Source organism: Vidua macroura, chromosome Z (assembly GCF_024509145.1).
Source record: "Vidua macroura isolate BioBank_ID:100142 chromosome Z, ASM2450914v1, whole genome shotgun sequence".
NCBI lineage: Eukaryota > Metazoa > Chordata > Aves > Passeriformes > Viduidae > Vidua > Vidua macroura.
The window spans coordinates 38,055,810-38,199,988 of NC_071611.1; the positions used below are offsets into that span (position 1 = coordinate 38,055,810).

Genomic DNA, 144,179 nt, shown 5'->3' on the forward strand with positions numbered 1-144,179 from the left:
TTTTTAGTAATCAGACTTGTGTGCATTTGCTCACTGTACTTGTTCCATGCTATGTTGCAAAGCACAAGAATTCAAGGAAGTGTTGATCATGAGGTCACCAAATCCAAGCATATCAGGAAATGTGTGTAGCTGAATCAGATTTATTAAAGTACATCCTTCATCTACATACAATATTAATTTGCCAGTTGTAGTAAGTATCAAGAAAATTTTTGAAGGGGTTAAATCACAAGTGTGTAAGTGACTCTGAGCTGTTTCCTTCTCCTGCACAGCACAATAACCTAGAAGTTCAAAAATTCTCTTTTGGCCAGTAGCGTCCCTTAACCTTCACCCCTTTGCTTTGTTCTTTGTTCAGATGATTAGGTGTTTTCCATCTGCACCTCTATGGCAGGAGAATCTGTGCTTGTTAGTTTGAGCTGACTTCCTAAGGAAGCTGGGCTTATCTGATAAAGTGTTGTCTGTCCCCTTACCCTTGCAGTAACCTTTGAACACACTGCTCAGGTTCACTTCAATCAGGATGAGGAGGTGAGATCACAGCATACTGTGTCCTTAAAACTTGGTGAAACTCAGCATCTGGATGGAGAAACCCTGCTGAGGAAATTGCTGCAGAGTGAAGTCAACTATTACTGTACTGCAGTCCAGACCTTTCTAGCATGCCTCTTCTGATGTCTAATAAGGCCTAGGGGTAATCTATAATAATATTGTCCTAATATGTAACAACAATAAATCATGAACAGGCTTGCAAATATCTCAAAACATATTTAGTCTAATTTTTGTAGTATTAAGGTTCACTCTGTTTCTCAGAAGAGTTTGTTTTTTGTTGTTACCATCTGGAGAGCAGTGCTGTGCTCCTAGTAGTCATTGATGTGCTTGTATTTAAACATGTACTTGATGACTAATTGATATGGCAAGGACTTCCAAAATCAGGACACCCAATTTTCCTTTGAAAGTATCTTCATTCTTCTGGAAAATCTCATGCTAGGAACACTGAACAATGCATGAAAAAATAGTAGGACTAAGAGTTTTTAAGTTAGCATACAGTTTAATTGAAAACAGGCATAAATAAATGAGAGCAAAAGGCAAAGTGTCCAATATGCACATTTTGCTTGAAAAACAAGAAAAGCTGCCTAATAAGTTACCTTTTGATTGTGGTAGCAAAATATCATCAGTTCCTACAGTGTTTCTTTGCTTTTTATTGCTCTTTCAGTCCACTGCTCTGTCTGACTATTCCACCTCTTCAGTATCACTGCGCTTTTTTCTCTCCAGCTCATCGGTCCCAGCAGGGGTATTCTTCCCAGTGATCTGTCTTGTTCTTGTTTGGTGGGGTTTTTTTGGTTTACATGAGTCTTCCATTGATTACACGAAGGAATCTTCCATTGTAATTTCCAAATCCATCTCAAAATTGTATACATGGTATAAATACAAAGTATTTGATATCTACTTCTGCTACATATTTTCCTTTCTTTCAAAAGGCAAGTCCTGAGGGTCTCAGTTTCCGTGTGTGTGTTGTGCTCTCCAACAGGTACTAAAGGCTTTCATAAAATCATCCTTGAGTTGTGATGCTTGTTCATGAATTTGTCATCTCATGTCCTTGCCAGGGAAAGGTGTTTCTCATGCAAATGGCCACCTTGAAGTACCCTGCAGCTTTCCCAGTCTGCAGCTTGCTTATTTATATTTCCAGAGTGTCTAACAGTCCTGGAATAAGGAAAAACTGAAAATACTGGAATGCAGGTGCAGTTGCAAGTTGGCCTTAGAAGCTGATACAGGTGATATACTTACTCCATCTGGGGTGCACTTTTACCCTTGTTGGTAAAATTTCTTGCTAAAATGCTTGCGTCTGTAGGTGGTACTTGAGACCAGGAGCTTTGAAAATGAAACACTGAAGTATTGATCCTTGCACTGAGCTGGTCTCCGGAATTCTCACTTCTCCTTGCATAGGCGGGCTGGGGTGCCTATAAGATTAACTGCAATATCTCAGAGGTGATGCTGCTGTTTGGCAGCTAGAGGAAGCAGTGAGGAGGGAATTTTTCTTCTTATGCTTGAAAGGAAAAAGAGCCCAACAAAACAAATGTCTCATAGGACTGTAAGTTTGGCCTTGTGTATTCCTGCACATTCACTGAATGATATATTAACACCCTGTATTTGTTTTCTTTTCTTCCGCTGCAGATTAGAAGATATTTAGTGTAGATAGGAAACTTGAATCATTTTATCAGCTTTCAGAAAAAGAAATACCAGATTTTTAAATTAATTCCTCAGAACTGGGGAAAGCCAGATTCCCAAATGGGACTCAGTCTCCGTTTATAAACAAGTTTTGGTGATTCATGTCCTGTAAATCTTTTATAAAGTGGAATAGTGCCATGTTATAAAACAGAGAAGGAAAGCCTGCATCTAGATTACCAGAGATTTTTTTCTCAACTTTGGAAATTTTTTCGAGGAGGTGGAAGAATGTACTCTATTGAAAAACAGCCAAGCTCTCTCCCTCAAATAAATCTTATTAATTCTTTTTTTTTTTTATTACTCGGCTAGCTTTAAAGTCAAAGACTGAAGCCTGTGGGATCAGCTTTGCTAAAGGAAGGCAGTTCATCTTCTGTTTCTGTGTTCATTGCCTTTACTGTCAGCTGTATTGGCCATTTGCATGGTTTCCCAGAAATGTGTACTTCTGGCATAGTTTTTCAGATAGGGGAATTTTTTTGGACACTTTCAGTTGGCAACATAACTTGATATATGCATTTTTACCTGGATGTGAGTGTGTTTTCTTTCGCTTTGAAGGTTGAATTAGTATCCTTCAGCAGAGACAAGTAAAATGATTTTTCTCCACCTGCTGAGCAGAGTAATTTTTCTTCTTTGATCTAGGCACATACTTAGCACCTGCATTTCTGCCTGATAGTATTTGGGATGATGGCTGTCTACTATTGCCAGAAATGCAGCCTCTTATCATTCTGTACAATATTATATGTACTATTATTATGTAATATTATTACATAGCATACAAATATGCTATGTAATAATTTTCCTTAAGAGCTTTTAATATCCCATTTGGTGGTAAATTATTATGATACCTTTAGCTGTGGAGGCAAAATAAAAATTTTAACTTGAGAAAATTTATTGACAAAGACACTTCTTCATTTGCATTTACTACATATATTTTTACTTATTTCATGGTTTCATCTAGACCTCTCCACTTAGTTTCCTAAACCTTTTGTATAAGCTGACTTTTTAACCGTTTCTTTTCAGATATCTGCTTCTGGAGCAGAAGTATATTTATAAAAACTCTGGCAACTAATCCTCAATTCATAGACATTTTTTAAAAACTTATCTGGAGGTTTATGACTGTCAGATCAGTCTGCAGGCAGAAAGTGAGCTGGAAATATTATTGATTTTTTTTTCTTTAGCTGTTTTGTTTGTTTTCAAAGTGATTTCCAAGCACCTGACAATGAAATACATTCAGAGACCAGAAAACTCAAAAGTACAACAAAGCTTTGCAGAACGTTTGTGCTTAGAGAACTGATCTGTTACAACTGACTGAGAGAACACTTTTTTTTTTTTTTTGAGAATTGAGCATTTGGTCAGTTGTGATTAAAAAAAAAATAAGATACACAGAGCCAGTTAAGCCAAGAAATAAGTAATAACAGAGTCAGAAAAAGACATACCAGTTATTTTCTGCTTTCCCCTTTAAGAGGTTAAGTCTAAAGAGGCTGGTAATATCTTAGCTGCCCTCATTTTCTCTGTCACAAAACCTTTAACCTTTACATTGACAAGGTTTTGAAGCAAAACCTTCATAATTTCCCATTATTGTCTTGGAGTAATTTTCCCTTTCTGATCTATCTGATCATCATTAGATGCACTGACTGAATCAAAACATCTTTAAAAGTAGTTTAAAAGTCCATGATGACTATTGAGCTCTTTTAAATATTGGCCACCAACTGCTGGCTTCAGTGGTTAAGAATCTGAATCTAACTGTTCTTTTGCTACCTTGTCTGTGTAAAAAGAAATTCTGAATTTCTTTTTTCTGACCACAGGCACAAGTGTAGCATGACATAAAGCCCTGGGTGGAAGTCGGCATTCCCATGTGCTGTACCTTCCAACACTTACGCAATCCTGCTTGTAGTAGCTGCTCTTAAAGAAGGGCAATTTACACTGAAGCCTGTCATTCAAGCCTGCTGTTGTTATGGCATGAATTTGCATGTGAATGCTTTCTGTATGCACCCACAATTTTTTTAGTTAGCATAGATTTACTGGAGGCTCTTTCCGTAGTTTAAAATTTCAAAAGTCAAAGACCTTTTAGGCAAAGATTTTAAGGTGAATTTGCTGTGCAAACACATTCACAGTCAGGAGGTTTGCAGTCCGTTTGAGGATGAGATTGGGGTCTGAAGTACTAAATAAACAGCTACGTGGCAGCTTTGTAAGTATCTGAGGCTGGATCACACATTGATACTGAGTCAACAAGGTCTGAATGTAGGAGAAAGCAAATATGGCATGGGCTGTGTAAATACATAGGTTTGCCTTAGGAAAGTTCCTTCATTGTTCTTGATAATGCTCAGGCCTCAGGGCAGAGATATTTCAAAACTGTGGATACAGCAGCTTTGGTTCATAGAGAAATGTTTATTCCAGAAATGATCAGAAATCTAAAAACTGAGACTGGAAAATGGTGAAAAAAATTGGAGTTTTTAAGGGAGGTGCTATTAGAGATGTGATATCAGTCATCTTCTATGTAAGAGGTTGCTGCAAGGCAGAGGATAAACTGTTCTCTGTCTGCTGGAGATAGGACAAAGTAATGTGCTTAAAATGGAGCAAGAGATAGTTGTGGAGCACATTTGGAATGCTGATGATAGTGCCAGTTAAGTGACATGAATATATTGCCCAAGGAAATGTGATGGTTATGGGATATGCTATTTTTTAAGATGGACAACTGTTAAAAGTGGTTTAATTCCAGGGGCTTTTTCAGGTGGAGACAATGGACGCAACATCCTTCATACTGTTCAAAACAAAGACCTGTAGAATAAAGACATTTATATTTAGTAACAACTGCTCTGGTTGCACTCCAGGCAACCACGGTCAAGGTTTTACCTTCTTCTGACAATGTCGAGCTCTCTTGTCCTAAATAAATATCCCTGCTCCTAAGAGTACCTCTGTCTAGAGGATGATATGCTTTTCATATCTTTCAGGATGAGGAAAAACATCCATGCCTTGCTGAGTTAGTCTTGAACTGGTGGAGGGCAGCTTTCATCCGAAGAAAGTAAACTTCCTATTTTTAAAGTACTTCAATTATTTTGTAACTTTTTAATTAAAACAAGCCTATAAATGGGAATCTTGTCTCCTGACTAATGGCATTTAATTATGTGACATGAGGCTTCTAATTGCCAACTTTTCAGCAAGTTATAAAATGTGAATAAGAACTAGGGAGTCTATTCTTGTTACAAAAGATTGTGGTTTACAGGACTCATCTTACTCTGCATGAGACTACATAGGTTCACTTCTGTGCCTGACTCTGAAACTGAAATTAAAACTGTGCTTGAGTTAGGAGAGCTTGGTATGACTCAGATTTCTTGTAATGCACTGGTATGATGTTACTCTTAAAACTTCTGTAGGAGGACAACTTAGTGACCTACGTGTTGAAAGAGGTGCAGAAAAGAGGTCCAGATTTTCTTAAAATACACACACACACGTGTAGTTGCTGAATCTACCTCATAAATCTGGCGTGACCAAGCAGGTTTTGCACATATCTACACAGGTAATGTGTTTAGAGACTTGAGATTAATATGAGAGGCTTGGGATTTAATTAACACCACAGCTCAGTTCTGTCTTCTTCAAGTGGCATCAGTGCCTTTTAATCTTTCCTTGACTTTGCCAGCTGATAGAGGACTGTCAATTGATTGTGTTATAGAGTTTGAAATTTTGGGTTTGGACTTTTCTGCAAACCAGAAATAGCCTTTGAAGAAGTCCTCAGAAACAGATAAACTTTACATATATTTCATAGACTGAAATAGAAATCAGTCATTTTATTAATGTAACTCCCAGACTTGTCTGAGTGGTCTTCACGCTGTTTATGAAGTTAGAGGTTTGTGAGCAAAGTTTAAACCTGGAGATAGCATCCAATATTTTCATTAATAACATGGAGAAATACGAGTACCCTGAGATACACCAGAATGCAAAGGCGGAATTTGGCGCAGAGATTATATATTTTATGTACTGGTTGGTTCTTGATTCATCTTTACCTGGATTTGTCAACCTCTGCACCTGATTTGGCTTTTAACAAGTTGCACAGCATGGATATTACAAATTAGGAATATATGAAAAATACTCTCTGGGGGCAGTGTAGCTTAAATTAGTATGTGTTTTGTGAGGTTTTCAAGTGATTTGAGAACACACTGAAATTAAAATAATTGCTAAATTTTATGGGTGCCCTTTGATATGTAACAGTGGTCTTGACCATAGTATTTCTCTCATCTCTTATGCTGCCTGGACCTTTCCTTCGACCTGGTTATTGCAGACCAAGAGAAAGAAGAGAAATGGCTTCTTGTGAGGAGCTCTGGATTATTTGGCATAGTGCTGTTGTGTTTCTTCTCACACAGTGCAGATTGATAATGGACAGAAGAGCATTTCATGCATTTCCAGCTGTCCCCTAAGGGAAGGTTCCTTAAAAAAAAATACAAACAAAAAACAAAGCTAATAAAAACACATGGGATGAGGAAGCACAGACCTGGTGGTACAGGGAACTTCAGAGTAAAGGGGTTTCTTTAAATATTACAGAGACTTCTAGGCAAAGTTTATTATTTTTGATTTATTAAAGAAATATGGATATTGATCTAATACCGATATCCAACTGTGATGGACAAAAACTCTCTAACAGTTTAAAGTTAGAAAGTGTATGTTTATTGTTTATTGTAACCAAATGATTACAGAGTCCTTTTATCCACACAAGAATTGAATAACCAAAATACAAATACATATTCATCATTTTGGTACATCCCATTCCTTGCTTCGTATGCTAATAATTTCAAAAGCTATTAAGCATGCGTAGTTTGTTCCTTGAAATGGGTAGGTGGTCCCTTTCATGGGGAGGGGTCCCAAAATGAGGAAGTAAATGAAGTCTTCCTCATTCTGACTTTTCTACCTTTTCAATGCAAATATGACAAATGAACCTTGGTAGAACTCCCATTCCTTGTCTTCAATTGGTTTCAGAACAGAGGAGGCCCACAATTGTCTTATGTTCCTAAAAGTTATTTGTCAGTTTCTGTATTCTTCATTATAAACCCAGCTAACTAAACATTGTCTTGACAAGCAATCAATTATTAGTTACTGCTAACTCTTAACTTCATCAAGGCCTACTCATTTATTTTAATTAACTCTAATAAGGCTTATCTCTAACTAAAATCTTAGCTCCTCTAAAATCTCTAAATCCCTTAAAGTTTGTGTTTCATTTTGATGATACAAAATAGAATCCTGGACAAAATGGGAACAAAGCTGCTCTGTAGGACAGGTAGACTTGGTCATATTCTAACATGAAAATGATCCAGCTCCTGCTGTTGGTTGCTGAAAAGACCTCTGGCTACATGAAAGCTATGGATTCTGTAAGGGTGCTTATGTCTTCACAGATTTCAGGTAGCAGGGAAACCATGCACCAGGAATGAGCTTTTCAATAGGTTTTCCTGCAGTTTTTCCCTTTTGAGAACAAAATCTGATAGTGTTTGATGTGTGGATGGAACTAAGTGTGTTCCCAGGGTCCTGCTGAACAGCTGACCATCTCTTTTTAAAACAAGAAACTTGTTAAATCTTCAATGAACACACTAAACATAATATTCCAGAGAAGTTTTTACTCTTAACGTCAGTAGTTGCAGCAAGAAGTATTTTTTTTATAAAGAAATGGCTCACTTTTTTTTTCTCCATTGTTTTTCCTCCAGGGGTTATTAGTTAACACTGGATTGAACCAGTGATCTTGGGTGATCAGATCTGGTTCTGCAATGTCTTGGGCATCCCATAGCTTTGAATCATAGCTTTTTGAGAATTGAGCAGAGGAAAGAAGAAAACAGATGGTGTGTTGGTCTTAAGTGCATAAATTAAATCAGAGGACATTTCCATTCATGGTATACAATATCCTTTGTAGAGATGGAATTTCATCTAAGATGAAGTGACTTATCATAGGAGAATACTCTGGCCATGTCTGTTCTGTTCTGATATTAGATAGTCCTGAAGAGTACCTATGAACTGTAGGGTTTTATATGTCTGTGATTCTTGAGGAAATGTCTTAGAGAAAATGCATGAATCAAGGACTTGTTGTAACAGAGAAGATGTTTGCCAGATGAAGGAAAAGGAGTTGCTATGCCTGGGAACATTACTGAAGAAGAAAAGTATATGGGACAAAAAGTGGCATTTGTGACATACCAGGTCCAGAATTTAAAACTTTGGTCTTTTTTTTTTTTTCCTGTATTTAATTTTAGAACTGACCAGCTTTTTAGAAGATGACGTTTACTCCTGCTTAAAGCTGCTATTCTTAAAACAAATAGTAGAAGAATGTGGAAGAACTCTAGCCTCCGCTGCCTTTTAGCACTAGCTATTTTATGCTTAAGAAGCTTAATGTATAGCCAAGAGATAGGTGAGTTTATTGCAATGTAATTCAGTAACTACTTTTTCTCTGTAGCTTCTGTGCCTTGTAATTACATTTTTTTCCTACTATATGTATGTTCAAAACCCATCACCTCTGTGGCCTTACACCATTCCAGGGATGGAGGCAGTGCCCGGCTTGGTCTCTGCTTTCTGCCAGCACCCAGCAGCATCTTGCAAACCAGTGTAAAACTGGGTGTTAAATTCCCTATAGTACCGCTGATAATCTGCATATGTGTTGGTGTTTTTACACCATAAAAACCTTTTTGCTGTATATGTTGGCTCTCTTCAACCATTTCACACATTAACATTAACTATCCTGTCATTAATTGCCCTCCATATATGACATGGAGGAGAGCAAAAAACTCATGAGGTTAAAATCAAAGCTTATGGTTTTGCCATTGGCCCAAAGCCTGCTTATTAGGCGAGGCAAGGAATGGGTATTGTGGAAAGAGGCAGCTGCCTCTGTTATATGCATGAGTATAAATCCAGATTTCAGGTACCTCTACAAATCTGTGAGTCTGTGGCTGTCTAATCAGGCACACAAATTATTCACCAGTTTTAAAATACGGGCCAGACATGCATGCAATAAAAAATTAAGAAGAATGGCTACAGATGTGGAAAATAGCAGTTGTTTTACAGTTGCTCATTTTTGACCCGCAGTTTTTTACTGTATTTCTTATATGATTTCAGGCTCTCCAGGGGACCCCCAGAATTTGAAATGTGTAACACACAATTTACACAAAATGCTCTGTACTTGGGATGTTTCTTCTAGAAGAAAACATGGACAAACTGACTTTTGCTACACTACCAAGTAAGTCCCTCCACATACCTGGTTAAAAAATACCAAATTGTGATGAAGGTACAGTTTTTCCTAAGACACTGCCCATGGAAATTGTGATGCTGTTGTTTCCCAGCATTTCCGCACCAGTTTTCCTTGGGTGGTGCTTCCCCTAGGCTCTGTTAACTCAGGCAATGGCAGGGTTTCTGGCAAAGCTGTTCCATGCTAATAATTTGCCTGCCAAAATCTGCTTGCTGCTTTCAAAGGACTGAAAGATGCTTTTATTTACTCAGACTTCTCTGTGTGTCTGCCTATCCCTTGCTCAGAGTTTTCATGAGGGATATCTTCAAAACAGGTTCAGTCCAAAAGGAAATGAGAGTTGGAAGCAGTGAATCCTGATGTTGCGGGCCAAAGCAGTAGAATATATGACACAAGTGTTGAGATTCATGTGGATTTTGTGTGGAAAAACATGAACAATCTCTCAGCAACTGCCTTAGAACCTTTATAAATTTTAAGCTGTATTAGAGAAAACATAAAAATTATTTCACAATTGAAACAGCTTTGCTGAAGTGTATGCAAGTTAAGAATTTTGAGAAAAGTTTAAAAAATCTTTAATCTTCTGTGTGTTTTTTCACTAATGAGAACTACATGTTCAATTTCCCATGCTGTGGGTCTGCCAAATACTTATCATGTGCTAGGGATGAGTTCCACTCTGCATCTTGATCCTGCCCCCAGTCCAGATATTTGTACTGTCTTTTTTTTTCCTGTAAATTCTGCAGGCAGCCCAGACTTTTCCTTGGGGTCCCAGGGCTTGGCTGCACTTAGTCCACCTACATGCTTGATTTTCTGTGTCTCATTATTCCTGCTGCATTGCCAGCTATCACTTCAATTTAAAAAACACTATATATATGACTCTGTGGCCAGAGTTCAGAAGTGCAGAGTTCATGAGGTACTCTCTCTGAACAGGAACAATCATGTAGCTGCTGCTGTTTCTCCTTAGCAAAGCAAGACAGGAGTCCTGAAGCAGAAAGTCTGAGATGAGCTTGGTGCAGACATCCCTAGAGGGAGGTTTTGCTTTTCAATTGCCTAAACATCCTCTAATAATATCTCAGTACCAAAAAGGAACAGCCTTTCTGAGCACTCAAGTCTCAGCTGGCCTTTGCTAGCCCAGAGTCTTAATAATCTTAATAGTTCAACCCAAGCTCTTGACTCCAGCTGATGGGAGCCCCAGGGTCCTGTTCCAGTTCATAAGTGAATAACAGTCCCTCAGCAGGAAGTCTGGCATTGTTCTCTCTGCTTTCCTTCCTGCCATCATTCCCTCAAGAGGAAGGTCTGGATTTTTCCAAATTTTCTGCCTTTCTAGTTGCATATCAGTGATAATGAGCAAAGGTACTTGACCCATCCATTATTGTTTTCTGTATATATCTACATCTTCAAGACAAAAGCCAGATCACATTGTGTTGAGCACTGCACAAACATTAAGCAACAGGCTACATTTTCACCTGGGATCTTAGGAATCCTCTGCCTTGCTCTCTGCTCTTTTCCTATGAGCTGAGCAGCAGAAGGGAGCTAAAAGATTTGTTCTAAGATGTGGACACAGGTGATAATCCTCCTCTTTCAACCCATGTGCCCTCATTTTGAAAAGAAATGGTGGGAGAGTGAGTCATGAAACACGATGCTACCAAATGCTACTTGGTTTGGTTTGGGTTTTTTGTTTTTCTTATTTTGAAATGTTGATTCATGGTGACTAGGTTTCAGAAACATGTCTTTTGTTGTTCTCAAGTTTAATTAGATATTAAGAATTATTTTTTTTTTTTCACGAGAAGGGTTGTAAAGGGTTGTCTGCATTGCAACAGAGTGCCCAGGGAAGTGGTGGAGTCAGCATTCCTGCAAGTGTTAAAAACCACATGGATATGGCTCTTAAGATCATGGTTGAATGGTAAACATGGTGCATTTGCTAGGTTAACAGTTGCATTTGATGACCTTAAAGTTTTTTTCCAACCTTAACGATTCTATGATTTTGGTTAAAGAGCAAGGTTTTCACTTTGAAATGTTTTCTTAACAAGTAATTGGTTGCATTATGCAGCAGTGCACAACCAACCACTATGATAAAAGTGACTTGAGAGACGAAGGAATGCCATTAATCTGATATTAACCAAAGCCCAAGCAAGTCTCACTCCTTCAGAAACTTGATATGGAGCTTTCTGTTTATTACAGAGAATTTGTGTTTTATTAGTGTGCAAGAATAGGACTTAACTTGCCTTAGCTTCCTATCAGCTGAAATAACTGCTTAATCCTGTCTGTCTTTTTAGTGACCTTACCCCTCAAGTGTGCTTTAAAACTAAGGAGAGAAGGGTTGAGATTCCAGTCCCAGAGACCTCCATCACAGTGACAATCATAAGCTCTGGAACTGCTTTTCCTACCAAAGAATTTGTAATACACCAGAAAGACATCCGTAAGTATCAGGTTCATATGTGTGTACCTAAGGCCTTTATACTCTCTATACACTTTTCAGATGTGCTTGCAGGTTTCTTTGGCAGCATTCCTGTATATAGAATGTTGATATGCTGACTCCATGAGAAACTTCCATATGTCATAGATCGTTTTCTCTAACCCTTCAAAAGAAAGAGTACTCCTCTTACCCATAGTTCATAGCAGAAAAAATAAAGGGCAGAATGTGAGGAGGAAAACAAAATACAGCAATGATACATCCCTCACTCTTCTCCCTTTTTTAGTCCTAGTTATAAATGAGGAAGCATTTGTAAACAAATTCCTAATCTATGTACATAAGTAAATTAGACTTTTTCCCAATTCCTTCCAGGCAAAGAATGAAAGTTGTAAACAGAAGATAGCAGTGACACAAATCTATCTACCATGCTTGGACTAGTTTTTGCCTTTGGTTTGCCTGCTTACTCCTTCAATGTAGTCAGATTTTCATGTTAGTAGCACTTCTTATCCATGGTTCTGTTTTCAGTCAAGAGCAGCTCAAGAACTTATACAAAATACAACTCAAAAATATTTGGTCAACATAATAAGTCTCTCAGGTTCATCACAGGTTATTGTGAGCAGTGTATTGATTGTGCTGAACACTTTGCAGGCTCTCACATCCTTGGTCAGGACTAAAGTTGGATGTATCACACATATTTTTAAAATGTTTTAGCTTACTCCAGGCCCGATGAACTGCCATAACCCTTGTACTACCAAGGTTCTTCCCTGTTTGTCAACCTCTTGCTTCACCACAACACATTTGTAGAAGAGATGCTTCTGCTTAATCTCCCTGTCTTGTCCCTGTCAGGACCTTGTGCCTTTTATACTTCTTGTAGCTTAAAATCACTTTCCCTGTGATCTTCAGAACCTCATGTGAGCTTCTTCCATCCTGTACTTCTGGTCTCCTTTCTTGCCACTCTCCCTTTTGTTGCCAGTCCCCACTTCCCTACTGGTCTCCAAAACATGCTTCTTTCTTTGGGGATGTTTTTTACGCCATTCTTCCTAGAAGTGTTCTCATGCACACTTCAAAGACTGCCACCATATTTCCTTTATCACTGTGGTATTGAAGCAAGGTTGGGAAAGATGGGATATCTTCCCTGCTATGCATTGTGAAGAGTCATATTCACAGTTACTCGGCCGTCTACATGCTGAGGTATTAAAAGAAAATGCTACCTGATGATTCATCAGCACCTGTGCTTTCCTGAGAACTCTCATGCTCAAGTACACACAGAGCCTTGTTCTAACTACAGAGGTTGAGTTACATGTTTGTATGGTTACTAGCCAGTTCAGAGCGGAGAGATGTGGTTGTTAAACATCTGTAGGGCTGCTGCTGACTAATGACCTGAATATGGCTTTTTTTCCCCCCCCCGCCTCTTTTTCAAGCCTTTGTTCCCGTCACTCCACACATTCTTAGTTTAATGCCTGACTTTCCAACTTCCACATTAAATCTGAAGTGGAGTGATAATGGATCAATCTTCCCATATGGATTGGATGCCCTTTGGGAGATTCAGATACTCCGAAAAGAAGCTATGGAAGTAGTCACACAAGTAAGTCCCTTTCTTCTTTTATGAAAAATATATGTACAGTTTTTGCGTTGGGTAATGTTCTGAGACGTCACCTGAAAAAAACTCGGAATGATGAAGATAGTAGAGCTTTGCAGGACCTGAGTGTAATCATGCTTCTGGCAGGTAACTTCTTGTTAAATTTCACAGTTACAAAAACACTGGCTACTGTACTTAGTCACAGCATTTTTTTTTCTTTTTCTGGTACAAGGTCTTTGGAATTAGAACTTACTTACAAATTTGGCAGATACTTTACACCATTGTCTCTATATCTCCAACAGTGTCTCCACTCTTGGTCATCACTGAATGCTCAGCTTGCTTTTTTCTTTTTTTGTAACCAGAGTTCTTCCAGGCCAGTTTGTAGCTCTGTGCTATAAATTTTACTAATGGAGAAAAGATGAAATGTGCAGCCTGGGATATTAGAAAAGTTTTATTTTTGAGAAGTTGGAACATTTCTCTGCCTATGAGAAGCCCAGGGTGCAGTATACCTCTTTAAATGCTTGGGGATCCTCCAATGTCCCTGCTGTCCCTCAAATGTCTGCCCTCTGGTATTTCTGGCTGACAGTCTACCTAGCTGGTGGGCTGTTTAGACTTTTGTCCAGGTAAATTCATAGCACAACTAAAAGGTAGAACACTCCAATAATCAATGAGGATTTTATGATTTACTTCACCTAATTTGCCATTCTGTTGACCCTTTGGAGATTATATGTCATTACTAACAGGTGTTCATAAGCTCTGTCTTGGTTGATTTCTTGGTACAAAACCTTTGCAGGTTACTTACTACTCAAAACTGACTCATGAAGATATCATTCTTTCTTGGAACTGGACATCAGATATGCCTTTGGAGTGCACATCACATTATGTGAAGATTCGCTGTTACATTAATGCAACACAGTTTGCTGGCCTCAAGGATTGGAGTGACTGGAGTCCAGCAAAAATGATCCCTGGTATGTTTGTTCCCTTGCAACCATATGGACTTTTCTTATAAGAATTAAGCCTAAGTCAGAGGAAGAGCATTAGGCAGTGATGGGCTGCTGTTTTGATTAGAGAAATAACACAATCACTAGTTAATGAAACCTAGCAAATATTTATTTGTATGCATTGTTGTGTTCCTCAGTCACAGTTTAGCTGATCAGCACCGTGTTTATAGCAAATTGTTCATATGAGGTTTTTTGCTTTTTTTTGTTTGTTTCCTTCCTTCTCTGCTAGGAAAAGATACCGAGCCTGGTGGAAGTGGAGTGTTTCCTCTGGACCCTGTGGTGGCAGTAGGTTCAGATTTGACATTTTGTTGCATCCATGAAGAAGATCAGCACATAACAAATATGACTTATGGATCAAAATCCTATACAATGATCCAACTGAGCCGTCGAAGCCATGCCATCAGAGTGCTAAATGCCAGTGTTTCAAATAGCAGCGGAACAAATGTAGTGTGCAGACTCGAAAATGGATTGGAAGGAAGTGTCGTGTTTGTAGGATGTATGTATCATATTTACTAACCTTAGGAAAATCAAAATAGTTTTGAGTCTGCTAGGAAAAAAGTACTATTGTGGTTTTTTTCCCTCCTGGGAAAAAAAGTTTTGAAGTTTGGTTTTGAAGTTGAACTGGGGAGTATGCTTGTTTGATTTTACTGTGGAAAGGCTGGCTCATGGAGGAGACACCAAGTCTGGAAGGATGAGAAAGTACCCATGTAAGCCCTTTCTAGAACCTGCCCCAGTGCTTCTCTCACTGGTCTCTTGTTTTAAGGTACTTTTTCATGATCTGGAATGCCAAGTAGTTTATTGACATATGAGTATTCAACCCCTGTCTCTATCAGTCTCTATCAGTTTATGTTTACATCTGTTCTAGTATAGTCCACGACTAGTTGAGAGTAAGAGCAAGAGCTGTAAGTACAAACATTCATTTACCAATCAGTCAAGTGAAGACAGCAGTTAAACTTGCAGCAACAACAGATGCTCATCCAGGGCAGAAGCTCCTTGGGAGATAATTACAGCAAAGGAAACTAGACAGTAATTCCTCTTTCCTAGGCATTCTTCTAAAACACCTTTTTAGTGTTTTCTTTAAAGATACTGACTCACTGTGTATCTTCTCTGAACCATATAAGGCTCAGACATATGTTCCAGAAACAGATACCTATTAAAACAAATGACTTAATGTACCTCATTCTTCTTCCCCATAATTGGTCACTTTAAAGCTTTTTATGTTTTTTCCTCACAGGAAATTTGAGAGTTGTCATCTTCCAATAGTTGCTCATTAGAATCCCATTCCCCTTTACAAATACCTGCCTTTGAACTTAAGGTCCTTGGGGTTGAGGAAAAGGACAGAAGAAACTGGAATAATTTTGAAAGTGTGTTCTGATCTCCAGCCTGTGCATCCTGTCATTGACTTGGTCTGTTAAGGGTTCACTAGGAAATGCAAAACAGAATTCAGCCTTTTATTACTTCTCAGTGATATATGATTTTAACATTACTTGTGCAGAATTTGCTTTTTGGGAAAATCTTCCAGGTAAATAAGTCAGTCACAGAATGAAATCTGTGACAATCCCATAGGTTTTTCCTTCACGTTTTTTTTTTTTTTTTTTTAACAGATGGGATGCAAAATCTGGTTTTTATCAGTGTTTCTTCTTGTAGTACTTGCTTAGTGGGGAGAGGTCTTGTTATGGTCCTCTTGCTGGTGAGGGGAAGAAAAGGTGGAGGAAGTAAATATGTATACATAACACTTTGGTTAAGTCTAGGTCTAGCAAAACAGGTGTTCTTTTCTGCTCACTGCTCATAATCTGAACTAAGGCTTTCGCTGTTGCCTTGTGTGTTATTTCCCCTTCTCTAGGGCAGAGAGAAGGGGATATATCTCTATGTGGATATTGTTGCTCTACCTTTGGCATACACTTTTCCAGATTCATATACCTCAAGTGTACAAGACCTGAAATAAGTGCTCTGCCTAGTCTCACGTTGGCATGGTTAATCTCTCTGTTGGGAACACTGCCCATCTTTTCCAGCAAGGCACTCAACACTGCTCTTGTATGGACATAAAGAGCGAGACCTAAAAGGAAAAGATGGACACTTGCAAAGCCATGGGAAGAGGATAAGCCATTCAGGGCTTGCTTAAATTTTCAAATTCAATGTGGAATTCATGCTAAAGGGACTATTTTCTTGACACGACTTGTTTGGAGAATTCAAAGCAGTAGTGGGGCTGCCATGTTAGAAAATGTGACGCACAGCTGACAGCATTCCTGCATTGCTCAGCGAATGAACTGATGCTCAGAATTTCAGAAAACTCTTGGCAGAGTTTCAGTGAAACACTTCCAGGTCAGAGCCTGGAGCTTGTGAACATGTTTACATGAGATTTGCCAGATTACCCACCCACTTAGAATTCTAGAGTCAAGTGTTAGTCATATGGGGCTGATAATTATCCATCTATTTTATTGTCATTTTTTTAAAGCATATTACTTCTATGGTTAGGGTGTAGCTATTGCTGTGTATTTTTGAAGCATGCAGTCTAGACCCAGCAAAACAAAAGAGCAATGCTTTCAGGAAGCCAGTAACCCAAATGTCACACTAGGATGGCAAAACCTCAGCTAACTGTTTTGGTTTCCTTTCATGCTACAGATGCTCCTGATAGTCCCCAAAACCTCAGTTGTGAAACACCCAACTTTCTGATAATAAAATGCACCTGGGAACCAGGCAGGCCCAGTGGACTATATGGAGAACGAAGAACAAAGTACAGTTTATTTGAAAGGTAAAATTAATCAGCACTACAAGGAGTAAAAGGATACAACTGGAATACCTCCATTGCTGCCTGGGACTTACTGCATCATACCTATTTAAATGTGATTGCTTCCAAGAGTTTCAGCAAGCTGTACCTAAACTAAATTTGGAAAACCCTGGTCTAGCCATGCAAAATTCCAATGGGAATTAATGATAACTTTCCCTAAAGTTTATACCATTATGAACCTACAATCAGATAAAGGGCTTAGTCTATCAGGCTGCTGCCAACACGTATACAAGGCCACTATGAAAATACAGGGAGATAGTAGGAGTCAATCACTAATTTTTAATTTTTTATATGAAACCTGGGTCAGATAATTTCAGACATTTACTGTGCTTCTGCTAAGCAGGATGACAGAAGTTCACTGAGAAACAATTTTAAGACAGGTCGTAGGGAATTTCCCAAATGCCACTAGGGAAAATAGCAGTTAGCCTCCATCTCTTCTCCTGCTGTTAAGAATTAGAGCAAGCAGAGTAAATGTTACCCATAAAACACTGAAAAGGACAAATAACACTGATTTCATCGAAAGGAAGCAGTTAACTAGTGTCCTACTACATGTCCAGGCCATGTAAAGCATTAAAAAAGAAAAAATATTGGAATAGCACTTGCAAAGTGCAACCACTTCCTTGGTGGTTGTGACTAGAAGTTAGTGAGGAGTTAACAAAATTCCCATGGTGAGAGGAGGCTCTTGTGTCATTCCAAAGGAGCAGTCAGGGAAAGAAGCCAGGAGAGGCCTGAGTCACACAAAATGATGAGAAATGGAGTCTCATGGTGGTTTTAAAGCATGCTGGAGGCAATGAGGTTTGACTTACAGTTACAGATGTCATGTAGAGTGCCAGTGCTAAAAAAGCCACTGGCTAGGGTGCAAAGAGGTGGACAAAATAGAGCAGATATTCACAGGAAAGGCATTTCAATCACTGACTGCCCATACTCATAAGTAAAAACATTGTCCAGTCTTGTTTTGCTCAGCCTAAATCTATGAGATTAATATGATGCATTTCAGGATAAATACTCTCATCCTTATTGTCAGCCCACACTGAACTCAGAGCTCAGCTAGAACACCGTAAAAATGCCTGAAAGAAGAAGAAGTTGGTGAAACTCGTGCTACTGAATGAGAGGCTTACACAGATTGTAATTAAAACAGATATATGTACATACATACAGATACACAACTTAGATTTTATCCCTAAAGATGCACCACTATTCTTGTCTGTTATCAGACTGCCTCTCCTGCTTTTGACCAAAAGACAGCTAGGACTAGTTGATATATTCCATGTAACAAACCTGAGTTCATATTTGACAGGGCTTATAGAAAGACAATGTGTGTAGCATCTCATTAGTTCACAAAGCAATTAAGAAAATTCTTTAAATGCAAATGTATGCTAATCTGAACAAAGATACATTAAATCAGAATCTTAGCTGTGACTTGTAAGGTGGTTTTTCAGGACCTACCTGTTTTCCAGGCTTTTGAGAAGTGAGAGAATGGAAATGTTACACTAGTGGAAGAGGAGAGTTTCATGTGAAAGCAGGGCAAGTCATGACTGATGCCACTTTAACCTGCGTTGTGGTGTTAGATATGCCTCACATACTAATCACATCATTCTGTAAGCCATGTGAGCTGAACCCATTATTCTGTACCATGTTTTCAGTCTAGACTTCTGATTGTTGCTAGGAATGAACTTGTTCAAAAATTAAGCTTTTCCTTCCCCTCTTTACTTTGTAGAACATCTGGTAAAAATGTTTCATGCGAAGACAATGAAGTGAACAGAGATCATGTTTGTGGCTTTCCAGTACTGCCTGATCAAAAAACTTATGATTTCATATTAGGTGTCTCCAATCCTATTGGGCAAGCAGAGTCATCTCTTTTGGTTGATATAACTCAAAGAGGTAAGTCTTACGACTTACAAGTGGAAAAAGATGTTTCCTATATGCTGTTTGTTAGTTTTGGGTTTGAAGAGCTCTGACATAGTATACTTTTCATTATTTACTTTAATTGTCACCAGATTGTTGCCATATTCAATAACTTAAATTGAAAACAACTCAGGGCATGTCTTGAGGCAGTGATGAACTGTACAGGGAGATACCAGTTCTCAACAGCAGTGCTGCTCTGTTGGACAGCCTGCTATGTGATAAATGCTAATATGTGATCTAATAATTAGACAGCTGCTGTTTTTCATGGAATCCCAGAGTGGCTGGGATTGGAAGGGACATTTAGAATCATTTAGTTCCAGCACAGCACACATGTTCCCCATGCCCCACTCCTGCCATGGACAGGGATGCCACACACTGGATCAGGTTGCTCAGGGCCCTATCCAACCTTGCCTTGAGCACTTCCAGGGATTAGGCATCCACAGCTTCTCTGAGCAAGTTTAGGTTTTGCTTCATATTCTATTACACATCAACAATTAAAATTTAGGTGTAACTTTATGAACCTGTATGTAAATGACCCTGTACTTCACTGTCTGTACAATTTTACAGCAGCAGGATTTGAAGCATAAAAAAAAAAACGTGAAAAGACAGAAGGTAATATCAGGACTATTGCATGGTATCGGTAATAGTCATGATCATCTGCTGTCAGGGTTTGGAGAAAGAAGAAACTTCTCTCATTTAGACCTTCAGTTTACAAAACAGAAAGGAAGATGACCACCTCTGTAGCACTGCCTGCACCACCCTTTTCTCCTCCACAGTCATGGCTGAGATTTCAGGGATTCCTACTGGTTACAGTATTCTGCTGTTCTCCAAAAAACTGAACTAAATATGAGGATAGTACATATTTTTTTGTCCAGGCCCCAGTTCAACTAGCCTGAGATTAGAATTGTCAGAGTAAATTGACAGAGTTGAGAAAAGCATAATTTGTTTCTGTTAATTGTTAACTGGACTGTTTCACACCCAGGTGTTATGCTGCTGTTTCCTATTTGTTTCCTTTTCTTTCTTTCCTGCACTGTCCGCTTAATTCCCAAAGCACAGTACAGATTTCCTTAAGGAAATGGACCAAATCCATCAACAGATATTTTTTTCTCTGATAGCTGTGAATGTTAGTGCTGAATATTACTGAAAAATTCTGTGAAGGGAGTTTTGGGGTGGGTCATTTAGGAATCCTCCTTTGTCCCGGTCTGCAGATTTTAAGTCCTAATTTAAAAAGTTCACAGAAGTTGAGTAAAGTTGAGTAAATTTCATCCATCATTTGTGGTCATCTGAAATAGCTGGTGTTTCCCTCTTTTGATAAAATCAGTTAAGAGGAAAACTGTTTTTTCTTTGTCTCAACTCCTAATCATGTGTGCAGTAGATTCAGCCTTAAGTAAATGTGTTTCCATATTTGATAGCTGAGAAGATAGTCAGGAATGAGAGTGCTTGCAGGTGCTTTCCCAGCACCAGTTTTCCAGTTGCTGATTGAAATACTTATCCTTCTGATTCTCTCTGATCTTCTAAAATAAGACTTTTCTGAACTATAGTAAATGGTTTTTTTTCTTATAACTGAAGTTTTTTTTCTTTATTTTTTAAGTTCATCCAAAAACCCCAGAAAAGCTAACTGTTACTGGGAACAACTCTACAAGCATTCAATTGCGTTGGTTTATAAATGGCAGCTTTGCTGAGACCAGGCTTCTGTGTCAAATTGAAATTAGCAGTAGTCACTCTGAGAGAAAACTGGTAAGCATTGCTTTTAAAAGGTATTTTTTTTTAACAAATGCTAAACCTTTTCACTGTACTAATCACATTTCAAATTTATTTTTCACTCAGAGCTTCATTCTGATGGTCTTATTAAATCATTAATGTAGTAATGAGTAGAAGTTCATTTACTAAAGAAAGAAAGAAAAATTCTTGCTCATCTCTGTTATTGCCTGCTTTGATGTTTTTTTGGTTTGTTTGGGTTTTTTTGTTTTCTTTTGTTTTTTTTTTTGTTTTTGTTTTTGTTTTGTTTTGTTTTGTTTTGTTTTTTGTTTTGGGTTGTTTTGGTTTTTTTTTTTTTGTTTTTTTGTTTTTTTTTAACACTAGAGAAAAGCCAAATTATGCACCATGGTTTTTAGGTAACCATGTGCTTTGTCCTTCCTGGTTGCAAGCTGTATTAGCCCACTCTTGCTCCAGGATGCATTGCTGCCCTGCAGACTTCCACTCTGGCTGCTTCAGATCTTGAAGTCTGCAGTTGAATTTCTCCCTTTATTTTTTCCCCTCAGAGAACAGATCAGTTGACATGCACATGGCCATAATAGGCAGCTGATCATAAACCTGCTCATATGTCAGTATGTAGGAGCAGGATAGGGAAAGATTCTCCCATGGGATGTATCAGTAGGTAAACTCCAGTTTACCTGGAGTAACTTCTGCGGCATGAATTTAGCGTGGGGTGACCTGTTTCACTGGGGAAGCCTAATGAGAAGTGCATTTTCAGCTGGTCTGAGATTTACCACCAGTTTCTTTGTGCATACTTATCTCTGACCATTGCAAATAGGCACATAGCGAATTCTCAGGTAGGTCTTAGTGCACAGAGTCTGAATTTTTAATTTGAGCACATTAACCTCAGAGGCTTCTTTTTGCAATGCTTGTTTGATTTTTAGCAGTATTCTGTTACCCTCTGCACTGAGTTGCCAGATGGGCACAGCTGTTGAGCACAGCCTTGAACAATGTAAATGAAGCCACAGAAATGATGCAGCTAAGACTGAAGATAAACATTATGTACATGCCTCCATAATAAGAGGGTGCATGCTCTCTAAGAGTATTTTTAAAATACTTTCAAAGCACTTAAATGACTGCAGAAGCCTTAAGCTTTTATATTTTGTCTGTAATAACATGTGTTAAGTAATACCAGAGATTAGGTACTACAAAAGGAACTCAGATATTTTTGGAATATGCAGCTCAAATCCTGGGGCATGCACTCGTTTGTGAACTCTGCTACTGCATCAATCATCTGGGATAGTGGGAGAGGATCAAGACTTATACTTCCACAGCAGTCTGATTCACTTCACCTGTATCAGAACCCTCACCCACGGATATTTTGTATGCAGCAAACAGCTTGGCAAAAGCTTTTATAGCTTTGTTATATGGTTGCTGGTTGCTTAATAAAAATCTCCAGGAGTTCCCTGTCACAAAAGTAGCGGTGAAATTGCTATGGAGTTTTACATGGCATTTTGAGGATGTTTTCACAAGCTTTTCCATCCGCATGAGAGATTGTTGGCTTTTCTAGTATTTTTCAAGTTGTCATTTGGCTTTAGCAATGCACAATTAGTTGTATCTTAAAGTCACTTGAGTCCAGTTTTTGGCAGCTGTGATGCACATGTATTATAATTAGATTCAGTAAAGAAATATTCCCAGGCTTAGGGTTTCTTTAAGCAATTGTGACATTGAAATGCTCTCTAGACTCACACCACTTGAAGAATAATAGGAGAGACTAGTCCTATCATAAGAGCTGTGAACTGAGATCACCTGGGTAAGATCTGGATACTATCATCTGAAGGAAAAATGAAGGCAGCAGACTGCATGATAAACATCCTGCTCAAAGAGATGTCTTTAGTGAACTCCTGTGCATGTCTCATAGGAAAAAGGGCGGATATGCATGTGCTCAGTGGGAGTGTGGGTTCTGAACACCAGAATCCTGGCCTGCCCCATGTGAGCAGTTTTGCTGCATGTGGGAGACAGGGGGACTGAATGGGATAGATGGGAAACAACTACCTGCTACTGTGTGCAGAGCTCACCCTGTTGAAGAATTATCCATGTTGCTGCTCCTTTTCACATGTTACTGTGTGCTTCAATTTCTGCCTATATATAACTTTATTTTGGTGGATCTCTGAAGTTTTTTTCCTGTTCAGGGTGACTGCATGGGACATTTTTTTCCCACTATTTTCTTCTTAGGGCTTGACTACAGCTTTGACACTGTCAGTGTTTTGGGGAGACAAAAACCCCCACCTTTTTAGGTGTTGACTAGTTGTGCAATCTAGGAGAAAAAAATATATGCATCATGTCAATTTCTGTAAATTTTTAACAGCACAATGTCTCCATTCCTGGGCGGAAATCTTCAACTTACACAGCTCAGCTGAATGCATTGCACCCTGACACCAAATACCAGCTCAGGGTGCGCTGCTCGGCTGCTGACCACTTCTGGAGGTGGAGTGACTGGAGCAGGGGAGTGGAGCAGACAACATCAGAAGCCCGTAAGTTCATCTAACTCTTGATGATAAAATGTTGAACATGTGAAAATACGTATTTTAAAATTAGTCATCTAAAAAAACCTAACTTTTCAGTAGATGATAAATTGTCTATTGTGCTACTGGGGAAAAAAACTACTACTCTTATTTTTTTATTTAGCTCCTGCAAGAGGACCAGATATCTGGAGAGAGAGAAGTCCTTCTGGTGAAAGCCTAATAGTCTTCTGGAAGGTAGATAGAACACGTAAAATATTATGTAATATAACTTTACAAAAAATATATTTACTTACACATTTATAAATTCAGTGAAGTTTATAGTCAATAAACCAGCCTGCTTTGCTTAACTTTTTATAGAACCATCGAGACATATACTTTTCCCCAAATAAGAATGTTATTAAAATTTTATAATTTAAACATTGCTTTGAGAAGCATTTCACATGAAGAATTAAATGTTTTATACATCTCAGTTGAAAATTAAAAACTTAGGAATTTACAAGTTAATTCTCAAAATTATACTTGAGTTACTTTTTTGCTGTATAATCTTACACAGTCATCAAACTAGATCAGGAGCTGATCTATTATCCTCTGTTGTCTTCTGTATGTTGCAAATTGGTTTTAATGCACTCTTTGTCTGTTCGTAGCCCTTATCCCTTTCTGAAACCAATGGAAAAATAGTGTCTCATGAAGTGTCCTGCTACCTGCTAGAGACACTACTGGAGCGTAAAGTAGTCTTTGAACCCTCAAACAGTACTGAGATAAAACTTGGAGAAAGTGATTGTGTAATTAGCGTTGTAGCCAGAAACCATGCCGGTTCATCTCCCCCTTCAAGGATAACAAGCGTGGAACTTCCAAGTGGTGAGTGCTCCCAGCTGAGAGTTAAGCACCTTCAAACTTGGGGAATATCTAGGAGAGTTCGTTTATTGAAAAATAATGGTTTTTTTTGTTTGTGTTTATTTCCCCACACAAATCTGCTGGGCGGGGGGAAAAATGCTGCTTTGCTCTTGGAGTAGTGTCTCACCAATTAATTGTGCTCTTTACATTAATAAAGATGATAATGTGCAGTCTTTACAGCTATTTGTGCTTTTCAAAAGCATTGGTGTGGATCCCTGATATTTAGGGAGCTCAGTGTATTTCTCTGTGTTCTTGTTGAGACACTGCCAAGTGTTACATGCCCAAGAGATTCAGAAGTTTTGGAGGCGTTGTGTGGCTTTTTAAGGCGAGAATTGTCAGTTCAATGCCTGTGAGCTCTGCAGGAGAATATTAATTTGCCTGGTTGGTAAAGTGTTGGCATCCTTGTGCTAGGGAGCCAGTATTTGAAAAGGAGGTAGGGCTTTAGCTTCCCGATTAAAACAGTGCTACTCTTGCTGAGGGCTTTGTAAAGGGAAATAGCTGAGCCAGGTAATGATTTTCTGCTCTTAACACTGAGCTTGGAGAGTAGATAATACTGCAGAGCAGTTATTGAGAGTCCATGCTTCCCTGCACACCAAACAGTGTAATCTCCCAAAGCCCAAACCTTTAGCTCCAGATCTGGCTGATGCTCTGCAGGGACGACAGATTCACACAGCAAGGCCTGTCTCCACTTGTTTGCCAGGAGCATTCATGGGTCTGCTTCTTCTTGCCCACCTGGAGAACAGGTATCACAGTTGGTTGTCTGGCAACTCAGGTTCTGGTAAGACATGGCCATCTCTCATAGGAAAAAATGTGTTCTGGCTGAGATTCACAGTGAGATGAAAAAACAAGTTTATTTTTGTGTGAAGGAAAACCATGTGAAATACAATGTTTCTTGTGCTTCTCCAGAACAAAAAAATCACAGAATAGGTCAGGTTGGAAAGGCCCACAGTACAACCTCCTCACCCAAGCAGTGCCATCCCAGAGCACACAGCACAGGATTGTGTCCAGATGGTGCTTGGGTATCTCGAGTAAGGCAGAGTCCACAACCTCTCTGGAAAATCTGTCCCAGTGCTTGGTCACTGCATTGGAAGGTTCTTCCTCACACTCATATTCCTGTGCATCAGTTTCTGTCCTGTTGCTCAGCATTACCAAGTAGACCCTGGTCTCTGACCCCTCCCTGCAAGCTTTGACAGACACTGATGAGGTCTCCTCTCAGTTATCTCTTCTCAAGGCTGAACAGGCCCAGCTCCCTCAGCCTGTCCTAGTAAGAGAGATGTTCCAGTCCCTTAAGCATTTTTGTTGCCCTCCGCTGGACCCATGCCAGGAACTCCTTGTCCCTGTTGTCCTGAGGAGCCCAGAACTGAGCACAGCACTGATGCTAATACCTGGTAGTATATTCTTAGTCTGCCCATTGGAGGGAAAAGTAACTGTATGGGACAGTTCATTTGAAATGCTTTTATAGCTCTCCTTCAGCAGAGAATAGGGTGAGGCTCTGGGAGTCAGAGGTCTCTGTAACAGGTTTGTGGTGTGGCATAGCTGATGGCAGCTAGAGCTTTGCATTCATTTATAGCTTTCTCTTAGATGTCTGAGGTTCCCTTTGGTGTTACCCAACTTGTACTTATTAAAGATTTGCTCCTGAGTTGGTATAGGAATTGAGTCACTGACTGGAGTCATACAAGATGACTCATTCAAAGAACTGGATGACACTTTTGCCCAGACATCTTTTCTGGCTGCTTCCTGTGTTCAGTCTGTAAGTGATTTTAATGTCAATAAGAGAGCAGAGGGTTTGAAGCTGGAGATCTGCTGAGATTTTATGAAAACTGAAAACACAAACAAAGGATACACTGCCATAATTAGTCACTGTCTCTGAAAAGTGCTCTGTAGAGTGTTGGGGCATGTAATCTGGCTGATCCAGGCCCCCCTACCACAGTAGTGGTCTAGTGCTAGTAGTTATTTGTTCTTCTAGTCTAGGTTGCAGCTATAAATACACCAAAATGAGCAGTACTGCCCATGGTGAATTTCTAGTTATCTAGCTCAGAAAATAAGGTGGAGTGTGATGTATTTAAGTATTTTTTAGACAGTACATGATTACTATCAGTAAAAAACTCTTTTCTGTAACTAGAAAAATTAAAGTCTGCTAATTAGAAATATGTTATTTTCCAGTGTCATAGAAATGTAGTTTCACTGGATGCATAGTAGTTTTTCTGGGGAAAGTATCAAAGCCCTTGTGCAGTTGATTTACTTTTATTATTCATGTATCTTTTTCTTGCCATGAGCAAACTGCAAAACAATTGTACACTTAACTGTATACTAAGATTATTTAGAAATAGATAGTCCTTTGACATTCACAGCACATCTGTGAGAGTAAAGTTTTCATAGCACTAATTCTTAAAAACTGTCCTTGCCCTTCAGCCTTCCATAGTTTATGGCTTTAATAAAATGAAATAATAGACTCAATGGGGAGCATAAATGAGAACACTGAAAAAGGAAAACTGAAATCCTGAGATTGTTTTTGCAGATCTGTCATGGGGCCACCCCTTTTGTGGTGGCCTTTGGAAACCATCCCTTAGCTCTGTGGGGTTCCATGTGATGGACAGCCATGGAGGGCAGCTGCAGGAATCAGAAGCTGTTCCCAGATCTGATCACTTCACAAGGGCAGCTAAACTTTTGATAATCAGAAACAAGAAAAACAGATTAAAGGCAAAGCTTTTTTTTTTTCTTTCTTGTATAATTTACCCTTGGTAGACTGAAGCCTCCGTAAAGTTCACTAGGGACATGATTATTGCTGTTGATTCTTCATGAAAAATGGTTATCTGTGGTTGGGCGAGTGACAGCAAGACACTTTGAAAGAAACACAAAGCAAACCATTTGATGAAATGACAGCAGGAATTTATAGCTGGAGGCTTGTGCCAGATTGGTGTCAATTCATATTTGAACCTGACATCTGCTTTTTCAGCTTGAAAAAGTGCTTTTTAAGCCAGTCCTGAGCTGCTGCATTTCTCATCATCATACTTAAGGCTGGCTGGGGGATTTGCTGCAGGCTATGTCTGATTCTGAGCACTCCAGAAAGCTCAGCTGAGTGCACTGCTTCGAATTCACAGTTCACTCTTGTGCCTCTCATTCCTAGAAATGACTGCCCCTAGAAATGACTGCTGTTTATAAAGCCATTATGCTGTGGCTGGAAGGCTTTATTTCATCTTGGGCTATAGATAAGTGTCTGCTCTTTGATGGATTTTTGTGTCACCTTTGTTGCAGACAATGTCACAACAGATCAGGCCGTGGCAATGGGTAATGGAATTAATATTTCTTGGGATTCTTACCCTAACATGACATGTGGCTACGTAGTAAAATGGTGTCATTCATCTGGGTCTGAACCCTGTAGTGTGGACTGGCAGAAATTTCCTTCAAATACAACAAATACAGTGATAAAATCTGGTAAGTCAGAATACTTTCTTGTGAGTCTTTCTGTTTGAGATCCTGAGCAGCAAGTGGAATGAGAGTAGCATGAAGCCATAGATTGCAGATTGTTTGATTGCTGTGTACTTATATAAATAAATTAATTTCTTCTTGGTACTGTGTTTATTTTAATTTCTTACACAGTCCTGTCAAATCCAAATATAAGTCTTGACTTAACTTTTATCATCCTGTGTTTATTAACTGTTTTGAAATTACCTCTTCTAGCTGTATGCTACAATTTCCTAACTCAGCCTAATGCATAATGGTTAATCTAGAGTTTGGGGTTTTATTTGGATTCTAAGCATAAACAGTGCTGCTCAGGATGGGAGAAGACTAATCCGTTGTTTTTACATGAGGCAGATTTTTTTTAAGTGTGACCTCCATGTGTTGGCTTGCTGTCAACTATTGAAATTTCCTGGAACAGGGCACATTCCAGGTCTCTAGATGCTGGTGGGCAGATCAGGGAAATGAAATTCAGCTGTGGTGGGACTAGTAGCAGCAGAAGAGGAAAGAGAGAAAGCATTAAAGATGTGGGATTTTTTTCTCTGCTGTCTATAAGGGTATATATTTGCCTTTTAGAAGAATTCAATATTAAAGTCTCCGTTCAAGGAAACAGCTTTGAGCTGTGTACATAGGAAAGTTGAGGAGGAGTGAGACCTGGAAGAGTGGGGGAAATACGTTTTTCTGTCTGTAACTACAACACTGTGTCCATGTTGTTTCTGTTTGTACTAGCTAGAGATTTCTTTTTTTTAAGCAGACAATACTATGTCTATCCAATGATGCACTGCTTTACTCCTGAGCTCTTCACTGGGATGGTTCTTGCAGCATGTGACTCTTTTATGAGTTATCCAGCTGCTAGGGCTGGGCTTAAGCTGGCAAATCCACCTCTGTTCCTACTCCTGCTAGGAGAATCTCTCAGGCTGGACCTGAACTCTCGCATAACCCAGTTGACTTCTGTGTAGTTTCACAGTGGTATCTTGTTTAGAAAAAGTCTTGAAAATAGTGTACAGCCCTGATTTGAGAAAATCCCAGAAAGTGGTAAATTATTTACACATTATAGCATCAAATACCTGTACTTTCACCAAAGACACGGGAAGCATAAATTTGATCACTATCTGTGTTTTTTAAAGTCAGTTCAGGACTGAAGTTCATTGCTAAGTTGTTTCACTGTCATTTCTTAGAGTTTTCTGCATATCTTTTGTCCTGTTGCTCCAGTAAGCCTGATTATTTCAAAATGCATTTGTATTTCTGAGGAGGCAGGATCTACACAGCTGCTGTGGGAGGAAAGGAAGGGGATTATTTCTGGTAATTTCAATTTGTGTTTCCCCATTGAAAGGGCAATTTATGCAATTTGAGTAGCTTGTTTTGAATCCTCTTTGTTTAGTACTAAACTTTCTCTGGGAGCTAGATTTGGTTACTTCTAAACCACATCTGATGGCATAGCTTTTGTAGAAATTACAAGTAGGGATGGTATTTATACCATTATACTTTGTAATTTTTAATATGTATTTATATACCTGCATCATGTGAAATCTAAAAGCATCATTCTTCTGAAGTGAAATATTCTTACAGCAATTTTCCCTTGCAGCTCTGTTCAAACCTGGTGTGAGATACAACTTTTCTCTGTATGGCTGCAAATCCACAGGATATCAGTTGTTGAAAAATGTAACTGGATATATGAAAGAGCTGCGTAAGTGCACTTTTATCATTCAGGATCTCTGCAAAGTGAGCTTAGTCTGTGTCTATTTTTTAGCTCAGTGTTGGCAGAAGACAGGGACCAGAATCCCCAGTACTAATGACTTCTGTTTGTTCTCTGTGTATAACTGTAACACATTTCTCCAGCCACTTCCAGTTCCAGGCAATAACCCTCTGTTCCAGGCAATATGCAATAACCCTCTGTTTTCCAGCTTGTGTGGTGGCACAGGAGTGTCACAGCAATTCACAGCCATAATTTGAACCACAAGGCTGTGGTCCCTTCTACACAAGAGGAGGCAACTTTTTTGATTCATCAAGTCCAAGTAAACTTCCAAGCACATTGGTACAGCTCAGCAAATGTAAAAAGTGTCCATAACATTTCTATTTGAAAGCACTTCTTAGATCCAAACTAGATCCTAGAGTACAAACCACTCTGAGAATTGCACTTGTATTCTGTCCCAAACCAGCCCTGTCTGGGTAACTGGGGTTTGACCCAGTGCTGAGCTTTGCTGGCCTGAAGATGCATTAGCATCTGAATGCTTTCTGTTCCCAGGTGTCTGGACATGACTTTACCCTTTAACACCACAGCTGTATTGTATTGTATCCTAACTACAGCACCCATTTCACTTTGAAGTTTAATATGTTTTCTGCTAAAATAGTTTGCCTAGAAAACTGAACTGCTGACATAATCCGAGTCCTTGGAAATGGTGTTGTTTATTTCATTGCAAAAGTTGAAGGTAAGGTTAAGGCAATTTTACCAGAAACTAAATTTTCAGCCATTTGTATTTCTGCAAAAAATTCTGAAAGGTTTCCCAGAAGAGTTTTCCATGTGTATTATGAGCAGATCAGACAGAAGCTTTCCAGATATAATGACTTTGGGGGACTAAAAATGCATTGAACGTGCAGAAGAAACTGACTAGGAACTGAGAAATGCACAAGAGCATAGATTCATTCTAAAACTTCAGATTTGCCTTTGGACAGATAACCATCAAGAGAAAAATGGATGCATTCTTAAACATGAGTTCAGCCGTGCTGGATCAAAGCCAAATGTCAGGTTAAGTCCTGACATTATGCATGGCCATATGCATTATCTGCTGTAACACTTTCAGTAGGCTTCAGGTATTGGAACAAGGACTGCTAAGAGTACAAACTGCTAAGAGTAGTTCTTTTAAGCTGAGATGGTAGAATTATGGAATTTTTTTAGTCTTAAGATGAGCTTTGAAGTCCCACAGTTAAAGCTTGTAAAAGCTAATATGTATCCTCTGAATGTTTATACAATCTTTTGGGGTTTGTTGGAGGAAGAAAGGTATTTAGGGGTATGGGTCTGTAAGAAGGCTGACCAAAGAGAAATTTTTCCTCTAGCACCTCTTAGTAACTAATACTGCAGTAATTATTGAGGATTAGTCCAACATAGCTGTATTTTTGTAGACTCCTGCTAAGTCTTTCACACGTACTTTACTGTGAGGAGTCTTGAGGAAAATGCTGGAAAATGCTAGCTCCAAAATAAAACTGATTAATTACTTACATGGTTTCAGCATTTTATGATAAGGTAATTTACTACTGGTTTCTACCCTCATAATTCTCCCTACAGCTCCAAAAACTGCACCAAATTTTATTGTTGAAGAAACTTCTTCAGATTCTATTTTGGTAAAATGGGAAGACATTCCTATTGAAGAATGCCGAGGATTTCTAAAAGGATATCTTCTTTCCTTTGCAAAAGGTGAAAAAGATGCTTTAAAGCCTAGACTTTCAGAATCAGGTAAGATGATTATGTAGATTGTAACTTCCTTGCTTACATCTTTCCTTTTTATATTTTAATAATTTAATTTCACTTTAATAAAAAAGATGCTTAATAATGATTCAGTTGCATTACTCACTGTTATAATTTGCTCCTGATATGTGACAAAGGCATTGAAAATAATCAGCTCCTTGTGTGATTAGCCCAGTTATTTTTTAATATAAAGCAAAAGTTGGAGAAACCCTGTCTCACTGGGGACATAAAGTAATGCAGTGACTAAGTGGCAAGGTGTCATGCTGTCCTGTGCTCAGGTGCCCTGGGTAGATGAGGTGGGGAGGTTACATGGCTATATTTAATAGGGTATATTCTTCCAGCGCCTGTCCTGTCAGGACTGAAGCCTGGTTCACATTCATAAGAGGACATGCAGGAGGGTAAGGAAATGTAGTCAATCTGCAGCAGCAGCACCACACTCCTGTGATGTTTAGTGCAGTGTAAGCAAGCAGCATTGCTAGGGTTCTTTATTTCAGTTTTTCTTTACATGGACTGTTCTTCTGGTTTCATCTGCTCACTTCAAGACACTTTTGCTAAAGCTGAGGTTGTCTTTTTGAATCCTTTCTTATGAAATTATGCTTTTCTTACTGTTACCAAATAAACAGGGAATCCAGAACTTAAAGTTAACAATATCACTGACTTAACAAAGAAGTCTATGAAAATATTTGATCTTCAAGGCAAAACAAGTTACCAGCTGGAACTACAAGCCTACACTGCTGGTGGGTTGAGCCCTCCAAACAGCCTCTATGTGGTGACAAAAGAGGACTGTAAGTTGATTATCCCTGTTCAGACATATCCTTGTCTTTAGTACAGGGGGTGTATGATGTATATAAAGCTGAGCTTATTTTGTTGGTTTGTGGATTTTTTTCTGGTCCTGTAGGTGGTTTGGGCCTACAGTCTAATTTTTCACTTTATTTAGTTGGTTATTTATAAATACAAAAATACAGTTCAGAGTGAGGGAAAGATCCTTTCCTATTACAGCTACTTTGTAGTTCATGGTAATGTATGCATAAAAAAATAACTTCTAACCTACTACTAAATATAATGGAGTCTGAGCTTAATTTTCTAAAACAGCCAGTTGTTTTTGTCAGGTTTCCCATGATGGATATCTGATAATACATGGTGGGAAGAAAGTCATTGTGGAAATATTTATCAGTTTCAGAGTTGTAAACAGATGCTTGTCTGCTTTGAATTCAGTTTTATTGATCCCTTGACAGAAGTAAACACAGAAAGATAATTACAAAAAAAAAATAGAGATTGACTTTGGAGAATGAGAGAAAAAAAGTGTTTTCCTATGAAGGACTAAACACTGGGGTGCAACTAAAATACATGAAAAATCAAGCTCGAGGCATTTAATATCAATGCAAGAAGGCAATGAAGATCTATTGGAGTTAAAGCCCAGGGATTGGAAGCATTGTAAAACATATAAAAGACAATACTGTTTATGGAATTAGTTGTTGGACTAGAAGAGCCATTACCAAAACTTGGCCAGGTCAGGTAGCATAAAAGTGCAATGCCAGTGCATAGTGAGAACAGAATCACCATAGCAATGAGTCTTATGCAGCACATGAAGCCTTCTGTAATTAAACAATCAGAGAGGAATATCTGCTGATTTCCGTAGTTATCACTGAATCTGTGAATTCCAGCAAAGGGTGATAGTGTAGGTCACTGTTGGCAGACCACTGCACTAGCTGAGTTTAATGGAATGGTCTTTAATTGGGGGGAATATTAGAAAAGGCATAAAATTTACTGGTAACAGTGGATATACTATCATTGGATATTTAATGTCTTCTCTTTTTCTTATTCCCCAGCTGTAGGATTAATCATTGCAATTCTCATCCCCGTCGCAGTGGTGGTGCTGCTGGGAGTGTTGGCCAGCATCTTCTGCTACCGAAAGAGAGAATGGTAAATGCCTGCCTTGGGTTCTCTTCTTTTCCTGGAAGTGTTTGCTTCAGTGCTAGGCTTTTCCATTATTTTAGTTACTCCTTGTTTTCTCTAAATACCCAAAGATGTTAGTGGGCATTGTTTAAAGGTGGGTGGCAAAAATACCATGTGGAAGGTGAGGGAGAAACTGTGTTAGAGAGAGGTCAGAGGGAGGAATGCAAAACGTTTTTGCAGGAGCCTGTCTTCCAGTGAACACCGTTTATAAACAGTTTCCAAATGGAAATACACTGGCGACATACTGTAATTTGTGTGCCCTCTACAAACAAAGATAGACATACCATCTTCAACTTTTAATAAATGTGGGATATTAAATTCCCAACTTAAAAAAAAGGTTGCTGTTTTTTCCATTATACTCAGTGAAAGTTCAACACATTAAATCTTTGCACCAGATGTCTTCAGTATTCTCAGTTAAAGGGGAGTGTCCTGACTCCTTTTGTGTATTCACAATCTGTTTCAGGCTTTGCTATCTTTATAACAGTTTATTCTTTCCTCTTTAAAGGATTAAAGAAACATTCTATCCAGAAATCCCGAATCCTGAGAACAGTAAGGCACTGCAGTTTCAGAGGAACATCTGTGAGGTAACCCTTATTTTAAATCTAGTATTTTAAGCTTCCGAAAGATAAAAACCAGTTAAAGAATTCTTTTGCAAAATGACTTATCTGTTCCAATTGTAGGAAAAAAAAACTCCGTGGAAGGGGGAAACAAGCCAATTTACTGAGTAACTTTTGTCAGGTGCTATCTAGAGCTTTGTTGTTGTTAATGTAGTTACTTGCAATGTTTGAACTAGGAAAGGACTGTTGTATTTCTCTTCTTCCAGCTAATGAGAAGTGTCAGTACCTGATAAGAATACAGGAGTAACACACCCATATTTGTCAAAGTGTTAGAAGAAGCAGAAAGTATGGAGATCTGCCATATCCCATTATCCTGGTAGATACATTAGTTGGAGATGGGCATGATATTTAAACAGCCTTCAGGTATGGCTTATACAAAGACAAGATTTGGGGAGAGTTCTCGAACACTTACTGCAAGATCTCAAGTCTCTTTAATTTGCATAAAATACTTTTTGCCAGAAAATTATAAACACTTTTTTTTTTAATGTATTGTACTAGTGGTCATGGGATAAGTACGATCCACAAGCCACCAAACTGCTGTAATTTCAGCAACTTGTTGCTTTCGGGTTTTCCAGATCTTTTAGCTTAGTGTCTCCCCCTTCTCCTTTTTCTCATTTCAGGGGAATAAGACACTTAAAACACTGGAAATGAACCCGTGCACCCCCAACAGTGTTGAAGTGGTGGAAACACAGTCTGCAGCTCCAAAGATTGAAGACACAGAGATGATGTCCCCAGCAGCAGAGACCACTGTGCCTGAAGATGGTTCTGACTCAGAAATGGAGAACCACGTTGTTGTCTCCTACTGCCCCCCTATCATTGAAGAGGAGATCTCAAATCCCTCTATGGATGAACCTGGGGAGTCATCTCAGGTGGTTTACATTGACATCCAGTCAATGTATCAACCTCAAATTAAACCAGAGGAGGAACCAGAAACAGACTTAGTGACTACAGCGGGCTATAAGCCACAAATGCAGCTGTCTATCAGTGCTCTGAAAATAGAGGGTCATTCACCTGTGGAGGAAGAATTGGATAAAACTGAAGGTTACAGACCTCAAGCAAACACAAACACCTGGAACATGGGCACTCCAGACTCTCCTGGAACAGTTGAAAGCAACAATGAAAATACATCTTTTGGGAGCCCATGTTCAATTAATTCCCGACAGTTTCTGCTTCCCCCAAAAGATGATGAAGACTCTCCTAAACCCATTAACACAGGGTGGTCCTTAACACACTTTTTTCAGAACAAACCAAATGATTAACAGTGAATCCTCATTGCACATGAACCTGCCTTCTGAATAAGCTTTTATTCCTGATATTGTAGAGAAAGGAAGAAGAAAAGTGCAAAAGGCATTAATTATTCTTGGAGACAGTCAGAAGTTCTAGTGAGCTGAATGTTACCATGTGTAAGTTAGTCAAAGGGTTAATATTCCATTGTAATAGAGGCTGAGAGGCCAAAATTATAGCAATTTAGTTATTACTCTAGTAAAATATATTGGATGTAAGGGGTTTTGAATTTACAGCCCCTGATAATTATAGTCAAAGATCTCTGCCTACCTTCACACATTGCTCCAAGATAAACGTGGTCTCATGCAATTTATAACTTGGAAAGATTGCTTTGCTTTGTTGTAGTTGTTATCAACTGTGCAGACTCAAATGATGCAGTGCCAACAGATTTCCTTACTGAAGGTGTAATTTATATAAAATCTCAGCCTTAGACATGGAAACAATGTGGTGGGAAACTGTTGAGATCTTTTACCTAGTTATAAACAAAGAACAAATGAGAGTGCTATTTTTTTTCTTCTCCTGTATGGAAGGTTATTGTCACTGTTTAACACTTACAAAGCAATGGCCATTCAAATCTGTTGCTTTTTAACTAGACACTAATTTCTGTACCTACTGTACAATGTTTATTAAATGTTTGACTCAGGGGTACAAACTTGGGGAAAAGAAGTGTAACACTGATTGAAACCTCAACAAGAGCTGCATAAAGTTTAAAACTTCCTTTAAAAAAAAAAAACTTTGAATGCTCTATATTTTTTCTATCTTTTGGTTAAAGAGTTAATCTTTCCTGATGTATTGCACTAATACATTTTGTATTTCATAGCTTCTGCTCCAGATCTCCTGCTTTGAAGTGGTACAGTAGTCCATTCACCCTCAGTGTTCAGCAGTCTTTGCACTATGCAGTAATGTAAGCCGTGGGGAAATCTCTGTCTACTCACCTTGGTTGCTGACGCAGTTTGGCACATGAAATTAGAGGTAGTAGGACTAGGTCCTTGAGGAGAAATTGCTTTTTGGATGGTCTTTATCGTATTAGCTTTGTATTACCTGCTGCCTGGCTGATCTTTGATTTTAGGCGTCAGTCCAACAGGACCTTCTATACAAATCCTACCTGGGAGTACAAGGTAGGATTTCTCTAGTGGCAGGGAGAAACCCACAGAGGTTTTAGTGCCGCTAATTCTACCTCTCCTTTACCAGATATGTGATGCAAAGGAAGCTTAAATTATGTACATTTGTGTGCTTAAAGGAATGCTTAGTTACAATCGTCTTTTAAAACGCTTGTTTTCCCATGTGCATCTCTAAACAACTGTAACTATAACATTTCACTGTGTAAATTTTAGGCTGTGGCATACATGAATTTCACTAGCTTACAGGAAAAATGTTTGAGAATTTGCCTGTTTCTTGCTGTAAAACAGTGGGGAGGCATCAGATGTTTAAAGAGCTTGATCTAAAAGGGTCTCCATATAGTTCTAACCATTTTTTTTTAAATCTCCATTTCCTTAGCTACTGTGCTTTGTTTGGGGTTTGGATTGTTGTTTGGTTTTGGGTTTTGGGTTTTTTTAATAAATGAGACATGGGAATGGTTTTCGAAACAAAACAGATAGGAGAATTGGCTTGGCTGCTAGTTGTATTGGTTTGAGAGTAGACTAGGAGGATAACTTGAAAGACATTTGGTCTCCAAACCACATGATCTGGCCATCAAAATAAAACCAAGCATAAGGTTAAACATAATCACAGCAATGGGTGGTTCAGTTTCAGAGGCTGACATATCTCTGCCGTCTCCATAGAACGAAAGTGTAGAGGTGTTTCAAAACTGACAAAAAGGCAAAGCTCTAAATAGTTACCATAGTAGGTAACAACTTCCTGTATGTGCCTCCCTGAAGAGTGAACTGTGAAAAAGTGAAGAACAGATTAGTCTGCAGGTCTGGCAGAGTACAAGGTGTCTCTGAAAGAACAGAAAGTGCACATAAGATCCATTTTTTGAGTCTTTGAATTAGCAGGGCTGCACGTGGAAAGAAAGGCAGTGCAAAGAGCTGATGTCCATTTGTAACCAAACATGAGCACAAGAGAAGTGTCATAGCCTATTACTTAGAACATTAAACTAACACATGAAAGGAAGTAGTTAAGCTTCCTTGCGATTGATAGCTGGGAGGAGGCTAAATCCTAATAGTAACAACTGTTTTTTATAATTATTATTTTTTAAGAGTATTTCTTTTCATTAGTGTAGATTTGGCTTAGTGTGTCCATCTCCTAAGAGGAATTTTAGCTTTTGCTGCTATATGCTTTTAATTGAAAGCAGATGATGTCATGGACAGCGTGTATGGATAGTGGTTAGGGTTTTTTTTTTTAAATAGAGCAGTTTCTCAGTGCAGAGGAGCAATCAGTATTGTATGGTAATCCAACTGAAAAAAGAAAACCTCAGAACAGCTGACCATGAAGAATAAGTGGGCTTTTCATATGGCTGTGTATTGCAAGAAACAAAATCAAACTGCAGTTTGAGAGTACTAACAATTTTTAATTTGGAGCCTGGAAATCAGGACAGCTGCAGAGAACACACAGAGTTCTCACAGGAAGTAGTTTAGGACCATTCTCAGTGTTCACATGGTGAACTTACACATAAGCATCACATACTCAGGTTTCCCAGTGTGCTGCTCCTCCTATTCAGTAAAGATGACAACATTTTAAATTGCTTCATTTCTTAGTGATTAGGTAAGGAAAAGCTCCACAAATGCATGTTCTGCCTCAATGTTGATGTTATAAACTCTCTCTGACCTAATTATTCATCCCTCTTTTTTTTCCTTTTTATTTTTAATTCTTGACTATATACCAGGTATTCTGACTTTCAGGATGCAGGTCAGAAAGATCCTTTAACAGCAATTGCTTCAGTAAGAAAAGTGGGGCAAATGTGGGAGAGACACAGGCTTGTGCAGTATCTGTAGCATCATTATTGCTTAAAGCTGAAGAGCTAGTAAGCAGTTGTCATTCCAGCACTTGAAAGCTTAGCTGCTTCACCTTTGTCGTTTCCTTTGAGCCTATTCAGTGCTGCCTTTCAAATGCCTATCTCAGATCTTCAGCAGTGAATTCAGATGCATAGGAAGAGGTGGTGTGCTAATGTTGTGATCAACCACCCCTGGGTATGTGGAGCAGTCGAGATGAATGACAAGGACAGTCGGGGAATAGACTTGCTTTCTGAGCCCAAGTGCCATGTTAAACCAGTGAAGCATCTTTAGGAATGTCTTTGAACCAAATGCTCTTTCAAAGCATGGTGCTCTCTCATGGCCTCTAAATGCTTTGATAACACAGTAAGCTTCAGAGGCGATCAGATTCTTTGTACTAGTGCCTTCTAGCTTCCTGAAGAGCCTCTTTGGACAAGTTTTTTTCTGAAAAATATATTAGGAATCGTAAAGTTTGAAGAGCATTTCCTTACTATCCTTTTGTGGAAAATCTTATCCTTTATTGAACATTTATTTTTAGTTATTTTGGATTTTTTACTTCACTTTTTAGAAGAGTAAAAAATGCAGCATTTAAAAAAAATTATAAAGAACCAAACAAAAAACAAAATCCAACAACTTCCAGAAGGGATATGACCAGAAGGGATTGTGTCATGCCTGACTTCAGTCCTCCAGGATCAGTGTTCGGAGATGTAGGGTATTAATGCCAAGCAGTTGCTTTCTGAAGAAAGTCGTTGGTTCTGCTGCTTTTTATTTTTGAGCCATGCCTGTCATATGTGACAATTTAAGTTTTGCAATGGATTTTTGTACTGTTCACTGTACGTATGGAACATTGGTCACGTTTGATGTATCATTGTGCACTCTCCTATTTGACACATTCATTATTTTTTGTTTTTTGACATGCACAAGATCTGGGATCTCAGGCTTGTGTTACATTTTGGGATGGTAGATCTGCATGTGATATACCTCACAGAACTACTAGTTAATATATCAACAAAATAGTAAGCTAATATTACAGGCAGGCAGTGAATTACCTCCCCTGCTATGCAGTGGCTGTATAGGCAGACCTAGAACCCGATAACTGACATTTGCTGTCTTTATTATCTCTAGTTGCTGCTTTCATGGGTAAACCATTTCTAAAGGGAGCCAGTCGCTGTGTGGTTTGTCATGGCACAATTGGCAGATGCACCGTGTTTCTTCATCTTTGGTTTATGTGGGGGACCAGAATTTTACTTTGTTAGTAACTGGCAGCAGCACACTCCTGCTGACCTCAAGCTTTAGGCTGCTCTGAAGAGGCATTTTCAAGTCACATTTTATGTTGTTGTTGATAGGTTCAGCGAGGTAAAGCTTAATGCTGTGGTATTATTTCCTGTGATCATGTCCTCCAGGACACTCAGTTGAACATGAATAGGAGCAAAAATTAAAGTGATTGGGTGCACTGGAGAGAGAAGGCTAGATAAGGCATCACTCTGAAAAGGCAATGATAAATTGCGTGCTCTGTTTTTAAATGAATACTGCTTTGTAAATAGAATACTTGTATCTCTACAAGTAGATAGAAATATAGTAAAATAATTTGACAGATATTAGAAAAATGTAACATTTAGAGAATGAGATTGCTAGCAAGGCTCTGTGTACCATAAATCTGTGAAGAGCTTCCCATGTAAATAGCATTTTCTGTTCTGCCAGACTTTGATGAAGACTTCAGTGCAAATGACATTTAATATTTATAACACTAAGTCCTAACCCTTTAATGCACACATGTGCTTGCATCATCATGTGCCTAGGTGCATATGGCAGAGGAAGTCAGCTTGCAATTGCCACAGTGATTTTTTTTGGAGTTCTGCACATGAATATATACCTTCTGAGACAGTTTTGTCTAGAGGAAGCACCTGCTGTCTTGTGCTCCTCCCAACACACTTCGCAACCCTTGTGGTGCAGTGCATTAAGTGATGCCCTGTGTGGACCATGCTCAGAGATGCTGTTGGCAGTATTTGTTGGTTTTTTTCCCTTGTCTTTTCCTTAGCCAGCCTGGAAACACAGTCCCAGACCCCAAATGCTAGACAAGGATTCAGAAGTGTTTGAGTGTTTAATTCCCTTATGTTTAAGACTGTCTTAGATATCTCATTAGGAGGTGTAAAATAGTTTATTCCACTACAATTTTCTTTCCCCTCCCCCATTAATACAAGTCTGGATTTTCCCCATTGTTTCTAAGATAGCCAGTGTTTGTTTGCTTTTTGCATGTTGTACAGGCAAACCTCAGATGATACTGGCAGGCTTTCTGTAACTTTATAAGTTGTCCCAGTATTGTGCATGAAAATACTTCTCCCCCACAAAAGGATCTATTAATTCCTTCTGCTTTTACAACTGGAAAAAAAAAACTTCCAGAAGACTTCTGGGTTTTGGAGAGCAGGGGCTTAGCATCCCCATGCAAGTGAGCTGGTCTAATGGCAGGGTATTTCATGAGAGGATGGGGTTAATCCCTCTCCAGTGTCACCCTCCTCTTGTGACAGCACTGTCCAGGTGACTTTGTGGTGCACCAGAGCAGATGAAATCCTTGGTTTTCAATGTGATACCTAACAAAATCTCTAGGACAGTCCCAAATCTGCATTTTGACTGAAAGCAAGCTTCAGTGGAAATTTTTGGACAACTTCCACTAGGAGGCTCAATACCTTTGCAGCTCACTTGGTCTCACGTTGTTCAAAAAGTAGTGAGTAAAACTAACCCAGGAACAAAGCAAAAAGTGAAATTTTCACTTTTACATTATTTGGATTAAGAAAAATTTAAAAATTAATAGCTTGAGCAGGGCAAAGTAAAATAGAAAGGTCACACCCTTTAGTAGTAAAAAAAGAATCCTTCAACATCACTTTGTCAATGTTTTCTAAATGTGGTTCAAGAATGGCTTTGGAAACATTTTACGTTTTGATAGCATGTCAAAAGTTTGTAAAGCTGGGGATAGCAAAAAGAGAAGACAACTGAATCGTATCATATCTGAAATCCTACTTGAAGGTAACAGCAATTTGAACTTTGAGCCTGTTGTGGCACACAAAACATCAGAACTGGTGGAATCATACAGGTCACCTGAAAAAACATACAACATTGTACTATAATGCTGTAACTTTAAACATATACTGTGAATAGGTTCAAATTTTTTTTAGCTCTTTTTATACCATATTTTTTACAGCATAAATAATTTGTTTAGAGATGTTTTTTATGTTCTGTTTTTATGAAGATTTTAATGGACTTTTGTTAAATACTAGTGAAAATATTGTTTGCCAATTCAACATAGTCATCTATAGAAGTTAATTCTGAGAATAAATCAGTAGATTGAGCTGAAAAAATAGTCTTCATAACACACTACAACTAGTAAGTCATTCAGCATATTTTTGTTGCTGAATGATACTGAAATTTTCCAGCTTCCAAATCTGCTATTGAAAAATTACTTCTTTCACGATTTTAGCAAAATCATCACAAGGCACTTTAATAAAGCTGTAGCATGCCAAGTAAAATACTGATTCAACGAAGTGTATCGATATGAAAATTGATCAGCTAAGCAGTTAAACAAATGCATGCTTAAAAAAGGAAGCATGGGATCATGTTGGGGATATAATATTTCAGTGTGGCAGTTGACATGTAAGACTAACCTAACACTAAGATAAAACTTTGCATACATTTTAAACCTAGTTTGCTTGCTTGATGTAACTCCTGTTGTATTGCTTGGGTGTCTAAAAGTAAGCATGTGTTTAACAATTTTGCCATAGTATTGCCATGAAATTTAATAAATATATTTTCTTACACTCTTATTTGTTTTCATATTATTTGCTTTCCCATTTATTTTTTAATTAAGATTTAAGTTCTGCTCATGCCCCAGTACAAACAGAGTTATTTGAATTTTGTGCCAGAGTAAATAACCACAGGATCTAACAAGCACAGCCTTGGCTTCCTGATAGGCAGAGTGGATAGTAACAGATATTCCCTGAGCAGCTTCTCCTCACCACAAGAGACCCTACCATTTCCAAGGCCCACTGAAGCCCTCCTGTTCTTGCCATACAATGCAGTAATAGGAAAAAGTCCAGATCACTTACCCATGTCCTCCTTGGCTTGTAGCTCTAACACAGCTGGGGTTTGATATGTGAGGCCACTGCACACCTGGGCTGAGGATGTGCAGACATCAGCCCCTGCAGACTCTGCATGGGGGACATCCCTGTACTGGGATGAAGTGGCAGGATGAAGGGGCCAAGGCTGTGCACTGTGGGCTTGGTTTGGGTGGCACAGGACACTGTCTTAGCATGTTTTAGTGGAACTGAGATGACTAGCTAATGGTCATGGGCCTTATGCTTGAGGCCATTTATGTTTTATTATTTGGTGTCTTAGAGACAGCCAAAGAATTTTGTGGCTCATCTAACCCACAGCACCTTTACCTGGCAATGATACCTGAACTTAGCAATGTGTGTAATGACAGATGGTACACCACAGCACATCACATGAAACCATCATGGCATGGTGGCATTCTGCTCTCTCTATCTCTTTGGAGGCATCCTTGAAAGTCAAAGTCAATTCCTTGCTTCACAACAGCAGATTGGTGCAGCTTGATGTGACAGCAACTGGGCAGGGTGTGGGAGCTCCTCTAAGCACTGGGGAAATGTGGGATTAAGGACTTTTAGTGGGACTGAAGAGTACTGCTCTGAAAAGACACTTAGAGCTGTGGAAATGAGGAAAAGCTTAATTGTTCCAAAAGTGAAACCCACAGCTGCCCTCTCCAGCCCTGCTACTGTTCTGGTCAGAGCAGGGACACCAGGGAAGAGTTCCAGATAGGTCTCACTCCATCATATGTGTCTCAAGTCTAAAAGAACTAAGAGGATGATGGCTTTGCAATATCTTCTGAAGATACTGCATGTGTTCAGATATAGCTCGTTCAATGTCTAGCAAAACCAGGTTAATCCAGTTGGGCTCCTGGGCAGCTAAAATGACTAGATACAATAATCATGGAGATACACAACAGCAGCAGCAGAGGACCATGAAAGCAGGAGGTTTTTTTGCAGGGACCATGAACTATCCCATACATGACAATCACAATGAGAGTGGACAGAGGGAGTCAGACCATCCATGTTTTCTGGCCATGTTCCAGCACACAACTTTGTCTTCTATTTGAGTCTCCCTGTGCTGCCAGTGCTGGTTGCTCCCAATGTGGCACTGGCTGTAGCATTAAAGTACATGCTCTCCCGCATTTGCAACCACAGACAGTTTCTCTCAACACATAAATAAAGTCCCTCTGTATGAAACATTTGTTACCTATTAAAAGAAATCTGTGTTTTGGTAAGAACAATCAGTTCAAATGAAAGCTGCCTAAACATAATGATAAATGGGTGATTCCATTTTTGAATTCCACTTTTCTGACACCAAAACTAAAAATTTTAGAGAAGAAAAGAAAATGGAAGCAAGTGAAATGGTAAAGAAAATATTAGATATTGCTCCTCCCATGTTTTCAAAAGACAGAAAAATTTAGGAAAAATCAGCCACGGCCACAAAAAGTGATGATGTAGGTTGCTATTTAAGAGTCTGCAAAACAAAAAAATTAGGTTGGAAAGCTGCTGTTTTGTGAGATAGAACATGGGGTGTCCGTGCTCTGCAGCTCCATTTCTTCCACATTTCTCCATACATCTCAGTAACAAAAAGTGCTGGAAAACATGGCCTGTGGGGATGGTGTTGAAAGAACTGGCACAGTTGTTTTCCTAGAAAGAAAGACTGAGGGAAGATTTAAAAAGAAAGAGCAGGGGAAGAGGAACAGTGTCATCTTTGTCTTAGTGCACAATGAACAAAGAAAAATGCTGTGACAGTGAATGGATATTCAAAAGAAATCAGGGCAGTCGGTCACAGCACTGCCAGGCAGTTTCCATCACAAGGGATTTGACAAGAGGGCACTCACAGATGAACGAGTCCTGTCCACAGGGACAAAAAGCCAGGACCTTGCAGAGCTGCAGTGACCACAGGTGCTGGCACCAGGCTGTTATTCATGAGTGAAATGCCTAAGTGCAGAATCAAGGGCACAACGTCACAGTGCCTTGTGGGCCCCACAGTGCCCACAATGACTCAAACCAATGAAAAAATTGAGAGGGAGAGGATTGGGGAAGGGGAACACCCCACCCCCCACCACCCAAGAAATAAAATGGTGATAAAAGATATATCTGTCTGATGGGATGTGGCTGTTGCTCTCCATGAGTAAACCACGACTGTACCCTATCCAGTCCTTTAAAGTGAGGAGATTTGCCCCTCGAGGGGTGATGCTGTTGTGGAGGGAGCTGAACATGCAGAGCTGGAACAGTACATTTTCTACCCAGTTTACTTTGCTGTGCAAACAGAATGAAAATTTTTTCTCAAAAGGAAAGCCTGGCTGAAAAAATAGCAACTTCTACCAGGCAGCTATTGCAGGGTAATTCTCCATCCAGGGAATGGGCAACCTACTAAACCTGGCAGCCCCCTCCTCCTCTTCCTCTTCACTATTTTCCTCCCTGGGGCCAATCTGGGAGGACTGGGATGGAAATGAGCTCCTAGGTGACCCAGGACAAACGACTGGAGCAAGGATTTTCCAACCACAGGGAGCATTGCTAAGTCTCATCTGGCTTCAGAACCCCTTCACTTGCTTTCTTTTTCTTTTTTCCTTATTTTGCTTTAGGATGAAGCAGATTACTCCTAACTTCTGAATCCTAGTAGCTGGTTCCCATGGAGATAGAGTAGTGGAGAGTAGCAAGACATTTTGCCCCGGGCAGAGTGAGGGGCAACCAGGAAGCAGCTCTGGCCAGCAGCCAGCGCTCAGCACAAAGCCTGACTCAGCCCGCCAAAGCTGGCATCAAGGCAGGTCTTTATCCCTACTAAGTCGAATGTTACATGTTTGGGGAATAATGTGGAACACTAGTAAGAAAAATAGGAACTGCAGTTTAAGGAAGGAGATAAAATTGCAAAGAGAGGTACAAGCTCTTGTGGCTGCTGCCTTCTCTGCTGGTTTGCACAGGTAACTGCAGCAAAAGGGACACGGCTCCAACCGGCAGGACCTTACCCTGTTCAGCACTGGGGTCATGCCTTGCATCTGAGTCAGCCCAAGCTATGAGGAATGTGACTAATAAACATTCCTGGAGACAGCGAGCAGCACATGCAGGCCAGTTCCTGGGAAAATAACTAATCACTTTGCCATGCACTGCCCACCTTTCCTTTCTCCTTCCCTGACCCAGCGTCAGTGGGGAGGGTGGCAGAGGGCAGGAGGGGCAGAACCTCCACATGTGGTCAGATGTTCCTGATTTTCTGGTACCTGTCTCCTGCTCAGCCCCTGGAGTGGAAACCACAGAGGAAACCTATCCCCAAGCTTTACCAGGAAGAGTGGAGAGGAGACATAGATGAGGGAAGTTTCTCAGATTGCCTTTAAAAGGATGCAGAAAGGATCCTTTTTTTAACGATTTAAACCACTCAGCATCTTTGCTATTCACGCCTCAACCCCCTGCCCGGCTGGCACCGCACAGCTGTGCTGCCCGTGCTCAGCCTGCACCTCTGCAGGGTGATGTCGCCAGCCCCAAATTCCCGCGTGGTGATAAGCAGAGTTGGAAACAGGCTGCTGGGGAGCTGCCGTTCGCTGCTCTACTTTTTCCACAACAACAACAGAGGTATTTCCTACCCACGCCCCTCCCTCCCCGACATTTCAGAAGAGCTGCTTTTGTTTTGGAGAAGCACCGCCTCGTACCAAAGCGCCCGGTATTCTGCAGTAAATTATCTTAAAATAGAGACCTCTCCCACCAGATGTTTGTCTTGGAACTGGTCTCCAAACCCTGTGACAGAAACGAAAGGATGGGAAAGACGAGACATGTAAGACAGAGCAGAGGATGATGCTGTTTGTGGACCGTGGTAGAGCCCCATGAACACTAGCACAACATGTCCAGAGGATTAGAGCTACAGCCAGTCAAATCCCCCTACTCTGTGCCAGGTCAGGACAGGTCATTAGCATCTGGAAAATCCCTCAAGCTCATAAGATGTGAATTTTCCCTCTCAGGCAGCTCAGACACGACCCAAGGCTGTGTCAGGCCACGCCCACAGGGCTACACTGAGTAGACAGAAACATCTTCAGCCTCCAGAAATTTTAGTTTTCACTCTTTCAAACTCAACACATTTTCATTTTACATTCCAAGGCATCCAATTCCATTTACTTTCGTTTCAAAGGCACATTTGATCTGGTATACTTTGTCCTGCTTTTTCCCAGCCACAGAGGGTTTCTCCTTCCCCATGGGGCTCCAAGCCAAACAAAACTTTGCTTCTCCTGGGAGGAGAACCATGAGTGTCTCCAGTTCCTCTGCAAGCTGCCCGTGTCTTCTACAAACTTTTTTCCTGAAGTATCATTTGAACAGGGGGCAGCGCAAAGGTGCACATCACATGATGGCACCACCACTTTTTTTTTTTTTTTTTACTTTCTGTTTCTAATAAGTGCCTGCATTTGTTTTTTGACCACTGCTACTTCACCTACAAGGAGCACAACATCTTTAGCCTAAGAGATGTGCTAAAGGGTGTCCCTTTAGCATGCAGGACAGGAGCTGAGGTGTCCTTGGCAGGAATTTGCCTGTACTGTTATCTAGATTTGCTATCGGTGGGATGAATCTAGGGAATATGTGTGAGCTCTCAGGGGGGCAGGAGCACTCTGGGCACAGTAAAAATGCAGCAGAAACCACCTCATGTCCATTGCTTTCACCACATCAGGTCCTTTCAGCTCACAGGCATTCAGATGAGCCTGTGCCCCTGAGGAAGTTTGTGGCTCCCCTGCCACAGGCACGTGGCAGGCTGAGGGGTGCCCTGCAGCATGGTTGGTCTCTCTTCCTCCCACCAGCCCCTCCACAGGCTCACTCATCCACTTTGAACAAAGAATTAAGGAAGAAAAATCTCCAAGTTATGAAATTCTGGACCACTCTTTCAGTGTTTCAACAGCACTCTGCCTGCTTAAATTACACTTTGGCAATCAAGGTTGCATAAGTGCTGGGCCAGTGCCTAAAAAACATAACATTTTAAGAGGACTGTGACCTTCCAAAGTCTCTTGCAATACCTGTTCTTATTTTTTTAAAAAAAAATGAAATTTATAATACCACAGTAGCAAGTATTTGCTCTTTTTTTTCCTAATCTTTTAATCTGTTTAAGACAGGAAAGCTTCATAATGTACAATTTTAAACTGTCAAAATTTACAGAACAAAAATAGTCAAATGTAAAACTGGTCATAACTCACAAATATCCCCATTAAAACTGTATAATACAGACATTAAGCCACTGGCCACTTTTCTATTTTTAGGAAAGTGTGCAAAGAGCTAACTGTATAGTACATGTAGATGTTAAAAGTGATGCCATGTAAGCAGGTCTGCTGCTGCTATAAAAAATAGACAAGTATAAAATTACTTCTACAAAATTGGTTCATTTTTTTGTTGCTTGTAATAAAAAAGTAGACTTGTAAGAACCTTCCTCCTCCACAAACAACAATATTTTGAAACCAGTCATTGTAACTGTTATCCTGTTACACAGGATGAAACATAACTTAGCTAAATCAGAGAGTGCTAAGGAGAACTGCTTGTTCCAGGACCTGCATGTGAATGCAGAAATATGCTGCCCGATGGTGTATTTGTTGAACAGCACAGTCACTGTATCACTGCAGGGTAGGATGATTTCAGATGTTTCAAGATTGCTTTCTCTGATACTACAAAAGATAACCTAAGGACCACAAAACACAGTCACTGAGCTATTCATAATATCACACTTTGCCGTTTGCACTGATGCACAACCTTTAGCATTCACTAAACACTTAAGGGGTAGAGGGCACGGTTCATACACAAAATGCTTGATTTTCATTTGGACAGGAAAGGAGAGGGAATGAGAGAGGAAAAATGTTCTTTTGTTTTTCTTGGTTTTGGATTTCCCTTTGGCTTTGTCACCTTCCCAGATGGCAAACATGGTCTGGCTGTAGAGGACTGCATCAGCCAGCTCTCACTCAGCCACACACACAAGCACATGATGGGTCCTCAGCACCGGGATTCCTTTCTTGTCACTTGGTCCCACACGTGTTGATGTTCTTCCCATTGGCAGCATCCTCCACCAGTGAGATGTGGTAGTCAGTTGAGAGCGTGAGGTGGGAGATGCAGCCCACCAGCCCCCGCAGGTACTGCCGGTTCGTGTGCAGGGCAATTTCCTTCATGCCACCTGCGGGAAAGGCAGCTGTCAGTACCAATACGGGCATCTGCTCCTGCTTGGCAGGCTGCACACCCAGCAATGCCTTTCCTAGTGCACCTCAAAAGGGAATTTTAACTTATAGGTTTCTCTGTGTTGTTTTAAGTAACATTTTTAAGCACTTGAAACTACAGAGGGGATAAGCAGGAGGTAATGAATTAGGACACTAATTATTTATTCCAGAAATTGTAGCATCAGTAAGAGCTGAATCAGCTTGTGCCCAGGTGTGGGGTTTCTAGCTGCCTCTTGCTGCTTCTCTATGTACATGCCAGGAGTACCACTGGGTGTCCTATAGTGCTTATCCCTTCTTATACCATTCCCCCATCCCACTCAGAGAGTCCTCCTCACATAAAACAGGCTGTGGCAGACTAGAGGCTGCTGTGTGACACCTCCACTAGGAGCTGGACAGAGCTGGAAAGCCCTGCCTTGCAGCTCACCTTGCATCTGTGTCCTGAATGTGAATAAGTAGCACCCACCTACATAGAGATCTCCATTGATATTTAACTGCCTCATCTTCCCAGGGGATTTACCGGTCCTGGCACCATAATCGTCCACGGTTACTTTGCCAGACTGTCCATCTCTGAAACAAAAAGCAAACCACTCTTGTTCATCCAGCCTACAATCAGATGGGAGGAGGAGCAGTGGCATTTTCCACTCGCCAGGAGACCAGAGCAACTCAGAGCTTAGCTGGAGTCATGGTGAAGGCTTGGAAATGGGAAGCCCCAGAGAGACACAGTGTACTATGGCCATCCAGACTTCCCAGGTTTTAGGATTTTTTTTTACAGATGTCCTGCAAAGTGTCTGCAAAGTGTGCAGGACATATTTGCAGAGCAGAAAGTGCTGGAAAACAATCAAATTGGACAGGTAGGGGACAGAGGGGATGGGCACATTCTGACCTGTTGTTAAAAATCAAATGTAATGTTAAAAGTTAACAGCAGAAGCTTCAACAGCAGGGAAAAAATGAGCAAGCTAAGACTTACTTTTAGGCAGTTTTGTTTCTTACTAGAGCCATTTTACATATGGTCAATGAGAGTATTAACAGAAAAGCTACTTGATGGGTCCTGTTCTCACTGAGTTTGGTAACAAGTTGTGCTAAATGTCTGACTTCCAGGGAATCAACCTCTCATGAAGAGAGAGTATGCTTTCCCTGCTGGACACAGTTGCCTCCCATGAGGTAATGAGTTATAAATATGAGTCATATATACACTGCAAAATGTCTGCACCTCCTCCAAATAGAAAAACTACGTTTACACTGTCTGTGCTCCAATGCTTGTGCCAGCCCACAAAATGCTCACCAGGGAATTTTAAAATGCAGACATTAAAGAAAAAATACTCTTAACCGAAATGGTATATGTTTAGTAGAATGTCTGTCACAGCCCCAGAATAGCCCTGCATGACTTTGGCAGCCTGCCTTGGGCTATGCCGAGTTGGCACTGTCACCTCAAATACAGCAGTCTTTGTGTACATCATCCTGAAACAGCCAAGCTGCTAACAGTTCCACTCCTAAGCGAAGTGTGAGTGTGAAGCTGCAGTCATTCACACCCCACCAGCACCCAGACATGCCAAACAGCATCTTTAATGGCAGGGTGGCTCCCAAGTGCCTCCCAGATGAAGCCTGCCCACTTACCGAACAGCTTTGACTCTGTGCCACCGGCCATCGCTGAAAGAGCCGTTCACCATGATGGAAGCAATACCACTTCCCAGATTGTAGCTACAATTAAAAAAATTGAAATGTTACTGCCTTCCTTGAAAGGACCGTTTGCCTGCCAAGTTGCTCAGGCATCCTTACTCCCTTTTGGCTCAGATTTTGGGGCAATCAGTGGAGTCCTTTGGAGTCCCAGCAGCATTGCTCTTATTTTGTAAAGTCAGTCTCACGGACAAGCAGGTAAAACTCCCTGAGTCAGAGTGGGTACCATCACCACCTTCCCATGGGAGCAAGAAGAGAGCCTCTGCATGGCCATTCTTCCCCAAAGCAAGGAATTATGAAGTCAGTGATCTACAGTTCTTTGGCCTAGTGGGAGACCACAGTGGGGATTTGCAAATATGGTTAATAAATAAATTTTTACAAGAGCAAATAAGCATGCAACCTATAACAGATCTACAAGCCATCTGAAATATAGGGAAGGTTGAGACCTGTGATGTTAGAAAAGGTGAAGTCTAATAAATGCAGCTACTTCAGCTACTACTCTATTTCTTTGTGCTTGCTTCCACTAAAAAAAAAACTCAGCAGATATAATGTCCCCATCATGTTTACACTTCAGGCATCTTAATTTCTTGGTCCCTGAAGCTTGGGCCAACCTTAACAAAAGAGAAGTAGCTGCTACAGCACAGTGAGCTATTGAGTGCTCCGGATGAACTAGCTGCTGCTGGACTTCAGCCTGTACAAAGCAGGAGGGATTAAAGCCAACATTACTATCTCTCCAAAAAGGACTGAACATGGAATGAACTCATGGCCAGGGTGAGGTTCTCAAGAACAGCACATTAAACTGTGAGCTGCCAGAGCAAACTGGTTACCCTAAATTTGTTTCTTCTCCAGGGGTTTAAGTGAGTCTCAGGTAAACATTCCCTTTTACCCAGGATACAGACACAAGCCTAGGTTAAAAACAAGAGGATTTGGGTGTTCAGGATTGCATCAAAATGTTAGACCTTTGATAACAGAAATGAGATACATATCCCTAATGAATCTCCCTACAAAGCTATCTCCCTACAACAGTGAAATAACCTTTGACAGAAGCAGGGAGCAACAGAAAGAATTTATAGCAGCAAGTACACTATACAGGGAATAAAGCCATAGAAAATGGGAAAGTAAAAGTGTGTTTTGGATTTCAAATTGGATCAGAACACAGACATCTAAACGGGCTGCAGGAAAATTCTTCAGACAAAGTCACAGCCCTGATAGTCTCTTGACTTCACCTATCAAAAGGTGAAAATGTAGCATGAGGATCAATCTTTCAGAATGATTTTTTAATGCATTTTTCCTTTCTCCATCTTCTTTGATGCTCCCCTTCAGTAAACAGTTATTGCTTATGTGGGTTTTATTTTGGTAGTTTAATTTTTTACCTTCCTAAATGCATGTGGAAGGTATTTTAGTAAAATTGAGCTGGTTTGGTTTAAAGTCTTTGACTATCATCTTCTCTGGGGAAGAGCAGCAACCTAATAAAAATTGCACTGTGTTTCAGAAACAAAATAGAGTGGCCACTTACTACCATGTGTCTTAGAAAGACAGTCCCTCCCAAAGACATTTAAACAGTGCACCACTTCTGCAGAGTCAGTTCCTTGTTTATAAATCAGTGAGGAAACTAAGAGTTTTTGCCAAGTTAGCCACTGTTAAATCATATTAAAAAAAAAAAAAAAAAAAGCTTAAAATAAATTAATTTAAATAGAAATATGCTACTTATCTCTACATTCATTGTAGCAAAGAACAGCCAGTTAAGTAAAGTAAAAAAAAATATTTTAAATAATAAACTCTCTGCTACATTATTGACAGTGTCTCACAACAATCCATGATAGTGATTGCATCTGTGGTTTGCTGTTTCAGTATTTGCCTTACACAACCTAAAGGAGCACCATGAGGAAACACAAGGCTTTCAAAACACAGGAATCCCATAAAAGCACCAAGCAAAAAGTTGCACAAGGTGTGCCTGAGTGTCTGCAAGGGAGAAAGAGATGCTGGAGCAAAACCCCAGCATTTCCCAATACTTCCCAATTTCACCATTTTGACAGCAGTATTACTGCTTAATTAAGTGATTCTGTAGATGGTGGCAGAAACAAAGTGTGGTGACAGCTGTGTGCGTGTCACAGGGCTGGATATCTGGGGGTTTGAGGTGGTGGAAGCCCTGCTCCTGTGTGCACTGTCTGGCAAAGAGTAAGCCCACAGTGAGCACTGGCACCACCAAAATTTGTCCTCGACCCCTGCCAGCCCCACCCTGCTCTGCCTGAGATAGATTTAACAGGCATGTTTAATAGGCTTACCAAGAGTATTCATCCCCTCATAAGAAATCTTTCAGAAAATCACAATAAAGCCCTGATGTTTGAAAAATTGGGAAAGCATGATACAAATCTTGCAGCACATTACCTCTTCAACTTACATCCTCTCCCAGACAGCAAATGAGACCCATCATTGAACAAAACTTTGAGGATGAGAGTGTCTCACACTGTGCCAAGGGACAAGTGCACTGTATGTGTTGTAGCAACTCCCTTGAACTCTGTGTGTTACACAAACAAGGAAGAGAAAGTTTACCTGAATATTAATGCTCCCTCCTGAAGGCCTAGAGAGATGAAATCACTGTTAGGTCTCATGGGGCTGTTTCCCCTCCACATCAAAAGGCCTTCCTTCATTGTGGTTTTAAACCTCATGAAAACGTTCGTTCTTGTTCCTGATACCCTGTTTAATGCAGAACAAGGAAATAATAGGAAAATACTAAATTGTGCCAGTCTTCTTTCAAAAAAACATAAAAGATGATGCAGTATTTAGTCTCTGCTGGTCTGGTGGGTTACTGTCCTGCAACTCATTTACATGCTGATTTGTGAAGTATTCTGGCTCAAATCCTCATTTCCATCGTTTCAGAGTAGGGGAATTTAACTCCTCTCTCCAGAATCCCAAACACAATAGCTGCCAGGTTATTCCACCCAAATAAGAGAAAATCCTTTTTCTCCTCTAGCCTAATGTAAAATCCAGCCCAAAAAGCAGATTTTGAGAATGCTCAGTAAATGTGATGCCCTCAGAAGCCAGTAGAAGAAGCATAACAAGGGCAAATCAGTAAGTCCCAGTAGGTGAGAGGTACCAAATGGCAGGTGAGGACGCTGGTGAACCCTTCTCTACTCAGTGGCTCAAGTAAAGGTAGATGGAGGAATTTGTTGAAACAAGCCAACATTTGCTGGAATGTGGGGATGTTCTAGGATACAAAGCAGTCAAAAAAGCAGCTTTGAGGATCTAAATGTTAGGCTAAAGCAGGAGTTAAAAAGGAGTTAAGGTCTCTTTTGAGACATAAGCTCTATGTGTCTGTTTGCCCTCAGGGAAAAACCAATCCCTCTCCATGCCAGACACAGGTGTGCTATTTCTTGATAGGCTGCAAGATGCTCAATTATAATAAACTAAGCCACAAGAATATGCACTTAAAATGTACTGTCCCCTGAAATTTAAAAATATGGCAAAAATGCCATATTTAGAATTAGAAATATTATAAATACAGCTTAAAACATGTACATATACTACACTCTCACAGATAAGGCTCCTAACATTATAACATTTAAGAAACAGAATACTTAGGTCCACATTAGGAGAATACTTAGGTCCAAAGGAGATACATTACCTTTTCAGGATATCTGGATTATCATATGTGAGGTAACTGCGACCAATAAATTGTGGGATTTCAATTGCTTCTGTAATGGCTGAGGAGTAAATACAAAAAAAATTGAAGATGAGTGTCAGCTGACTTGGAAATGAAAGGGAAAAAAGCAACAAGACCCTTTTATTGATTTACTCCTGCAGTGGCAGGTACCTACCAGTGGCACAGAACCAAACTGAACCCACACTGCTTTGCAAAAAGGCTCTGCCATATTTACCTAAATGTAAGGGCAGTAGTTAAGGGAGTTTAAATGGCTGACAGTCCCTCTGCTTACAGCCTCCATGTCAGGAGCCTAACATATTGCTACACCATAGATGCTAGTGCAGAAAATTATGAAGCATTGGGAAAACATTGCAAATTTTCTCTTTACCCCCATTTCTACCTTCCTTGGTTCTCTGTGTGGTTCAATGCTCCCTCTTGCCAAAGCTTATGCATTAACCACCTTTGTTTATAGACTAAGAAATTCCTCCCCAGCTGCTAACAGAGCACCATATGCAGAGCACATTAGGGACCTCTCACCCTGCAAAGGGAGGCTGAGAGGCAGCACACACAACCTGTGAGCTCCCTGTTTTCTCTTTCAGTGTCTGTGACTGCACTGAGTGGCTGCTGCCTGCTCAGAGCTCACCCCTGGGGTGCAGTGGGGGTCAGGCTATCTCCAGGGAACAGAGAGTTACGGAGTCCAGAGTCCCAGATCACTTTAGTCTATTGAAAACAACTGGGACTATGCTAAAGGCTGCATGGCAGAGGCTGTGGAGCCCTTTGGTGTATTCAACACTGCAGAGCAGCCTTGGAGGTCATTTTCTGTGTCCCCCATACAGCATTTCTCTAGGGACAGTCCCTATGGTGTATGGCTGGGACAGTGGCAAACATTGCAGCCAGAACTGGAGTTGGTGCACTGCTGCCCACGGAGAAGACTTTGGCAAAATAACTCAGCTGTGTGACATAAACCACAGAACATCCCTGGTACAGAGCCCTTCACCAGGCTATGAGCACTGGCCCAAACAGATTTTTTTGTTGAGTGAACATCCTACAGTTTGTTGCTGATGTCCCATAACTAACTGCTGCATTAATATAAGCCAGTTGTATAAATTACTTAAAATAGATGTCTTCATCCTATTTTCTTACTGAAGAATAATCTCTTCAACCCACAGCTAATCCCATCTATATAAATTTCAAGCTTTCCAGGGCAAGGATGCTTGCTTTCTTTATGCAACACAGGGTCTGGCTGGGCTTTTAGAGCTCACTGTGACACAGATATGCAACAATTGGTGTAGTCTGGCAGTGAGCAACAGCAATATGAAATTTAGCTCTAGGTGCCAAGACTGAGAATTTTAGATTGTGATGAATGACTGTTTTCATCCATAGTGAAATCAGGAAAGCTGCCTAATGTGCCTAAAGAAACCACCACAGGCCATGTCCAGCCTGCAGTCTGCCAATGTCATTGGAAGATTACAAAAGCTGTGTTACACTGGCCAAACATTCCTCAGCAGGTCTGACACTTCCTGCACTGGACAGTCTCTGATGGCAGCAGAACATGAAAGGAGCCCTTGTTCCCCCATCACATCCTTCACTAGAGCCCCACTGCTCTTGCCTTCAGCAGGGGAAGGTGCCCATGTCATGCAGCAACCTTTGCCTGTGCCAGAGTACTCTGATTTCCTCTAGAGAGCTTAGTGGGCATTTACCTCTACTTGCTCTTTAGCAGTACCGTTGATGCAGCCAGGATCTTTGCAGCTGGAAGGGAGCACAGACAGTAAGGAGATCTAGGACTTCACACCTTCATTCTTTGCTCATCACAATTCAGCAAACAAGCACCAAAGCTCTCATACCAAGTAGAAGTGAGCTCTGGGCTGCAAGGCAGCCTGAAGTCACACCATAAAACACTCAGCCAGCTGCCTGGCCCTCTGCTCTGCAAATACTAGAACCAGCTCTACAGCCACTGTTCTGAGCTTGGCAAATGCTTTGGATGCAGTTTGAAATATCAACAGCACAATGTTTAAGGAAGTACTATATAACCTTAGAAAATATTTTGGCTTTATGACAGAAACTTGCCAGGCTTAATGGAAACCCAGCATCCAGACAAACACACAATGACTGAGCAGTTCTCACATAATTTGCAGTACTTACTGTTTAGGCAGTAATTTCCACACTCTGCAGTGAGTCAGCACAAAACAAAACAAAAATATTCTGGGTTTATTATTCTGAAGCATAAAAATCTCCTCTAGTCCAATTTCAGGCCCACTTTTCTGTAAATGTGTAATCTCCCACCTACCATTTGCATAAGTGACTACAATCACCTGTGAAGGCAGTACTATTTTCATTATTGGTTTGCACCAAATATCTGTATTTGTCTGCTCAAAACACACTAAGGAACAGACAGATGGGACCAGCAGCAAATCCTTCTTCTAGTCCTGCTTGTGGTGACTCAGTGACTCACTAGGTTTTACACAGGGATCAGCTCTAGCCAAGGGAAAACAAATGTTTGCTGTTCTATTCCATCTTAAAGTATCAAAATACCTTTAGCACTCCCCAAGCTTGGACAGAAGATATAAAACCTAGCAATGCCAGCAAAAACTCTATTGAATCTTCAGCTAATGATCCATTACAATATGAATCAATATCTCATATACTTCATGCCAGTATTACTTGAGTTTTTAAGTGGTGTGTGTAATTTTGAAGAATGAGGTTCGCTGCCTCAAAAGCACTTTGCTTTTTGAGGTTTTTTACAGCAACCTACCACCAAGAAGGATGGAGACAGCACCTTTACCTCACATACCTTCTGAGTGCACTAACCAAAACCCTGTTGTGAAACAGAAGTGGACACAGACTTCCATCTCACCTTAACAATGTCTACACCCCAACAGAGACACAGGTAAGGATTACTTTGAGTAATCTGTTTCAGGTTGTTCTCATCAAGGCTGTCATGGACTGAGGTTCAGGAGCAAATCCATGCTCTCTGCACATCTATCAGAAAACCCTTCAATTTTTGGTGGCAACTGAGTCTGCACAAGAGCAGGGAGGTTCAGCTGCACCTGAATAGGAGCCACAGGTACCAGAAACAGAAACCAGGTGGCTCATGCTTTTCGACACCCTTAAAAATGAATAAAGATTAGATTCACATAGGAAGCAGCACCCAGGATCTGGCTAAGTCACAGCCAAAAGGTGCTTCAGACTGTCTCTGAAATCCTGGACACCCACTGAGGTGACAACAGGGACGATATGCCAGCCAAGTGGCACCACTGCTGGCACCATGAGCTCAGACACTGTTCCCTGGGCTCAGCACAGGCCAGGAGCTGAGCAGTGGTGAGGAGCTGTGGCTCCAGCACTGCACACCAAAGGAGCAGGCAGCCACACACCCAGGCTGCAAAGCATTCCCTTGAATGACTGCCCTTGGATATGTGTTGTACTGCTGCAGATACCATCTTGAAGTCAGGAATTTAGCACCATGCACATACCTAGAAAGTCAAAATCCCAATTCTCCTGCCTCCCTGCAAAAAAGTCAGGGTAAATGACGTTGTTTCGGCACATAGTTAGACTGCAACAATGTAAGCAAAGGGGTTTCTTGCATTGCATTTTATTATAATGCTTTTGTTCTAAGATATTGTCTAAGATATTGTTTTAAAGAAAAGGTCAATATATTCATTGCAATTTAACCAAAACCACTACATTTAACTTTGAAGTTTATGACTGTGAGAAATGAAGCAGTGGGTGAAGACAATAATGTCAGCCAGCTCTTTTGAACTGAGTTTACTGTTACATTACAAAACTTCCCCTCAGGAATTTTTTAAGATCAAGCTTGACAGAAGCTAAACGACACCATCTAGCGGAATAACCCAAAGCGGAGTTTTTAAACGCTTTTCTTGCAATCTTATCCCTTTCCTGAATCTAAGGTTTGAACTATTACAGTGGCTCTGAAGAAAAGAGAGTAATGTGCATGTGGATGAGTTTTCCTCCTTGGTGGTCTCCTTTGCCCCACCAAGGAAGGATCTCTGCAGATGGTGAAATCTCCATCAGCATAGCAAGTGCCTAAAACAGGAGCGGACCTTTCTGTGTGTGAGAACAGCGCTTGCTCTCAGCTGTATGGAGGATAAAATTACAAGGGTTATCCATGCTCATGCTTCAAGATGTAACACAACTGCTGGCTGGAGGAATCTGGCAGGAATTCCCCCTTTGCACGGCACTGCACAATTAGGGACATGTACGAAGTGTAAGTGCTCAGTGCCTTCAGTGCCGCTCACCACAAGCGACTAGATACCAGGTTGCTATCTATGGATCCTAGCCCTGTGCTGGGATAACAGTTACCACATTCCTAAATAACAAAACAAATTCTTCCCTAGATACATGGAAAGTGCACAGATGAAAGGGGAGCTCTGGCCTCCAGGGTTTCTATTTAAAGGCATGTGTACAGCAGCAGTTGTAGGTGCTAAATCTTCCTTATTTTTGTGATCAGCTCCAGATCCCTGGGTTGATATCCAGCCATTGTTACCTTTTTGGCAATGTTGCCCATCGAAGCCCAGGGGACAGTCACATTCATAGCTGTCCTTCTTGGGAATGCAGGTGCCTCCATTTGCACATGATGAGGTCACACAGGGGTGGGCAGCATTTGCTAGGTTGATTCCAAAAGTGAAATCCTGTTTCACATCAATTGTCCGGTCATTCAAGATAATCTATGTGGTTAAGAAAATAAAAAAAAAAGAAAAAAAAAAAAAAGAAAAAAAAAAAAGAGATGTGCAAAGACGATGTTAAAGATGTTAAAACTTCCAAATCCTGAGTATCCTACTGCTAGTTAGAAGATTCCTCTGAAAAGCTTCAGAGAAATGTAACTCTCAAAACTTGGCTCAAACCCTATGCTTGTGTGTTTTCCAGTTGCAGAGGTCCAACTTTTGCTCCCCCTGATCCAGTGGAGATTAATCTCTTTTATGTCTTGTGAAACAGCCTTAGGCAACCCCTGTAAAGGGTGAAGCTGTGTGGAATTTACCAGGCCTGTGCCTGAACAGTGGTCCAACATTGGTTGTAGCTGAACCATGAGCTGGGATGGTAAAATTAGATGAGCACTGCTGAAGAAAAGCATTTCTGAGATCAGAAAACCCCCCAGAAGATGAGTGTTGACAACAGAAATACTAAGCAGAACAGCTTGGTTTTCACATTTGCTATTGCTTTCTAGTATCTCATCTTGCCTGAAAGAAGCTAGAGTTAAGATGAATGAAAAACATAAATAATGACTTCACAAAACTGTTTGTATATAAATGGAAGAGAACTACTAAATGCTGGGATTTTTCCAATATGTCAGCAGCATATGTTCTCCAAAATAAACCAACATTTGTATAATCTCAGATGACATCTCAGCAAGAGAGATTGCATGCAGGCACAGCATCTGATCTCAGCTACATCAAAATAAGTACATCTTAACAAACAATAGATTTTAAGGCCAGAACCAAGAAAGGTAATAGTTGCTCTGGCTCCTGCATAACTCAGACAATGCACCTTAGGGGATCCAGCCTAGAGAAGAGGTTACATAGAGCACTACAAAACTCTAACAGTAGAAAAAACAGTGCTGTCATGTAATGGACCAGAGAAGACTCCATTATGTTTTCAGCTTCTTTCCAAATTTTATTCCGAAAGTTAATAAGCCTTCACTCATAAAAAAATGTCCTTTGTTTTAAACTTATATTCAGTTTCCAGCCCTTGTTTCTCATCATGTCTTTTTCTGCATAATTCCAGCACCATGTATCCAAAGAAATTTCATCCTCATCTAAGAACTAGAAGACCACAATAAAGTCACTTCTCAGCCTTATCTAACTAAACTAAACATATTGTAATCTTAGGTCTTTCTATACACAGCATATTTTCCAGTACTTGGTGATGTTTGCAGGTCTATTTCTGTACAGTTCTCCAAAATCCTACTATGTGTAAAGAAGGCAACCAAACACTCCCAGTGCCCAAAAGGCAGGCAGTACTTTTCCTTGACATCCCATTCATGCCTCTGAGAATACAAATCCACCTTACTAAGTACATCATAGAGATAAAGGCTCACACTCTGCATTTCCCAATACTTACCAGTGCCTTTACTCTATTGTACAACCCCTCACCTTGTAATTGTAACCTCCGTTAATTGCTCCTAGGCTCTCTATCTTGCATCCCAAAATATCCCATTGTGTTTAGTCAAGTCTACCTTCCCAATGATGTTCATGTGTCTGACCTGCTCCCATCACTATTACTCACTCTCTCAGTTTTCCTGAACTTCATGCTTTCTCCTGGACAGCTGACAAAGACAGTAAATAGGTATCAGACTGAGTAATTAAACCATTTACACTGAACTACAATTACTTTTCTGTCCTGGAGCAGTTGTTAACTGTAGAGCTTTAAATTTTTTTAATAAAAACTATTATTAAAAAATTTGGTTTTATTTGTTATTTCTTTGCTATAATCTGATGCAATTCACTCCTCTAAAACTGTGAGGATTCAGGGCCAACCTTTCAACTTTATCCAAGTTATTTTAAGTATGTTTAGAAAGAAAAATATAAGTTCAGTTTGCACTTTCATTTGATTATTTACTAGCCCTGACATGAACTGCACTCATGCTCAGCTGACCACATGGGAACATCATCCCTAATGTCTCTTACCAATGGAAAACTTCTCCATTCATGCATCCCATATAAAATTGTAAAAGGGAAAGCAGTATGGTGTGCATCTCCATGGTGGTGTAAGAATGCACTAGGTGGACTTTTCACTATGAAATAATAATTTAACCACTTCATGGTGGGCTCCTGAGGTGAAATCCTTGATTATTTTGAATATTGCCAGTAGAATAACGGCAGGTTTGCACAAAAAGCATGCATGGATACGAAGGAAATAAATGCCCACAGTGTATTTCTCTGGGCACACACCTTCTGGATGCTCCCACTGAAGGGTCTGAGGATCCCAGAGTTCTTCTTCACATCATCGTAATTAGGGACTCCACCAATAAATATTTCAGAGCTGCATTTAATCTGTGTAAAAGCCCCCTGCAAGAAACATAGAATAACATTTTATTAGAGTAGCAGGAACCATGCTTCTATCTTCAGATTAGCCCACATGAGTTGTGATAGCCCTACATTAGATGTTATAGCTTATTTCAATGCTTCTTCTTTGTACAATCAAGAAAGCCATTGTAGGACACTCTTGACTGACTCCCAGTCATAAGTAGCTGAAAAAATCTCAAGTATTTCAAAATGGCAATACTGAAGGAAGAAAGAAAAGAAACTGATTCATTGTGCTTTCTGACTGCATATCTAGCTTTATTTGCAAAGACTTGAGGTAAACTGATGTAAATCTATAACCAGAATTTGGTTCATAAAGCTAAAATCAGAGCAAAGTTCATGTAATAGAGACTCATTCAGTATTTCCAACATCTAAAAGCTAACCTACTGTAAGTTATGGGGCAAAATGAAAGAAACATTGAGTTTGCATCAATTACCAAATGCAGTTGCTCAGGATACCTGATGGGAATATTCAGAGTCCTGGAGTAAACTGAAAGACACTTAACAGCTAAAGACAGAATAACTGTGTAACTCCAGTCCTGCAGAAGATTCTGTGATTTCATGGTTGGCAGTCCTAGCCACCCTCCTCCTGAAGCACTGCACTGCAGCACTTAAGAGGAAAAAAATGAGAGTGTTCACCTTAACCCATCTATCTAAAGAAGTCGTGAGAGCTCCAGACAAATGTTTCTCACTCAATTTGTTTCCTGACAGACAACTAGAATTTCAATTTATTTAAATTTTTGAAGAAAAGTCAAAGCTTTGATAAAAGTTTCCCAGTTTGCTGAAGAGCCTGCTATAGGATTTTTCTGCTATGGCATTTTTCTGCTATGGGATCTGCATTTCTGCAGTCTGTTTTTCTGTCTGCACTTTCCACTAGGTAAAAGACATTTCCTAAGCAGGTTTTTATCAAGAAAGAAAATGCCTCTGTGCAGGCATTTAAGTGCTTAGAGTGAATACCCTGCTTGGTACAAGTACAGTTTTACTTTATTATAAATTTGATTCACTATGATCACTTGGTGAGTAAAGAACAAAAAGTAAGTCATCAACTGTCTGATTGTTCCAGCCCTTACTCTGGCCTGAAAATTACTTTTGCAAGAAGAAGACAAAGAGGCAATTCTCTTCAGGCCTACCTTTCCAGGACAATATTCAGCAAGAGGTACAAAAAGACTGGGCACATACTTTTCAGCATGATACTTCTCCAAATTACACTTCTCATAGTGCATATGTTGCTCAACAGCCTTAGCCACAGTAAGAACCAAGAAAAGAACCTTAGAAAGATATATGAGCCAGACACATAAACATGAGTCCAGTTACATTTCAGGAGCAGGTACAATCAGATTCCAGTGGGATCCCTGCCTTCTTGGGTATCCTCATCCTCAGAGGGAAGGCCTTGCGCACAAATTCCCACCTCTGGGCTTAAGAAAATGTTGTCCTAATGTGTATACTGTTTTAAGCTAGTAAGAGCTTTGAGAGCAGGCTCTATAGTCTACCATGCAATCAGTCCAACAGCTGCATTCAAGACAAGTCTGCCATAAGCTCACCTCTGCCATCCCTTCCACTGGCTTCTGTTTGTCCACCTGCAGGATACCGTTCTTTGCCGTGCGAGACACTCGCAATTCATGCCACTGACCCAGGCTGACAGGTTCTTCACTCCTGTTTTAAGAGCAAGAAGATTTTCAAGCATGTAACACTGCGCCTTTTTGATACCCTGTAATGTTAAAAAGTCAAGTCTTCTGGGATGATTTCTAAATAAAAAATAAATATCAGCCACTGTGATTCTTCCCTAATAAGGAAGTAACAATCTTCTGAGCCCCGTCAGCAAAGACCATATTTCTAGAGCAAATAGCAAGCACTCTAGTTTTATTTATAAATGAAACATCATTACCAGCACACACTTTAGCTACCTCTGTGCTAGTTTTTCTGCTCAGTCATTTATAACACATAAAAAGGAGTTTTTGTCTCAGCTGTACATCCTCATTTCACTAAAAGCTTCCCACTTAATGGTTTGGTCTAGCCCCACATTCTTCATCCTCTTTTAAAACAGAACTACTTTGTGTTGGCTTATCAGCTCTATTTATGCATCCTGTTACATTGACATCTACACACACACACGTGCAGCCCGGATGCTGTACATAAAAGGGAAGTAATTAAAAAATTATCCTAATGATGTGATGAGATCTTGGCTAGGAACAATAATCCCAGTTGTACAAAGTATTCATCAGTCTCAAAGGAAGCATTTTTAAACAGTTCTTACAATCTTTACTGGCACAGCACTAATATGAATAGCAGCCTGTATGAAGGGCAAAACCACATTCCCCTTCACAAGTTCTATAGCTCTTTGTACCTTGTTTTCAAATGTCATTTAACTACTCTGGTTAAAGGATTTTATATCTAAATGAGATGTAGCAGCCTTTCCTCCAGGAGGACTGGAAATTTGTGTTTGATTTACTGGCCAAGCTGGAAAAATCAGAACTGTGTTATCTAGGACCCCTAAGACTTCCTAGCTTCAGTGAAAAAATACATAATTTCTGGGGATGAAATAATGTTTTGTATTTTCAGAATACTTGCATCTAAAAAAAAAAAAGAAAAAAAAAAAACAGAAAAAAACCCACCACAACATTTTGAAATTAAAACAAATGGAAAAATTGTAATCTGAAATAGTGAGTCAATAGTGATTTAAATGCTGATTAAAAAACTTACATAATTGTGAAAATGTGAAAATAATTTTTTTTCTTAACAATCAACATCAGTTTTGAAACCTTTCTGCCATGTTTTTTTCAATCCTTCAAATTTACTTAAAGATCATTTTTTATCTATTTTGATGATGCTGACACTTCTGAATGACACTTGGTTCATAAAACCTCCATTAAAAATATTATCAAGCGATGCCAATCACTTGCCCTCCTTCTTATGCAGCACCATTTAGGGTTTAACTGTCTTGGGTAAATCAATAGCTAAGGAAATCTAATCACCTTGAAGAAGTCAACATACACATATAAAGGAACCAGATAGGTTTGTCTGCATAGTAGGTGACAATACAAACATTATCTCCTCTGCTGCTTAGGTCATCATCATCCTAACCGTCCTGCTTTGCTAGATTTAATTACAATAAGGGATGATTAAGCCTTGCAGAGTCATCACTTCAGAGCTGCAAGCTCTTTTGTGGGCTTTTTGAAACCAACATGATCTTGGTAACACTTTCTTCTGACATTTGAACACTCCTGGCTTTCCATGTGCTCTGGGGTTACTTTTTCCCATGTAAACCACAACTTTAAAAATATACCAGATCATGAAGATCTTGATCCTGCTTAGCCAAGGGAAATCCCAACAGCTTCTTCCCTGAGACATTTCAGTGCTCAGGTTCTGCATCTGGCCACCCACTCAGCATCCCTCCCGCCTGTGGAGCCCCCAGAGCACACTGTGCTGTTTCCATCCAGGGATACATCAGGAAATCACATCATCAGCTCTCCTACTGCTGCTGCTGACACACAAAAATAGGCTTGCCTCATCCTAATTATAAAGTTATTATGGTTGTGTTCTGATTATAATATAATGTCTAACAGCCTGGTGGTCCTATGGCAGAGGTATCAGGATGACCAGAGCTATAACCCTGCTAAAGACTCAGTGTAGGCCTGATGTAGTATGGGCATTGACCAGGCAGGCATGAAAAAGAGGGAATCTATTTGTCTTATTTAATCACTGACAGAGCTGATGACGGGGTGTGAGTTGCACATTTTATCTAGAAAAAGAGCTAACAGGACAGCCTGACAACTTTCAGTGAAACCTGATGGTCTCCTGAGTCTCGCCCATAACTCAGCTATCTCACCACACTCTTTTCCTCCAGCGCATGTAGCTCAGGCAGTAGCTGCCATCCAGCTTGCTCTTCTGCTGTCCAACAGAAAGGGGCAGTTTCTACTCCCAGGCATATGCTTGTGGCTCTCTCTACATTTCATAACCCTACATATCAGTTAAACTTTAGTACAAGGTGTTTTGAAGTGCTTCAATATTCTTGGAAGAAAAAAAAAATTCCACTTTAATATTTTACAGTTGCCAGTAACAGGAATTAGAAGGCTGCAATCAGTAAAGATTGAGGGCTGTTGTAAGAAGGGCTATTCTGAGTTGGAGAAAAGGTCTCAAAAATTAGCTATTTCTGCCACTTTTCAGCAAGAGAATAGGGCAAGTATGAAGTGATTCTTCCCCTGATATATCCTCTCAGCTTCTGGCAACTTGTCATTTAGCAATTTCCTGAGTCAGAGGCTGCATCCATACAACTGCATTTGATCTCCCTCAATGGAGCTTTCTTCAAATTTGTCCTATTTTTTATAACCTATTTATAGTTTTGATATCTGTAACTTACTGTGACTATTACTTTCCACAACTTATTTATGTACTCCTCTGAAAAAAATAAAAACAAACCCCAAACCCAAAGAAAAAAGTCTTATTTTCTTTGGTTCCTTATCTTCTTTGCATATTGAAAAAATACAGAATACTCATTAATCGCCAGGCCATTCATTATTTTAAAACCTCTATCATACTTCCACCAAACTCTTTATTTTCCAGGCTGAAAGGTCCTGCTGTGGAAGAGTTTTGTGGAAGATGTTTCATTCTCTCTCCTGGATGTCAAAACTACTCTTTCTTTTTAATTTTGCTAATTTCTTTTGAAATGATGTTACCAGAATAGCAGCAAGTTTTCAAGACAGGGTGTACTGTGGGTTTCAGCAGAAACATTCTTCCTATTCCATTCCTAACAATTCTCTGCATTGTACTTAGGTTTCTGTATTTGTCTTTAAACAGTTTGCTGTTGCTTCCACAGAGCTATCCATGAAAACTCCAGGATCCTTCTCTGTCTGAAAACACTAACTGTTTTTTCCACAGCTGTGCATTGTTAGGCTTGTACATTATTTTGCATTTGCTCCCTTTATATTTCATATCTAATTTTGTCTGAATGAGTTTGTTTGCTTGAGTCCTCATGCATTGTAAAATCAGTACGTTTTCCCTAATCACAGTGTAGTCAAAATTCCTGATGCCCATCCCAGGAATCATTGGTATGCAAGACTTGCAGACAGTGTACACATTTTGCATAAGCTTTATATAGATCATTTCTAAATATCAGGTCACCCTGGTCAAACTGGCAGCCTCCTGAGCCATATCCAAGATACTCAGTGCCTCTGTTCAGCCCAGTGCCCTTTCAGAAAGCCCAGGAACAGTTGCCCAGCGACTGGCCACTCAGTTACACAGAAGGAGACAGCAGTGTTTTTGAGGCATTTCACTGCTTCTATCATCCTAGACATTAATTTTAGGATGCAATGAGTCACTTGCACAAGGTCTGTCTGGAGAACCTTGGTGACCAGGTTAAACCACATATTTATGTTTTAGACAGCTTATGTTGTATAAATTGGATACTAGCCTCAGGTCCCTCAAAAACCGGCACTATGAGGAAGTGGAGGGACCTGGAGGTGTATCTTCTTGTGCCACCTCCAGCCTGGCACACCTGCTTGGAACTGGAAACCAGAAAGGAGGATGCTCACACAAGCGCCAATATTGTGAAATCCTGTGGCTAGAAAGTATATGCATAAAATATTTATAGATCCCCTAACTAGCTATGGTGCAGTGTCATGGGGCCAAGAAGGGAATTACTGCAATACTACACAGACACAAATGTAACATCTGCAGTAAGACAAAGCACAAAGCATACTAATGTAGGAAGAAAATCCCATCCCCTTGACCAAAATTTTAGTTCTTCTGTGCTTCCTTAGAAGCAGGCATAAGAGACCAAGGGGCTCGCACACCTCATCATAGGCTGTATCTCTTTCCAGTCCACTCCTCTTCTGGATCAGCACAGTGGCACTGTTGGGAAGGAAACACAAGCAGCACCATTTACCTGATAATAGCTGTTCCTGAGCCACAGTCGAACCTGAACTCCACGTAGCCAGCCACCATGTTAATGGAGAGGAAGTCCTTGCTGTCTGTGTCATAGCTGTACAAAAGGACACCACTCTCTAAATCTGGACGAAATGTCAGCTCAAACTCCATGAAGGAAAGATAATTCTGTGGTTCCAAGGGCCAGGGTGTGCTGGCAAATGATCTTAAGGATTCGTTGAACTGAGGTATGGCCAAGGTGAGTGCTAGAAATCCAGAAATCACAAGCAGGTCACTTGAGGTTCAAACATAAAGGATTGACTCTTACCAGCCAGTGTCTGTTCCTTGTGTTAAGTAAGCTACTGCTTAGCAAAACAACCTGATGATTTTTTTTCATCTGAATTAAAAATATTTTATAATCCTACCCAATACTGGTTAATCCATTCCTTTTCCATCTACAAATACAGTACGTATTTGTACTGTAAAGCATTTTGTACCTTTTCTTTAGTGATTCATAATAGCGCCTTTCAAAGTAGCTAGCATGCATACAGTGGGTGGTGGCATGAAAATTTCTACAGCATAAAAAATAATGCCACATATATTTCACTACTTGTATCTCTGATATTAGCAAGCAATTGACAATTTGTCCTTTACATTTCAAAATATCCATCTGACACTGGTTTTAGGAGAAAGGTGGGTATTTTGTAGGATTAATGTGCAGCTGTGGAGTAGTACATTATTTTAACTTCTGAATAGAAATTTCAAGATGCTTAAGTAGAGTTAGTTTAAATAAGCAAAGAGGTTTGAGAATCACTGATTATGTAGGAGCTGGATGAAGCTCCAAAGCAGTAAGGGAAGGGTTTCAGTACGTGACTTTAAAAAGATGAAGTAACAAGTATTTTCTTCTGTCAGTGTAACAGCATGAGACCTCCTTGGGTGTCTCTAAGTGGAAAACACATCGAACACTAAATAACACACATGAAGAAATAGAGGCATCCCAGTATCCACTCACCTTCCTCACAATGATGACCTTTAAATCCAAGAGGACAAAGGCAAATGTAAGAGTCTGCTTTGCTTGCAGTACAGGTGCCACTGTTGATGCAGGCTGCCTCATCACAGATGCCACTGCTACACTCACCTAACACAGGAATCAGAACATCAGTTTATTGGAGAAGTTTGTCAAAGATTTATTTGGCTGTTGATCGCTGCTACTAACCAACACATTGCTCTTATTCCTAGATTCTTTCCCAATTTGTCAAATGGTGTGCAATTTAGACAAGGAACTTGATTATTAGCATTTTTTAATATCAGACCAGCAAGAGATTTTATAAATAGCAAAAAGTAGCCCTTACTATGACAGATGCAGCCCAAACCATGACAGATGCAACTTTTGATCCTTCCTTTGATTACTTATTGTCTGCTTTTCTTCCTATTTTCTCATAAGATACAAATTTCTAAATTGCTTACATGCACCAAGTCTGGTTTAATTTCAATTTTCTTAAGTGCTTCTTTGTTCACTATAAATTCATGCCATGCTGAGCATGGGAGGTGTTAATCATCATCAACTAATCTTGTTAGCCAAAATGAGGTTGTCTACCCTCTTGTCCGCACTAAAAGGGATCCATATCATCAACATATAGGCTTTTTAAGAAGTATCTTTACTATGCTGGCATATCACCTGAAATAACAAAGAGGTTATTTCTTCTTTCTGGATTTTAGCTGAAATTGTTGTAGGACAAATAAATTCTCATTTGCTTCTTAAAACTGATATCTATAAAGCCAAACTATACAACCGTCAAATGTACACCTGATGGAAGTTCTTGCTGAATTTATTTTCTCCTTTAGTTTCTGATCAAATAACTCTCCCTTTGTCAATAGTAACAAACTGATTACATTATCTGCATACATTTAGAAAGACCAAGTTGTGGTGTACAATGGTAAGTAAGCACACCATTTGGAGGGGCTTAGTGTTTTATAGCAAACTAAGAATTAACACACTTATTTTGAGAGACATTGAAGATGTCTCACCTCTGAGATGACAAAGGTTTAATGAGGCAGTTCTGGCAATAAACACTTGGGAAACAATTTTGCAACTTGAGGTGATTAAGAGAAGTCTTGAAAAACTATTGCAAGGAGGAGATATGCTTTTTTTTTTTTTTTTTTTTTTTTTTTTCCCAAACATAACACTCTGATTGCAAGGACAGTTTCGAGAGCAGGTCTCTACACATCTTCAGTAAGGCATTGGTGTTTGTACAGCACCAGCTTTACAGTTTGAATTCCAATCCCAAAGCCAGAAAGAAAACCACAAACAAATATGCAGATATAAATGGCTGATGTGCTGGTCCATCCCAATCACTCTGCTCTCCACAGTGGAAAATTTCTAACTAACTCAGGGCAGAAGCAGTAACAACTCGCAGGTCATCTGGCACAACTCCTTGATAGACCAGACATCTCATATTGCACATCTACAAATCTCCTACCAGGACCACTTTTCATTTTATGGAGGGAAGGTCTGGGTACAGCAGCCATGACACAGGACTCCAGGGCTGACCTGAGGAGCACAGATGAAACATACAAGTCTCCATGAAGGGAAAAAATGCTCCTTTTCCATGGAAAGGGACAGTCACTTCTGCCCCATGGCCAGCCACGGGATCAGGGGTGCTGGCTGTGCTCATTGCCTCTTCTGGCCTGCACTGTAATGGCCATAAGTGAACCAAGGCAGGACAGGTATCTTGTCCCTCAGATCCCTCATACACTCACCAATTATTGTGACACTGACAGAATAGCACTAGCTCTGTTTTATAGGTAGGGAAACAGAACATGTAAACAAGGATCTCTATGCATCAAGAACAGAACATGTAAACAAGGATCTCTATGCATCAAGTGTGAAGACACAAACAGAAAACCAAGACAATGCTCATCTTTGCTGCATCTGCTCCAGTGTTAATGTTGGCAGTATGTTCAAGCAGATCAGAGTTAAACAAAGTCTTTGAGAAACAGAAAAGAACAAGGAAGGCAACAGCAACAGGACCAGCCATGGGATCCCTGATTTGAGAAAGAACTTAAACTGGAGTAGTCTTGATATTTAAGGACAGGCTGCTCTCCCAATGTCCCAGTGGCTTTTTAAGCCTTTGGGCCAGCATAGGTGACTATGTTGAAGACACAAACCACAAGTGTGGTGGCTGCATTTTCTTGGCTCCAATGAAGAAGGAGAGAAGCTGCAGCAGCAGTCCCAGGTCCTGCCATGCCCACTCCAAACCATGCTCAGTACCTCTTCTGTTGGTCCCTCAGCTCACAGTGGGACCTCTGCTGTAGCCAGAAGAAAGAGCAGAGAGATGGATGAACCCCTTTCCTCACCACCCTCAGTTCTGTGATCCATGTAGCACAACACTCTTGATTTATATACTGTGCCCACAGAAAAAAATTTCCAAGTCACTGACTCACTAAAGTCATTCCTAAACCCTAGCAGAGCTTATTTGCATTTTTTTTATTTTAAGTTATACTTACATGACCTACTGTTTGCAAGTCTCTTCTGGTACAGTTTCGTATAAATGTGTGCAGTCACATAAAGACAGCAAGGCTTTATCAGTCAGTTTTGAGTCACACATGGCAGAGTACAGCATTTATTTTCATTGATGTTGATTGCTAATGCAGTAGTATGTGGAGCATTCATGGATGGGAATGAAGCTAGCTGCATCCCAAAAAGCAATAGAGATTAGGGCTAGAGAAGTTCAGCAGGGCTTTCATCTGTCTAAATTCCATACAGTCTCACTCTATCATGAAATTACATTCTGATTCTAAAATCTTACTCTTTTCAGCAACTGTTTCTTTGGCCAGTCTGTTCTACCCCTGTATTGCACAGAAGTTTGGCCATGTTATCTAGAGAATACAAAGCAATTGTTAAGAAGTTTCTCATAAATAATTTCCTCCTTGGGATGTCAAATGCATAGCAACAGAAGAGAAGAAAGATGACTTTGTGGCTGAAGCATAGCTGGGAGAGTTCAGTGATATGGAATCTATTTCTAGCTGTTAGCACTTGCCTTCTGTTTTGGGTTTACCCTTATTCTTATATTGTTTAGACTGGGAGATCATTAAAGCAAGGATTTTGTTGCCCTGCCTTTTTTCAAGTGCCCATTAAAAGGATGAGATAGATGAATAAATAAGACAGGACTAGTTAATTAGCTTCCCTACTTCTCCATCTTTTACTCTGTGAAAGGGAAAATAATTTTATAATAACACTTCATAAAGCTGCTAGAAGTATTTATTCCAAGCTATTTTTAAATCATACCATGGCTCTGGATAGCAAAACAAAGGATGGTATACATGAAAGCCTATATGCTTCAGCAGTGGTTGGGTATAACACAGGAAGCCCTCTGTAACATCCACAGGGCTGCTGTGGGCCTGAGAGATCCATTAATTACTTTGGACAAATTCAACGATGTCTTTAGACAAAATGGATTTTGTTGGGTTTGTATTGTTTCGAACGCAAACTCAGCATACATACTATTGATTTCTGATGACATGACTGTGTCAGTCAGAGGCATAAAGAGGTGCCCTGAGAGCTGCTGGCAAAAATACCGGCACGGTTGTAATGGTATCTGCAACACAGATCTTATTGTTCTCTCATGAAAATGAGTTTACTATTTACTGTGCACAGTGTGTCCACAAAGGGCTTACTTGTACACTGTAATGAACTGTCCTACTACGGACCCAGCAAGAGCAATGTGCAAAGGAACAGAGGAAAACCAGGCCAAAAATAGAGACTGCGCCTTCCACCTCTCAAACCTGGACCATCGTTCAATTTGTCCCAACAGGACAAAAAGTAACCCCAGGTTAGTCACTGATTGAAGACCACACACCATTAAACTCACCAACATCAGCACCACTGAGAGCTTTCCCTAATGGCCAGGGTCTCATGTCAATTATCTTTCCATTGATGCTCAGTGACTGGATGCAGCCCTGGAAGCCGTGGTTGGTGCCGGTGGCCCTGACCAGCCAGTACAAGCTGGGAGCGCCGCCAACGTAGAAGGGAGTCTGGAACGTGATTTTGCTGTACTGGCCCTGAAGGGAGAGCAGAGCACAGCACGCTGTGTAACAGATACAACAGAGGACAACATTAAGCCACAATCAATTTTTTTCCTCTATGAAGAACTGTGTCAGGGAATATATATGTAGGTTGTTCACTGGTAATTCCTTCCCCTTATTCATTCCCCAAATCAGCCCACCATTTGAAATCAACCTTTTTCACCTGCATCCCATCATGATAACATGAACTACTAAAAGCACAATAAAAAAAGACTAAAAATCACTGTTTCGAGGAGAAAGCATGGTCTGTCTTTTGCTGCAATTTCTTCCTTTCTTTTTGCAAAAAATTGTGTCTTCTAAACCGTGAGCCCTGAGGGATAGACCAGTGAGACATTGTCTTTTGGACAGAACCCAGCAAGTGTTCAGTATTGAATAATTATGAAATAACAAAAAAAAAAAAGGTAAAAACAAAGAAAAGGCAAAAGCCAGTAAAGTCGCAACTTCAGCAGGGTTCTGCTCACTTTGCCATTGCTAAATGTACTGCCCATCTCTTTAACAAATCTACAGAAATCTACATATACAAATTTACTAAAATTGCTACAGTGAAAGTACAAGAAACATCAAAACCAACAGAGCCTTTTTGGACCAGTGACCAAAACTCCATGCTACTGTGGCCAACTGAGTCAAAATTCCTTCCACAAATTGATCAAAATATGACTTTTGCCTCCTACTCAACAGGTCTTTCAAAACCCTGCAGACCTTTAGAAAAAAATATTCAAAATTCTCCGTTATTCAGGTTACCAAGTTGTGCTTTTGACAGCACTGACTTCTAGCCTAAAATCTTTCAGGTTTTTTCACCCCTGCCCTGCCCCCACAGCATTTAAAACAATAAATTCTATCACCATAGCCTGTATTTGGCCAGGCTAAATAAGCTGAGGTTACTGAGTCTGCAGGTGAACACTTGCACAGTACACCGCAGAAACAGTACATATCTCTCCTGATTCACATCTGCACTTTGCATGGCCTCATAGCATTGGTAACAGCAACACATGACACACTGAAATTCTTTCCTCTGTCATTTCCATCTGATGAGAACTCAATACACTGCAATTTTTTCTCTTCAGTGCCTGCACATAAAAGTGGAAAGCAATAAGACATCTGAAGTTGCTTTCTTTCAGGGCTAGGAATGGCATGTTAATAGTGGCTCTCAAAGGAAAGAGATCTGAAACAATTTGAAATTCCCTTTTCTTCCAGTGTCTTAATTTTGTTTTCTAGCCCAGCAACAGATGAGAAAGTCAAAGCATCTTCCTGAATTATATTTTATCTAGTCAGCCTTGTATGAACTTGCTGGTGTTGGCATAAGTCAGAGCAGAATGTCTATCTCCATTACTATGCTTAAATCTTTGTCCAGAATATGCATGTAATTACACCTCTGTATACAAATTTTGTGGGAGTATATGCATATTATACATAAATATATACTCATACACACATATGCATCTAGTTTTTATGTCTGAGGAAGAAGAGAAGTTCTCTGAGGCTCAAAAAAGAAAACAATCAGGCACAGAAACGGTAAAATCTAGTAAACTTCTAATGGCCTGCATTTGAGACTGGCATAGGGTAGCTGAAGGGTCACAGAGCAAACATGGAGAACAACAGGGAAACTGTGATGGGATTCAGCCCTGAGATATATGTCTCTGTGATTTCTAGATTATGTATTTGGAAGAGTAATCTGTACTCTGATCCTAGTTCACTAAATGTTCTGACACAAATAAATAAAGCTGTACCTTTTAAATCTGATCAGGCTTCTAGTGGCAAGAAAAGAAACATCATCACAACCTTGAGAGACCCCAAGATCAAGCCAAAAGGGCAGGATTACCAACCTGAGATTTTCCTGTCACTGGAGCATTGTTGTCCATCCTGAGCCAGCCATTCACCCCATCTCTGAACAATGTGACACTGTGCCAATTCCCCAGCTTGATTTTGTTTTCACTTGTTATGACTCCAACTCCTGTGCCACAGTTGAACCTGGGAACATGAGACAGAGAGGGCAAGGTGATAATCTTACATTAACCAAATAACCAAAAGTTGGTTTTAGACTCCAAATATTCTTTTTGTACTTGGGAACCTCTCTGTTCCACACTGCACAATAGCACAGGAAATTCAGACAGCAATCCTACATAAGATCTGTTCCAAATTTCAAACTTCATTATCTGTCTTTCCAACGTGAAGAAGATTTTGCATTCTCTGTCCATACCAAGTGCATTACTATGCTTGCCAACAGCTGAAACTGTTTCAAGATGGAGTGTATTACAATCTGAATTCCTGCTATCACAGTAATTTCTCCTGGGAATTTTTCTAGCTCCCTGGTAAAAAGCAGTGATACATTAATAACTCAGCTAGTCTATTTAAAACTTGGCGCCTATTAACAGGAAGACCTCCAGGAGAGCTGAACGTGCACAAAATGTCCCATTTTCCCCTACTGTCATGCAGTGCAGGTGAACAGAAACACAACTAAGGCACATCACCCACTTTGTTATTCCCCACTTTTAAAGGACTCATGTAAGGAGATCCTGGAAATACTCTTTCACTTGCTTCATATATATCAGATTGCAAGATACAGTCTCCATCTTCATTTAAAAAACCTAAACAAGGTAACATCTAAACAAAGCATATAAGATGAAGTTTGTGCCCCCTTGCTGGCACTACATCCTTTGTTTTGCTAAATTATCTGCAAGCCTTTTTCTGTGAAGCAAAAACACTGACTCAGTATACCATCAATATACCATCAGCTTAGCAAACACAGTGGCTCACTGGCATTTCCGGTAACCTAGCTATAAGCCCCAGATAAATGCCTTAAAGAAAACTGATCATTTTGCCTTTATATTGAGGTCTGAATTAAAGAGCTCAACAGGGCACATGTTCACACACTAAAGAAAGATGAGAGAAAAAAGTATTGAAGTACTCTTAAATGAAATTATACTGTCCATTTGGTGCACTGTATGGGGCAGATGTCAAAGACACTGGAGATATTAATCACATATAGCAGTCCCAGGAGGCAGCAATAGCCCCTTCTGTTTGCATCAGATTTAGGATGGAGGTTTTACCTGAACTGGAGGCTATGTCGGATAATTGCCAGTGACATAAAATCACCACGACCATGTTCATTTTCTCCACAGTACAGCAGCAAACCGTCTTCAGATTCAGCCTGCAATCATTGGGTCAACATGAAAAATCAAAGCCTCACAATTACAGATAAAAGCAAGCAGCAGTGGGGGACTTTTCTCCAGAAAAGGGTTGTTATTTTTCAGAATGAGTTTTTAACTTGCAGGATCAGAAATTGTTTGATCGGTTTTGAATCCTGCATTTGAAAAACCTAGAAAATCACTGCCTTAATGGTTAAACAATTTAAGACTATCTCTTAAAGTATGGTACTATCAGACCAGAAAAAAAGCCTGGAAATATTAAAGACTGTCAGACATATCCCATATGAAACTCCTGAGTAAAAAGTCTAGCAAGAATGTCCTAGCAAGCCTACTAAGTGTAGACACAGCAGACTCACCGTGCATGAATACATACACCCTACTTCACATTTTCCATGAGACTGACACTCCTCAAACCAAACAGGCTGTGCTGGCAGGATTTCTCCATATGCTCGTAGCAACTGACACAGTGGCTTTTTGCAGCCATCCTGGGTTTTAAAATGGCAAATTGCCAGGGGAGTGTAAGATCACCACTGAGGCAAGTGATGCTGCAGCTTTTGTAACAGTCTCCTTCCCAGACTGTGAGGCTGGTGAGTCTGCTTTATGTAGGGGTGGGGATGCATCCAAGAGCTTGGCCACCCTCCCTAGAGGCATGTTCTGTACACAATGAATAGACAGCACTAACACAAGCCAGCATGGGATGTATCCACACTTTAGTCCTGCTTTTTAAGTATCCTGAATATATTAGTAGCCCGTGTCCCAAACTTCAGAGGGGGAAAATAACGTCCACTTAAATCTTGCAGGGTGGGAAAGGAATGCTATATATAGGGCAGTCTTCTGCTCAGTATGACAGGATCATAATCTCTTGTCCACAAAAATACTGCATACCACTTTCAAACTCTAATTCACAAAAATTCTCTATGTTCTTCAGCCTGTTGCTCATCCGCGTGACTGTAACCTTGTCAGTGTACATTCCTGCTAGTCCACAACTACTAGACCCAGGGATTCTCTCACACAGTACCTACCAACAATTGATGAAAACCCTTCAGCTGCCTACAATTTACATTCAGTGAGGGTTGAGCCAGATCTTTGCAGATGAAGGTTATACACAGGTTCACCACAATTACAGTGAAGCTGTACTGAAGGTAAGTTACTGCTCTATTGTCCACGACATCAGAGTAAGTAAATAAAACTTAAAATGCCAATGTGAGAATTGCTTAAACTTACCCTGAATTCAAGGGTAATTTGAAATGTCTGATAGGACTTTTTCAGTGGTTCAAAGGTGATATATGAGTAGCCAGAGAACTGAGGATACTGGATACTAATATCTGAAAAACAAAGAGGGAAGCATGTCATTTAGCAGTTTTTTCCATATAAAAATCAATATACACATTTAGTACTAGATAACATCAAGTGGCAATGAAAGGCAGAGTTCCTCCAGAGACAACCATTAGTCAGTAGCAGTCAACAATCAGTTAATCTATTGCCTTGTCCTCCCACCACTTTTTACAGCTAATTCCTTTATTCCCCAGGACCTGATGAACTGGGAAGGAAACAGGATACTGAGGGCCAAATAATGCTCAATAGTTTAATCAGAGAGTTCAGAGGAAATTTCGGCAGGTTTTCATCCTTATTATAGAAGAAAGACCACATCAACTTTATATTTATCTTCTTTTAAGAATTGATTTAAGGAAGAGAGGACAAAGTAATATTCTGTTCTGCAGGATTACAAAAACACACATGGGAAATATGGCCAGACTCTAGGCAGCATTAGTCACTGTTACTCTGTAGCTACTGCATCTGGAGAATCACTGGATGTCTCATAACAGCCCAGCTCTTCTCTCAAGTCAGCTCAGAGCAGAAGCTAAAAGGAGTGATGAGGAGAAGAGAGTCCTTGCAGGCATCTTTCTATCCCTGGCTGCAACAGTGGCTCTTTTTATTGCTCTTGTCAAATGGCATTATCAACCCTCACTCTTTGCTGTCTTGTGTTAGACCCTGACCCTGAGAGAAAATGAAAATTAGAGATGTCTTACTGCAAGCCACTGTCAGCTTTAAAATTACCTTTGCAGCTTATTTTCCTAAGAAGCACTGAGGACAGACACAGTTTCAGGCTTGAGTTTTTATATTTACAGTGGATTTAAGTCTAATGAGGAAGGAAGGATAAGGATTCCTATTCCTCTTTGCTTTTAAATACTGAGTTTTTCTCACTCAGTTTTTGAATCTGGGTAGAGTTCTCTCAATGTTTTTGCTTGCAAGGCATACATTTTAGGCTGAGGTGAAGGGGATTGGTGCTATAAACCTCAGTGCAACCTCAGCAGAGAACAATTATCAGTTGTCCTGATCACAAGTAGAACTGACTGGACCAGAGTGTCAGGCAGCTGTTGAATGTGAAGAAAAGCATGTTTCTATTCAGATTAATATATTATTTAACAGTATTGGCTACTGAAGACAACTCGGTACAAAGGAGTTGTACATGATGTTTACTCTGGAACAACACACTACCCTGTGAAAAATAGAGGGTTTGGACTGCTGTTAACAGACTGCTTTACAAGTGGTATATGGCCTTGTCAGTTCAAATAAATCCTCAATTCTTCATACTTGATCAAGGCCTAAAATCATATCTGCAGCTGTTCCATGTCGCTGAGTCATATCAAATTGTTTTCAGAAGGAGCTCCCTTTGTTCCAGCACTCCAGTTTAAAAAGATGAACCACCCTCAGTGTCTGTATCCCTGATGCATGACGCTACATGAAAGTCTAACATGACCCTACAGAAGAAACATGGGTCCCTGATGCTCTGCTGCATGGCATGGTCTTGGCAGATCAGATCAGCATGCAGAGGGATGGGCAGATGAGAGGGATGTCCACCAGACAGATGGGCAGATCAGCTCCTTCCTAGCTGGAGGAACAGCACCACCACAGCTAATGGGACTTTTTTTTTTTATGAGCCCTGGCATTCATCTGACACCTTGGTCACTAAACCAGAAGAAAAATTACTTCAGGGGGAAAAAGTGACTTGCTTATGGCCTGGTGAGGGAGCTGGACTGGTTCACCAGGTGATCTGCTCAGTGTTAACCTTGTGAAAGTGGGGGTTTAGGTCTCTAGAGGGAAAGAACAAAAAGGCAGCGAGGGAAGAAGAAGTAGGACAGCCTCCTTCAGCTCAGCAAGTTCCTGCCATGGCTCAGATGCCCTGAAAAGAGGCAATAGGATGGGTGGCAATTCCTGACTGAGACAAACACATCCTCACACTGACTCAGCCTTCAGGACATGCTTTTTGAACTGGGGATGAGATTTTGTTCCTCCCTTGCCCCAGTTTGCCTGACATGAGTGCTGCACTGCAGACTTGCAGGCCATGGGGAAAGACTCCTCTGGAGGTATTTTTACAATGGGAGTTTTCTCGCATCCCTGTGGTGGGACCAGCATCATCTGGACCACATCTGGATCAGAAAATGGGGGTGGTTCAGGGCTTCAGCTGCTGCCAAAGGCAAGTGTCAAAGAGGGGTTGAATGTCTTCAGCTTCCATCTGAGGGTGCCATGATTGGATCCTGTCACACCTGGGTGATTAACAACATACCTGCTTCATCATCCCCTGACTCTTAGGTGGGGGAAGGATGATTAACTGCCCCCATGCATCTTTACACAGGTTCTGCATTCAGCTTTATTAAAGAATTACTTTTTCCCACCTCACTGAGGGAAAAAAAAGCAAATGGGGTGACACCTGAACTGCAATTTGCCACTGGTAGGGATCCACAAAGCTCAGCTGGATATTCCTAAAGTGCACAATGGTGGGCTCTTTGCAAAGCTGCTCCTTGACCCAGACAAAGAACAGCCAGCAGGAGTGGGCACACAGAAACTTACCTTCCTCACAGGTCTCCCCTCCTTTGCCCAAGTTGCACTGGCAGCGTGAGCCGCCCCGGTCGTAGTCATTAATGCAGAAGCTGTCTGCAAAGCACACAGCCTCGTCACAGGACAGGTCAAGGAGACGCACAGCAGAGGACACATTGCCCCTCCGCGCTGCCCTCACCGTGGTCGCCCTTGCTGTGGTTGAAGGCCATGTGATGGCAGCAGTGGAGGTAGTGGGTTCAGAAGTGGTTGTAAGGACCCGTGACAGGAGCCTGGAACTAGACCCAGGAGTGACCTTTGTTTTGACCAGAAATTTTCTGTTGCCTCCTTTAATAGCAGGAAGTGGTCTGAGCTGAAAGGAGGAAACACCAGTTCAGTAAAATCAAAATTCTATGGGGAAACAAAATGAATACCTTTTAAGATGCAGATCTGAGGCAACAAACTCATCCTCAATGAAGAAAAAGAAGTGACCATATCACTATATCTGAGCACTTAATATCAGATATTAAACTTCCTAACAGGATAGGACACTTTAAAATATCCAGACTCTAAAGAAAACAGAAGTGCCAAAGACAAATCTTGACATTTACCTCTTCTATATAAATGTCGTAGTCTGAATCATCAGTATCAAATCCATCTCCATCACCAGTCACTGTGTCTGTGATGTACCGATGCCCATAGCTTCCACTTCCCAACTCCTCAGAGCCTGAAAAGACATAACTGGCATATTCAGTTCATATAGTTTTTTTCTGTTCGCACACAGCAATTCAGATCTTACCACTCCCCCGATTCACAACACTTAAATCTGAACTGGTGCTAATGTTCATCCTGTACAGACAAGTGTCAGTCTGCAGATGGCAGATCCTGTCCAAGTGATATACACACAATTTAAAACAAGGTGAAGACTTTCATTTAGTCAGCTACTAGGTGATTAAACAAATAAAGAAGGTAAAGCTCAGTTCTCCTGCAAACTGACTTGTATTCATCATTTTTCCAGGACAAAGGTTTCAGACTTTTTTGGCATGGACATTTTAATGACTGAATTGTTTTTAAGTCAAGCTTTTCCCTTTTGGAAAAAGAGTCTTGTATCTGCCTTACTGGAACAGCAAAAGAGATAATAAATAGGAACAGCAAAAGAGATGTGTACAGGTAAGATACACTCTATTTAGGACTTAATCTACCTCCACTGACTCCAAAACTCTTGAAATTAGTTTCCTATGTGTATTCTTAGACTATTTTTTAAAACACAATTCAGCATCTTGTAACAAGAAACATGCACAAACATCTTCACCCAGAGGATTGTTGGGCACTGGAACAGGCTCCCCAGAGAAGTGGCCACAGCACCAAGCCTCACAGAGTTCAAGAAGCACTTGGACAATTCTCTCAGGTTCATGGTGGGATTATGGGGGCTGTCCTGTGCAGGGCCAGAAGTTGGACTCAATGATCCTTGTTGGTTTCTTCCAACTCAGGATATTGAATGATTCTATGACTATGTGTTTTTCTAGTACATAATCTACTTCTGCCGCTTCCTGGAGTGCTGAACTGTGTTTTGGAGGATTCTGGGCTGGCAATGGACAGTTTAAACAGTAAAGGGATCCTCATTTCTATTTCACAGAAAGTATCTGTGCTTTTCTGCACTTTACATAGCAAATTCTGCCTAAACAATGGTTTGTGCTTTTTAGCTATTAAAATTCACCAGGTCATGAAAAAATATAATTAAAGTAATCAAATCATTACAACTACTTGTCATTTCAGTGAGGGTGAGAACAGATATCTTTAAACCATTAAAACAACAGACTCATATATCTGCCTTTTCCATACAATATTTTTCTATCTCTTAAAAACAGCATAAGTAACCTTTGGTTTACAAAGTCTCTAGTGAGCTGAGCGTGCTTACCTAAATCTTTTTGTACTCTTTCCTTCTTTGCTGTGATTGCAACCCAGAAGTCCTGGCAGGCAGTTATGAAATCCAACATAAGTGCACCAGAGATGAATGTGTGCCCTGGCTGACTAACTAGACACACTCCGTATGCTCTGGGAGTATTATCAATGGGCTTTGCACATTACATCAGCATACAGAAAAAATTAGAAACAAATGAGTAGAAATAATGAGGCATACACACTTGCAACCAAGAAAGCATGCTGGACTCTGACAGAATATGTGTAAGTCTTTCCACTCTAACATACACTTCTAGTCATCTGTAAATAATACATTTTTTCTGTACATTAAACGGAAGTATTCATCACTGAGTTCTACCAAATTATCTAAGCAGAGAACTCTGCTCTATGACAGGTAACAAGATGAGGCAAACAGGACAAACTACATCCAGATTATTTCTGCTACTGACTGTGAATGCACAGGCAAAGGATTACTGTTAGGGAATCAGACTGCACATTTATGAACTGGTCCCAGTCCTACAAAAACTGGAATGAATTTCACCATGCTGAAATCAAAATGTAAAAAAACCCTCTTACTCCTAGTATTCACTTTTATAGTCATTTAGGTTAATCACCATCCAGAATAATTTTACACCAGGGAGGAAGCTAGGGAGACTAAAGCAGAGAAGAGTAGAGTACAGCAGAGTAGAGTAGAGCAGAGTACAGCACAGTACAGTACTGTACAGCAAAGCAGCATAGAGTAGAAAATTATTCCATTGGAAGGAACCTACAATTATCATCTGCAAGCTGCATCTTCTACCCATCATTGCATCAGAATCCCCTTTTTTGGTAAACAGGGATTCTCTAAGACATGCATTTCTACAAAAGAGTTTCAGTGTGTAAAACCACAAATATATGTATTACAAATATGATTTGCAGTTGGATTGCCTGGTTTTTGTAGCAGGGTGGGGTTACAGGGGTGGCTTCTGTCAGAAGCTGCTAGAAGCTTCTTCCATATCCAGCAAAGCCAGTCCCTGGTGGTTCCAAAGATGGATATGCCAGGCCAATTAGAAATGAGGGTAACGCCTCTGTGATAACATATTTAAGAAGAAATCAAAACAAAGTTTGTGGTGCAGTCTTAATTCCTGAAATAGAAGAGTAGGAGGTGAGAATATGTGAGGAGAGCAACATGCAGAGACAAGGTCAGTGAAGGAGGAGAGGCAGGAGCTGCTCCAGGCACCAGAGCCGAGATTCCCCTGCAGCCCCTGGTGCAGCCCTTGGTGAGGCAGCTGTGCCCCTGCAGCACAGGGAGGTCCACAGGAATGCAGAGATCCACCTGCAGCCCCTGGAGGAGCCCATGCCAGAGCAGGTAGGTGCCTGAGAGGAGCCTGTGAGCCTGTGGGAGATCTGTGGGAAGAGGGCCCTGCTCCCAGGCTGGAGCAGCCTGCACCCCACAGAAGAGTGACCCACTGCTGCAGTGTTTGAAGGGTGCTGCTGTCCATGGGATGGACTCACACTGCAGTAATTTGCAGGGGGCTGCTGTCCATGAGATGGAGCCATGCTGGAGAAGTTCATGGAGAACTGTCTCCCGTGGGAGGGACCCCACGGTGCAGCAGGGGAATGACTCCTCCTCTCCCTCAGCAGGGAGAGAAGCCCGGGTGATGAACTGACCACAATCCCCATTCCCTGTCTCCTTGCACTGCTGCGGTAAGAGGTAGAGCTGGGATGGAGAGATGGGGGAACATGTTTTTTAGGGTTTCTTTTACTTCTCATTATCCTGCTCTGATTTTGTTAGTAAAAATTCACTTCATATCTCTAAGTGGAGCCTGTTTTGCCCATGCCTGATATTTGATGAGTGATCTCTACAGGTCCTTACCTTAACACATGAACCTTCATAATTTTTTTCTCCTCTGTCCAGCTGTGGAGAGGAGAGAGAGAGGGGCTTTGGTGGGGGCCTGGCATCTGGCCCAGGTTAACCCAGTCTTCTTACTGGAGAATGTGGGCAGTCATGAAGATTTTAAGATAAGGACAGTAACTGGGAGAAGTAATGGGCAGAGCAAGTACTGAAAAGTGTTAAGTGTTATAGAGTAGAATGATCATGGGGAATTTTTCTTGTAACTGTGGTGAAGGATCAAGGAGTGAATTTTATGCAAATTGTTCATTTTTGTTCTGTGTTGGGATGATTTTATTTTGGCTTTAATGTTGGGGGTTTTCTTTAAAGTTCACCACAAAAGGGATTTATTGGTAATATCATGTACAATATCTTTTTAGTATCACATACAATGTCCTTACTTCTGCCTTGATTTAGATGTAGAAACTCTCAATGAAGAAAGCCAGCTCCAGTTCACAGTTTGCTCCCAGCATTCCTCATTGGCTTCCTTCATTCTCTTGGCCAAGAGCTTTGTATACTGCTGCTTCCTCCTTGTTCTTTTGAGTGCACTGCTTCTTCAGAGCAATATGCCTGCGCTTATGCTGCAGAACTTGCGTCGTCCCTAGTCACTGGATTTTAGGAGCTTTGGTTCAGGGTTTCTTGCCCCCCTTGTTCAGAGGCTTCCTCACAACATACTGGCAAATGTCATCCTTCTCAGACAGGCTGGGCATTCTGCTGGTCCTCTTGGGACCAAGATGACAGGGTTGTGTCAGTCAGCCCCAGAATGCCCTTTTCACTCTTTTTCACTATGACAGAGTTCAGGACATTCAAGTTTGCATCAACAATGCAACCACAAACGGATTTGCACTTTCTCTCTCCAGTTCTTCTGGGGTGATAGTAGGAAGGCACCTTGCTGAGCAGAAGGCAGACACATCTGTGAGGCAGGACACCTTGCTTCATGGAGAAACCTTTGTCATCACTGATCCAGACAACATATCCCTCCCACTCCTCACCAAGGGAATCAGAATGGCTCTGTGGCCGTTCATTTCTCATAAAATGTTCTTAGTTTGCACCCATTGTCCACTTCAATGAGCATTTGGCAGCCAGTGGCTGGGAAAGAGATGTTCAGCTTCATCGTGCTCACACCTTGACACTGCTGGAAGGGGCAGCACTAACTCAGCTCCCAGCATTCGCAGCAATTTTCAGCTCACTGAATCACAGCATCACAGAATTAACTAGGTTGGAAAAGACCTTTGACATCATCAAGGCCCACCTATGATCTAACACCACCTTATCAACTAAACCATGGCAGAGTGCCACATCCAGTCTTTTTTTAAACATGTCCAGGGATGGTAACTCTACCACCTCCCTGGGAAGATGATGTCTCTGACACACCAGGGAGGAAGATCAGGCACTGATGTTTGTTAATGGTCACTTATTCCTTGTGCATCCTCTGGCAGCTCCTTGTCCATTGAGATGTCAAGCTCATCAGGCCTTGCCCAGGGAACAGTCTCTTAAAAAGAAACTTCCATTCCCTTCCCCCCAGGGCAAAGATGAAGAAAAACCCTAAATGAAGTTAGTTAAAAATTTTAGAAGTTGTATCATTTCCTACACTATTGCTTATTACCTTAATACTATATGTCTGAAAGTATTTCACAGCTAATTTTGTTCTTTCAATGAATAGAAGTATAATTTGCCTAACAGCAATGGAAGCCATAAAGATAATTTGGGAATAAACAAAGGAAAACTCACAATGATGTGTCAAGGGAAACAATCTAATCTGTACTCAAATAAGCTGAAATAAACAAACTCCATTTTCTAACATAGAACTTATAAGCTGCAAAATAAACATCTGTTATGGTCAAAATGCTGTCATATTTTTTTCTCTTTCCAATCAAACATTTTATTGGCTTAATGGGATGTAAATTCGATAAGAATGGCAGGAGTGAAGCAATGCAGAAAATGAAGAATCTATATGTAGGAGAACGTTAGATCTCAAATTCATATTCAGATAAACACACTTGCATGTATGGGCATGATTTTAATGTCATGCCAGTTTCACAGAAATTTAACTGTCCTGTTTTGAGTGGTTATCACTAAAACACATTAATAACCACCAGCATGCAATGAAACATGGTAGCTTAGGAGAGACTGGCAGTTCTCCAAACAGCAGGTGTGCCTCTTTCATCCAGCAGATCAAAATGCTCCATGCTTTTCCAACAGAAGACCGTGGGAGACCAAATGTACCCACTATTTTAAATCAGACAATGGTTCCTTTCATGTTATTAACTGGTACAACATTTAGAGCCTGGAGAGAACAAAGAAGGTATGGCTAATTGTGTCTGGTAGAAAAACTGCTTTGAGGCCCTTCTTCAAAGACATTCACTATGTAAGTTTGGTGTCACCAGAATAAATGTGACTTCAGAAGATGTCCTAATATCCATAGGTCTCCGACTCTCCAATTTTTCCCCTTCCTGACTCTAGCTATCTGCATTTCAGCCAGCTACATTTCTCTACCTGCTGATCTGTGAGCAGCTTTGGTAACATGTAATGCACTTGGGAGCAATGCAGCTGCTGGATGGACTCCTGACCATGTCTGAACTTACATAGGTGAGTACACACATGACTGATGAGGTATCAGACCACTGGCTTCTCAGCTGCCTTGTTCTTCCCTACATTTGGTTTTTGCTCACTGGACATAACATGATAGCCACATGTGATGTGATGCAATATAACTACAAAACAGGATGCAGAGAAATTAACAGAACTTTTTGTAGATAAACTACTACATCAGCCCATCTCTTAAGTACACTGTGTTGCTTTCCTGGAGAGCTCATCTTGTAATGGGTGGTAAATCAGGGACAATTAAGCAAAGTGGTACTCTGCAAATACCAAAACAATGACTGCAGAGATTATAAGCAGGCTATATTTAATTAAATCAGTGTTCCAGTGTACAAGGAGATGAAGTCTGAATAAGACCTTCTACCAGGTCCTATAATCCTGTTTTACAAATAATTTAAGAACTTGTGGGGGTCATGAACTTTAGACAGCTTCTTTACAAATAATTAGGGATTAAGTTATACTACAGAAATCCTTCTCAAAACAAATATAAAGCTGCAAAAACTACTGTTTTGCTGATTATGTTGCCATCATCCTACTCATGAAGAGACATGAGAGAGGGTAGGAGGTAGAACAGGGGGCACTGTAAGAGACAGATTGAATGGAAGTATTAACAGACTGACTGGCTTCATACAGAACCCCCCACAGGAGGGGTTTCTTAATTCAAAATACATCGGGAACATTTTAAAACACGTTTTATGCTTTTCAGTGACTCACAGTGTGACGCTGCCTGTTGCTTGGCCTGTCCCTTGCTTTTTGTCACTGTCCCTACAACTACCAACACTGCTTTTGTAAATTCTCTGGAGGTGTGTGGGAAACAGTTCTGTGGAAAACTTTCTCCATTTATTATCTCCAGGACACATTACCACCATTTAAATCAAGGTTTGGGCCCCAGAGACTGCCCTTTTATTTGTGCCTGAGCCTCAGCTGACACATTCAAGCTCCATGCAGAATACATAAGCATCTGTGGCAATGCCCTGCTCTGTGTGATCCTGGCAGTGACAGCCAGGACCAGAGGAAGGGATGTGCCCTGCTTAAGCAGTCACTTCTGTCACATTTGTTGTGGAGAAGACACTTCCTCTGTTGATCTGGTAAAGCCCAAGGCTGGTGACCTTGCAGGCACAGTGCAAACCCCATCTGTTTCCTGAGGAGATGAAGGATATTTAAGCAATACAGGTGATGACATTTTTTTATTATTCTTTGGGACAGTTTATTTTGTTGTTTCTAAACTGAATATGTGCAATTTTTATTTTTCAGTGAATTGTCCATGACATTTTGAAAGATTTTATACAACAAAATCCCAACAACCATGTAGGTGAAACATCCACAACCTGCAACTATAATTAAGAAAGGCAACAAAAAATTGATTTATTGCATAATTTCTCTCTAGAAAAAAATTAATGAAACCAAATCACAAATAAATGAGAACCTTTGGGGAAACTTGCCCTCTCTTTACTCCCTGAAAATGAAGCAATTAACAAAGCATGCATTTTTTAGTAAGTAAGGGGGTAACTGCTTATAATCAAGGCCACATGTTCTATATTCAAGGACCTTGGGAGGTCTATCACATTAGGTGATACTGTCAGCATCCCTTTAGGGGAGCAACGGTTTTCCTATGCTGATCTGAAACAATGCAGTCAGGAGTAGTGCAAATCCACCTCCATTTTAAAAAAAAAATGAGTGAACTATCTGTGAGAATGAGATAAACCACAACAGAAAACATCCCCATGTAGCATGGACTAATCTCTGCCTCAGCTTGCCTACAAGAGCTGCAAGAGAACCTCTGTAAGACATCATGGACCCTAATGGTCCTCTGCATTTGAGGTAATGTTGGGAATTTGTTAATCAATTAAAATAAATGTGAGAAAAGCACTACTATGTCAAGTCATGCATAAAAAATCCAGCATAGACAAGTGTAAAATTGCAAATTTTTGAAATCCAAACACACTAAGGACCTTAGTGCCAGCACCGTGTGAGCTAAATGTAATGCAAAGGAGTCAGACATAACTTCTGCCAGTTTTCTAAGATATTTCAGGAATTTCTGAAGAATACATAGGTAGGCAGAAAATAGCACCAAAAATCTGTGGCATGTAGCATGTTTCACTGCTTAGGTGGAAGGAGGAACAACAGTAGTAATGAAGGTAGTAATTCTTATGATGTGCTCTCTGAAGAAAAAAGGCGCTTCAGTTTTGGAGATGCTAGCTGTCTGGCACCTCTCAAAAATGCAGGTGACTAATAGGTCACTCACTGGCACTTTGAGACAGTCAAGCAACTGGTACCACCTGAGCCAGCCCCAGGGGACTATCATCAGGTGTCTGTGAATGGCACATGTCCTCCTGCAGTGAAGGATGAAAACCACAAAACTTTGAGGACCTCAAATCTGCTGAACATTAACACCTGAGCAACTGAAGTGAGTGATTAACTGGACCAAAATTCTGGGCTTTCTGGCTGCTAGAAGCAGGAGGGTACCTTCAGATACATAATATGAATTAGGACTGAGTTTTGACTGGATGCCTTTGAGCACAGTAGTTTGGGATTTTTTTCCGTTCCTGTTTTTTTTCTGAAACTTGTCCATTGAATCATTCTTCAGTGATTTTTAATGTTTTGGGGAAAAATAAATGTTCAGGCTATGCACAGCTTTAATGAAGAACAATTTTCTCCCAATAAAAGTTTAGCTTTTCTACTAACATACAGAGTACTTGTGTATCTGGTTAACATCAAGTCAGTCTCCTACACAGACATCACAAGTAGAGACAAGTGAGAGCTGCTATCAGCTAGGTTATCATCTCAGCTACACTCCTCCCTTCAGAAAAGCAAATAATTTATTTCTAAAGGTATGCATCCCTGACACTTTTGAGCAACACTCCTTGCTCTGCACAAATCTGCTTGTTGTGATGACAGGTATCCACAAGATAATGCAGGTTTTCATGCATAGTGGCTATATGCCGTTTTTAAGCCTATTTTCAAATAGCACACTTTCAAAAGAACAACATTTGCATTTGCCAAAGGGTCCAGAGAGCCAAAGTAGCCCCAAGTACAAGTCTGGAGCAGGGCTGGAGCACATCACAGGCATGACATGGCCCTGGCCTGCAGGAGCTCTGCCTGGTCATGAGGGTCTCTGCCAAGTACTGCTAGGCCCTTGGAGCAGGGAAACCAACCTCTCAGCCACTGCAGCACTGATGCGCCTATCCTGGGCCAGCTTTTTAAGCCCAAGCAAAGATCAGTGCAAAATGCATAATATACTGAATTTTCAGGTCTGACCCAGGCACAGAGAACCAAACTAATGTCCCTTATGAACCTTTCTAGAAATCAGTGCTTATGCATACCAGATGTGAATTTGATTCCAAGCTGTGAAATGACAGAAACCCATGCTCTAGAGACATTTTGGCAGGCCTCTGCAGAACAAGCAGTTTCCAAGGCAAAGTGCCTTCCCTGGAGTACTGCAGTAATAACCTCAGCATGAAGATGATTCCACCCTTATTAATAGACCTAAACACTTTATCTTTTTCTGACCAAAGGATGCAGCTGTTAACATCCAAAAATAAACAAGATACCAAGGAGCACATGTGTGGCTGAGGCAGCAGGAGTTGACCCTGGAGGATCCATGGGCTGAGGAGCTCCAGAGTACACTGCACAAAATTTTCACAAACATTTACTTCAGAAGTTAAACTGCGAGCTCAGCAGCCATGGCAAACTACATGCAAACTGTTCGAGTGACTGAATTTATGACAGAGGGACAAAAGGAAAACTTAAAACTGCCATATAAGACTCAATGAAAAAAGGGATTCCACAACAGAGAGGCAGTTTAGAAAGCAATCTTTATCAGGTTAAATTGGTGGATCACTAAGCAGAGATCACAGTCCTACCTGAATATTTGCTGCTCACTTTCACTAGTTAATTGGAGATAGTTTGCAATTGAGAGAGTGAGAAAATAATAAAAAAAAAAAAAGGGCACTTAAACTTAAAAGTACTGATACACATTTTTATAGAAAAATTTTGGAACATTAATGATTTAGCTCAGTTAGTCCCCATACCTTGCTGGCTTTGGCTCTGTTTCCTCCATTGTTCCTCTTTATGACATTGGGTTTTTGCTATTAGAAGATGTGATTTGAGCAATTCCCAATATGCTCTGTGTTGGCTTGGTTGGAATTCTCACATGCAAGCTAGGAATTTGGGTGTGATGAGGAGCAACAGCCCCTTAAAGTCAGCCTACAGAGACACTGGTACTGGCAGAGGATTGCATCCTGAGGAAGCCCAGTAGCAACTGGACCAACACTTACTGCAGTGTGCATGATCTGTATTGCTACAGAAATGTAAATATAATAGTTAACAAGTTAGCATGTCGGCAAGTTCACAGAATATTTTTGCTATGCAGCTTCTGATCAAAAAGGGGTGCTTATTTCCTTATATCATTATTTTCATGACTGTGCTAATAGTTAAGAGTCTTACTCCTCAGAAAACTGTACAAGTTTAATTTGGTCTGAGTTGCTGAAATTATAAATGTAATAAATAAGGTTCAGCTTCAAAGAACAGAAAAAATGAACAATAGACTTTGTCTCTCTCATTTCTCCCCATGATATTCACTTATTTGTACTGCATGAAGCCAGCACAAAATTCAGAAAGTAGCAATCCAAAAATACCTGTCAATGACCTCCAGAGCAAAGAAATGGCATAAGAGTGATGCTGCCTGGGTCTTTTCAGATCTTTGCTCATGGCTTGACTTTCACAGGGTGCTTGCTGCAAGCTCCTCAGACAGGAGTGAGAGGTGTCAGAATGGAGAGCAACTCTTTCCACCAGCAGGCCTTCACAGATACCTCAGATACACTTTATTTTCAGATATACTTCATTTTTGTTTAGCTTTAATAGCAGAAAGGTGGTTGTACTCACTGAATGTGCGGATGATGTCGCTCGGTGCACTGGCAGGGCTGGATCCAAAGGAGTTTGCTGCTCGGATGGCAAACTGATACTTCGTGTTTGGGAGAAGTCCTTTGAGAACCATGGACTCCATCTGGATCTGCTCTTTTATTACCGTCCAGTTGCTGTCAAGGTCTGGCCTTGAGGATCAAACAAAGACCAGATCTTGAATAATTAAAGCTGGCTGTATAAATTAGCTACATTTATACTTTTCTAGGGAATACACTAATAAATGAGACAGAAATCTACTAAATCATCACTGAAACCCTTCACTCTTAAAGGATCAGACTGTGCAACCCACCATTACCAAGCTGTGAAGCCTTTGATGTCAAAACTGCATAATCATACAAACCCAATCACTCAGATTTTACTTATAAAGCCAAGGACCAACTGACAAATCCACTTAAGTGTATCTGTTTTGTGGATTTTGGATTTAGAGTTTTCAAGTAGGAGTCTATTAGCAGTTCCCACCTCCCTATGTGGCTGTATAAGGCAATAGAGGGTAATAGAGGGAAAGATCTTGATTTATTTCTAGGAGTTTGTGTTCTAATGCCAGTAAGTCCCTTCAAACATATACAACCATTAGCAAGATGGGAATCCAACATTTGATCTCCCAGGTAATCAGGTTAATCCACTCACATAGGAACATACAGAGCCAAAGTCTTCTCTTCAGAAAAACAGACAAAAAAAAAAACACCCCCCCCACAAAAAAAAAACCCAAACAAATAAATAAATAAATAAATAAAAACCACAAAAACAGACAACCCACAAAACCCACAGAACAATAATGTAGAGAACATGGCCTATGTACCTGGATTTTGTAACGACATTCCTATAGCTGCTTTTGGACAATCCCTGGTTAACTCCTGATTCATACTGGAAGCCAACTGCCAATAAGTACCTCTCTAAGTGCCATTATATTTCAAGTGAAACCAGTGTAAACATTCACATGGCAGTTTGTTATCGAGTGTTTTAAGTTCATGCATACAGGAACATTGTAAAGGGGTGGGTGATTCAAGTACTCTGAGAGAGTATTCTGATGCTTTCACACCAATTCCACTCTCTACAAAAGTGGCCTCTTCTTATCAAAGAGAAAACAAAATAAGAAGCTCAACAAATACAAACAACATAATAATGTAAACATTCATTCTAGGCCACCCAAAATATTAAAATTAAAGTTAATGAAAGTAAAATAAGGACAGAAATAGCTTTCAGAGAAAATTATTCCACTGTTATTGCAATATTTATTACAGGAAATAACCTCCAAGTGCACCCTGGATCTACCAGTGTTTACACAGGACTAGCTGCAAATGTCTCCAACAGTCTTCAAATTAAAAATTATAGCACAAGGCAGGCATTTTGTATTTGTTTATTTTCAGCTGGAAGGAAATGCCAAAGTTAATGTATGGTTTTTTTAGTGGTCAATACAAGATGTATTGATCACTGAAGTCCATTGCTTTGTGCCACCATGGCAAATGCAGTGGCAAAGCAGCAGTTCCCAGGTGCCTGTCTCAAGTGCACAGTGGCACACAGGATGTGAGTATTTCATTATTTTGCTAAAAATAAAAACAAAATCATAAAAATGCACAAGACATAATGATAGCTAAACAGACCGTCTTAAGTCACCCTTCACCACCATTTCCTGGTAGACAGAAGAGCATTTATTTTGGCTACCCTTCCATTGTTGCCCTCCTCTGAGCTTTTGATGCCGGGGCCAAAATGAAAATATATAGCGTTTTCCAAATGAAAGCTGTTAACACTGCCTCCTTCCAAAGGCTTGCTTAGCAGTGTTTTCAATTTTCCTGTACACATCCTTTTATGGTTCTAATTCCTATCCAAGGAATTCCTACTAGCTCAAGAGCTGCCTCAAGACCTTGCCCATGTGTCCACCCAAGTGGAAACAACACACCTTTGATGAAGGGACCCAAAGGAGGCATTGCACCCTAAAAAGATCTAGGAGATAACACAAATAGCAGGCTAGGTTTCAAATACACTGACTGTGCAGAAGTTTATAATAAAGGAAATGCCTGCAAACATGTAAGGATCTGCAGCTGAAGGAAAGAGGGAGATTTATCACTTGACCTTTGCTACTTCTCCAGAATGCTTCCTGTGTGAACAAAACAGTATGAGATGAAAACATGGCAAACAGATGGGGAAAGGAACACAAATTCAGCTGGTGAGTGCATCCAGGGCAAGCCAGCTCCCATGTTCCCTGAGATGAGAACATTTTGTTGAAAACTGTCTCCATGGTCTTGTTTTTTTATGTTGTATTTCAGTGTGTTGTCAACTTTTACACTGGAAGTGTTCATTCTGTTACCACTTCTCCCATTTTCCTGCAGCAGTACCTTCCCCAACACAGCGGACAACACCTTGCAGGGCAGCACCAAGCATTGTATCTGTGAATGGGGAAATCAGACAACTTCCATGGACATTGCCTGCTCACAGTTGCAGCTGTGCAACTCCAACACATAAATACTATGCAGAAAAAATCGAACACAAGTCATAGTGGTTTTAAAATAATAAATATATGGCTAAAGCAAATAGGACTGGATAGGTATAAATCAAGGGCAGAATTCCATGCCAAATGTACCCAAAAATTTTGGATTATTGCTTTATGTTGTAACTTGGGAAATTATTCAATTCAAGAAGGGAATTCTTTCTGATGCAGAGAACAGCAATTTTATAGTCACTTGAACTTCCTTTTAAAATCACCTGGAAATTATTTAAGTGTGAGGCACCCTCTAGCAATCCAATTTTCTAACATTTCTGATTGTTCTTCCATGCTGTATTCATACTCATATCAAGGGGAAAGTTTATCTTAAAATGGTTTTAAAAAGTATTCTAGCAAATAATAAGTGTGATGACAAGTACAATACATCATCATTTACAATAGAGAAATCTCTTGTATAATATACTGCACTATATTAAATTATTTTTAGTAACTATTATTATTTCACATCATTGTGACACTTTGTACAAAATAGATCAACTGATATGCCAGGTCAGCTGTGAGGAAAGGAAAAGTGGACAATTTTGGTAACTCATTCTCTTGTTAGATATTCTTCTGATGCTATCTAATGTGGTTAAGCAGTTCTTCCCTTATATCTTTCACTCCTCTTTCTTCATCAGTTGCCTTTTCAAGGAGTTAATCTCACAAGCAGTGAGCTAAATACTGAGTCAGATATATCTGTTTCATGCAATAATCAGGGAAACAGTATTAAAAGTATTTTTTCCTAGACACTGGGAGGTGTCTCCCTGGTCAGATCTGTTGTTTCAGGTTCTTTGCAAACAAAAGCAAACAATGACTGTCTGGTTCAGTGCAGTGCCAGAGACAGACAGTTCATCAGGGAATGAATTCAGGGATTTTTCTGGGAGGGAGAGGGAAGGCTTCAAACTAATCAAGAAATCTGTGCACAACACTATGCTGAATCTGCACCACCCTAACATCTGAATACTAATAAATCTCCCAGTTTTATCAGCAGAACCTGCCTAGTTCATTGCAGCAGAAGTTTCATGTCACTACCAAGATACTGAAAATTTTCCTTTGCATGCCAAGATTAATATTAAAAGCTTTTGATTTCATCTACATACCAATGAGATGAAAAAAAGGTGACCTGATTGTTTTAGGGCATGTGCTGCTAATCCCCTGTGGTTCTGTAGCTGCTGTGTGGCTATAAAAATTCAGATAAGTTAATCACCAAGTTTAAAAGATCATGTAGGCATTCAACAGTTTAAAATTTTGAGTATTTGGAGTATTTGAGTGAAAATATCCAAGACATTTTTAAGAATTAATTTTGCATAGCATCTTTAGGAAAAACACCTAAGCTCATATGCTTAAGTCTAGGGTCTTGCTTTAAAAACTTTCATAAAAATGTAATTTTTAATTAAATACTTCTCACTGTTAACCAATAAAATATTTACACTGAGCCTACAAAGTTGCACAGACATATATATTTTGATTTTAACATATTCTATTGCACATTCCTTTAGAACTATCCAGTGAAGAGTGAGTCCTACAGTCTCCCTCTGGACTTTCAGCGTTTAGACAAGTGATCTCCTTAGCATCCTCTCTTAGTCAGCAGCACAGAAGAGCCTGAATTAGCTCAGCTCATCTTATATCTGAAGCTGCCTGCAACCCTCCACTGCCTGTAGTGAACCAACTACTTTCTTTGGTCCCAAGGGAAATCCCTTAGGCAAGTGCTTAAATAAAGCACCAATTTTAGACCCTGATTAAAGACAGGATGCAGGCTAGCTCTGGTTCTGATTAGATTCTGGTATCTCAAAACAATTAATATACTGAGTTTTCATGAATGCATTGAATTTTCCCAGTATCACAGCCGAGCAATTGAGAGGAGTGCTTTGTCGAAAGTTTTTCCTATGGTTAAAATCATAAAGTTAATTCTAAGGAGATGGAAATTACTTAAACAATGTCATAGTTTTTAGACATTTTTGCTATGCCAAGGCAAAATTACAGATTTGCATTAGAAAGTTATTAATTTTGCAAAATCACAGGATAATGGTGTATTTCTTTGACATAAGAGGACCTGATACTAATTTACTTGAACTGATTTGTTTTAGTCTTACATTGGTTTAATTTACTAGCTTTAACTCATGATAATACATTTTATAGTAATTAAAACTATATGCAGCAAAAGACAACGAAGCTTAAAGTTATATGTTTACCTTTAGCTGCCATTAGGGCTTATGGCTCATTGAACTTACTCCAAATATACAACCAAGCTTCCAAGTCTAAGAGAGCATTATCCCAAGATTAACAAAGGCACTTTCAACTTAGCTTTAAACCTCAGACTAAACAGTGTAATCAAAACATTTTGCCGTTAGCAAATTCTTTCCCAAAGTCCAAAACCAATGAAATACTGAAATTTCAATCACTTGCATCTTTTGACCTAAACAGCAGCTTTCCACTCCCTGGCTGAACAAAAACATTCAAGGGTGCACTTTCAGTGTGTCAGATGGAGATGATGGTGCCCACTTCTTCCATTAGCAGGCTCCTGGTGCTATGAAGAAGTGTACATAAGCCTCCAGGTTCCACTGTATAGTCAATCAGAATGCAAGAAAATGCCTTCCCCATCAACTGAGCAAATGAGAGAGAAGAGATGCAGACAGAGCAAAAAGCTCAGATAAAAATTGTGTTCAAAAATAGATATTGAAGAAATTTCACTGTAGGTCTACAGCAGACATTACACAAAGGAGATAAATATCTTCAGCCCTCATGTCCTGCCTTGCAGTGCACTGAATATGGGATGGCCGCCAACTAAATATGGGGGCTTTCAGCCCAAATACAAAGTGCATCAGTTAACAAGTAGGTTTTCAGTCTGGGTATTCTTTCTGCTATATCAATATCTTTTTGCTGTATCAGTATCTTCCAGATTGTACCCATATTTTGAAATCAAGTTCTTCCTGTGTATTTAACAATAACAATTATTTTTTAAAAATTACCATGTTTTCCTTAAGAACAATTTTTTTTTTTACCTTTTACAGATCAGAGTAGTTTAAGAATCAATTCTTTCTTTTTCAGGAGCCTCAACTAAAACCTATAATCAAGTATTCAATCAAAGGATTAAAAGGGTGAATTTTACACTCACTGTAAGGGTTAACATTGAGGCAAATAAAAATAAATAGATTTGTATGCAGATATTAGCTCAAACAAGCATATGAACAATCAAGTAAAGATACTTGTTCATGCTTGCAGATACAATCACCTCCTCCTGGCCCTTTTTATGCAGCTTATAAAAGCAATTTGATTTGAAACTTCTGACAGTACAGTTCTACTACTGAATTTTAAGAGTTCATCACAAAAGAACAAAAAAGTGCCCCACCAGCATCCCACTTTCCCCCCCAAATCTAAACAGAGAGATCAACATTTCATGTAAATTTGATTAGCATTAGCATAACAAAGCAAGTCTAAATCCTGCAAGCTTAAGACCCAAACAACTTTATGTTCAAGAGGTGTCTGGATCTGGCACTGGGTTATCTGATTTAGTCATTTAGGGGCTACAGTGTTGGGTTGATGATTGGGCTGGATGATCTTGAAGGTCTTTTCCAAAACTGGTATTTCTATGATTCTATAACTTTTGTCAGGTAAAACTGTCCAACATACTGAATTTTCAGTCCTCAGATTATTTTCTAAAGCAGCCCAGGAAGCCACTCTGCCAAACGTTCTTTTCTCAGCATGGTTTGACAGCATTTGATTACAGGAGAAACTTCAAACTTCATTAATCCAAGCCGCTATTAGAGGAAACAGGTCAAATCAGACCTTATTTTTCTTCCATCAGAAAGTACAACTTATTGGTGATTTTATAACAAATTGGATCCTTTCTGGTTTTGTCTCTAAATTTCCATGGTAATTCAACACACACTGGGAGGAAAACTAAGCATACAATACACAGTAAGTAAATAAATCATATCTATATGCAGTTGAATAGTGCAGTTTAGGTTAAAAAAACCCCAAAACACTATAGTGCACAAACACTGAAACTCAGACTCCACTAGCAAACTTGCCTGATAAACTCCACCATGTAGTACTGGATGGGAGAACTTCCTTCACTCACTCCAGGCTTCCAGGACAATGCAACTTCTGAATCAGAAACCACCATGACCTGGGGCTGATAGGGTGGCGCAGGAGGCATGCACTTATCTAAGAAGAAGTGCAAAGGAGTAGTTTTAGAGAAGCAGCTGGCTTGCTACACACAATACCCAACACCCACAGACTTGGAAATCAAATTCATAGGCTTCTCCCCTCATGCTATTGCCCCTCTAAAACCCTACATATGTGGAAAAGTACCAGTGAAACACCATGATATTGCACATGGCAGAGTTTAGGTGTGAGTGCTACAGACATCTGCCCTTCCAGTTTTGCAACAGAGCCCTGCAGGCAGAATTACCTTGGGATAAAGTTGTGACCTCCCTGGGCATGCTGGGCTGTCCTTTCCCTGCCCAGCCATACGCTCCAATGCTAACGCGATGTGGAGTGCCTGGCTTCAGGTCGCCAATAACAACATCCTGCCAAGTCAAGAGCAGACAAGCACGTTGTGATAGCAGTTCCATGTAACTGGGGATGGTGCTGTGAGCTGGGACTCAGGGATCTTACATGGTGTTTTCCCTGTTCTCTCCTTGGAAGATTGTCCCCTGCCCAGTACAGCTCAGAAACAACAAACACAAATAGAATCATGTTTCCTCTCAAGCTGCAGCTTCATCCCAGGGGAATCCACAAGGTTGACCTGGACCCATTTCTCAGCATAACTTATAAGGTTGCAGATATTTGCATTTTATATCCAGCTTTTTCACTGGTGAAGTCAAAGTCACATATTATTCTCTCAGTTGAGCCAACTGCTAGCATTTAGTATCAGTCTGGTGGGTTTCCCCCCCCACCCTTTTTTTTTTTTCTTGTTTTTATTTCTCTTTTAAATTCAGAGGCCATAAAACCTCCTGAGAGTGAAGCAATTTGATGCAGTGTGAACTGATGATCCTTAATTTCTCACGGAGCAGAGCCCTATCCCATCATCTCTCACAATTTTATGAGCTCAGCTAACAGCCTTGACTTGAAGTAAGCATTTTCCTTATTTGTCCTTCTGCCACAAACACAGAAAGATTAACCCACAGACAACTACTGTAAAGGAGGCAATGCTCAGCTCCATATGAAGAGCTTGGGCTGATGAATACTCTTTAGAGGAGCCTGTTCAAATCTCCCAGAAAACAGAAAACATCACCAAAACATTACATTCCATCACTGGCTGCTTCACATAGCATGGACCAGCCTCAGACATTTAGATCTGATCTTTAGTGGAGAGTGCATACATATGTAAAGAAATTGAGTATTCTTTACCTGCAGCCTACCTGGAATGTCTATGTTAATCCCAGAATTATGAATTTGACAGCATATACAAGGAAACAGAAATATCAGGTTCTATACCACAGACTGTTCTAGTGTGAAAAATAAGCACTTTTTAAAAACCTGTTTTACAGCTATTATTCTTCTGGTTTTCATTCTCTGATATTAAACACATTAGTCACAGTGCATTTGAAAATGCAGAGTTCTCCTTTTTCTTCATGTTGGAACAGAATTTAAATCTGCACTTCCAGTTACATTAAAATAGTAAACAATCCCCAAATTTTATTAACTGCTAAATTTCCTTTTGATGGTCTTTTGGAAAAAAAACACTTCCTCTCTACTCTTTGGGGAACTTACATTATTACTACAACATTGTTCAGCAACATCCTGCCATCATTCATTTCTCTGGACATGGTTTTGGAGCTCCAACACTGATTTCCTATTAACATGGACCACCTGACCACTGTCATGTTTTTCCATCATTCACCCTTGATCTGCTCGAATGATCTGGATAGGTCTGAGATGAATCTGAGATTATAACAATGCTGGAATAGTAACTGTCCAGAGAAAGGCAGCAAGAATGCTCACTCTGAAAGATTAATCTGGGTCTTTCAGTCTCATAGCTGAAGGGACTGAGGTCTTTTACAATGTGATCTGAGAACCCAGTTGCTGAAAACCATGACCTCCTCCTGGTGACAGAATTGATGCCCCTGCTCCTGCCTTTCTATCCTCCATGACATACGTACTGTCTGTCTGCCCTTAAACTATGTGCATTTTTTTTCCTGACAGTATTCCTCTTTATTACACTCATGCTTATGAGGAAAAATCCTTCATTATCTGCCTTATTGTTTTCACACTATTCAGGAACTTGGCCCTTGGAGAGAGTTAGATATTCATGTATGTGTCTCATATTATTACCTCCAGACTCAAGTCTACAATAAACTGAACAGAGAGAATTTCTTTGAGTGCTGGCCAGTCAAGATCAAAGCCCTGATATCTACTAAGGTATTCAGCAAGTTCAACGTGTGTGCCCTCAAAACCTCAGCAAGGTGTACTCATGCTTTATACACATGGCTACCTGCCTCCTTCTGGCAGTGCCATCTCCATGGGCACAGCCCTGGAACACACAGTGGGTATCTCTGAAACCAAACATCTAATCTTCAAGGATCAGGATATCAGTGAATAAGTAAAAATTCAGGACACCATCAAGCTACCCTGACCTGTGGCAATGTCAAGGAATACCCTCCTCACACCAGGAACACTTTCAAATCAGATCCTGGAAAAGAAGCACAGTTCCTCGTGTCCCACTGTCCAGTAGTCTGGGAGTACATATTTAATTTATTTTTTTGCTTGTCTTTAGAAGACATGTCTTAAACCCAAGTTCTGTCCCTCTCAGAAGAGACAGAGTGGCCTCATAGATAAAAAATTAGGTAGTATGTGGAAGAGCTATCTCTATCATTTTTTTAGTCCCCTCTCCACTCAGATTAGCTCTATATTTTGAAGCCTGATGCCCCAAACTCAACACTCAATTGCTGATGATGCTTCAATAGTCACCAACCTCACTTTCTTGCCTTGCACGACTCTCTTGCTAAAATCCTGATAAATGACATTTGATATTCTCATTACAATCTCACATTGTTGAATGGGGTGAGGCAATGTGATGCCTTTTCTGTGGTAAGGGAGCCAATTTCACATTGATTATCCTATATATCCCTCCCTGCCCTGCCACACAGCTTGCCTGCCCTGCGAGTATGTTGAAACTGTGAGGCTCAGTAAGCTGCCTCCCAGAAACCAGGATTACAAATTGTTTTCCAGAAGAATGTCTGTTTTCTGTTTTTGTTTTAATCCAAAATCCATCAGACTCTGGATTGCAGTACAGCTGCAGGAACGGAGCTGATTTTAATGACACTCTCTCCCCTGGCAACAATTCCTTCCCTGAACTACTGGTCTCAGCTGGTCACTTCCCATTTTGTACTGGTATGTTTAGTGATTTTACAGGGAGCAATATTGCTCTCCAGGGCTCTGTGCCCAACCTAAAACCTCCCACCTTTAAAGCCTACTAATTTTTATTGATTTTTCTTGTTTTTTATGTGTACTGGAGTTCCTGAATATTATGCCCAGTTAGAACAACCACCTATACTAAATGGTACTGCATCTGCACTTCCCCTGGCTGCTGTCACTTACATAATCTCTACTTTACAGTACAGATGATATAATACACAATAATATACTATCCACTTTGCTAACACACAGACACATGAACAGAAACAGGCAGCGCAAATCAGCTCTTGCTGCTACAGCAGTCCCACGTGGCCCAGAGAAGCCTCCAAGAAGGAAGCAGGGTGATACCCAGCACCAGGAGAGGAGTGATGGAAACATTAACTATGCAGACTTAACCACAAAACTATTGCAGATTTCTGTTGAGTTTGGTATGAATACAACAAAAAGCATTTCATCGAGAACACCACTTCCTGGAGGATTAATGACAGCTGGGAGCTGATTAATCCCAGCTATTCATATTTCTCCACAAGTATCCCTCAGAAGTGTTATTTTTATCAAGCAGAAAAAAAGTGCCCAGCATGGAAGCTCAATTCTGAAATGCCATAATCCAGACTCAGCTCAGCTAGGATCGAACCAGATAGTCCTGGTTCAAGTGCATCCTGAGGACTCAGCCTCCAGTAGTCCAACCAAACTCCCCTTATTTCAGACCACAAAAGCTCTGTGAGCATCACCAACCATGTGTGATTTCTCTATTCCTAAAATAGCTCTCAGAAAACAAAAGTCTGCAGGAGGCTGTTGATGCTAGGGATTTCAGTTAAACACTGAAATTGCTGTCCTTTCCCCATCCAAACCCAAGCACCTCCTGCTTGCTTCTTGCTCACAATAAACCAAATCTGTTTACTGCTCAGAGGAAGTAGACTGGACTGAGTGCAGGACTGGAAATAATAAATCTGATTAATTCACCAGCTGCAAAGCCATTAAGAGAGTTGGTATTTCTTTCAAACTTGTTTTATACTAGTAGCTAGTCTCCCACTCCTTCCTCCTGGGCGTTGCAAGGCTGGCCTCTTCCTGTGCTTCTCCTCCTCCTCCTTGGCTCTCTCTGAACTGGCTTAGGTTTTTCCCTCTTCATCTCCTCTCCAACTGCCAGACTTTGTTCTTCCCTTCTACTGTCTGTCTGACTACTTGATCATCCCCATCATCTCTAAATCCTCACTGCCTGAATATATCTCATTTTTTACACAAATTTACTCCATCAAAACAAGGCATCCATAAATACCTCTGGTTACTGAGAAAAAGGTTTATCCATAGCTAAAAAGGGAGCTACTTTGCCTACAGGCTCCTTTGCTACCTTATTCACCTGTGGATTTTGAGCTTTTTGAGGCTAATATCTGCTACATTTTGACCACAAAAGATCATGTATAAGTGCTACATAGAATCAACATTTGAGATCAACTTTTGTGTGTGAGTCTGTGAACAGACCAAGTCAGAAACATTCAATTTTCTTTTAAATCACATCTTGACTAAGTTTCATGTGAAGCAATACTTACAAAAATTGCTTGTCCTTCAAGCTGACCCTGGGAAAAAGCAAACAGGACTTGTTAAGAACTAAAATAATAAAAAGTGATGGCAAAAGCAGAATAAATAATGGGTCAGGGAATTAAAACAAGACCAATGCTGCAGCATATAGCTGTCTGTGTGGCTGTTAATCACCTGCATGAGTACTGGGATACAGACTTTCCTCTCCCAGTGATTAAGAAGTACTGCTGTTAGGATTAAGATAAAAAACCTACTAGTGTTTGATCTTTCTTGGCAGTACAAGCAAAAATAGTTTTTAAGAAACAAAAAAGGTGAGAAAGGAATACCGAGATAAAGATAAGAAGGGAGAAAATAATGCTTGGATAAAGAAATTATATATCACAATGGCAATATTGTTTTATTCACTGTGATCCCAGAATCCTGCAGAAGTCAGAACTGACAACCAGAGTGATGGAAACCTGCAGGAAATCTGAGTATCCTCCTCACTCACACTTCTAGTGAGTAAATGGGGCAGAAAAAGGGAAGGAGGAAAGAGAAGGGAAAAATGAAAAAAAAAAAAAAAAAACCAAAGCAAGAATGCAAAGGAGATATAAAACAAAAAACATAACTTTAAAAACAATGAACAGCAATGACAAAAAGTAGTCCTTTCAAGAACAAAATAACCACCAGCAGCTGGGGGAATCTTCTAGAATATGAACTTGCAGAACTGCAACTAAAGCAGCCATATTTCAGGAGGCCACAGTCTCACACAGAAGCAAAAACACTCTGTGTTAACTCACACAGCTGTGTCAGATACTGCAATACACATACAGTGATAGTGCAGCTCTCCCTCATAGATTCATGCAATTCCACCCCTTCCATGTGTGAAAATGCATGCATTTAAGATTAAAAGTTCTATTTTAGTAGATTTACTGACAAAGGCCAGTACTAGGAAGCTGAGAGCAATTTCCAATAGTTTTACATGATAAAACAGTAAGACAAGAAGGAGAAAAAGTGCGTCACTCAAACACAAAAACATTGTGATTTCCTTTTGCTCAATACCCAGAGCAGATCTGGGGCTTGTATTCTCACCATATTTTGTCAACATAGACAAAACTACAAGGAGACAGTTGCAAGTTTCCACTTGCATGTTCTGCGCCAGTGTTCTGATTGTTGATGAAAAGAAATACTCACCATGCTAATCATATCCAGACTCAGGGGAACATCATGTGAGAGCTGTTTAACTGCTTTGTCACCTTCAACTTCTGAGTAAAAGACCTTGGGAAGAAGATATAGTCAAACCAGTTACAGCAATAACTCAGTATTTCAGAACAACTTACGAATGAGTGCACCATTGCATCATTGTCACATTGAGGATAGAATTTGAGCCCATGATCCCCTGCCTTTTCAAATGCAGGAAAAGCTGAAGTCCTTTAATATTCCTTACATATTTGCTAGAAGTTGTCAGTGTGACCAAAGGACACCATCACACAGTGTATACACTTACCTTATGTGAAACACAGTTGTAGGGCTTGTAGCACAGGCCTAAGCTGTTTCATTGTGCATCATTCTTCTGTGGTTAACACGGACAGCTGAAGAGTTGTGGGACTAGTCTGCACTACACAGACACCTTACTTCATGTAAGAAAAATGTTGACATTCCATGATTATGACATTATAAAAATTGCTCAATCATAAAATGTCTCTCCATGTCTGTTGCCATGTACTGGAGACTAATGAGACAGACAATCTGCTTTGCTGTGCACATAGACCCAGAGATGCTAGAGGATCAAGATACTACAGTGAAGGCATTTTGGGTAGAGCACTACTGATGCTGCCTGTCATTTGTTTTATGATCATGCCACACACCAGCTCAAGGCTTAAAAAAACAAGTGGAGCTCAGATGCTTGATCTGCATGCATGAAGAATGACCACTGTTTATGACTTAGGCCACTTACTCCCTGCACCTCTGTTTTCACAGAGAAGGGTGGACCCAGCTACACACAGAGCCAAATGAGGCAGCTCCTGGCCACAGCAAGTGCTTTTTGGAGTTTTAGACTACTATATGCTAGTTCATAGCACTTTCATAACAATAAAATTAATTCTGCAACTGGGCTGCACTAGTGTCATTTACAAGACTGTGGGATAAAGAAGCATGTGTACCAGAAATACCTATTGCAAGGAATTTTTTATCTTAGTGTACTTTAATAATAACATACTCAGTAGTATTCTGCTTTCCACCTTTTTACATAAAACTGAATTTTGGGTATTTTATTCCTGGAAATTTCAAAACTATCCACAGAAAATGCTAATAACAAAAATTGCTATTCAGTTTTTGTTGTTGTTGAAGGGGAAAGCAACACATTTTAGTCAACATCTCGCACCTTTGGTGCTAATTTCTCACTGATTCAGTTGCATTTTGGGACTGAGTTTCATTGCCATGGAATACCTGTTAAAACAATACCTAACACAAATGAATGAATGGCATGTTCGTGCTCACTGTTTTTCTTCTTGCACACTAAAATACAGTAACCAGTTTAGCCTAGCCCTTTTCTTTTGCCCTATAGGCAGAAAGTAACATGGCAGAGGCTTGATGGGGGTCAGAGACTTCCCAATAAAATTGCTGAGTATAGCAGGAAAACATTCAGCTTCTTTAACAGAAACTGACTTCTGAGGTAGGGGGTAATAAAACAAAAGCCCTTTTGATATTTGTGGCTGCAGGTGGGTTCCCAGGGATTCTAGGCAGTACAGTACCTATCCAGGAAGACATTCCATGAAACAGTCCTTCCCTTGTACCTGCTGCAAGTCTGGGAAGTTTTAGAGACTTAGTTTGAAAGCATATTCCTGCTAAAGTAATCCTCAGGCTGGAAGTACAAGTCAAAGGATGTGCATGGCTCTCACTTGCACAGTGCAATATTGACCTACTCTGCTCTACTTTACTGTTTTATCAGAGAACACTGATACCCTTGCAGGAAAACCACAACAGAAAAGTAATCTATATCCACTGCAGGCCCTTGGAATCCAACCCAAATTCCCATCATAGGTTGTTTTTTAAGGTTACAGCTCAGTCCGCTCAAGCCCACTGTCCCCTGGCCGCTTTCTGGGCAGTGGCACTGTTTGTGAGGAGAAGGGGCTGTCCTGCTGGTTTCAGGGTGTGCAGCCTGAGGCCAGGCAGCAGCACAGAGCATCACTTACCGTGTACCCTGTGATGGTGCTCGCGTGCTGCTTTGGCATCTTCCACTGCACGCTGAATGCTGTGCAGTTCAGTGAATCCAGCAGAATATCCAGAGGAGGCCCCAGCCTTTCTGCTAAAAACAAAATGGCATTGTATAAGGAGCCATAGGACAAAACCCCTCTCCTTTAGCTGCCTGGCAGGTATGTCTTTGAAGAATAGGCGTGTGTTGCCCTCACTCCAAACTATCAAACACACCCCACTACTCAGATTTGACTTGGGTCCCCCTTTTCCCTCTCCACTTCTGACTTACAAGGTAGCAGTGGAACACCAGGAGAGGGAGTCCTCTTCTTAGTGGGTAAGCTGTTTCTTAGCTTAGGAGCACCCAATGCTTCAAGCAATGCCATTGAACAGCTCATAGGCTTTTAAATATATTCCTGAAATGCTGGATACTACCCAGGACCCAAAGACAGGGACAGTCACACATTCATACTGCTTGTACAGTACAGCTGTGGCACAGATTCAGACTACTGGGAATGTCTCCCAGGAATGGTCTGGAAGACAGCACTTCTCACACACCACATCTGTAAGTCAGTATGGACATCTTTGGGGAAGGAAAGTGTGGAAAAGAGCCAAACCATGCCATGTTCCCTGGGCCCTTACCCATTTTCTTCATTAGCATGGACTTAGTCCCATGGATTCCTGCTTGGTCTGGGGCTCTGAACACAGCATGTGCTACCTCCTATGCTCACCTTCTGCCCTGTACTCAGCAGTAGCTGGAACTACACACCACCTGCTGCCTAAAGGAGTGGCAGGGATGAGCAGCCAGGGCTGGTGTATCAGTGTCCATTTAAGAAGCATTTCACATTCAGAAAACAGCTTTCCAATCTTCACAACACCCAATGAGGCAGATTAGCATTTCAGCTGCATTAGTAATAAGGAAGAAAGAATATCCTCTGAACATTCACTCTTAACATATTCATAGCATCCTTGTGTTACTTTCTGGAGAAGCTCTACGAGACAAATTTGCTGGAAGGCATAGTTGCCGAAATAACGAATTTTCTATTCTGAATGCACTATAGGCCAATAACATTATTTACTGAAAGTATTTGGTGAATAATTTCGAACAACAAATAAATTTGAACAAAATGCAATCCATTTGTAGACTGTCTGCAAACAGAGACACAACATCTGTTTAATAAAGAGCCAAATAATGAATTATTCACTTAGCCCTAGAAAACACTACTATCTCCAGGTTGCAGATGATGAAAGAGACACAGAGAGCCAAACAGTGACCTCAGTTATACTGGCCTATAAATTGTCACTGTGGAGTAAATACAAAGCCCTGGACTATGCCAGGGAAAACAAGAGCAAGGAGGCAGAGAGGCCTATATTTTTTTCCTCCCTGTTTAGTTCTTCCTAGAAGTTAGGGAATTCCCCGAACACAACAGGGATATGGCTGGGTGCTTGCTTGGGAACCAGGCGTAAGCACCATCAGCCCTAGCACTGTCTTTGCAAGCAGCTTCAGGTGATGGCCAGCGCTCACCACACCACTGCATCCTGTCCTCTCTGAGACAGAGCCGTGCAACAGGCAGGCACGTGGCACTCACACTGCAGGGGACCTGTTGCCTCATTCCCAGACCAGGAGCCAAGAGGAAAAAGAAAGCCAGTGGCAGCTGTGACCCATGCACAGAGTTATTTCCTGGGGAGGCTAGATGGCAGTCCCAGAGTCCTCTGCTGTCACCACTCCTAGCCTGACAGCTCAGTGATGTGCATCTGGGGATTCAGAGTCACTTCTTGTTGCATTCCGGGTTGTCAGAATTTCTCACAACCTGGCAGAAAGTAAAAAATGTCCACTTCTGGACTGAACTTTCCCTTTGCAGCCATGGCAAACTGATGGCAGGATCTGACACAAGCATTCTTTATGGCACAGAGCTGCAGGAGATGTCATGGCTTTTGAACAACCATATCAAAGCGGTTTGTCAGCTGACCACAACTGCTGCAGCACATGTCACTGCTCTACTGACAAGCCATTTTGAGATAAATCTGAGCTTAATGTATTTTGCATGATTTTACAGAGCATCATGTATTATGCACACTAAACACAGATATTGAAGCTGGTCTAAACATTTATGTCTTTATGTCAAATGTCACGTTTAGACTATTAAAAATAATAAAAAGTTTTCAAGGGTAAAACTCTTGGGGTATTTGTAGTTCCTCCTACAACTGGGGTCAGAAATACCTCTTCTCAAAACTCAGCGTGAAACCTTTGTTAATCTGGTAGCACCAGCCACAAACAGAGCCTCGTCCCCTCTGCACCCTGTGGATTGGGAATCTGCAGACAAGTGAGACATATCCACTCCTTGTACATGCTCTGAAGATCTGCCTGAGTGATGATCCCCCTGCCAGTGCCCTCTGCAGTTGGGTCAGTGAATACTTAAGAAGGCATGGAGATTTGCTCTGATTATAAAGAACAAGGAGCCAATTTATATAAACAATAAAATTTAACACGTTTTGTGCAAACACAGTCGTTCTCCTTTCTGGCCCATCAGGCACAGAAAGTTCAATTCTGTCCAAAATTCTTTTATGGTAATGGAAGCAATGATTCCAGTGCCATGCAAAGAAGCCATTAATCAAGGGGGTGCACTCTCACACGTATTATGTCTATACACTGCAAAACTATATCAAACACAAGAACTTAATGAGGATTTAGCCTCATTAGATAAACAATGTTGAGCTGACAATGTTGTGCTTACTTTTCTGCTTACATCTACTTTCCTTCCCATCTATACATCTTTGGCTCTGTACTTCTAAAAATATGCAAAAACCACCAAACCAGTAAAAAAGTCATCAAACAAGCTCTCCAAGTAAGCTGAAGAATACATAAGAGATAGAGTAAATTTTGCCCTTTCAAAATTACCATTATTTAAATTTCTGCTTCACAAAAGCAAATCAAATTAAAAATTGTGAAAATGCTTATTATGCCTTCAATACAAGTGTCACTTCCATTGTGGCTCTCACTGCTACATACAGCAGCCTCTGCCCATATATTAAACACCCATGGGCTACCATCAGGGTGGTCACAGGCTAAATGTGTGCCTCCTGGGAATAGTCCCCAGCCTGGGCCCATCAATGGTGTTATCCTTTACTGCAATGAAGAGATGAAATTCTTTGCTGTGAGGGTGGTTAGGCACTGTCAGAAGTTCCCAGAGAGTTTGTGGATGTCCCAGCCTTGGCAATGCTCATGGCCAGGTTAGATAAGGCCTTGAGCAACCCAGTCTAGTCGGAGGTGTCCCTATGGCAAGGGGATTGGGATTTGATGGTCTTTAAGGTCCCTTCAATCCCTTAACATTCTACCATTCTATGATTCTATGTACCAGTGCCTCTGGGTGCTCCTTGCCATCACTGAATCCACCAGTAGAAATGTCACTTCCACATCTGCCCTGTGATTTCGTGCAGTTACCTTGAGCACACACCTTGAGTAGAAACATTTCCAGTGAATCCACCCTCTGCTCCCAGGCCAACCATGCTGGCCTTGTGCAGGGCTCAGGAGCAGCCACTTCATCTGGATCCTTTCCTCCAGCTACTGCGAAAAAACTGCTTATGCAGGAAGCTCTTCCTTCCTTCCTTCTAGTCCTGGACTGAAACGTAAATCTTACTACAGTATCTTACTACAGTGATGAACAGTTGTGAGAAAAAAACTCAACTTCAAACCAAATACATTTCTAATGTTCATAAGCTTCACATTTGAAACACTTTGGATGAATTGGATAAAGCTCATCCCTACTGGTATATACTACTACTACTACTACTACTACTACTATTACTATTTTAGAGCAAATTTCAAAACTGATTCAAATTTTAAATTAGATTAAAAGTATTAGTGATTGCAAACAGTTCTAATCTTAAATACCAATCAATTGAATCTCTGAAAGGATTTGTGTTAGAAATTTTTCTTTTAGAATTTTAATCATATTTTGAATTTAATCTTTTCTTTTTAGATGTTGTTGCTGTATCAAGGCATAGAGGTAGTCACAGGTACTTGCAGATCCTGAAACAACATGCAAATTCACTGATACAATCCACATGCAATAATACAGTAATACATTTAAGGGAAAATAGATGGTTAATTTCATCTTTATGAGTTTGTAGTTTAGAAAATCAAAATCTTTATACTACATTTTCTGTACTACTCTTAACAAGACAGCATAAGCCAATGAAAGGAGATAAGCATTTCACTATTTTACTGGGTAACAGCCTAAGAGGTACTGACTGAAGGGCTCCTTATTTTCTAGGTTGATGTGGAACCTGAAAAAGTGCATCACTCAAACACAAAAACATTGCGATTTCCTTTGTGTCTCCCATTTGTGTCCCGTGAAACAAGTGAAACTTGTTGATGAAATGCTAGCTGTCACTAATAACATGTCACAATGTAAGAAAAGAGGAATTAAAAAAGAAAAACAATTCAAACTAATTCTAAATTGAAGATTTCAGAAAAAAAAACACTTTCCAGAAAGACCTCTGAATTTCTTCTGTTTGAAACATTATTAGTGTTCACCAATTCACAAAAAAAACCTCCCTATGAATTTTATTAAAATAGCATTTTATCATTGCAATAGCTGTTTTCAAGGGAAAAAAGCTTGTCCACTCCAAGAGGTGAAACTGAAACTCTCTCACTGAAATATTGTTGAAATTCTTATTAATTAAGCAATAAACAGTGATAAGGTCTTTTGCTTCCTTTATTTTACAGACTGAAAGTTATGCAAACACCACAGTGGAAGGAAGGCAACATGACAAACTGAAGAGTTCAGGAAATTCTAAATTAAAAAAGTATGCCATCTTTAAATTTCTTTGAAGCCTTTTCCAGCTCCCACTGCCCAGCAGCAGTACGTAAGAGAGCAGGAATTTTGCAGCCACAACAACTACAAAGGACAAGGATTTGAAACTGGAAAGTCTTAGCCAGCCTGTCCTGGTTCTGCACCCAGAGCAGCAGCATCCACACACTGAAAATCTTGATAGTTGTTTCCCTGAATGAATCACCTACCACTGCATCAGATCCTGCAGCACAGACGGCAGGTAACATGGCTCTAGAGAGGCACCATGGTTTTTGATTCAAACCACAGTTCACAAATTTGGAGAGACTAACCTGACCTTCATTAGTCCTTTTAAAATACTGCAAAAGAAACCACAATGAAAAAAAATCTCTCAACATTTTAATAAATAATAGGCTTGGACTCATGTGATGTTTTGCTGATGTTTATATAGCATCTGTTATCTGCCCCAGGGACAACTGAGGTGACAGTCACTGGGATTTTTATAGCCCAGTGAAGGGGAATGAAGGATACAAAGCTCAGAACTTAAGCTACAGTGCAACACCGCAAATCCCATTAAGAACAAACAGGCACAATGTCACTGGTGGTTTTGTTGTGGCTTTTCCTGCTGTACCTTGGCCCTGCAGATCACTGAACAGGAAAGCAGCAAGGGGATGTTCTCTCCTTACACTCCTTCTTGGAGCAAGGCTCTGCTCCCAGGAAGGCTCCAGCTGCAGCAAAGGGAATGAGAGAGAGGTGAGGCCTGCACAATGTAACAGTGACTTCAGGACTGAAAAGGAAAACTAGTAACTACTTTTTTAAAAAAGAAAAAACTTTTGGAGAGCTATATATAAAAATTTCTGGCTATGGATGGTTATGCCCTGGACACACTTTTGAAGAATTCCTTGTGCTGAAGGTTATAAAAAGCAGGGGACATCATATCTCTGACCAAAGGTCTAGTTTGTATCTGTCTTGCCCTAGTCAAAATGAGCACATCAGGCAATCTCTAGGCAACTCTTACAGGCTTGTGTTTTTAATAATTACTGCTCAGAGGCCAGTTTGATTCACAAAAGGGTATATGTTCATACCTTGTACCTGCACCTGGATAACTTGGTGAAATATTTCACCTAATGGAAGCATTTTCCACTTCCAGAGGAAATGGAGTATAAGTACCTGTAAAAACCCCCACCAAGACACTCCACTTGCATAACTTCCAGTGCATTTCTGGAAGTCTGAGTCAAAATCTAAAGCTTACTCCGCTAAAACCAGGCTTGTGCTTTGCCCATTGAAGGTCCAATGCTGGAGCATGGCTGTCCTAGCTCCTGATATCTCTGCAGCACCTTGGCCTGGCAGAGGAAATTGGTAACCAGGTTCCTGTTCTTGGAGAAGGGATGGGACATCACTGAGACTCTCTTTTCTCTTCTCCAGCCTACAAGTTGCTTGAATGCAAAGCTCAACATTTTTCCTGGCTTGGGATTTCCTGTCTGGGCTCCAACCTGCCTTGTCCCTGCAGATGTATCCAGTGACTGACAGGCTGCAGCCAGTCCTGCCTGCTGCCAGCATACTGCCTGCCCTGCCATGGCCTGCCTTCTCGTCAGCTGCTTCAGCAGTTTTCAAATAACTTTGAAAAAATGTGTCTAAGAGATTTAACTTAAGTGCCAGAAGGTAGCTGACATCAAGCAACAGTACTTGATGTTGTAATGTTGTACACTGTCTGTGTAATAGACTTCTGCAATCATTGGGACGGGCTGCTTAGGAACCGGCATGCCAGTAGCATATCCTGGCATCTCCTCCCACCTCTTTTGTCTCATGGGTTATGCATCCAAGGTGTTAGGAAGCACAAATACTGGAGGAGCTTCATAAACCACAGCACCTCGAAAAGTAAAAAGGCCAGTGAAATTGTAAAAAATGCCAAATAACTTGAAAATTTGTTATCCCATCAATTAAAATCACTTATTTTTCAGGTGTTTGCTGTCCAAACCTTATTAACTCAATAGAACACATGGTAAAATTGTTCATGACAGTTGAAAAGTGTTCTCCTTGATGACTGGTTCACTTTATCTACTACACATTTCTTTCTTGCTGAAACCCAGAACAAAACAGCTCTTGAAGAAACATCTTACTTGGTACAAGAAAATAATTAAAGGGGAGCTTCCTGAATAGTGGTCAGATAGAAAAAAATTACAATCAGACAATCACACATGCATTACGTACACACATGCAAAAAGATTAAAGTGTAAAGAGGACAAAGCTGACCATGTGACAGGCAACAAATGTGCAGGGGGAGGATGTGACATACAGCATTTGGGTTCCCATAATCCTTCCAAGTCCTGAGTGACTGTTTTGAAGCTCATTATTCATGGACACAAATGATCTGGTCCTGCCCCAGAAAGTATCACAAAAATCAGCGTGTGGGTTTATTATCTCTGAGGTTCTGGCACAGGCCTCACAGAGACAAAGTGTAGCAACCTCCCACCAAACACTTTACACTGATCACAAAGCCAGAAAACACTCATTTCTCTGTAGAAAGCAGAGTAGTTGGTCCAGTTGGTGTTTTCAGTCTATGACAAGGTGGAGGAGAGCTCAAAGGAAGTTAAACCTGCAAGATGAAACAGATGTTTTCAGGAGATCCTCGTGACGCTCTGCAAAATCACAGAGGGAGTGAGGCTGGAAGGCACATTTGGAGATCACCTAGTCCAAACCCCTGCTCAGAGCAGGCTCAGCTGCACCAGGTTGTCCAAGACTTTGCATAAAGAGGTTTGAATATCTCCAAGGACAGAGACTCCACAACCTCTCAGGCTAAATTCTCAGTCACCCTCACAGTAAAGAAGTATTTGCTCACGTCAAAGGGAATATCCTGCTTTCCCTTTGCGTCCATTGCCTCCAGCCCTGTCACAGGGCACCACTGAGAAAAGCCTAACTCCATCTTCATTACTCTCACATACACTTGTTGATTCCTACACGTATTTTATTTCTGAAGAAAATCTGGCATCTTCTCAAGGAGCAGGAAATTCTTGCCCAGCTCAGTTCCTCCATAAGAAATTTCAATACCTTCTGCAGTCAGCAAGTCTCTCCATTCACCAGCACTATCAGTAAAACCAGAGGAAATTCTTTGTCTATACGAAGTGACTGAAATAACTGTGGTTTTTAAACCTGAATCCCTGCACTGATTTAGTGTGGGACATGGCCTGTGCATTCAAAGAACCAGTAACAAGCAGCAGGATGTGAGAGCTAAGAGACTGACAGGGAAGGACAAAACTCTCTTTGGTGCAAGAGACAATGAGACATGGAAATATATCCCAGCATAAAGAACAAATACACAGCACAGAAAATAGCACATGACCCAGGCACAGCAATGATGTCCACACAACTAGTATCTAATGCTCCCTAATCCTCTCAAAGCATTCCCTGCTCAGTGTTTCCTGCAGCCTGTAGAGTCCAACCCTTTGTCCCAAACTTCTACCAGGGCTAACTCATGCAAACCATGCGCCCTTTACTTGGCATCAGTTGGTCCAAACAACTCACTTTTTTTTCCCCTTTAAAGCCATTTTAGGTGTTGTCATGTTCTTTGTCCAGAAGTCCTGAAAGAATTGCTTATATTCTGCCGGGTTCTTCTTCCATCCTATGACCCTATAGCTCTGCAGGAGTAAACGGCTAGAAGGCCCTCATCTCACCCTACTAAGTGAGTCCTTTGGCACACACATGGACAGAGAAACAGTTCTTCACTGCAAAGTTCAGCTCTGCCATTGTGACTGATCAGTTAAGATGGGAACATTAGCAACCTGCACACCACAGGTTCATGTGGGAATGAGAACATCATGAAATGGGAACAGGAACTAAAAATGCCAGCAGGACATCAATCTCCATGCATGGCTGCAGTATCAACTGCAATGCCAACATCTCTGTAAACAATCATCTTCATAAAATGCCTTCTTATTTTTGGAAACATGTTACCTTCTCCTGTAATTGTCTAGAAAGCAGAATATGAAAGAGACCTCACATTTCAGTTCCAAGGAACAGATTTTGGCTTCTGCAATCTCTAATCAAACCACAAAAACTTTGGTTCTTGACATGTACTTTCCATCATCTACAGTTTGACGGGTTTTGTTCATAGTTTTGCTTCCTTCTTTTTTCCTAAAATTATATTCTAGTTGAAATGTTCCATGCATAAAAGCAATTAAACTTGAGTGAAATACTGTATAATTTTTGCCCTTAGGATTTTTTATCAAAAGATTTTTGAGCACAGAAACACAAAGCCAGTCTTGATTTAAAACATTGTATTAAATGGTGCAACAGTAACTCTGGCAGAGCAGAAAGATCAGAATGATTTCTATATTTGAAAGAAGTATGATCAACATTCACAGGATGTTCATTTCCCATCATTTTAGAAAGACAATTTTGCAAGTTCCAAATGTACATAAGTATTGATATATACCACCATTTTCATAGATGCCAGTGATTTTAACCTACTTTTAAAATTGAGAGAGGTGTTATGAGTAATCTGTCTTGGGATTCTTCCAGCTTCAGAGATCTTTCTGTGCAAACAACACTGGACTGACTATGAGGATGTGGCGAAACTCAGAACCACTCAGTGTCTTCTTCTCAGAACTGTTCTTGACACGGCTGCTACCTGCACTGTTATATAAAATGCGTTTATTAGCTGTAAGGTTAACATATATATGGGGAAAGACCCCAGTACCTGGGGATACACTCAGAAAGCCATGTGGTTTAGCACCTCCATATGGTTTATATTTCCTAGCTTTAAAAAATTATCCAGGATAACTTTGGCGATGCTTGAGTGAGACATCTTTTTAAGAAAAGAAAGCCAATGCATCTTGGCTACCCACCTACAGGGATCCAACCCAAGAGAAGAAAGGGTTTCTCCCATGACCACATAGCTGTCCTCTCCATTTTGAACAAATGTCTCCTTTTATCAATAATGTGTGGATTCCTTTTTTCGTTAGAGGCTAATATCCTGAGGGACTTCCCTCAACAGTAGTCTTTACTCCTGGGTGTAGCTACCCTATGTTCAGTGGAAGAACTGGCATGAACTTGGTGTATTTCACACTATACACCTCTCACCTGCAGAGTTTTATGGATCATCACACAGCATATCATTATCTAGATTTGAGTTAGGCACCTGGTTGTGCAAAAGCTTTCCCCCTAAGCCTTCAATTTTCAGTGGCTTATGCCCTCCTGAAGCAGGTATTTTCAAAGATGAATTCTGGTGTGCTTGTTCTCAGCTCAGTGGCTCTGAGAAGTCTGAAAAAGTAATGTTGATATCTTGCTGTGGTTTGGATGGTCACATTATATGAAATAACTAAGCCGGTTGTCTGTCATGTGTAAGCATCTTCATTAAAAGTAAAAAATAAAAGAAAATAAAATCTTGCCTAGCCTTATCCAAAAGTATTTCTTTTCAGCTGGAATTAGTCATGAAGAACAGGTCTGGGGATTTGTTTGGTTTGTGGGAATTTTTTTTTAGATAGATCAATTGTTTGCACAAAAAACAATTAAGAAATTTCATTCAAGATCACACATCTAACATAATCTCCTGTGTCCCTGTGATTTAGGAAGTCTTTTGTTATGCCACCATCACACTGATAGATATGGCGCTCAACTGTACACTCAATAATGAAATAATAAACTCTGCAAAGACCTACTCATGGTTGTTTGCTTAGATTACAGGTATCTTTAATATCCTTTAATGACTTTTTAATATGGTAAACTTTCTATAAGCATTTTAGAGTTTCATTTTCTTGTGATGGAAAAGTTGTGAAAAGGTCCTATCAGCCCTGTTTTGAGGACATGAAGCAATGATAGTCACCTTTTTGAAATTAATTTTATTTTCAATTTTAAAAAAGAGCATAAAAAGAGCATAAATACATATTGAAAGAGCATAAATAGAAACATGCAAAAATTTGAGTCCCAATTTAAGCATGACCTGAGGAGTTAAAAACTTCCAAGTATTCTCTCAGCTAATCAGTGAGTTTCAAGGGGCACTGAAGAGAACTCATCCACTGAAATTTTCCAGTTTAAGAAAACAAGGTACTATTCTGTTCCTCAGGATGTCTTTTGGGTGACTGACATTCAGAATCCCTGCTACTAAGTTTAAGGTGAGCATGATTGTTGGATGTGTTTGCTTCTAATAAGCTGTAAACAGTATACACTGCTGTGTCCTGTCTAGTCCAATGTCACTGAGAGAAAAAGAGGGTTTTTTTCCTCAAGATACACCAGAAGACACTGTGAAAAGACACATTATCACTCAGTTAAAGCCTGGGAGCATTGACTAAAATTGGTACAGCTATGATGAGCACCCTATAGGAGTAATTTCAGTGTCTAAAGTGGCATGGCTGGAAAAGGCTAAAAGTATAAAATCACTCCATTCCCATTTTTAAAAATAAAAATCTGGCCTGTGAAGGACTGCCAAGTCATCAAAGACAGTCTGTGACAGTCTCAAGGCAGAAAGATTTCCCAAGGATCACTCTAGTGCCCTAACTCCAAAACAACCCCTCCTCTCCAAGGCATCACTGTGAATCCCAGTATCTGGTATAGAATGTCTTGGCGAATTTTACCTTTCTGAACACTGGTGAAAGTCTGAATAGTCATTTTAGACCTTGGCATTGGCAAAATGGTGCCAATGAAAAATATTTACTGAAAGTTTCCTTGTACAGAAGAAGATTGCAATTTCATGGTGGAAAGGGCACAAGATATTTTGCTGCAAGTGAGACTAACTAAAGTCAGAAAACATACTTCAAAATGAGTAACAGTGACACACAGAGTAACATGCTCAAGTGGACCAATTCACCACATTCCTATTGCTGCCCTGGAAGTATTATCAGAATGCTCCTATCTGTATGACGTGGTGATGTGATTGGTTTTAGAATTTACTAGATCATGGACCCCAGAGGTACAAGAGGAAGTCCAATCAAAATGAGAATGTTGCACAATGTTGTGACGCAGCTTACACCTTAAGGTGACAAAAACAACAAATACATATATAATGAGTGCTTGATTCTATTGGTGTTGAATAAATCAGGCATTTTTGAAACTGTAAGACGATGATACTAATCTTCCCTCAAATAAATTATTCACATCTTCTTTATTAGTTCTAGCTCACAGATATGCACTGTCTCTGACAGCTCTACATCCCTCACATTAGGAATAATTCAGCTTCCAAGTCATTCCTCTTCTCAGACACTTCACATCTTCAAATCAACCTTACCCTTGCATGCTTTACATGTGGGATTTATTACTACAGTGAATAAGAATTCATCCTATTGCTGTTCCAAAAAACTGTAATATTTAAAAACTCAAATAAGAACCTTCTTTGCATTTTTCCTATCTGTAGACCTGATTGCAAGGCAGTTTGATCTATTTTGATACATAAATATGGCTAGACCTTCAAGAGTGTTCTTTATGTAGCAGCTCTAATTTTAGTTAGATTTTCTAAAAAATTCAAGTATCCCAGTGCCAAATCCTGACCAAAAAAAAGTCATTTACTGTAGTGCTGACCAAGGATCTGTACTCTTTTGAAACTCTGGCCCTGGTATTGAGTGCTACTCTCTTGTAAAGTCTTCAGACTTTAACTGGTCTGATTCCTCCAGCATTTACACAGAAAGCTGATGGTATCTACTGCTATGGACATTTGGGAAAGAGATACAAGCCAAATTCTTTATTTATATTAGCTGGTAAGCATAATATATTTATAAAAGGAGAAGCATTCCTGAGCATCAGTTATGATTATTTTTATTCTCCATGCAGACCAACTTACCCATTTTATTATTCTACGGGGCACTGGAATTTTACACTCTTTTACTAAAGAAGCATCAATGCAATACAGTGCAACAACTTTATGCCATGAACATCCACAGGACTGGTCAGCTCTTTCCCCTAAAATTCTCTAAAATCACACAACCATTAAAATTAAATACTGTGTTTATATTAGTAGCAGAGTAACACACTGGGAGCTAGATTCAGACTCTTTATTCTTCAACCAGCTGAAACTTGAAACAGAGATGGCAAAAACCTGTGCTTTTGCAGAAGGCAAAAACAAGAAAACAATATGAAAGCAGAAGTTTGAGTGCCAGCATCTGGGAGTACAAGATATAGAGAATCCCAGGCTAATCTGTTTCCAGCTATACTATTCACCACATGATGTCTAAGGATTTGTTTTAAGCCTGTCCCAAAGAGTCTGTCATCCTGTTTTCTTGTCTCCAGAAAATGTATTATGTAACTGTAAATAAATGTTCAAATTATTTTAGCAGTCATCGGAATGTCTTGTATTTGAGTACAACAGCCTACTTCCCTGAAGATTAATTTAAGAAGTTGCATTTGTGGCCATTTTACTACATATTTTTAACTTCACAAACAGATTTCTCACTTTGCTGCTTTCTTGGGATTACAGAACTGATCTTTGTAAGCTAAGCCCTGAACTGAAACTTGGGAAAAATGGAGATCCATTTTACTATTTTTTTTCCTTTGATCCACAGGACCTTCAATTCAGCTTCTGTTGTTGAAGATCAACTGGTTTTATGACTTCTCTCTTGATATAACCTCTTGCTTTCACCTCAGTTAAAATTCCTGTACAAGTCTCACTTCTATCACTATTAAAAGGGCAAAATGAACAAAAAAAAATCCTGAAGAACTTTTTACTATTTTATCTCTTTTTTTACTCACTGAATGTGTAATTTTGGATGTATGAGTAAATGATAGCTCTTTTCCACTCTTAACCACCCAGCATGATATGCTACAAAACAAGGCAGAGATGTTCCAGCTACTTGAAACCTGTTCTGAGTGTTTTGAGAGCAACATTTCACAGTAAGGACCCAGTCATGGGATACTTGGGAGCCCTCAATTCCAATGGTCCCCACAAAATGCAGATGGGATTTAAATCATATATATATATATATATATATATATATATAGCACACAATCTCTGTGGGGGATCTCCCTCTTCAAATCTTGCTACAAGTGGATTTTCAAATGTTTGCACAGATTTTGAAAAAATTTTGTTCAATAAAACTCATTACTTCTTCAGCAAAAGAAGCATGAAAGGAATGACTGAATCAATCAGTGAATCTGAAGCATCTTATAAAAATTAACATAAAAAGTGTGCTAACAAAAGTAAGGTAAACACAATACAAACATATTAATTAATTTCCTTCACAACACTACAGTCAAATTTCCAGGCTTTAATGTGTTTTAATTTAATGCACAGAAATACATTTTCCCCAGGTCTGCCATTCTCCTGTGACTAGGGGAAACAAGTACAACAGTATGTTACAATCAAAGAATATTTTAAAATATTGACACATTTGCCTCCCCAACTTCACATATCCAGTATTTTTAATGCAAGCTACTAATCATCTCATTCATAATGACTGCCTAATTTCCTCAAGTACTTAATGGTGGCTATTATGAAAACCAAGGATCATGGGACTAGATCCCTAAGAGACAAGGTCAGACCAGTAAAATTAGCCATCTGTCCAGTAAGGCTTTTAAGCTCAGGCTGTATTTAAGTATCAAGTTTCCAACTGTACAGGCATTTGTTTTCTTCTCATATGAGCAAGAAAATGCACAATAGTGATTCTAAAAACCAGCAATAAAAATCTTTCAATACTGTGGGATAGATACAAAAAGGATCTAAATCTACATACACTTTGTGAGATGAGGCAGAACTTACTAAACTTTTTGTATTTTCAGCTGAACTGATCTCAGTGAACTCAGTGATAAGAGTCGGTGTTGGTCACAAAGACTCCAGGACAGTCACAGTGTTTGAGACAGTCCTGGGCATAGTTTTTTTCTCTTAGCACCACAATTTGTAAAGTATACAGAATGTCAAACTTCACTATGCACCATGCCTCATCTCATTGTTTACATTTTACCTTACTGTTTCATATGCTGCAGACTGTAAAAAGGTTTTAACAGACTCGGGGTTTTAACTTTCAACCTCTAAGGACTGTGCAGGACTTCCTTGATCAGCGTGCAAACGTCCCGCCGACAGCCGTGGGAATTCTCCCACAGGACAGAAGCAGAACCAGGAGGCAAACCACATCATGCTTGGTACACGACAGCTACATTTTTGAGACTAAATCATTGCTTTTCTAGTAATTTTTCCTTCGCATTTACTACTTTGTGTCTCAGGCTATTCGCTGCCACACATACAAATGTCACAGCCACGGAACAGCCTTCCTGACAGGTCACCCCTGACTGGCTTAGAGGTTCACCTGACTTCTAACTCTGCTCACGCCGCACCGCAGGTTACGGCATCCAGGGAAAACCGGCTAAAAATTTTTCCGATTTTTTCCGCAGTAGCTGCAGCTTGGTCCTGGTTTGTAAACCGAGCGCGCCCACCGGCACTGGGTGTAAGATGTCGGAGGAATCGGGTCATACACCGATCCCGCAACTTCACGGGTCCCTGCTATTGCCTGGGCATCCTCTTTTCCCCGTGAGAGGGCGGCAGGGGCTCGCAGGGAAGGGCGAGGAGCGGCGGACGCCCCACCGGGCGTCCGGAGCTCCCGGACGAGCTCCCTGACCGGGGGCGCGGCGGCCCGACCTCCAGCCCTGCTGCCCACCCAGGGGCTGCCGCCCGGCCTCGCTGCCGCCTGTGCCCGACCCGAGGCAGCCTTAGTGTCAAAGGGACGCGGAACTTCGCCGGTGCAAGCATGTCGCGGGGCGGGCACCCCTCGTCTGGCGCCGCCGCCCGTCCTACCTTGCCGGCGGGGGATGTTCCTGCGCGGCGTGGCCGCACATCCGATGCACGAAGCCAGGAGCAGCACCAAGGCGAGGCAGCGGCGGTGACAGCCGCCCGGCACCTCCATGTGCGCCGAGTCCCCCCGCCCGAGCGGGGAGCTGAGGCCGCTGGACGCGGGCGAGGGGCGCCGGCGCCGCCGCGCGTCCCCTCCGGGCGCCAGCCGGGTGCGGAGCGGAGCCAGGGCGGCAAGGAGCGGACAGCGGCGCTGGGACGCGCGCCGGGCAGGGACGCGCGGGGACGGAGGGAAGCGGGGAGGAGGCTGGGTCCGGCCCTTTGATGGGATTACTGCCGCCCGGCGCGGGGCACGGCTCGGCACCTCCCCCGCGGGGCGCCACCGCTCGGCTCGTCCGAGCCAGCCCTGCTGGAGGGGTCGCGGCGTCCCCTGCCGGGAAACCCCCGTGCCGGCGGGGTCGCTCGGCAGTCCGGCCCTGCCCGCGGGGACGATGCTCAGAAGCCACCCCTAGATACTATAGGGCAGTGTGTCACCCCTCCCTCAGCGAGGACCCCTGCCCTCCCCCACCCCGGGCCCCGTTCCGCCCTGAGGGACCCCAACTCCAGTGCTGCCCTCCCCAGGGAGCATTCGCATTTGACACGGGTTTCTTCCTTTTTTTCTCCCGAAGGTACGGGCATGAAATGCTAGCCAACTGCTGGGGCGAAGGCGAAGCTAGGAAGAGGATTTGGTGAGGAAATTGTTGCTGAATTAAGAGGATAAATTAAGTTTAATCCCCCCTCCCAGATGGAGGCTGAGACCTATCCAGCCACTCAGACTAATATAGTCTCCCTGTGGAGATTACAGGGGATGGAGAGGGCAGGGGGAGGAAGGCAAAGGGAAGTGTTGAAGTTTGACCATACCAGAAAAACAACTGAGATAAGCAAGAAATCCAAAGCATCTCTCAAGAGCAATGAAACATTGGTGGGATGAAGGACAAAATTCACTTGGTTTAGTATCCCATCTTTGAAATTTGAAAGACAGAAGTGCAGAAACTTTGTATTAGCAGACATGAGATTATCTGTCCTCTGCTCCCAGTCTCATCCTAATCTTGGTTACTTAGAGATCAGTATAAACCCTGAAACACCAGAGTTGTTATGTCTTGAGGGTTTGTGTGTGCTTTGGTTTGGAAATTTGCTTCATTTGTTTATTTTGCTGTTTGCTTTGATAACTTTCAGTGTGTTTGATGTCCATATAAATTATGTATGTTTATACAGTCTCTTTGTGAATCTGTAAAACTGATACACTGTTCAATGAGTTCCATGCTGTAATTTTATGACGTGTGGAGAAAAACCAGGAAGAGATCAGAAGAAAAACTGTCTCTCTGCGGGAGCAATGCTGATATAGGAAAATAAGGAAATCTGTACTTCTTTAGGGTATGAGAGGAGACAAGGAAATGGTGATGAAGTCCTTTTGGACAGAAGATCAGAGGGAGGGAGTTTGATCCTCTATCCTGTAAAAGAACTGCAAGTACCTCATGAAGAAGTTGGAGGCAGTAATCAAAGTCTTTACAGAACACAGTGGAGAGGACAGCCCTTGCCTGCCTCAGGAAAGGAGAGGAGACAGAAAGTGGTCCCTTTAGAAAGGGCAGCATTCAAGTTTCAGAGTGATCACTGCCAGGAGAATATGCTCGAGGCTGCAGGAATTAAAGATGAGGAGTAGTTTTGTTAGTGTGATTGGGATGTCAGTGGTATGTCTGTCTCACACTCTTATCAGGCTGCCTTTGCAGAGACAGAGGAATTGCAGTACATGTGGGAGAGCTGCAGGACTCATGGCAGGAATTCCTGGCAGGGTCAGTAATTGTGGTGTGCTAAGAAACTGCAGTTCACAGGGCAGAGGATGAGCTCTGGACTCCATATTTGCCCAAAAGGCACATGAACTGCTCACTCATTGACAAAAATGGCAAGCAGATTACAGCCAAGGGTGGAGAAAAGCAAAGCCTGTCCTTTATATCCACTCCAAGTAATTGTTTGTACAGTATGCTGTTGTCAAATTCATTACAATTTCTGCTTTTCTTCTTACTTGATCTCCTTCCTCCCTTCCTTCACTCCCCCATTGCCTTCCTCTGACTTTCTTTTCTGGCAGTACTCATAATAGCCACTGTAGTTTGTCTTCTCACATATGTCTACCTACCCAAAATATTCTGTGATTGAGTTGTAGTTGGACATATTGAGGCCAAAATGATTGGAACGCCGAAGCTGATACTGCTGAGTATCAGGCAGTTGTAAAATTCAGACAGATTTTGTAATTTTAATTACCGTTTTAGGAGATTATCTCTGCAGCCATGCAAGTTGGCAATTTACCTTCTGCTGCGATGGAGCAGGATACTCAGTTCTGGATGTATGGAAAGGTGCTCTTCCTGAAAATTCTACCAACAAAGGTAATCTACCACAAGCCTGGTGATTCCGCCTAAATAATAGCATGACTCCTGGTGGCTTTCTCACTGGTAAGATTTTTACGCTCTACTCATTGGCATAGACCCTGTTGTCTTCAAGTAGCATACTGATTAAAATTAATAAAACTTGGCACATATTTGTTAATGCAACCCCTGTCAGAGGGAGAAGCATTTTAGTGGAGTATGTAGAATTAAAGCTTAGAATTTTGTTTAAAAGATAAATGTATGCCTTGCTGCACATTGATCTTGGAGATGGCAAGATGAGTGAAGAGGTACATGAACTTTTGACAGTGATGATTTTTGGGAGATTAGACTGTTGCTGGGTTTTGTGCCTGTCACAGACCATCTTCTGAGATACATCATCATCTTACATCCTCCTTTATCATGGAGGAGTCTGTTGCACCAGAAAAGCAAAGTTACTAATTGTACCTCTTGTCAGCATATTCATCCAGCTGCTTCTCCTTGTCCTCACCTGAAACTTGTTCTGTCTGGATTTGGCATTAATCAGTGGTCAGCAATTTGATTCAGCCTTAGAGCTACCTCTATACCAGTGATGAGATTTTTGTTTTGTTCCAGAGAATATGTAAAAAATCCTTCAGGTGCTTGGTTCTCCAGTGATTGTAAATACTTGTTGAAAAGGACTGAGGCACAGTCTTTCAACAGTCTATAAACCCAGGAGTCTAGTGGTGGTGGAGGCGGTTTTCCATCATTATCTCCTCCACTAGGGGAGATGCTAACTAAGCTAGCACATGAATTTGGATATACTAGCCCTGTGTTCAGGTTGAACATTCCATTCTTTCTCTTGCTCTGTAGCTCTGGGAAGGAATCAGACTCCAGTCCACAATGTTTCTTACTCAGTGAAGTGCCGCATCTTGTCCCAACTTTGCAAGAGCAGATCTCTTGCCAGCCCCAGCTAGCTCTTCTCGGGGCAATATGGCAGCGAGAGGCACTCCCAGCTGAACCCAGCAGGGCTTTAGAGAGTGCTTTCATGGGTCCAAGGACACTGCTGATCCCACCGGCAAGGAAGGAGGCGACCCCCTTCTGGGGATAGGTCCAAGATTTATTGTGACTCCGAGGAGAGCCCCAGACCCCAACAGCACTCAAAGAGGTCCCAGAAGAGCGTGAGCTCTGGACCTCGAGCAGGCCCTGATATAGGGTGGGTGGGAAACCTGATCAGCCAATGGGAGAAGACATGGGCGTGGCCCTCCGAGGGAAGGACACCCGGGGTATCCACTGAGCAGGGAGGAGGGGAGGGACCCCAGGCCATGGTCCAGTCACCCAGCAACCCCGGCAGAAGCCTCCAGACAAAGGGGAAGGGTGGACAAGTCACCTGGGAGGGGTCAGGGGCATGAGTCAGGGTTTTTGGGATTGATGGACACACAGGTGCTGATGGGAAAACCTGGGATAAACCAAAAAGGCACAAGGGGTGGGAACAGAGGGATAAACCATTTTGAACATACATACAGTGAAACCTAAAAACACAACTCCACAGTGAAGCAAAGGGATACAATACAGAGAATTTTCCCCTCACCTCTTTTCCTTAAGAGGCAATGCATGTGTATCCAGCAATAGGGATGCAAGGAATAATGTCCTGGGAAGGCAGGAGAGAGTGTGTCTTATACTTCTATGTACTCAGACTCTTCTAAAAGCCTTACATCTGAAAGGGTCAACTTGATTCAGCTTGCAGCTACATTAGCCTATCCACATATCCACATATGATTTCCAAGTGCCCAAATCAAGAGCCACCCCTTTTCCTTGAAAATATTAAAATACATATAAATGCAAAGCTCCAAATTTTCAATGACCATAATCTCCCTTTCAGGTTTTGGAGGTCCAGTGTAACAGGACTTCCTTTTTTTGGTGAATTTCCAAGTTGACACATCAAGACTCTCTAAGGAACAGAGTGTGTTCAGTAGGCATCTAGACTGCGGGGACTGCTGGGCTCCAGGACAGTTTGGATAGGTGGTGATGAAGGATCTCTGAAGTCAGGTCTTTAGAACATGTGGTTTATTATAAAGGGTGAAGGGCCCTGCTTGGAGTTGCTAGCCGCAACCCGTGGCAGGCCCAGGGAGAGCAGGGGAGAGAGAGAAAGAGGGTTCCAGGTGAGCGTCCCAAGAGGAAGGTCCAAGAGAGCGTCTGGTCCCTCGGCCACACCTAATCAGGGGGCTTCAAGATGGGCTGGGACAGGACTTGGGCCAATGGGGTCACAGATACCTGATACTTCAGGGGAGAGTTACAGGTGTGGAACGAACCATACGTTGGGGGGTGAGAGAGAACATTCCATTTGACCTTTGGATCTATCTGTAGGTAAAGGGCATTGTTTAATCAGAAGGGGGGATTGCTTTCAACTTGGCTGTATTATTGTTTTCAAGTTGCTCAGTAATTAAGGTTTGGTATTTCAAATCTTGTTCTCATCTCAATATCTGTATTTTCTGACTCTTTTGCCAGGCCATCATATTTATAGGGCTTTCCTATTTCATCTTCCCCAACACTAGACCATTACTCATTCATAGTTAAAAATAGATCCCCACACTTATTTTCAACACCTGATTTATTTTACAATAAATCACTGTGGAAGGACCTAAAACAGGATGTTTACCCCAAAACTATTTGATAGAAGCAAGGATAGAGACTTTTGTTTGTGGGCAGTTAAGTGAGCAGATGGAGAGACTGGGTACCAGAACCTGGCCAGTGAGGTTAGCAGGCTTTTCCACTGTAATTCATGAGGGTAGAAGAGCCTTGTCTTTGCCTTGGAGTTTGTCTCCACTTGAAAGAAGAGTGTAAATTTATAACTTTTTTCAGAGTTGCTCAATATGTGGATACATTTAGTCCAGAATAGGATTAAAAGAAAAACAGTGATAAAGTCTTTTGAGATAGAAGTGTACAAATGAGGGCATCTCATGTTGAAACAGGATATTTTATACCTTTATAATTCTTTTTATGATGAGAGTATGGGGACAGACTAAGACATTTGGAATCTCAACATGTTCATATTTATGAAGAATGGACTATTTTTTCATTAATTAAATCTTTAAAACTTCTGTTGTTCTCACTCTTTTTTTTTTTTTTTTTTTAATAATCAGCATTTTTTAAAAGACAAATTCCAAATATGTAGCATTGTGTCAATTTGTTCATGATCCACTATAGATTTTTGTCAGGAGTTTTTCATAGGTTCTTCTTGAAGGAAGAGTGTAAACTGTTGACCTATTAAGGTCCTTTTAGTATGCCAAGATCACTGTTTTACCATCCTGGTATTTATTCCAATGAGATACTGATTAAGACTTATGCCAATCTGTATATGTGTTAAATAGAATTATATAGAAGAAAAGATCTTTTTATTGACTTTAGTAGCTTCATACATTTATGGAAAATGGAAGGACTATTACTTACTAGCTTTCAAAATTAAATCTCACAAATATAATATCACTTAAAACGAGCAAACTTTATTTTAGCAAGTCACATTTAGTTTTATAGCAATAACAAACAAACAAATGGTAATTTGTATCTTGTTATTAAATTAGAAATCAGTGATGTTTCATAAATGAATATATTTGTTGCTTCTACTAATCTTTATAATAAATAATTGCCTAACTTACAAAATGCCATTTAGATCTGTATCTCAACTGGGCCTTCAAGGCTCTTTCTATCTCTATGTTTTCCATAAGACAGTCTATGAAGCCCTGATTTAATTAATTTAGGGTAAGGAACCCAAGACAATCCCTGCCTGCCATTTACTGATATCTTAATATAGAAACAAATGTACATCAGACACATACTTCACATGTACATCTATTAAATGCTAAAAAAACAAGACCAAACAAACAGCATCAGCCTTTTCTTGTCACATCAATAAATATTTGACATATATTTACTATCCAAACTGATGGCTTTAACTCCATCATCCTCATCAAGGGCTCAGATTCTTTCTGTCCTCCACTGTCCCTCGTATGGACTGGCTGTAGCATTGCCAGAAAGCACACATGAGCATCTGCAAGCAATAACTGTGCTACAGAGAAGAGAATCTTTACAACCTTCATTCATGTGCTGTCAGCTCTTTCTCCTAACCTCCCTGCCTCCTGTTGTGTTCTGGGCTATGTTTTGATCCCTCCATCTCTTTGCTTCCTATGACATTTCAGGATGGTTTTATTAAATACATTTAATGGGTTATTCGTACTCCATCAGGACTTCCAAAGCACAGCCAAGACCTGTAGTTCTACACACAGAGACCAGGAGATAACACAAAAAGGCCTCGTAGTGGCCCAGACTTCCGAGCATGCCAGAAGTAAATGCTGAGAACAAAAGTGGGGAATGAGAGGATGATGAGCAACAAGAAAAATAGTAGTCATAGCCCTGCAGTCATCTGGCCAGTATAAAACTTTGCATTCCTCATTGTTGTCTCACTCTTTTGCCCTCACTAATTTTCTCTTTTTATTTTATGCCACATTAGTATTTATCATGTCATTAAGTGTTCTTACCTAACACACTATACATTTTTATTAGTCACACATTGCAGTATATTTATAATTAAGATAATCTATATTTATAATTTATAATAATTTATAAATAAGAACTAGTATGCATTACACTGCTTAAACAATAGGATTACAGGGAATAAACAGTAGGTGTTCTGTTTGCAGGCCAACTTTGTTACTTTGTTTAAAATTTAAAATAAATGTGATTAGGAGTGAGCACAATCATTCATTTGTGTCAGCACACTAAAATGGATGTTGTTGTCTATGTGTTCAAATCCTAAAATGTAATCCTGTAGTTTCTTTTGGTAAATATTACTTTTTCTGACTCCTGTAGCAAAGAATTTGACAGCTCTTTGGTCACAGATTAGGTGTGCTACAGATGGTGCGCTACAGGTTTCAGTGTGCTACAGATGTCCAAAGTAAGTTCCAAAGACCATTCAATCTGAGTAAATTTAACTAAAAGATTGGAAGATTCTTAAGCAAAGGAGCCCCTTGGAAATGGGGCCCAGCAACATGTGTGGTAGCTTGTGAGAGCCAAAACTGACACTTGTTATTTATGAGAAAGCTATTTAGTTATTCTTTATGTCAGACTTGATTGTGGATTTGTAGGTTCCTGGTTTAATAACCTTGGTTTCCTTCTCCTTTCTTCTTCCTTGGCTGTGTTTTGGTAAGGTGGGGAAAGCATTGTTTTGAACTCAGACACTCTTTACAGTGTCCTTTATTCAACTCATAAAGAAACAGCAGAAGCACAAAGAACAAAATACAAAAACAGCCTCACTTAAGAATATAAGCATATTTTTATACATCTCTCTCACCCTTGAATCTCAGATAAGTCAATAATTTCCAGGTTTATTCCTGGTGATTTAGCAGAGCAAGTTCTCCTCCTGCCAAGTCAGTTCCTTGGACCTATGGTAAATGCAATGAAAACCAGCAGAAGGAAGAAATGTGGTCTTTTACAAGCTTGATATTGCTTTAGACACTCATAAAGTTTACATGCAGCAAATATTAAATATTTATTATTTGTAAGTGTGGGAGGTTGGAAAAAAGATGGGTTTTGTCTGTTCTGTTTATGACAATGATATAATGAAAAATGAATGATCCACAATGCTTTGAGGAGCTCAGGGCACCATCTTCATATTTGTTTTCCCATTTCAGTCCTTCTGCTGCTCTAAAAAAAGTGACTTCAAGGATTGTCTTTCATTGTTTATCTGTTTAATATAATATGTATCATCCCCCCACCCTCTCATCTAACTCCTGGTGTATAACTCCTGCTCAGGATATCATTTCCCAGGATATTTTTCCCACGTTTGTGATCAGAATTTCAGAATCACAGGATGGGTCAGGTAGGAAAGGCCACTGTGTGTCATCTGGTCCAATCTGGGCCATCCCAGAGCACGTGGCATAGGATTGCATCAAAAAAAAAAAGAAATGGGATATCTCCAGAGAGGGAGACTCCACAGATTCTGTGGGCAAAGTATTCCATTGCTCAGGCACTGCACAGTAAAGAAGTGCCTATTCATGTTCAGGTGGAACTTCCTGTGCATCACTCACTGCCCCTTGCCTCTTGTACTATTGCTCAGCACTGACCCCTCCCAGCAGACACTGACAGACAGGGATGAGGTCCCTTCTCAGTTATCCCTCTTCAAGGCTGAACAGGATCAATTCTCTCAGCCTTTCCTCATAATAGAGATGCTCCAGTTCCTTGATCACCTTTGTAGCTCTCTGCTGGACCCACTCCAGGAGCTCCACATCTCTGTTGTGCTCCAGAGACCAGCACTGAGCACAGACTCCAGGTGAGACCTCACTAGAGCTGAGCAGCAGGGCAGGATCACCTCCCTTGACCTTCTGGTAGTGCTCTTCCAGAGGCATCCCAGGATTCCGCTGGCCTTCCTGGCCACAAGGGCACTGCTGGCTCATGCACAGTTTGTTGTCCACTAGGACCCCCAGGTCCTGCTCCAAAGAGCTGCTTTCCAGCAGGTTGGGCCCCAGCCTGTGCTGGTACCCAGGGTTGTTCCTCCCTAGGTGCAGGACTTTGCATGTGCCCTCATAGAATTTCAGATTGCTCTTTTCTGTCCATCTTTCCTACCTGTCGAGGCTCTTCTGAAGGCCTGTGCAGCACTCTGGGGTATCATCCACTACTCCCTTCTTACTTGTCAGAGAGAGCACTAAAAGATGAATTTGAGGAAGGAATGACATTTCTGGGAAGGTCATTTAAGAAGTGGAAGACCACAAGATCTGCTATTTCATTTTCACTCATTCATTCTATTCTCCTCCTTCCATAGGGAAACATAAGCACTGGAGGAAAAAGCAAAAGTTTAATAAGGTGAATTTTTCTTTCCAAGTCAAGGATAAAACTGCTGAATGAATGCCATGTACATTGTAGGATCCCAGTCATGGTGGGCTAACACATTGCCATGGATATAACATCATATACTAGTTTACCTCTTGAACCTGACATTAAAAAACACTTGTAGTTATCACATGGTCTCCCAGTTTACGTGAATATAAAAAATAAGAGGTGTCCAGCTAATTCTGATCATTGATTCATCTAAGATCTTCCTCCTCAGTCTCTTTCCAAAGATCACTGAAAACTTCACTTGTCGCACATTATTCACTGTCTTGAAACACAGAGAAAATACCATAGAGGTAACTCCAGCTGTCTTGCAGCTTGACAAGCCTTTAAGGAGTTTTTGGAAATCATAACTTTTTGAAGATATCTTTAAAGGCAGTTTTTTGCCCTAGGAGAGTAGTAATGTTTATATAAAAATAGCTGGTAGCAAGGTCCAGCCAATAAACCATAAAGGCACCAACAGCACCAGGATAGGATTAGAAGGTGAATAAGTTGTGAAACCTTTTAACTTTTTCTTTTTTTGACTAAGAAAATAAAAAAAAATGTGTTATTTATTTCACAAGATGTGTTATTTATTTCACAAGCTTAACTCAACGTGATCTTACATCTTTTTTGTCATTATAAAAGCCCCCTGCTTGTGGAAATATGAAAAAGTGGATTACTGACGTACTCATTTTATCCTAAAATCACGATTCTTATTTTTAGCCTGAAAGAAGTTTTAAGCAAGACAGCAATTTCCTTTTGCTTTACCTGTATAGATTAATATCTAGGTTCCACAAAATTCTAGAGGGACAAGACAACTGTGGCTATCAAATGAACTCTTGAGTAGTCACAGAGCAGTAGATTTTATGGAGTAGGAAATGTAATCATTCATCTTATTTATGTTTATAATGACTATGTTGTGGATCAGTATTTCAGGTTCCAAGTGTCTTGGTGGGCTGCAAAGCAGTACAAGAGAAATGGTGCTGATCTGTAACGCAGTTTCAGGAGATGAGGGTACTATTCCTTTGATGTAACCATAACTCTGAAGGTGTCTGATGGTTTCTGTGCAGGGCAGCTGTGCATTCACATCACGTGGGATATCTATGCTAGTGTATGTAAAACCATCTCCAGTCCTGGTCAGTTGTGCTGCCTCCTGGCCCGTTCATGCATCTCCCTTTCCTTTCACTTTGAAATTCAAGGCCAGATTTTTCCAGCACAGTTTTCTAATGCCAAGGCAGTTTTGACATGCATCTCCACCCAATAGTCCTGTTATATTGCAGAGTGGGTGGGGTGTAGGATTCTGTGTTCCTGTCCCAATGTCCATGTCCTAGGTTGACTGTATGATGCTTTTATCCCCAATCATCTGTTCTGTTTATGCTGAATAATAAGTTTTGCACCTTTAAGACTTATTCCAAGAATGAAAGGAGAGAGAAGAAGCGCAGAGTTTGTTTTCAGAAACTGCACTCACTCCTCCACATTCCTCTCCCAGACTGCGTTGCCTGCAGATGGACAGACAGCGAGACAGAGCTCTCCTTTGCTTTTTAGTTAGTTTTAGCTAGCTGAGGCAAAGAAGTTCCCTGGACTGTGGTTTTTTCCTTTTCTTTGGACCTGCTCAAACCAGCTCTGGATTGAACACCCAGAAGAGCACCAGCAGCTCACACCTGTAACCCAACGGGCTGGGCCTGGGCCGCGGCATTTCCAGCGCCAGAGGGACTGATAAGAGACTGAGTGAGCTGAACTGCACCCTCGGCAGGGGGGGATTTTTCTAAGTTGATCTCTCTTTTAAAGCGGCAAGAAATTTCATTGTTTAATATTGTTTAAGTTTTCTTGTTTAATAAACAGTTTTTCCCACTTTTCTCCAGGGAAGTATTTTTCCCCGAACCAGTTAAAGGGAGGGGCCAGTTGGATCTGCCTTCTAGAAGAACCCCTTTGAAAATTCTCTCCCAAATTTACCTTAAACCAAGACAAATACATTTATTGGCACCCAATGTGGGGCTCGAGAAAGTGGAAAAAACCTTTATTGATTGCATTTTTGTTGTGTTTGTTCTGTAGTGGGTTACAGCAGTCAGTAGCCATGTTGCTTGAACTTGTAATGTCTCTTGGGGTGGAAGCCTTCATGTGGCTCTGGTCTCTAGGGTTCTTTGAAGTTTTAGTACTTTTCTAGTCACTAGGAGTATTGTCCCTTACACATAGTTTTTACAGTAGAGGAGCACGGATTAAAATAGCTATTGTGCTGGCCTTGGTAATAGTGGTTTATAGGGCGTTTACAAAAATACCGGTGTCTGTTCAAAATATGTATGGTTTATAGTTTCTTCGTCCTTCCCTGCGTCCTAGTTCCAGTATTATGTTTTGGGGGTTGCACCCGGTTTGTTAGAGGAGGAGCAGGGGATGAGGTTTTCCAGCCTCTCCTTTCCTTCCTCTCCTTTGAATCTGTTATGTCACTTTTTGAGAATGTTCAGTTTTCCCTGAATGTTAAAGAGACCATCTTTCTGGTATCTTTCCTGGTAAACATCCTTTATACAATCCGCAACTTCTCTAGAGTGAGGGCTGAGATGTGCAGGAGCTGATGAGACCCCTGACCCAGGTGTAGAAACTCCTGAGTGGTATGGAGAATGGGAAAATATGGGCCAAATCTTGAAAGAATTTTCTGACCCTGTAGAGTGGGATTTTCCACGTGAACAAATTCAGAACACAGATGAGGTGGGGAGCTACCTGACAGAGAAGTGTCATGATGACTATAGAAAGAAAAGAATCATTACAATAAGCTGGGCCCTGGCCTATGCTTATCGCACCCTGCTAGATACTGTAGAGCAGCAGACAAAAGAAGGGTGGCAAGAAAATAAACCAGCAACTATCCCAGTCACTCAAGCTACAGCTAACACCCCAGCTTCTCAAGTTATAACTAAACCAAACAGTAACCCTAAGCCACTGGCAATCGCTGCAAGAAAAAAGCACACAAGCAAAACCAATCAGCCAGTGACCAACAATAATAATCCAAGAAAAAGATCCTCAAAGCCAATTACTAACACAAAAGCTAGAGTTAAAACAACTGATACAAGATCAGAAGCCACTATTAAGTCCTATTCCCTAAAAGACCTTCGTAACCTAAGAAAAGATTACACTCAAAGACCTGATAAATCTATAGTTAGTTAGTTAGTCCGTCTTTAAGATGCTGCAGGTGAAGCTACAATTTTAGGCAGTAGTAAAACAAGGCATTTAAGATCCCTGTCACATGATCCTGTTATTAACCAAAGAAAAATGAAGGAAGCTAACTCTCAGAGTCTCTGGGCACAGGTCCTGAGAAGTGTGGCACAAAAATATCTGTATACAAACGATCTTTATATGCAGCAAACCCAGTAGAAGAATTCAACACTTGAGAGAAATGGCAATAGCAAAGATTGTCTTCTCAGATGATGTAACCACTGTAAATCCAGACTTGATACCATGTACACCCATGATGTGGTGGAAACTTGTACGACTTGGGCCACAATAATGCGCTTCTGCTTTAGCAATAATGAAATGAAATGATAATAAAGAGACCGTGCTTAATATGACCAAGAAGCTACAAGCATATGCAGATGCTGTACATAGCCCAACACATACCAGAATCACAGCAATAGAAACACGTCTGCAGAAGTTAAAAGACAAGATAAAAGAGAACCACAAGAAACTCAAAGAAGAAATCAAAAAAAAGTTTTCTCCAAATCTCAGCAATACACATCAGAAGTTCTAGTACCCAATGCAAACATTCCCCAGATGGAGAAAGAAAGTACACGAGCTGAGTTGTAGTTTTTCCTGCGTGATTGCAGAGAAAACATGAAGAGATGAGATAAAAAATCTACTGCTGCTCTAGCACAACAAGTACGTAAATTAAAAGAAAGCAAAACTCCGAGAAGAAGTTTCGCCAAAAAAGAAGCAGCTCCAGTGGCCCATAACCGAACTTCCATATATAATGATAATAACAATATTTCCAATCCTCTTAAAGGAACCTCCAAAACATATACCCCAAGAAAGAAGAATAACCAGTCTTAGAGGGGCCCTGCCTCTAGCCAGGTAGAGGCTAAGGAAAACTGTGGTTTTTAGGCTGTGTAGATTCGTTAACCGAGCACATCTAAACCACAAAAATATAAAATTTTAGTTAATACTAGTGCACAATGCACATTAATCCCATCAAGATATGTGGGGGTAGAATCTGTTTCTATCACTAGTGTGACAAGGAGATCACAAGATTTTACTTTAGTAGAAGCTGAAGTGAGCCTAACTAGAAATAAGTAGAAAAAACACTCTATTGTAACTGGCCCAGAAGCCCCATGCATTTTAAAAATAGACTTCCTCCAAAGTGGGTATTTCAAAGACCCAAAGAAACTCAAGTAAGCATTTAAAATAGCTGCTGTAGAGACAGAAAACATCAAGCAATTAAACAGCTTACCTAGACTATCAGAAAACCCATCTACAATAAGACTCCTGAAAATAGAAGAATGGGTACCAATTGCCACCTCAACAGTACACCACCGGCAGTACCGAATGAATCAAAATGCTGTAATCCCCATCCACAGAATAATCCATGAGCTAGAGAACCAAAAAGTAATCAGCAAAACCCACTCACCCTTCAACAACCCCATCTAGCCTGTGTGTAAATCTGAAAGAGAATCAAGATTAACAGTAAACTACTGTTCATTAAACGAAGTGACTCCACTGCTAAGCGCTGCCGTACCAGACATGCTGGAACTCCAGTATGAGCTGGAGTCCAAAGCAACAAAGTAGTACACCACTATTAACACTGCTAATGCATTTTTCTCCATTCCTCTAACAGCAAAGTACAAGCCTCAGTTTGCTTTCACCTAAAGGGGCGTGCAGTATACCTAGAACCAACTACCCCAAGAGTAAAAGCACAGTCCTACCATCTGCCATAGACTGATCCAGACTACACTAGAAGAGTAAAGCTCCAGAACATCTGCAGTACATTAATAACATCATTGTGTAAAAGAAGACAGCAGCAGAAGTGTTTAAGAAAAGAGAAAAAATCATCCAAATTCTCCTGAAAGCCAGCTTTGCCATTAAGAAAAGTCAAGAGACCTGCTCAAAAAATCCAGTTCCTAAGAGTGAAGTGGCAAGATAAACAGCGTCAAATTCCCACCAATATCATAAACTAAATCACAACAATATCTCCTCCAACCAACAAGAAGGAAACACAAGCTTTCCTAAGCACCATAAGTTTTTAAAGAATACATATTCCTAAATAAAGCCAGATTGTAAACCCTCTCTACCTACCACTAAGACCCTAAACAGCAACAAGCCTTTGCCCAGATCAAGCAAAAAATCGCTCATGCAATAGCCCTTAGCCCAGTCAAGACAGAAACAGATGTAAAAAGCATGCTCTACTCTGCAGCCAAGAACCATAGTTTGTCCTAGAACCTTTAGCAGAAAGTGCCTGGGGAGATTCGAAGCCAACCATTAAGATTTTAGAGTCAAAGCTACAGAGAGTCTAAAGCCAAATATACTCCAACAGAAAAAAAATCTTAGCAGCCTATAAAAAAATCCAAACCGCCTCAGAAGTAATTAGCATTAAAGTACAACTCCTCCTAACACCCCGATTACCAGTACTAGAGTAGATGTTCAGAAAAAAATTCCCTCCACCCACCATACCACCAGTGCTACATAGAGCAAGTAGATTGCTCTTATTACACAGCGTGCCCAAATTAAAAACCTAAATCGCCCTGAAATTTTAGAGATAATTACAAACTATCCAGAAAGTAAAAACTTTAGTCTTGCTAATGAAGAAGAACAAAAATAACACGTGCTGAAGAAGCACCACCATATAACCAACTACCAGCAGAAGAAACACATTACACTCTTTTCACTGATAGTTCTTACCGTATTGTAAGAATAAAACAGAAGTAAAAAGCAGCCGTATAGAGCCACACACAGCAAATTGCTGAAGCTACCAAAAAAAAAGGTAGATGAAGTCAACTTACTAAACTCAAAGCTGTTCAACTGACCCTGAACATTACAGAAAAAGAAAAGTAGCCAAAACTCTACCTCTACACTAATTCATAAATAGTAGCCAATGCTCTATAAAAATAACTAGAGAAATAGAAAAAGACTAATTGACGCATAGAAGAAAACAATTTTAAGCTGCTGATGAGTAAAAAGACATTGCTACCAAGGTAGAAAAACTACCTGCAAAAGTTCGCCATGTAAATACCCATGTCCCCAAGAGCAGAGCCAGTGAAGAGCACCAAAACAATCAGCAAGTAAATCAAGCTACAAAAATAAGAGTGTCAAAAATAAACTTAGATTAGCAACACAAGGGGGAATTGTTCCTAGCACAATAAACCCATGATGCCTCAGACCATCAGAGTAAAGATACCACTTTTAAGTAGACCCGAGACCGAAGGGTAAATTTAACCATAGACAGTATTTCTCAAGTTATCCACAACTGTAAAACGTGTGCTGCCATCAAGCAAGCCAAGCAAGTAAAACCCCTACAGTATAGTAAGCAGTAGTCCAAATACAAGTATAAGGAAACCTAACAGATTAACTACATCACACTACCCCAGACATGCCAAAGCAAGCGCTATGTGCTCACAATAGTAAAAACCACCACGAAATAATTAGAAACCCACTCTGTGCCTCATGCTACAACCCATAACACCATTCTAAGCCTTAAAAAACAAGTCCTTTAGAAGCATAGTACCCCTGAAAAGATTGAATCAGACAATAGAACTCATTTCAAGAACAACCTTATCAACTCCTGGGCTAGGGAACATAGCAATAAGTAGTTATACCATATTCCCTACCATACACCAGCTGCAGGCAAAGTAAAAAAAATACAATAAACTGTTAAAAACCACCTTAAAAACATTAAGTAAAAGATCTTTTAAAAACTGAGAGCAGCGTCGAGCAAAAGCCACCTGGTTAGTTAACACCCGAAGCTCTACCAATCAAGTAAGCCCTACCCAATCTGAGCCTTTACATATAGTAAATGAAGACAAAGTCCCAGTAGTATATGTCAAAAGTTTGTTAAAAAAAACAGTATAAATCAATTCTTTCTCAAGTACAGACAAACCCATTCGTAGAGTTGTCTTTGCTCAGAGACCAAGTTACACATAGTAGATAATGCAGAAAAATAAAAAAACACGATGTGTACCTCAAAGAGATTTAATTGTTAAGTGAGAACTATGTGTAAATATCACTGTTTACTGAATGTTACTACCATTATCTTTGTATAGCTATATATTAGATGTGTTTGTAGAGTTAAAATATATATATTAGGTTTAGTAGTAAACTAACAATACAGAGATAAAGAGTAGAATGTCCTAAGTTAATTATATGATGCTTTCATCCCCAGTTGTATGTTCTGTTTATGCTGAATAAGTTTTGCACCTTTAAGACTTATTCCAAAAGTAAAAAGAAAGAGAAAAAGCACAAAATTTGTTTTCAGAAACTGCACTCACTCCTCCACATTCCTCTCCCAGACTGTGTTGTCTACAGACAGACAGCAAGACAGAGCTCTCATTTACTTTTTAATTAATTTTAGCTAGCTGAAGCAAAGAAGTTCCCTAGACTATAGTTTTTTCCTTTTCTTTAAACCTGCTCAAACCTGCTCTAGACTGAACAACCAGAACACCAGCAGCTCGCACCTGTAACCCAACGAGCCAGGCCTAGGCCACGGCATTTCCAGCGTCAGAGAGACAAATAAAAGACTGAGTAAGCCAAACTGCAGCCCGGGCAGGGGGGGTGTTTTTCTAAGTTTGTCTCTCTTTTAAAGCAATAAAAAATTTCATTGTTTAATATTATTTAAGTTTTCTTATTTAATAAACAGTTTTTCCCACTTTTCTCCAGAAAAGTATTTTTCCCCCAACCAGTTAAAGAGAAAAGTCAGTTAAATCTGCCTTCTAAAAAAACCCTTGGAGAATTCTCTCCCAAATTTACCTTAAACCAAGACAGTCCATCTTGAGCTTTTTTCCTAAAATTGCCACCCCAGTTTCAATCCTGACCACCTTGCTGTTTGCTTCTCTGATTTGCTTCTCTGTTTGCTTTTCCACTGCTGAGATGTATGGCAACCCAAGTGCAGAGGCAAAGTCACTGTGAGGCAGTGGTTTTGGACTTGAAGTTATGCATTAAATTGGCCAGCTGGCCCCTTGCCAATGGACATACCTATTTATTTTCTCTCAGAGACAGGGAACAGAATGGCATATTCAGCTTGTAATTCAAATATGCGTTCTCCATCTGATTTAGCTTTTTTTGCTATGGATCTAATACAAAAAAGACACTTTGTTTGTAACTTAGACCACATGGTTCTGGAAAACTTATTAATGCAATTGATTTACTGGACTGGAATCAAAGCTGGTAAAGTGAACTGAAAACCTTTTAGTGGCTTCAGTGGATTTTGCATTTGTCAGCTGAATGTTAAGGTGTTCAGGCATGATTTTTAATACTTTTGTGCTTGAGGATACATGAAGCTGCAACCACTCTGCCGCTACTCAAGGCCAAAAAGTGCAGTAGTTGGGAAACACCACTTTGTATTCTGATCTGTGCACATATGTAGGACTTTGTATCCAGCTTCCAAACAGTGTGAAGGTCTCTGAGCTACACTGCTCTTGTGTAAGAGCAAAACTTTTGTGTAGTCTTAGTGAGACTAAAAACCAGATGTGAGAAACTTGATGTGAGAAAACTACTGTAAGAACCCATCAAAGTTACTTTTTAACAAAGAGTTAAGAAGCAACAAATTAGGCTTTGGCTTACAAGACAGGAGAGAGGAAGCCGTTGACCCAGCCCCCTAAAGACTTCCCTATTTCTTCAGGTGCACGTGCTACAGATTATTAGGGTTTCCTAAATAATCTTAATATCTGCACAGATATGCTGTAACAAGGACAGTAAACCTAAGGCTGAACTAAATCAGCTGTAATATTGAAAATAAAGAGCTAAAGGGAAGAATAAAATAATGTTTGTTGTTTTTTTTTTTTAATATTCTTCTATAGGAATTGAGAACTTCACATTTTTGAGGGACTTCCTTACTATATGCCACATCTTTTTTAAATTGTTTTGAATTGCAGGATTCTTTAATATTATAATTTCAGTGGTACTACAGTGGCTTTGACCAGGTTTTCGTTTCAGAAACTCACCTCTGTGTGCATGGTCTGGTGCCTACTCTGTTGGTATAAAGAGCATGTGTACTGGGTGGGATATGGATACTTAATGAGTATCATCAGGTCTGCTGCTTCATTAGGCCTGATTCCGAGCGATTCTAAAAATGTGCAAAAGTTCTTAAATTCTGTCCAGATAAAATTTCCAGACAGAACAAGAGTAGCCAGAAAAATGGTTGCTCTAACTACTGCATTGGATAGTGCCTCTTTCATGTTTATACTGTAGTAAGCAATGAGCGCTATCAAATATTAGACAAACTACCTTTTTTGTAGAAGGAAGTAAATGATAACTTTACACAATTTGAAAGTGAAAATACAACAGCTTATACTCATAGTGATATCTCCATCTCTACCCATATCTGTGGAGCTGTTCTGGATTTATAGTACTATTTTTCAGTTCAGGATCATTTTTCAGGTCAGGCTCAAGACAGAGCAGTGATAAAGGGAATATACATAACTATAGATTAAGTGGAATTATCCAGTCTGTATTTCTCTATTCTAGTTAATAAAGGACCCTCCATATAAAAGAGAAAAATCTCATAGACACTGGGTGCAGGAAGTCCAGGGATTTTATTAAGAGGAGGTACCAAGTAATTTTTGCTATGTAACTCAAAGCTCGTTTCTTCTGAAACTACCATAGCAACAAATGCCACCTGTATCTTTGCTTTGCACCCATGTTTCCTGAGGTCACTTTGCTGCTGCCAAACACACAGATGACCAATAAAGATGTAAGTATGTCCCCTTTACATCAGCCATATTATATTTTGTAATATATTACATCAGATCCTTTGTAGATTTAAGTCAGGACAGCTCCTAGGATGCTCCATCAGCTTCAGGAAAATACTGCCTCTCACAGTGACCAAGGGTCTGGCCCTAGCACATTACCTTGTAGCAGTGTGGGGAGAATGGACAGTCTGCTCATGAAATAAGATTCCAGTGTTTATGTAGCTTGTAGCTTTTCCAAACTCTTCTTCAAAGTCATCAAAAAAGTTTCTTTTTCTCACTCATCCAGGAGGAAGACAATGACTGAATCTTCCTATTAATTAAAAGCATTCTGACATCATATTTAACATTACAAAATATTTTTCCTTTTCATTTTACATGGTGAAAGAATAGCTGTGTTTTTTCTCCCTTTGTCTACCAAGAAAGAAAGAAAGAAAGAAAGAAAGAAAGAAAGAAAGATAGTTATGCCCATAAAATTTCTCAGATCTTTAGGACCTTCCAGATGCACTCTGTTAACAGAAATAATAGAAGCTTGCATCACGTGTATTAAATCTGTGAGGCATCACACTGTCTCTTGGATTAAGCCAATTTAAAATGTATTGAATGCTGCTTTGTTGGTGTCATAGTTAGATATGTTTCCTCAAGAATACCATTCTGAATCTTCCTAGACTAATTTTTCTTTGATTTATTTCTATTCCTGTACCAATCACAGAGGTAAGCCATTCTATTTTCTCTTAACAGAACACCACTTGGATCTATCTGTTGTATTCTGCACATGCAGTAGAATGGCAGTTATTAAAGAGGCTCATCCTTTAAATTTCTCTGACCAATAAGCTCTATATATTTCCATCTTCTGTAGCTGTTTGTCAAGATATCAGCTAACCAAATCTATTGCGTTATGTGCATGTGGCATGTAATTAAGAGCCTAAAATGTTTTCATCTTCATTTTTATAGATATTACTATATCTATATAGTAATATCTATAAAAATAGTAATATCTATACTGCTGAAAACCAGTACTGTAACCTTTCCTCTCACTAGCAATCTAATGCTGACTTTATGCAGAATTTAATTCTTAAATAGCTATTATTTTTTCTGTCCAGCACAGCCAGAAAGGCACATCAGGAAGACAGTGTCTGGAGTGTTCTGTCTCTGATCTCACCAGAATGCTCTGGCTTTTGGGCTGTGGCTCTCAGCTGCACTGCAACTCTACTCACTACCAGAGTCCAGAACCAACACCAAAATATAGCAAACTGTTCTGTTGGCCCCTGACTTTGAAGCACTTTTGACGGCACAAACATCTGAACCCTGCTGGCCTATCTGTCACCTTTGAGTGCAATAGAGTTGGTGTCACAATGAATGTGACAAACCATCCAGACATGCTGTAACTGTCGGCTGCCCCGGGATCCGGTCCAGCAGGGTGGCCCACAGCTGGATAATCCATAGGTGCCCAGATAGTTATGGATAGCTCCACCAGAGAAACAGGAGGACGCTCAGGCTGCTGTGTTCCACGAGGGTTTTATTGTAAGAGAAGCAGAGGGCGAGGGAGGTGGGAGAGGTGCAGGGAGACAACCACACGGAAGGGAAGCAGACTCTGAGAGCCCCAAGGGAAGGCAGGGCTAGGGTATATAATAGCGGAGGGGTAGGCGTGGTCGGGGTACAAACAGATCAATAGGGAAAAGGCTAAGGGGAGGAACAAGGATGGGGTGACATGCACAGAACCAATGGAGAAAGGGGAAAGGAGTGGCTTTACAGAAAGAACCAATAGGGGTAACAAGAACAATGAACTTTCTGGAACAGGGGAGTAGAACAACTGTTGACTGACATAAATTGGGGAGGGCGCAACATCTGATGGACAAGTTCACCTATATTTGTGTAACCTCCCATGGCAGCCCAGGGGCCCCTCCCACTCACTACCAGAGTCCAGAACCAACACCAAAATATAGCAAACTGTTCTGTTGGCCCCTGACTTTGAAGCACTTGTCACAGCACAAACATCTGAACCCTGCTGGCCTGTCACCTTTGAGTGCAATAGAGTTGGTGTCAATGAATGTGACAAACCATCCAGATATGCTGTAACCACTTCTCTTGATATTTGCAAACCCATTGCTTGTGAACTCTGGAAAAACAAAAATAAAAATTGGTTTAGGTGGTAAAAAACAATGCTTAGTCTTCTTCATATGAACAAGAAATGTTTTAAAAACAAATAGGACTTAGAATTGCAACCATGCACAGGGGGCTTGGTCTAGGGACTCTTTAAACACTGATGAATACCTAGCCACGTTATAAACAATTAAATTCTTCACCTATGTTGTATGTACACAAGATAGTTTGATAGTCAAAGATGTAGACAAGATAGTCATACAGAGCTCTTAGAAACAAAATGTGAACAGACCTTTTCAGCTGCAGTGAGAGTCTGAGAAATCAAATGTCAAAGTGCAGGCCTGTGAAAGCTGTAGGGGATTATTGGGGTTTATTTATTGGCTGGTGTGACCTGCTGTCTGAGAACTAAATTGACACTGCTCCAACTTACTGGGTGAAGAAAATAAAAAGACCTTCATTCTCGTCACACTATAAGAAGCAAAGTGGTGACTTAGGAAGAGGATAGCAGTAGAACAGGGAAAAATTAGTGCCTCCCATTCCTGTGGAAGCCAGTTGCTGTTGGGGGCTGACAGGGAACAATGTGGTGCAATTCTGTAGACTAGTGATAGCTTTTCCAAAACAAATGAGGGGACAAGAGCTAAGGATAAAGCCTACACTTTGATCCCCATACAAAGTGATGCTGCTCCATCCATCTGAGCTTAGACTGGAGATTCACAATCCAGCCCTAAGGGACTGCTCTCTTGTCTAAGATCTGGTGGGTCAGTTGGGATCTGGGCAGGCTAGGTCCATGGCCCAAGGCCAATTGTATGAGGTTCAGTAAACAGGTCCTGCCCTTGGGTAACAACAGACCCAGGCAGTGCTATAGGCCAGGGTAAGAGTGGCTGGAAAGCTGCTGGGTGGAAAAGGACCAGGAGTGCTTGTCAACAGCTGAACATGAGCCAGTGTGTGCCAAAAGGCCAAGGACATCCTGGCCTGCATCAGCAACAGTGTGGCCAGCGGGACCAGGACAGTGATTGTTCTCCTGTACTGGGCACTGGTGAAGGCCACAACTCACGTTCTCTGTCCAGTTCTTGTCGCCTCAGTACAAGAAAAACATTGAGGTGCTGGAGAGTGTTCAGTGAAGGGCAGTGGGGCTGGGAAAGGGGCTGGAGCACAAGTCTTTTGAGAAGCAGCTGAGGGAGCTGGGGGTGTTCAGCCTGGAGAAAAGGAGGCTCAGGTGAAACCTTATCACTCTCTACAGCCTTCTGAAAGGGGGTTGTAGCCAGGTGAGGATCAGCCTCCTCTTTCAGGCAACCAATGACAGAAGAGGAAATGGCCTCAAGCTGTGCCAGAGGATGTTCAGGTCAGACATCAGGAAGAATTTAATCACTGAAACAGTATTAAGCATTGGAATGGGCTGCTCAGGATGGTGATGTAATCACCATCTCTGAAAGTCTTCAAGAAACATGTGAATATGCACTTGAGGACAGGGTTAAAGTTGAACATGATGGTTGTGCTAGAGTGGACTTGATGATCTTAAAGATCTTTTCCAACTTCAGCTATTTTATGATTCTATGAGTGAGGATCTATCTTAGAAGATGTTAGACAGGATAGGCTGTCAGATAGGCTTTTACAAAGGAAAACATTGGTGAAATAAGTTCAAGGAAAAAACTTGCACAAAAGGGAAAAATTAATGGATCATTAGAAAATTGAAGGACAGCTTCAAGTAACTGGGACACTTCTTTTCCAGACAATTTCTTGGAAACAAAGGAAATGAAACCTTCAACTGACTCCTATCTGTGTAAATAAATTAAAGGGAGGTTACAGTTCTCCTAGCACAATCTGGTAGGTACAGCTGATGCTGTCCTTTTTGACCTCCACACTGCAGTGCAGCAGCCCAGTCTGAGGTACAAAACTACTTTTGTGATGGTTGCTGTTCCTCCCACGCAATTGGACAGAGAAAGGATGGTCAAAGATGAGGTAGGACAGCTAAACATTTCCCTTTTGAAATGAACAAAGCAATAAGGAGAAAGGGCTCTGTACCAGCAGTGACTGTGTTGTTCCTCCCATTCTCCATGAGCAAAGGAGAATGATGACTTAGATGAGATACAGACTATTGAAAACTTTTCCTTGCTAATAGGATATTAGGTCCATAAGATGTCCTTGGCCTTATCAAAATGATCCAGCTCCCCATTTCTTCCCTTGGAAGTCTGTGTAGCTCAGTAACTACTTTTTGGTAAAATGGATGTATTTCTAAATTCCTGGAGACGTGAAATGCCTAACTTCTAGTAAGTGAATAACAGGGTGTTCTGTGTAATGAGTTAAACTGTGAAAGAGTGAGAGCAATCATTTCAAAGCAAGATTAATATGGTCCAATCGCCTAAATTGCATATGTGAATGACATCCATGCATAATCAAGGTAATGGAATACCTAACATAAATTTCTACAAGGAAGGAACAACAAAGAAATTACTAGTGACGGTTGCATGCAGGAAAGGGGTACTAACATTCACAACACCATAATATGGCTGTATCATCCAAAGAGTCAAAAAAAGCTTCATCAGAGGTGAGTGCAAGAACATTTAGCACAGCCTTGACTATAAATAGATAAACTGTACAAATACAGAAGATAAAAGAAAATAAAAAAGCAGTTAAAATAGATGATAAAATCTGATTTGTTTGCAAGGCAAAGATAAAAGTACATGGACACAGTCCTGAAATGGGTTTAGCATAATGAAAACCAGGGAGATTTGAGATGTACACTCCAAAAGAGGATGTATCTTGATAGAGAGAGAAAAGTGAGTGCCAGAGAGAAGAACCAGTGAAGAGCAAACTCCAGGGGGAAAAAAATAGAGCCAAGTATGTAAGTGTGTAGGGTATGTAAGATCAGAGACATAAAATAAGTCTAGGGAAGAGTGCTAAAGATAGCAAGTCAAAAATGAAGGAACCAGCTCAGAACTGCAGCTCTATTGAAAAGCTCTATAGGAGCTCTGAATCCTTCAATTTTTTGAGGAAACAGTTGGAGTGACAATTTGTGCATTATAAAACTTTAGCTTCGGTAGTTACATGACCATATAGAGAATTAAGGATTTAATTTTAAAACTCAGTTATTGTGGTTTAAATTGGAGGAAAAACAAAGTATTCTGCATAAATCCTAAAAAAAGCCAACAGCAAAAGGCAATCAGCG

At 40.5% G+C, this 144,179-nt stretch overlaps 2 protein-coding genes across 4 annotated transcripts; one reads left to right on the forward strand and one right to left on the reverse strand.

Annotated features, from left to right (window-relative positions):
• The first annotated feature begins 8,448 nt into the window (after positions 1 to 8,448).
• Positions 8,449 to 41,739, forward strand: LIFR (LIF receptor subunit alpha). Its single transcript, XM_054003521.1, has 19 exons — positions 8,449 to 8,590; positions 9,292 to 9,412; positions 11,692 to 11,834; positions 13,250 to 13,413; positions 14,201 to 14,375; positions 14,638 to 14,904; positions 17,031 to 17,160; positions 18,914 to 19,077; positions 20,693 to 20,838; positions 23,165 to 23,330; positions 23,485 to 23,555; positions 23,966 to 24,179; positions 27,471 to 27,650; positions 29,260 to 29,361; positions 30,958 to 31,125; positions 31,761 to 31,922; positions 32,967 to 33,060; positions 33,599 to 33,677; positions 34,331 to 41,739. The coding sequence occupies exons 1-19, from the start codon at positions 8,509 to 8,511 to the stop codon at positions 34,967 to 34,969; spliced, it is 3,267 nt and encodes a 1,088-aa protein (XP_053859496.1). The 5' UTR covers positions 8,449 to 8,508; the 3' UTR covers positions 34,970 to 41,739.
• A 5,268-nt stretch (positions 41,740 to 47,007) lies between these two features.
• Positions 47,008 to 119,949, reverse strand: EGFLAM (EGF like, fibronectin type III and laminin G domains). 3 transcript variants are annotated; one of them, XM_054004266.1, is made up of 23 exons: positions 119,809 to 119,949; positions 104,310 to 104,422; positions 102,310 to 102,393; positions 101,148 to 101,174; positions 96,653 to 96,770; positions 96,270 to 96,405; positions 89,721 to 89,887; positions 79,057 to 79,172; positions 78,482 to 78,818; positions 75,854 to 75,954; positions 74,531 to 74,631; positions 73,307 to 73,451; positions 71,270 to 71,459; positions 67,411 to 67,536; positions 66,421 to 66,664; positions 62,081 to 62,192; positions 60,408 to 60,524; positions 58,007 to 58,187; positions 53,488 to 53,566; positions 52,416 to 52,559; positions 49,803 to 49,886; positions 48,652 to 48,755; positions 47,008 to 48,148 (listed from the first exon to the last, which is right to left on the reverse strand). In XM_054004266.1, exons 1-23 carry the CDS (start codon positions 119,915 to 119,917, stop codon positions 47,994 to 47,996), a joined length of 3,090 nt encoding a protein of 1,029 aa, XP_053860241.1. In that variant the 5' UTR covers positions 119,918 to 119,949; the 3' UTR covers positions 47,008 to 47,993. The 3 variants fall into 3 exon arrangements, with proteins under 3 accessions (XP_053860241.1, XP_053860238.1, XP_053860240.1); XM_054004263.1 differs by lacking the exons at positions 79,057 to 79,172; positions 89,721 to 89,887; positions 96,270 to 96,405; ... (3 more) ...; positions 104,310 to 104,422; positions 119,809 to 119,949 and having other exon boundaries at positions 78,482 to 78,565; positions 78,648 to 78,778; XM_054004265.1 differs by lacking the exons at positions 58,007 to 58,187; positions 60,408 to 60,524; positions 62,081 to 62,192; ... (13 more) ...; positions 104,310 to 104,422; positions 119,809 to 119,949 and adding an exon at positions 55,648 to 55,700 and having other exon boundaries at positions 47,014 to 48,148.
• Positions 119,950 to 144,179: the final 24,230 nt, after the last annotated feature.

Excerpts from the sequence above, each read along its gene's own strand:
- LIFR (XM_054003521.1), top strand. The coding sequence starts at position 8,509 with ATGTGGAAGAACTCTAGCCTCCGCTGCCTTTTAGCACTAGCTATTTTA. Across the intron at positions 20,839-23,164 it reads GTCACTCTGAGAGAAAACTG|CACAATGTCTCCATTCCTGG; the intron begins GTAAGCATTGCT and ends AATTTTTAACAG. Across the intron at positions 33,061-33,598 it reads TGCTACCGAAAGAGAGAATG|GATTAAAGAAACATTCTATC; the intron begins GTAAATGCCTGC and ends TCCTCTTTAAAG.
- EGFLAM (XM_054004266.1), bottom strand. The coding sequence starts at position 119,917 with ATGGAGGTGCCGGGCGGCTGTCACCGCCGCTGCCTCGCCTTGGTGCTG. Across the intron at positions 74,632-75,853 it reads AAATTACCCTTGAATTCAGG|GCTGAATCTGAAGACGGTTT; the intron begins GTAAGTTTAAGC and ends CAATGATTGCAG. Across the intron at positions 62,193-66,420 it reads TCAGGAACAGCTATTATCAG|GAGTGAAGAACCTGTCAGCC; the intron begins GTAAATGGTGCT and ends CTCTTAAAACAG.